At 39.5% G+C, this 144,179-nt stretch overlaps 2 protein-coding genes across 2 annotated transcripts in view; one reads left to right on the top strand and one right to left on the bottom strand.

Moving 5' to 3' along the window:
* The window catches only part of MTMR7 (myotubularin related protein 7), a 55,921-nt gene extending 53,641 nt beyond the window's left edge, over positions 1-2,280 (bottom strand). The window contains exon 1 of the mRNA XM_069484923.1: positions 2,209-2,280. The gene's annotated coding sequence lies outside the window, so the exon portion shown is untranslated. The remainder of the gene's footprint in view (positions 1-2,208) is intronic.
* Positions 2,281-75,634: 73,354 nt separating this feature from the next.
* On the top strand, positions 75,635-133,646 carry SLC7A2 (solute carrier family 7 member 2). Its single transcript, XM_069484914.1, has 12 exons — positions 75,635-75,764; positions 115,039-115,429; positions 116,106-116,261; positions 119,467-119,632; positions 120,081-120,214; positions 121,248-121,470; positions 124,155-124,291; positions 126,917-127,019; positions 128,389-128,594; positions 129,647-129,813; positions 130,600-130,708; positions 131,590-133,646. Exons 2-12 carry the CDS (start codon positions 115,054-115,056, stop codon positions 131,784-131,786), a joined length of 1,974 nt encoding a protein of 657 aa, XP_069341015.1. The 5' UTR covers positions 75,635-75,764; positions 115,039-115,053; the 3' UTR covers positions 131,787-133,646.
* Positions 133,647-144,179: the final 10,533 nt, after the last annotated feature.

Raw genomic sequence — 144,179 nt, 5'->3', positions numbered from 1 at the left:
TATCCAAGAAATCCTAAAGAGAGACAATAGTAAAGAAAGAATCTTGACAGCTTTGAAAACATCTCTTTCATAGGCCTTGACTTAAATGAGCTTCCAAACATTTCTTCTTTTGTAAAAAATAAAAAATTTTTTTTTAAATTGTCCTCTATAGAACCTTGCAGTTGGCTGTGTCCATAGGGGACTGAAAAATACATGATTTTGCTGGTGATGAACTAGAATAACCAGAGAGAGCTATATTGTACTACTGGAATTCAAAGTACAATTCCCTTACTGACTACACGCACGCACACACACACACACACACACACACACACATTTATTCTGATATACCTAGAGGAGGGTGAAGGTGCATTTTGTAAAATGTTCTCAGATAGTTCTAATAAACCAACCCTACCCCTGTTGAGGGCCACTGTTTCATGTCTGACACCCACCACCTTCCCCATCTCCACCAGGATTCAAAACCGGGCTTCCAAAGTGACAGCTTGTAATATGCGCTAATGTTAGCATTGCCTTTAACATTACACTGAGAAACTGCCTGGGTTCTATTTCATCCTCCCACACTTATTAAAGGTACTGTGTTCTATGTAAACTGGCATTTCTAATGCTGATGTTTCAAAATGCTGGTGATTCTTTTTAAATCCTCGCAGGTGATGGGTTTAATTCATTAATTACTATGATTTCCTTTTTTTTTTTTTTCTTTTTTAAAGAAAAGGTAGCCAGTCGGGTCTCTGGCTACATCTAATACCTAACTCCCCAAACTTCATCTTCTAAGAACAAGTATATATTTTTAAAAGTGGGGAACACAGCAATTTTCCTCCCTGAGGAGCCTCATGAGAGTCTAGCACTCGCTGTCTCAAGGCCACGGCCCTTCCCGCCACCGTGATCTGCTCTTCCAGCCGCTCAGCCCTTTCCCACTTCTCTGGGCTGTTCCTAAATCTCATTAATCCGGTCAGAGCACATTTATTGCCCAGTACACCCATTAATCAGTGACACAGAAATTGCTGGCACACAACTGTCCTCACATTCTCTGCTGCGTGCAACCTAATGTACATCTTCCCAGAACTTCTGTTCCAATTATAGTGCACCCTCCAAAAAGATCAACCGCTTTTCTGGCTTACTCTGCAGTTCTTTTAACACACTTAGATTAAAAGAAAAAAAAAAAAAGCCTCAACCAACTGCCTTTAAAGGAGAACAAAGTAAAGTAAAAATGATCAGATTTTGACAGTCCCGGCACCGTTTCCATTAAATAACTTTCAGTTCTTAGCTACCTACAAAGGACACGGTCCTATTATAAGAAACTTAGCACCCAAACAAATGCCTTGACAAGTTTATAATTGAACTACTTGTCCTGCATCAAAAAGCATTTGGCAAAGTACCTATAACCACATATCCCAGTTCCCTTATTAATGACTTCTGTGCAACACTTAACTTTTATATAAATGATCTCTTTTCCCTGCATTCTTCCAGGGAACTTAGAAGTATTTCTTTTAAGCAAAAGAACAACACAACTCACACAGGCCACACAGATAGATAAAAAACACTTCTGTAGACATGAATAGCAAGCTATTAATAGAAATCTGAGGACCCCGAGATGAGGGCTAGAGCAAGACAGCAGAGAACACAATTTTTCAAATCCAAACATTCTTCCCGCAACACTTAAGGAGGTTTTGTTTAGGAGAATCGATACATCCATACTCTGAGTATTCACTGATGCTAACGAAAGTCTAGTTGCCCCAACCCTGGAAAACACATATTACTGTCAGAAAGCAACAGAGACCAAACCCTGAAAGCCCCAAGAGGGGGAGAAGTGTACTAGAATTGCCTGATAACAATGTTCCCCCCAAAACAATTTGTCAGTTCTGTCTTTGGCCTTGCTCCAAGTAGCTCAATTACCACAGTATCAAAAAGGGCATAATTTTGAGGCAACTGCACCTGGAAAGGAAAACATACTCCAAGTGCCACTGAGAAAAAGTGAATACTAAAATTAATGAAAGAGGCCCACATGATAAATAACTCAGGGGAGACCCTATAAGACAAGGAACTATATATATTAGGTAATCATTCAGGTTTCTTGGCCTCACCTCAAGTTGACATATCATTCCTAAGCACTACACAAATTCTTGAACTGCATTTGCAAAGATTCTTGAACATGGTTTGCAAATGTCCTAAGAGTGGGCCCGTATCAAATGCTGAGTCCCTCTGCCCTACCTGGCCTCGCGAGACGTATCAGAGAGATGTACACATCGTGGCAATCTCTTTCCTGCGGTATGATGAGTTGTATGATCTGAAAGTTCTTGCAGCGAATGAGCAGAGGGCATCCGGTCGCAGTCGTTGCCTGTTTTTCGATGGTGGAAATCTGACTGTGAAGAATCTGGAACCAGAAGTTAATCTCGATAAGCACAAATAACTAACAAATATAACAAGGACTAACACAAGCCTCTGAGCCACAAAGAAAATATTCCCCAATCTTCAGCTAGCTCAATACCTGCTAGTTAGATGATAAGAACTGAGACGTTCCGAATAAGAAACAACTGTCTAAATTTATAATTTTACTTTCCAACATCAAGCTTTCTGATATCCAAGATAATTATTGTGAAGCAAACAATTTAGCATGCACATTTGCACAAGTCCAGGTAAGGTAACGTTTTGGTAGTCAAATGTTGAAGGCATTTAATAGCTAAAATTAAATAAGGTCATGAGAATTTAGTAAAATAAACTTTTGCAATCAACAAAAGTTAGAGATGGCTCCGCTGGGAGGTACCACCAAGCTCCTCAATTCCACATGGGATGTTCAAGTTCAGTATCAACATGGGATTGTTGTTTTCTAAGCTGTTGGTGGTCAGGCAGCTGCGGAAGAAGAGATTTATTTTATTTTTTAATTAATATTTTTATTGACAGATCATAGTTGTATGTATTTGTAGGGTACAATGTGATGTTTTGATGTACGTATACAACAAAGAATGATTAAGGTCAAGCTAACATATCCATCACTTTGCTTTCTTACCATTTTTTATGGCGAGACATTAGAAATTTACTCTTGCAATTATTTTGAAGTATACATTGAGTATAGTCACCACGTTGTACAACAGATCTCAAAACTTATTCCTCCTGTCTATCTGAAATTCTGTACCCTTTGATCAACAGCTCCTCATTCCCTCCCTCCCTACCCCACCGCCAGCCTCCAGTAAAAACCATCCTTCTACTCTCCAAGGAAGAGGTTCATGTTGAGGGAGACCATGCTAAAAGCACATCTCCCTGGCCTTTGGGGAGGATCTCTGCTGGGTCTTCCAGGGACAGCAATGCATTCTTTAGATTTCCCCTCCACTACGTAGTGCCTGTCCCCTTCTGCCAAACACGCAACACTGTCCATGGAACATGGAAAGGGGAAATCTACAGCACAGGCATTCTGGTTCCAGTCATGTCATGGGTTGGGTTGCTGTAGAAAATAAGAACTGTCTAATGGTTTCATTATTGAGCAACAGGAATACCCAGTGGTGGAACTCTGCTAGCTTTTCTTTCTTTTTTAAATTATCAGAAAAGTGAAGACGACATAATGAAGTGACTGAGTGGCTGCACTACAGGATGCTACAAATAAAGCGTATTGCAAATAAAGTCCCACAGCATGAAAATGCGGTGTCTGGCCTAGGGACGTTATTGAATCTCTATTTGACAGCGGTGACAGGAAGCACCTGTATCTTCTGGCTGTCTCTAGGCCCGTCTTTGAGGATGTCCACATAATTCGTGTTTCAAGTGAATAAGTAGATCAAGGGGATATGTAGAAAAAGGCAGGCACACATTCCAGAAACCGTCTCCTAAACACCCGACCACCAAAAGCCCACCCTCCTCACCCTGAGAAATGAAAGAACAGAAGGTCAGAACTTTTTACTTCAAATAATAGAAAACATGGAAAGCCAAAAATAAGGAACTCATACATACCCACGTCTCTTTTCTCGTATCAGGTGTATTTTCCACGAATATGACGTGAGTGGCCGTCAAATACAAAGTACCCAGGGCTGCTTTCTTAGGAGATACTCGATCTACCAAGCGGACATTTTCAACCTGGAAAGATCAGTTTGATGGAAAGAGTCACAGGAAAGCAGAAGAGCCACTCACCAAACAAATAATAAGTCAGGAATCTCATACTTACTCTAAAACGCAATTTTGAGAATTCTCCCAATAATAAAAACCAAAACATCCCCCCGTAAGTTAATTAGATCTCAGAATACGATTGTGTGTATCAAAAGATAAAAATTTTCATCAATGACTAAAATACGACTTTAAATGTACCACAAGATTTATAGACCCTATTCTTTAAGAATACCCTCTCTGAGTTTTAAATAGGTGAGCACTTTTATTTCATTATAATTATATAAAATTTCTAATTTAAGGCAGGAAGCATATGCATTAAAGTCCTGAGTTTACACAATGACTATGTATGAATTACATTCTATGAAAAAGAAAACAATATGATTTCCTATGTGTTTCTAAGTGGTTCCATATACACTATTAATAGTAGGAAATGCACATATACGTATGGAGAAAAAAGTATCAGAAAAAATGCATGTCAGGAAAACCTACTGATTTAAGACCCTCACATTCATTTATGATAAAACCTTTCTAATGAATGGAATTCTCACCACTCAGCTAAAATTCGAACTGTTAGAAGAGATTTCTGGAAACAATTTTTATCAAGCATGCATCTCTTAAGTGCAGAGCAATTTCGAGGATATGTGCACTGGGATCATCCCAACATGAAATGTTACGGAAATGACAAGACAAGCTCTACAGGGCAAGTGAAAAGTCAAACAATGATGATGACTCTGCTAAGACAGAGACTCCACATCCTCCAGAAGAACATGCCTGTAATGACCACAGGGCAAAGCAATCCTACTATGGCTGAGGATCAACCACCTGCAGAGAAGCACTGACGCATCGACAACGGTATCTGCTTCCACAAGGCAACGTGGGGACTAATGCATTGTACTCACTCCATTCTTCAGTCTAATAAGGAAGCTGAGGTCCTGAATGAGCTTGGGAGTCCCAGACTCTTGTCCACCCCAGGGCAGGGGCTGACTTAATGAACATTCCTCAGGACACCAGGAGCAGACAGCGCTCGAGACATTCCACTGCCTGAGTCTCCTCCAAGCCCTTACAACCCAAACCAGCCTTCCAGGAATAGCGCCCCATCTCACTTCCTCCCAATTTCCAGAGATGCATGGAGATCAATAAAGAATTAGGTATTATAAATATTTTTTCAGTCGTGCAATTTACTCTACGGTGTTACAAAATTCCTGAGGCTGTGTGAATCTCTACGTTTATTAAAGATATTCATTCTAAAACAGGGCCCCTCACCTACCAGGTCATGGTTTTTAAAAGCAGTTCTTTTGTTACTGATGGGCTACACATTCTCTCATATGGTTATCCACATGGTGTGTCTTTCGTAAACGGTCTTCATACCACTGGTTTACTCTTCCACAGGGTGATGACCATTTCCTACATACTCATAAGAACTGTTCATATAGTAAGGCTAGTAGCCCATGGCCCAATGTTTGTTGTGTGTTTTATAACTGCCTCTTTACCAAACTTTTTATTGGTTCTAATAATTTTCCAGTAAGGTCTCTTGAATGTTCTCAGTAGGCAGGAATATTTTCTGTAATAATTTGCTGCTTCCTTCTGCCATTTATCTCTTTTTCCCCCATGTTTAATGGCATTAACTGGAAACTTCTGCGTAACAGTAAATAGCATGGTAACAGCAGTCACTCTTGCATTGTTTTTTGTTTTTTCAATAGTGTTATTGAGTCAAAAGCAATTTTGAAGGTATAAGGGGAAAAAAAAGAAATGAAAAACACAGTGAGGAAAACACTTACAGCATGATTTCTCAGTGATACATAACAACAAAAGAAATGAGTAATAAAAATTAAAATCCAGTTTACTGAGAAATGCCGTGAAGACAAAGAGCTCTGTCCAAAAGGCTGCCTCCTGGTTTACACTAAGATAGTCAGAACAACCAACAATGAAGTAAGTTTCAAAGTTTTGGCACCATCTTGAAGCTGCACTGATTCAAAACCTCTGCCTCACTGTTTGGCGAACTTAATTCTATCTCTTCTATGCATACAATAAGCCATATATAGTACGTAGAAAAGAGGCCTCTTTTATGCTTGGAGAAATAAGACTCAGGAAAATACCAACTTCCGGAAACAAAGTTATTGCAACTCATTTGCATGTGTCTAGGAAACTTCAATTAAGACACAGCAAGGTATTCATGTTCTGAAAATGGCATTTAATCTATGCAAAAGATATTACTGTGCATTATTAATTCTATGCAAAAGATATCACTATATATTATTAATTCTCGGGTGTACATTTTTCACATTCTGATATTTCTGAAAGTGGGATACATCTTACGATTAATGTATAAGAAGCCACTGTGTCATTCAATCGGCAGTGCTTTTTCTTTCTTTGTGGTACATAAAATCTTCGTGTCTCTTACCATGGCTGATATCTTAGATTTGCTGAAATGTGGTCAATTTATAGTCTTTGGCATATAAGTGATCACAGAAGCCATGGGAGGGAAAAAAAAGTCTCACCCAGGGAGAACAGGTAGAGTGAGACGAGATCTGAGAAAAATCCAAAGCATAAAGGTCTGATGGAAAAGGGGGAATCCAAAAGGCACACCAGAGAAGAATGGCCAGGAAGAAGGAAAATGGAGAGACTTTGCTCTCAAGGGCACAGCAGAGGGACTGTTTTAAGAGAGAGGGGGTGTTTATGTCCAATAGACAAGAGCTGTAAATTGCAGCTGGACTCAGGTACGTGGAAGGCAACAGTGCTCTTAGCAGGAGTGGTCCTGGCAGCCCTGAGATCAGAGACACAACAGAGACCCTTGAGACACGAACTCACAGGCACTGAAAACGTGAATGTCTCTTTGCTGGACATTTTGGGTTCCAGAACCATCTCAGACTATCTGGGTAAGTAAAGCTACTGAACAAGGAATCCAAAGTTCAGCGTAGGGTTCCATTCACTGAAAAGGACAGAAGACAAAGCAATGGCACTGGCCGCAGGCTTTTCTTGGGCCCAAGACCAAGTCCTCAATACCATATAAATTAGGCTGAAGGTCACTGTCAATCATTTGGGGGAAGAGATCCAGAGACTGCTTAACGTGGAGAAATCAGAATGTCTGCAGCTGCCAAAACCTATGACAAGTTTATGTTCTAATCTAAGAAAAGCAGCTAGATAAATAGTTTGTGGTGCTAAATTTGGTATCATGACATTTTCTAACTCTACCAACACGAAAAGGAAAGTATTTGCCCGTCCAGAGGCCTGAGCTCTGGTTCCGGTGCTGGTTCTGAAACTGAACTGTAGGGTGCAGGCAGTTTAGGCACTTGCTCTGGGTCTTGACTTCTATAAAGGATCTAAAGGGTCTTTAACGTCTCCCTTCATTCTACAGGCTGCAGTTCTGACTCAGTGGTACTTTATAGACTACCTAGAAAAACATCAAAGAGCAACTGTGAAAATCCACACAATAATGATTCAAAATTAAATTTCCCAGGAATTAAGCCACTCGGTAACGTGCTTGGCCAACAAAACTCCTGTGATTTACTAAGGAAAGGAAGGACCAGCTTCAGCAACGACAATGCTGCAACAGTCTCTGCAGCTGGTCCAGAGGCTGCACTAATACCCAGTGTTCTAGCCCCAAAGGAAAGCCCAGACCATCCTAAGCCCCAGCACCCCAGCCCACCAGCCTGTCCAGCCACATGGGCTCTTTTTCCTTCTCCGGTCTCCCTTCCCCATCTTGAGCTCTTCTTCTTCTTCTTGTGTCTTTTGGAGAGTTAGCAAATGACTAGCTGGGAATTCTGGAGCACTTGGTAAGACTTCCTGAGTTACTTCTACCTCTCATAATTAAGTACCATTTAGTTTTCAGTCCAAATTAACAAAGTGTCTTACTGTAGTATTAAAGATAAAAACTTTTGTTTGACTCTTTAAAATAAATGACATCAGACGGAATCTCTTTTTAGGTATTATATTTTATCTTAATGCCATAAAATTTTAAAAGAAAACATTACTTAAAATGTATGTTTGTATCAGAATGCCAACCTGATTTCCAAGAACATGATATTTTTAAACCTATTTATCCATCCATCCATTCATCTTGGGTTTTGGTGTTGTGTTTTGTTCTTTTTTTTTTTTTTTTCCTTCAGTCTTTAGTGCAGGTATTGAGGCCACATGGCACACAGACCGATCTGGCTTCTTTGTGCCTCCCCATCAAATGCCCACCCCACTGGTCAGAAAGTGGCTGAGTGGTAAGGACAACCTGTGCAGAAACAAAACCTGAGACCATTACAATAATGAGAAGCTAAAGGTGTAGGTACGGTCCATTTTTCCTAAATGTCCTTCAGCTGTGGGCAGAACACGTGATACATGAGCCACGTGCAGGTGTAAAACACAAAAATGTGCATTAGTACCGCCCTTTACAATACACAGGGGTTAATGCGGTTCTATTACCCTGTGCGGTAATCAGCACAGGGATTGGGAAAGAGTGGTGAGGGCCCAGGTCAGGGCTGTAAGGGACACCCACGGTGCCAATGGGTCAGCTGCAAGGACGGAATACAGGAGAGCAGCTGCTGTGGCTCTGAGACCTGGGACCAGGTCCCTGGGCCTGGCAGCTGATGGGGTGAGGGGCACCCCACTGGGTGCTGTGGAAGCCCCCAGGGAGGGGAGCCGCAGTTGGATTCAGAGTCTGACTGGGTGGATGGTCCCGGGTGTGGGGGCTGTTTCGCCTGCAAGCAGTGGCCATGTCCTCAGTCCCCACCTTACCAACTGCTGGTTTCAAACCGGGGCAATCCAGGACTAATTTTCCAGAAAAGTTGATAGCAAAGAAGGCCAGAGAATTGTGGCAGATTCCTTTTAAGTTTTCCCTCGAGCAGAGGGGGCAAGAGGAAGAAAGGTGATAATATTATAATAACAGCAGCAGTAATACTTTTACCCTTTACCAAGCAACTACTGAGCGTCAGATACCGTCCTTGGTGTTGTCTGTATGCTATTCTAACCTCAGCTGAGGGACACAGATACTCCCTCCTACAGACACTAAAAGAGAAGCACATAAAGAGTCAATCAATCGAGTCAATGTAGGTCTCACAGCTAGAAAGCGGCAGAGCCAGATTTCAAACCAGAAGTGTCCACTTCCCTGGACCTCGCCCATACTTTACCTCTTCAGTGTAGGCCTAATTTTGCAAATTAAGGAAAAGCATCATTGCTCAAAAGTCTATCCTCCTCTTCTCTGAAATTTCAATTACAGAGTGATACATTCAACAAATTGAAAGCTTTGGCCAATGCCAAAGGATTGGAATTTGGTGCAAAGCAGCTTCGTTGGCCATTTTAACCCCCTGCCAGCTTGCTTCGTCCTATCTGGAGGGGCAAACTCCCAGGGTTGACCTGAAGAACCTGGTTCCCCTGTGGTCCCAGGATTTTCTGGGCAGAGCCTTGAGATGCTCAAGGGCACGTTTCATATCACGGGGAGCGATGGCCTCCTGCCATTTGAGGAGACCCATTTCGGGAAGCAAGTCTCATTTCCAACCAGCCACACATTAATTAAAGAAACGTCTACCTGATTAGAATTCTGAAGTGTTTTTATTTATGGCAGGTGTCCCTGTTTGTATAACAGTTGCTAAGCAAGATGTCTCACTCCTGGGCAATGAATAATTTCCCCATGAGCAATTGCATGTGTAAGGAGGGGAAAAAAGCATCTATCTCAGTAGTTATTAACAAACAGTAATCATTAATATACAAATCAATAACAGAGACTGCAGAGTTTTATTGCTGGCTCCCACCTGATGTCTGTGACTTCACTTCCCCTGTGTCAAAGGAGGAGTGACAATAGAGTGCGCAAGAAAGACAGACTCCCTGATTATAGCTGGCAAAGTACTCTAACATACAAGAAAATCTAAAGTAATAACAAATTGTTCAGACCATTTAGAATTGCTAGTGTCTCTTATAATCACAGAAAAAGCATTTAATTTTTTCAATTTAAAAACAAAGCACTTTTCCCCCCTACTTGCTTAAAGTTACTTAAATAAAAAGAAGTAGCTATGGGGTTTCAGAAGTTGTTTTACAGAGTCTTTTGGTAGAGAAATCAAGAACATCAATCCTTTTCCCAAAAGGAGGATTTAATCTGTCTAAAACTATAAAACCAATGAAAGTCTTTTCCCAGGACCATTTTATGCAGAGGTCAGAGATTGGAGAAGAAGTGAGGGAAAGGCAAAAATCACAGAGCATAATCCAGGGAAATACATGACACGAAACCAGAGGAAAGAGAGATTCTGCCTTCGTGAAATCCTTTAGTACAACACAGAAACACGCTCGTGGGATACACACCCTGGGATGGATCTGGGATACATGAAAAGAATCCTATTTTCAAGCTGCCTGAAAAAGTTAACTCTTTTAAAAATGCATGCTGCTATGTAGCTAAGTTATTTCAAAGACAGAGTTCATATAGTCAGATATAACACAAAGCGAGTTACCTGTGAAAGAGCCCTATGAAAACGAGACAGCTGCTCTGTGTCAATTTAGTCCCTTTTAAGTGAAATGATTTATTAGTTAATTCTGTTAATTCGATGAGCTGGCCTACTCCATGCCAGACACCCGGACCACCCATCACAAGGTTTCTAATTAGCAACACTGCCCGCAGATTATCCGACTCCACCTCTAGCTGATAGGACTCTTCTAGGAGCAAGAGACAGAAATCTCAACCTCACACAGCTTAAAGAGATTTTACTGGATTATATGTCTACAAAGGGCAGCAAGTAGGGCTGGCTGCAGACTGGCCAGGGGTTCAAAACACCCAGGTCCTCACCCTCCAACTCCAGAGCAGGCCCTCTCAGCTGGCCCCTGCTCACGATGGCCCCGCCTCCTACCACATCCATGGCCAGTGGAGAAGAGTCTCAGCTGCTCTCCCGGCAACCCAAGCCAAGTCTCACTACATCCCACTGGGTCACCTGCTTATCCTTAAACCACTCAGTGTGGTCACGAAATGGCATGATTCAGTGGCCGGATTGACAGTACGTGACATACCGAGAACACACAGACTGAGCACACAGCAGGCATGGCCGAGTAGAGTGACCATGGGCAGCCAAAGCCCAGCACACATCTGCCACACAGTCTGTTCCCTCAGATGCCACCCACATAGCCATCCCACACACACCTTGATGACACCACTCTCTATTCAGAGCCACAGTGGCTCTGCACCGCTGTTGACGGGGCCTTCCACAAGCTCGCCCCACTTTACCTGCTGGACATATTCCTCTTTTCATTCCCAAAACAATCACCTGTCTCATATGCTAGATCATTCTTCAAAGGTATATTGATAGACCAGAGTCTATGCTGTGAAGATCATCCCCTTCTGTTTCTTCCTCTGTCAGCACCTATTTAGCCTGGAGAGCCCACATCTTCAACCTCACCTCCTCAAGCACCAACTTTTCTCTGGACAGAGCCAGTTTCAGCCAGGTTAGCTAATGTAAGATGGTTCAGATTTGGAAAGATTAAGACCTAGTATGAAACAGATTCATAATCCAAGGGGTTTAGACAGACCCAGAGGTAGATATTGGTAGAAAAGTTCATCCTAGTTATCTTTTTTTTTTTTTTTTTCAGAGATGGGGTTTCTCTCTGTCACCAGGCTGGAGTGCAGTGGTGGCATGATCATAGCTCACTACATCCTCAAACTCCTGGGCTCAAGCAATATTCCTGCCTCAGCCTCCCAAGTAGCTGGGACAACAGGTGTGCGCCACCACACCTGGCTAATTATTTTAGTTTTGTGTAGAGACAGGGTCTCACTATGTTGCCCAGGTTGGTCTTGAACTCCTAGCCTCAAGCTATCCTCTCACCTTGGCCTCCCCAAAGTGCTGGGATTATAGGCACGAGCCACTATGCCCAGCTCATCCTAGTAATCTTGATGCAGCTTTTAAAAGTAAGGAGGAAAAGGTCAGATGGCATACCCAGACTATTTTGTTATGCTGGTTGCACAAAAAGATATTAAAAATAAATAAAGATCTTCAAATTACATGCATGTTAGAAGGCTTTTTAGTGTATCAGTTTCCCAAGTGAAGAATCTATATATTTCCCAAGTTGCTGGAAAATTTAGTCCTTCCTCCAGTGAGAAATAGGGTACTTGGTACACATTTTCTATAGATTTTTGAGCCACCTACAAATCTCCAAATAATTCCTACATATAAGGTTATATGCTATCTGTACAAAATACAGGCTTAGAGAAATTTGCATTTAAAAGAAGAAAAATAAATCAGCCAAACTTCCTATATAGATAAGGATTCTTTTATCTAGCTTAGGTCAGGGTAAAGAAAATATCTTGGTGATTTGGGATAGCCTTGAGTGCCTATGTTTATGCAGGTTGCTGAGTTCCATTTGCCTACATGATTGTTAAAACAGTAGGTTTGACTGACATTTAACTAAATTTTTAAAATTATCTTGGGAGGGATAATAAAGCTAAAATAGTTAGCAACACAGACCCATAGCTACTTAAGCAATAAGAGGGCTGGAAATTCTTGGAAAAGGCAGAGACAAGAAAAGGGAGCCCATTTTTTGCTCAGAAGAAACTACAAATGTTATGCCAGCAGCCAACTCTCATAAATAAAATGTCAAGCACTTGAGAGTTTTGCACGGGGCCCATATGATTTATTTTGGTAGGATGACCCTGGATGTGTAGGCTTAAAAGAACATGCGCTGTGGAACAAGAGGACAGACTCAGGATTTATTTCAACACCACCTCAAAATAACCTCGACCGAAAATACCATTTTCAACAAGTGCAAGTAAGAGAAAAAGAGGGAATAAGATATTAAAAGGAAAATAAATTAAAAACAGATCCTGGGCCCATTGCAACTCAAAGAATACATGTCGACCTATTAAAGACAGTTGGATTAAAAACAAAGTCATTTAAACAAATAAAATAGTATTAGGAGAGTAAGACCTTGCTTTGAAGCAATACAGAAAGTCCAAGGCTTATTTGATGATGATGGTGATTTTCCTCCAAAAATATTTCTGAAAGGATTCTGAATTGGACATATTTTTGACAAAGGCACTAACAGCAAAGGACGAAACCATCTACTCATATAGCTCTTTGGGAACTATGGGAAAACATTTTTCCAAGAGCAAGTTGTGCCAAATGGAACTGACTGCCTGTCCAAAGAGAGGAGACAGCCCGGGCAGAGACAGGACCAAGTTTCCTGCTCCCTGCCTTCCCACCAGCCACCCCTGGCAAGCATCCGTGCCAGGGGCCGGAGGGCTGCAGGCCGTCCACCCAGGGCAAGGCCAGCTTCCAGCTCATTTACACATTCCCATGCCCCACTCCTGGGCTCCGAAGCCTCCAAGGACAGACTGCATCTTCGCCAACACATTTTTCTCTTTCTCCTCTTACAGTACAGCCCTCAAGAGTCCTCCGTTACCATTCTGGGAAATGAGGATAAAACAGAATAGAACGCCGTGCAGATGCAATGATGTGGGGGTCTCTTTTGTGGCCCAATAGGCAAAGCTACACTACTGCCTGCCACAGTGCACTCTGAGGGTACCAAAAACAGACAGGATGCCCCTCACCCAGCATCGCATGTTCCCCTCGGGCCTGACACCCAAGATCCGCCTCCTCAAGACCATCTTTCCTCAACTAGCCCAGTCCACTGTGATCATTTGCTATCCTTTGAATTGCTGTGACACCTCTGGGCATTGCTACTTGTTTTCCACTTATCCTATACTGCCTTACCACATGCTACTGATATTTGTATTGTGCCACTCTGAGTGTTACCAAGAACATATGTTCTCCAGGAAAGCACTAGTTATTTTATGTCCAATATTCTCTGCAGCACAGTGAATAATACTAGACACAGTTACACTAGAACTGTGGAAAGAAAGAAAAAGGACACACAGTCCTTGGCTTATTGCCTTCCAGAAACCACAGACCATCACAATGATTTTAGAGCATCAGAGCAAGATCCTTAAGGACAGGCACCATGTTTTTCATCTTTGTATCTTAATTCATCTTTGCATCCTAATACCTAGCACATGTGCTAAATCTTTGTCCAGTGAATGAAAATTAACAATACTATGTCAAAATCAAAGTATGTGAGGGCTTGTACATAGAATTAGGTATGATTAACCAGGAATGCTTTATTACTGAATTTGAATTTTCAGAAAAGAAGGTAAGGAATAGTCAACTGTGGAAGATGTTGCAATTACAGAAAACAAAGAACAGAGACCAAAAGAGTAAAGCAGAACTTCATCTGCAAACGTGAAAACTAGTGCCTTGTAAGTAAAACGGAGAGAATACTGCAGGATAAGAAGAAACAAGGCTGTTGAAAGATATCAAAGCTTGGACACAAAGTCACATCGAACCATTTCATTTATTCATTCATTCAACAAATATTCACTGTGCACCTCTACACTGTACTGGATAGCATTCTGGGTGCTGGGGACCCACGAGAAGGCAAGATAATGTCACTGCTCACACAGAGCTTGCATTCTGTTTGGGGGTAGGTGGGCGGGGAAATAGGCAATAAACAAAGAAGTGAACACACACACACACACACACACACACACACACACAAATGCCAGAAGATTCCCATGGAGGACATTAAAGCAGGATAAGAAGTTGAGTAAGAGGGGCAGCAGGGTGTCCAGGAAAGTCTTCTCCAATAAATGATTAGATATTTCAGTAGAAAACCAAGTCAGAGAGCCAGCCATGGGGGTCTCTGGGGAAAGAGCATTCTAGGCAGAAAGAACCACAGATGAAAAGCCCCTGAGCAGGAACAGGTTGGATGTGCTCAGGGGTCTACCAGGAGGTGAGGATGTCTTGGACCAGAGCCTGCAAGGGGAGAAGAATAGGCAATGAGGTGCCCCAGGAAGCCAGGCTAACCTTGTAGGGGCTTCCAGGACAAAGCTACTAAGACCTTAACTTTCACCCTGCATAGGATGGGAAGCAACTGGGAAGGTTTACAGGGGAAGGACAGCAGGATCTAGGAAATAAATCTTCAAAACATGGAAGATTTTCTAAGGTCTTGGCTTACAGTGATTACACATACACTGTAATCTTACTTTTGTTTAATTCTTTACTACAATGTGGGTTCCATGAAACTAGGGCCCCTGTCTATCTTGTTCATCATTGGCTCTCCAGGCCCTAAAACAGAGAGGAAGCACTCAGAGGATATTTGCTGAATGTACAAGTGAATGAATAAATGCATGAATAGTGTCTTTGAATCCATTCCCTTAGCTCAAAAGGCAGAATCCCTTTCTTAAGCCACCGCTACTCAAACTGGCTGAACGGTTCACTGCAACTTGCATAGTTCAACTGCACCTTGAATGTTCTAAATAACTTGCGCTTTGCTACACGCCCCAAGGAATAAAACTTCTTTCATAGCTTGGCAACAAATTTATTTCTCCGGGAATCTGTGATAAGCAGTGTTTTAATAAACGAAAAAGAGGAGAAAAGTAAACATATGATTTTTATAAAGTTGCCATAGCCTGTCACAAAACTTTAAGTGGAGGTTATTTTTAAACTATTTTAAATGGCTGTGGGAGGAAGGGTTGCGTTTATGTCCTGGGAAGGACGTTAGTACTTTTACTCCCAAAGGCTTCAACTAGCTGTCCACCAGGGGAAAGGGCACCAGAAAAAATAGTTTAGACTGTTCCTGGCCTAAGAAATACGGTACAAAATGAGCTGCTTGGACTCCCTCTGAGTGCAATATAAGAATACACAAATGAACCATCGCACGGACAAAGTCACGGAATCTTGGGTGTCTGGTCAAGAGGTTTAATTTCATGCATATTTTACAGCTTGTCCTGTTCAGAATGGAAAAACCAATAAAAATAAGCCTTAAATAAAAGGATGAGAAAATATATGTACATCTGTTCTATGAAAATAAGCCTTCCAGATACTGTTTTGCCTGCAGGGATATAACAGAAGCAATAACCAAACCTGAACAGTTACTAACTAACTGAGTTCAACAAATTTACTAATAACTAATGCCTACAGTGGAAGTACACAGGAGGTTAGTTTCAGGTCTTTAACACTCCTTACAAGCATGCAAATGTTTCCAGGTGTATAATGCCTTAATTGCATCCTTTAAAAAGCTTTCAGGGTGATACAAATGTTACCACCTTACTTTCCTCCACTAAAAATTCAAAGTGTCTCCTAGTTTCTTCTCCATACATCCAACTTCCAAAAAGACCCTCCTTCAGGAATCGGGGGCAATGTCACCGAGGCTTCGCCTCATAGGCCATTGCAGAGCAGTTTTCCCTGAGCAAAACCTGATACTTTTCCTAAAATCCATGTGTTTGATGAGAAGAATGTTTTTATTAAAGAAAAATATGCTCCCAAGTATGGGTGTGAACGGGAGTTGGATTACAAAAAACACTCTTTGTAGAATTCCTCCAGAGGAAAAAATATTTAAACCCATTGCACAGTGGGGAGGTGAATAAGTAGGTCAAATGAAACGTCTGGATAAAGAAAATTCTTTTTATCCTCAAATTTCATGGAAGTTCTTTCAGAATACAAACCTGTGGCCACCTCCATTTGCAATGATGATGACAAAAATAATACCAGCTAAAACTTACTATATGCTACATTATTAAGGGCTTGAAATATATTCTTTATTCAGTCTCTAACAAGCTACACATGAGGGAACCAAGGCTTTGGGAGACCTCAAGTAACTCACGCATGATCTTACACCTGGCTATAGCAAGCAAGACTGTGAATGGGGTGGGTGTGGCACTGGCCAAGGATAGGTAGAAATCAAAGGAGCAGAACTGAGAGTCCAGAAAGTAATCCATGAATCTATGCCAAAATGATTTTTAACAAGGGTGCTAAGGAAATTAAATGGAGTAAGAAAAGTCTTTTCAGTAAATGATGCTGGGACAACTGGAATTTCATGTGCATTTGGGCCTCTACCTCACATCATATACAAAAATTAACTTAAAATGGATCAAAGAACTAAATAGTGTAAATCTTTGTGAAACTGGATTAAGCAATGGTTTCTTAGACATGGCATTCAAAGTGCAAGCAACCAAAGAAAAATATATAAATTGGACTTCATCAAAATTAATTTTTTTTTTTTTTGAGACAGTCTCACTCTGTTGCCCTGGCCTGAGGGCCGTGGCATCAGCCTAGCTCACAGCAACCTCAAACTCCTGAGCTCAAGTGATCCTCCTGCCTAAGTCTCCCTAGTAGCAGGGACTACAGGCGCATGCCACCACACTAATTTTTTCTATTTTTAGTTGCCTGGCTAATTTGCTTTCTATTTTTCGTAGAGATGGGGTGTTGCTCTTGCCCAGGCTGGTCTCGAACTCCTGACCTCAAGCGATCCTCCTGCCTCGGCCTCCCAGAGTGCTAGGATTACAGGCATGAGCTACCATGCCCAGCCCAAAATTAAAACTTCTGCTCCAAAGGCAGTAAGAAGTGAAAAGATACCCCACGGATTGGAAGAGAATATTTGCAAGTTATGTATCTGATATCTGACAAGGATCCAGTATCCAGAATCTATAAAGAACACTTACAACTCAACAATAAAAAGACAGATGACCCAATTAAAAAATTAACAAAGGATTTGAATATTTCTCCAAAGAAGATATATTTACAAATGTCTAATAAGCACATAAAATGATGCTCCGCATAATTAGCCATCAAGGAAACGCAAATCAAACCACAGCGAGATACCACTTCACATCCAATAGGACAGCTGTAATGAAAAAGACAGATAATAACCAATGTTGGTGAGGATACGGGGGTATTTGAACCCTCTAACGTCACTGTTGGGAACATAACATGGTGCCTCTTTAGCAAACTGTTAGTTTCTCAAAAGGTTAAGCATACAGTTACCATACGACCCAACAATTCCATTCCTGAGTATATACCCAAGAGAAGTGAAACACATGTTCACACACAAAAAAACTTGCACATAAATGTTCATAGCAGCACTATTCATAATAAACTAAAAATGGAAACAACCCAACTATCCATCAACTGATGACTGCATAAACAAATGTGGCTATATCCATACAGTGGAATACTAGTAATAAAAAGGAATGAAACACCAATATATAGTACAATATATTGTACTGAACCTTGAAAATGTTATTCTAACTAAAAGAAGTCAGTCGCAAGGGACCACATGTTGAATGATTCCATTTATATAAAGTGTCCAGAAGAGGCAAATCTGTAGAGACAGAAAGTAGATTAGTGGTTGTCTGGGGTGGGAAAGAGAAAAAGAGGGAATGTCTGCTAATAAATACAAGGTTTCTTTTTGGAGTGGGGAAATGTACTAGATAAGATAGTAGTGATAGTTACACAATGCTGTGAATACACCAAAAACCACTGAATTGTACATTTTAAAAGGGTGAATTTTATGGTATGTGAATTATATATCATTTTTTAAAATTATGTCAGAGTGAAAAAAACCCCATGAGTAAATGGCAAAGTAAGAATTTAATCTGAGAATTTGACTTCGGAGCCACACTGTCTCTCATGCTAATAGCTGATGTATATTTGCCAAAATAAGTACAGCTGGAATTCATTCATTCATTCAACAAACTCATTTAGTCAGCAAAATTTACTGAGCACTGGTTTGTGCCAGGCAATGTATTTGTTTGCTTTTTTTATTGTAGTAGAATATACAAAATATGCTATTTTAAGTGTATAATTCAGTGGCATTAAGTTCATTTGGTGTTGTGTAATCATCACCACTATCTATTTCTAAAACTTTTTAATCGCCTAAAATAGAAACTCTATAACTATTAAGCAATAATTCTTATTTTCCCTCACCCCCAGACCCTGGTAACCTTTGTTCTACTTTCTAAGTATTTGCCCATTCTAGATGCCCCTTATAAGTGGAACCATACATTATCCTTTTTTGTCTGGCTTATTTCACGTAGCATAAGGTCTTCAAGGTTCATCCACATTGTAACTATACCAGAACTTCATTCCTTTTTTGTGGCTGAATAATATTCTATTGTAGGTACAGACCACATTTTGTGCATCCATTCACCTGCTGATAGACACCTGGGTTGTTTCCACCATTTGACTATTGTGAATAATGCAGCTATGAACACAGGTGTACAAGTGTTTGTGTCTCTGTTTTTATTGATAATTCTTTTGGGTATATAACCAGGAGTGGGATTGTTGGCTCAAATGTCATTTTATCCAGAAAGCCATATTATCATCACATATTTAAAAAAAAAAAAAAACCCTCACTCACCCCAACCTCCATCCCTCTGCCCTTTATATTTCTCTATTTTTCTCCATAGCGTTTTCTCCTTAACACATACACATGCACCTACACACACACACACACACACACACACACGTGCCATACACATGCATATAATCGTATTCCCCAAATTAGAAAGGTACTTGGCAGCCAGCTGCATTTATACATAAACACTGAATGAATGAATAAGGATTCTTAAGTCCTGCAACACACCATGTGTTCTGTACACTCAAGCCTCACTCAAGACAACCAGACTTCGACTTTTACTAGACCTATTAGAATTGAGGATTTCAGAAAGCATGGGTGATTTCTAAGGAACGTTTAACCACAACTTCTGTGATTATTTGGCTCAGACAATCCATTCTTACTTGGAAAACTAAAAAGAAAAAAAAAGACAGCCAATTATACTTTTAAGTGGATCGTTTCACTCCAACAAACTTATCAGCCTTGTCGTTGAAGTGAGAGAGCGTATTTGATTACATAGACAACCTCAACAGTTGTTAAATATTGGGCAATAAAAGAGTCTAACAATTGGACAATAATCCATCTTTAGACAGATCTAAATCAAAACACAGTACCGACGTGGGTACTTTTGATAACATCAAATTGCAATTAGAAGAAAAAGGGGAACGTTTGAAATACAGAAGCAACCCATTCACCAAGAGGCAAGGATGCCAGCAGGACTGCAGAAGGCCTGGAACTAGGACTGTACGGCCACTGAGAACCCAGACTGCTTTCTCTCACCCATTCTCAACATCAACACACAACACAGTGTAGATGTTAGGAACACAGATTTGGGGGGCACATGGCCTGGTTTTGAATCCTCACTCTGTCTCTTCCAACTGACTAACTTATTTAACTTCAGTTTCCTCATCTGTGAAGTGTGGATAATGGTACTCACCTCCTAGGGTTGTTGTGAAGACTCAGGGTATTAGCACACGTAAACCTATAGAATGGTGCCTGCCATAATACCTATAGCTATGTAAGGATTTTCTTTCATCAGTACTATTGTATTGCTCTTGTTATAAATAATCACACAAAAGTAAGTTCAATCTCACTAGTAAAAAGATAAACCATACTTCACATATCACTCTTAAAATTTTTTTTAAGAAGTTCCTTTGCTACAGTAGTTGCAGACATGACACTGGAAGAAAATGTAGCAAAAGGCATTTAAAAATGTTTTAAATATATATAGAAATTGAACCAAATATATGCCTTAGAATTTTGATCTGAGGCAATAGAGAGATCTATACAATAATTTAAATGCACTGATGTTTATTATGTTACAGTAATTATGGTGACAAAATGGAGACAAATTAAATATAAAATACTAGGAGATAAAATGCCAAGAACTAGGAAGTGTGTGAGATTTTAACCAGCTCACAAACTAACAGGTAGCCTCCCACAGTTTCATAGATGCTGACAGAAGACATAAGACCTCTGGGTCAGAAACAAAGAGTGTTATTCACTGCACATCAGGAAGTATGAGCGTCATGTTCACATAGCCCTCCCTGCTCCCACCTGCCAAGTCTAAGGGGTAGTATGAAGTAGCCCATGTGGATGCTGCACACAGAGTGAAACTATGTCATAGATGAGGAATCTTAGAGCTCATAGTTTCAGAAACACTCATCATAAAAGTAGGCAGATAACAAACCTGATCAACCTTGCCCCCGAGGAAAACATTATCTTTATTATCCTGAACAGCAAACAGATCTGCCCTTTGCTCCTAACAAAGAAACTAAGTATTTCTCCCTTCCAAGGTTGTTCACTATAAAATCATCCTTGAAAAGGTAGTTCAAAACAGAAGTGCAAAAACACAAAAGACTCATTGAGAATTGCCTCCGGACACTAAATAACTTACGGTACATCCATACAGTGTGAGACTGTTTGGTTATGAAAAATCACTTTTCAGAAGAATGTTTAATAAAATGAGAAAAATATTTATGGTATGACATATAAAAATGGGCTCTCACTCACCAATATTACACACACACAGAAAAAGAGAGAAGAAATGGACCCAACTGTATTTTAAATTGCATCTCTATTTATATGTAAAGGGTTGACAAATATATACACAGCAGTTTTTTCTGGGTGTTGAGATTATGCATAATTTTTCTTTCTGCTCTTTGGAACTAAATTTTTTGTAATGTATTACTTTTATAATCAGAAAAAGGCTTTTTAGAAAATATACATAGATGTGTCACCAAAAGCACAAGTGACAAAAGAAAAAATGAGTTTGACTTCATCAAAATTAGAAATTTTTGTGCTTCAAAGGACACCATCAAAACAATGAAAAGAAAAACTCCACACGAATGGGGGAAAAAAAAATCATATCTCCTTAGGGACTTGTATCCAGAATCCATAAAGCACTTTTGCAACTCAGTAATTAAAAAGACATACAACTCGATCAAAGAACGAACAAAGGATTTGAATAAGCATTTTTCCAAAGAAGATATGCAAATGGTCAATAAGCACATGAAAAGATGCTCAACATCATTAGTCATCAGGGAAATGCAAATCAAAACCAGCATATTACTTGACACCTACTTGCATGGTTAAAATAAAAAAGACAAGCGTTGGTGAGGATATGGAAAAATTGGAACGGATATATGCTATCACTTGGACAAACCTTGAAAACACTGTGTTGAGTGAAAAAAGAAGGCCACAAACAGCCACATATTGTATGATTCAGTTTACATGAAATGTCCAGAAAAACAAATACATAGACACGTAGTGGTTACCATAGGTGGGGAGAGGGAGAAATATAGAAAGAGTGCCAATGATTATGGGGTTTCTTTTGGGGGTGATAAAAAATGTTCTAGAAGTAGATAATTCTAGAGTTGTACAACTCTCTGAATATACAAAAAAACCCCACAGAAATGTATACTTTAAAAGGGTGAATTTTATGGTATGTGAATTATATCTCAATGAAGTTATTAAAATATATATGCTGTATACACACACTAAAATCATCAACTATTAAAATGTAAACATAAATACATAATTCAAAAAGTAACAAAATGGTCAGTAAACACTTTTGAAAAAGCTTCAACCTCACGAGTAATAAAAAATACAATGAAAAAATGAAGTGCTATTCTCCCCTTTAAATTAGCAAATTTTGTTAAAATAATAAAGCAATGGTACAGTAAGAAAGATACTCTATGCCCTGGAACTGAAAGTTTTAAATGATATAACATTTTTGAAAAGTTACTGACAGCATATCTCAACCATAAAACTGTTCGTCTTCTTTGACACAGTAATTCTATCCAGGGCTCTAACCTAAGGGAATAATCACATTTGCAGATAATAATTAATAAACGAGTCCATCCCAACATTATTAAATAGCCTTAAAATGGGGAAATGGTTAATATGATAATGACATTTCCATAGGATTTAAAAAAAAAAAAAACACATGGTCTTCTAAAAGTATGTTTTTGAAGACCACAATACGGTAAGTTAATTATTTTAACTACAAAACTACAGAATTGAACTGGCGATCCCAAATTTCTAAGCAAATAAACAAAAGTTTGGCATACGCAAAGAAAAAATGCCACAAGAAAATGTACTCAAATATTAACAATGGTTACTTTCTACAAGCACTCTATATTACTTTTATAACCGGAAAATTATTATCTGCTAAACAGATAAAAGAAGAGACAAACAACCCTTAGTGCTGATGAGAATGTAAATCTTCTCATGAATCTACTGACGTGTCCATCAGAGAGCACTTGCAAATGAGATTGCTATTTTCAAATGGTGAATATAGAATTTATAATGATAAATTGGTGACTTTGACATTAATTCTAGGCAAGAACCTGATAAAATGGGTTCTTTATGTAATTTTGTATGAACTTAAAAAAGGAAACCATCAATCAGCAGAGACATCGTGGATTTACTCAGTCAACATTTCAGACAACCTCCTTCCATTCTTTGATGAGCACTTTGGAGGGGCAAAAGAGGATGAGTTTTTCAACTGATAGATGTCACCACACTGAGAGAAACCAGTCAATCTGCTATCAAGACCAAGACCCTGAGAGATGGGGGCAAGGTGCTTAAGCCACTAAGAAATCACAACTGCCTAATTTCTTGGATAAGATAATGCATGAGGTAACAGAAGGTAAGCTCATTAAATAGTGCATGGTACCAAACTTAGAGGAATAGCAGATGTGCATCAGGATCCAAATCTAAAGCCAATGAGATAATATTCAACACAGCTAAGTGTAAAACAGTATCATTCAAGGCTAACTACTAATGGGTACTGGGTATCTTTTGGGGGTGGTAAAAGTGTTCTGGAACTGGATAGTGGTGACGGTTGCAAAACATTATGAATATACTACAACCACTGGATTGTATACTTTAAAATGATAAAATGGTGAATTCTATGTCATTTGAATTTTATCTCATTGAAAACAAATATAATAGCAAAATCTATACTGTAATATACAAGATACCATCGACATCCACAGATACTTAATACTCACACTAAAAGAAGAGTCATAACACTGTCAAGTAGTGGATACAATGCACAGGAGGCCTGGATTACTAAAGCAAATTCTTAAAAATGAAATACTGAAATAAACAAGTATTCATCCCTTCAATTATTCAATTATTAATTTATTTACTGCATGCTTACTTGGTATGAAGCACTGTTATTAGTTACTATAGATACAGGGTGAACAAGATAAAATCTCTGTCTTCATAGGACTTCCAGTCCAGCAGGGGAGCTTGACATTAAACAGATATCACTGAAATAAACATAATAATTGTAATGAGGAGCCTAAGGGGAAAAACACAAGGTTCTCTGGTAAAATACAATAGGCGGATCTCACAAAATGAGGCTGGAGAAGTAGGAAAGGCTCAGTCCACACACGGACTTATAGGCCACTCTGGAGATTCCCTCTTTATGTGCTGGGTACCAAGGGGAGACACCCAAGAATTTTAGCTGGAAAATAACATGATCAATTTGTGGCATAAGAGCATCACCCAGGCCCCTCTGTGGAAAAGAGATTAGAGAAGAGCAAAAGAGTAAATTAGGAGACCTGTTAGGAGGCTACTAGAGTAATAGCTCAGACTTGGGGGGGTAGAGATGGAAAGGAAGAGAAGTCTTTTTCAAAGTCTCTTTTGGAGGTTTTCACATATTCTATTTTATAACTCAAATTTACACAGGTGGGAAAAATGCCTTCTGGAAAGACCAAAGCATAAAAAGTAGAGATTACTTAGCCAGGATCCTGGACACATTAGCATCAATCCAGTACCAAACCAAACCCTGCAAACACTTCAAGCTACTTCTAGGTGCCCTGAAGAGTCTTTCCATATAATTAAGTAGTACTTGAACCCAAATTATTCCTAAGCTTCCAGCAAGTTTTCAGAGTCATAAACAAAGCCAGACAGTGAAGTAGAAATACAAAAGTTCACTGTGATGAGTACAGGTACTGCTTGATGTCCTCACTTCATCCCAACTGCAAACTAGCTTGTTCTTGGAATGGTATTATTTTTTCCTATAGAGCAACGATTCTGAGAGCAAAGCACTCTGCTTAGCATATGCTCTGTTAAAGGCTTCAGTTAAACACACACACACCCAGAAAGAAAAATGTGCAAAGCATTCCAGATTATTCATGTGCATCTGTCTCCCTAAACTGCACCCCAGAGACAGAAGCAGAACACAAAGGCTGTGATGGATATTACGTAGTTTACAAAGAGTAAATGAATGACTTCCATTGTAATAGGGAAGCAACTGTACATTATACATGCAGACATTTCTTTCCCTCTTAAAACAAAACCCTGCTACCCACATGGTAAATATTGCTTCAAACCCACAGTGGGTCAGAGAAACAAATTTTGCGTATACTCCTTGCAAATCTAAGATATGAAACCAAGAAATCAAAGGAAATTTACCCATTCAATTCCCCCATAGTATAATGCAAGCAAATAATAAAGACGAATACGACCATTAACAACTATATATTTTACAACACATGCTGTGAGTAATCTTGTTCCCCTTTTCATTTAGACTGTAAAAATTATTAATAACTTTGCACTTAAAAATGTAAAACAAAAGGATGATGTTATTTAGCTTCAAGGAAGCATTCATCTTTATCACTGTCATCATCTTCAGCTGCTTTGAGGTTGTAATTATTTATTACAATATATATTTACACAACTACCTGAGAGCTACTGCAAATGCTGCTGGTCTTTCTCGACTCCTTCCATGGCAAGGTGGCCCTTCTAAGAAAGCTTCCCTTGCCCTTTATGGCACAGATGATGATCCATTCTCCCCTCTCTATCCATGGTACCTTGTACATATCTCTATCATACAATGGCATATTTACAACTGCCTCCCTTCAGACTGTGAGTTCCTGGATGCTCCCAGCACTTAACCCAGAGCCTGATACAGGAGAGGTTCTCAAAGACTTGTGGAATGAAATGCATGAATGAATGAATCTGATCCACCCAACCTCTGTAATTTCAGATTTTTTCCACCTGCATCATCCTAAAGGTTAACGACCCCCTCCAATTCAATGACACTTCCAACAATTCTCACCCCCCCCCCATTTCTGTCCATTTCCAGATATAAGGGGATTTCTAACCTGAAGTACTACACTGCTTAGAGGAGTAGCTATAAAAACCAATTTTAAGAATAAGTGAGAACATTATTTGCTGTACAGGTTTACACACATGACTTTGTACTAGGTGAGTATGAAGAGAGACATGGCCTTTACTCCCCAAAATTCATATTCTCTGAGAAAATGACATCTAGTGCCATGTAACCCTATACTGATATTCACATGGAATACCTTTTATAAAGTGTCCCTTTCATCACAAAAAAAAGAAAGGACACCTTCGGCAAGGGCAGAGGGAGTCCATGAGTTAAATCCATCATTCTGAAATAAATTATTTAGTACCACTTAAACTCTGAAAGCTTCCAGCCACCTATCTTGTGGTTTATGACACTGTCTTCTAAGTTTACAATTTCCCGATTGTGAAGTAACAATTTAATTCCATAGTGCAAAATCAATACAATTTAAATTTACTGTTGGAACTGACGTTCTCCAGTAAACTAAAAGATTTCTTCTTCCACTGACATGAAGTAATCTTAAAGCTGCTTTTACAAAGAGGAACTCAGGAACCCTTCCAAAATTTAGGAATGAATTTGCTTGCCGGACATAATGGCTCTCCTGCCCCTGACCTCTTGAAATGAGCGGGCTCCCTGAAGCCACTCAGCTCTGGCCCCTCTGACCTAGCTTTGACCTGATCCTCTAAGGGGCCTGGATTTCGAATAAGGGATCATCTTGGCAACGCAAGGAACGGTGCTGGTAGTAACAAGAGACAGCCAATAGGATTTTAAAATATATTCTTCCACTAGTTTTTAGGGATCTTCTCAGGGAGGAACATCAATCATCGTTTTCATTCTCAATTATATTATCAGTACAACTATGAGTAACAAGGTTTGGTACAGCGGGCAACGGTACCAAAACAGCTGTTTCCAATGTTATTTCATTGGAATGATCAGGGACCAGTCGTTTTTGTTGAGTGGGAAAAGCTGGTGTCGTTTAAAGCACACGCGTGCATGACGAATCTATAAGCAGCATCCTCCTCCCCAAAGAACGAAACAGACTAGAAAAGGCAGGAACACACCATCACGCAACCTCCAGTGAATATCCACCGTCAGCTCTGGGCAAGGCCCCCCGCGGCTGCTAGCGTGAGGATGGGGAAGGGGAAGGCCCAGTCGGGTGCACCCGACCCCCCCCAGCTTTAACGAGCTTCCAAGCGCATTCAGCGCCTCTGCACAGGGCTCATGTTCCTTGCACCTGTCACTGAAATGGCCTGTTGCCCTTTGAACCGCTCCGAGCAGCCAGGGACTAAAAGAAAAGCCCAGTGCCAGGCCAGAAAGCAGCGCCTACCGGCAGCCAGTGACTAGCAGCCTGCTGGGGTTCCCTCCCGTGCACCCCACGACCACTGCGCACCCCCCAAGGACAAGAGGTTAGATCCAGCGGCAGCGCAGGCAAGGCCTGTGAGAAGCAGCAAGAAAAGGCCACCTCCCAGGGACCCCGAGATGCTCGGGCGCTGCGTGCGCCTCCCTCGCTCGCGGTCCAGGCTCTGCCAGCGACCGCTGGGAGTCCGACCTCCCGGGCGCTCAGCATCCCTCCTCTTCCTCCTCCTCCTCCTCCTCTCCCTCCTCCGCCCGCGCGCGAGGCACCTACCTTCGGCGTGCGGATGTGCTCCATGGCGGGCCCGCGTCTGCAGGGTCCAGGGCGGGCGCGGCCTCACGCACCTGCGCGCGTCTGCGGCGCGGCGGGCGGGGGCGGGGAGGGGGCTTCGCGCCCGGGAGGGGGCGGGGCGGCCGCGAGGTTTGGCTCCGCCCCCAGGTGCGGTCGCGCCCGGCGTGCGGGGCCCGGGGCTCCCGCGCGGCCCTAGAGCGCGCGGCTCTGCGCAGCCTCACACCTGGACCGCCCGCAACCGCCCCGCCTCGTCTCCCGCTGGGGTCGCCGGAGCCAGAGCTGCTCCGGTAATGCGCAGGGCCACTGTTCCCCAAGACACAATGCAGGCCTTGAGCTGGGTGTGGCCTCTTGGAGGACAGATGGGGAATACTCGGGGCTCCATCGGCTTCCTTCCAGGACAGGCCAGGATAGGTGGCATTTCAGGGCGGGGCGGGAAACAAAGCTGCCAAGTACACTGTAGACCCAGCGTGGTCTAGCGGGCTCTGTCTGCATATTTCAGCACCGGCGCCGCCGGCATAGCATTTAGCATAAGGGTGGAAATAACACGAACAGTGTGAGCGCCCTGGTAAGTCTCACATCAACCTGCGACTTCACTGTTGGAAGCGACCGATTTTCCCTTGGCAGGGTTTTGGGAGCTCGTTTGCCACCTTCATTTAGCTTTAACTGAACTAGGAGACAGAGATACAAAGCATCCAATATGAGGGATCTTGTTTCCATTTATGATAGTAAGAGTAGTTGTGGCCATTTTTAATATTAAGCCATTGGGAAAAGCCAAAGACTTGAGTTGCAGACGTTAAGTGTATAACACCCCACCATAGCTAAGATTTTTATAGAACTGTGCATCGTTCTTCGAATAATATCTGTTGAATTTTTTCCTAGCTCTTACTCACCTTTCCCACTGGATTGTGAATTCTTTCACTGTAGAGACTGTTTTTTGTCTCCTTTTATCCAATGCCTAGTAGGCACATTGCGTCCTTCCAAAAAAAAGTTTATTTAACCAATACGGTGTTGAAATTATCTTAAAATTCCAGATCGCCTTCACATATCTTCTACCATTTCATCCCCCTACCACTCTAGGAGGCAATTAGAACAAGTACTGTCAACTTCCATTTGCATATATCAAGACTGACCCAGGGTATAATTTCTTCCTTATTAAAGAATGCCAGGAATAGAGTTGGGCACTCTGGTGCCAGTTCACACATTGGCCTCACTCTGCTCATTTATAAAATGAGAAAGTCGCCTGCCTACATGATCTGAAAGGTAGCTTCCCTCTCCAAATTCCATCAGTACCAAGAATCTTTTATCCATTTGGGGGGGAAACATTCTAAATGGGCAAATGATCTTATGCCTGGTGAGTCATTTTTGCATGCAGGTACTTCTGACCTGTTGCCTATTATAATAGGATTAAAAAAAAAAAGCCACTAATTGGTAGATGAAGAGAAGTAAGTCTGAACAATTTAAATAGCCTAATACTAAGAAAAAAAATCCCAGATTAATTTAAAAATACATGTTACATTAATGATAATTATAAAATCAGCCTTAGGTTAAAATGAATCAAGAATTATACTCAGATTATTAGGATACACTACATAAAACATAGAAATAAAATGGTAAGGAAAGAAATTTCTATGAACAAACATTTGGGTTTGATCTAACAATTGTTTGAGGACTCCTTCTCAACTTGTCCTCCAGCCCCCGTCACTACTGAGGTTATTAGATCACAAATTGTGTTGATTCCTAACAGTCACATTGAGCTTTCTGGTACTTACACCAATGCATCTTCCCAGCCTCCAAGCTTCACTGCTGCCCCCAATACTACCCAACAGGGCAGGAGAGATTGAAAAAAGCAACAAGAATTGGAGACAGTAAAGTGAGGGACTCAAGAGTACGTGGTGGCCTATATTCATCCTAAGTACAAAAAGCAAAACCAGCCATTTATTTACTCAATAAATATTGCTGTTATTTAACTATTGGTCATACTCAAGGTATCATGAGATATCATGCTGGGAGACTGAAAGGAAACTCAGATGAGAAGGATATGAAATGCTATAATTGCGACATGGCTGACACTGAGGAAATGAAAGGCAGAGCAACCAAGGTGTTGACAGAGCACGTGGAAATGCCAAAGGAAGCCTCACGAAGTGCAGTCTATTTCCTACATTTTTCCTATTACTTCGAGAAAAATCAACGGATAGATTCAGGATCATATACTCAGTTCTTGAAGTTTGATACCTGGTGTGTCTGGAATGAACCACCATTTGGATGAATGTTGTATTTTGGAGTCTTCACAGAGCAGAAATCTCTCCATCTGGTCCCAGGCCAAGAAGTGAGGAGGGGAGGGAAAAAAGCTTATTTCTCCAACTCTACATAATTTGCAGATGGATCCACACCCAGATTTACACTAAATCAGCCTATGTCCAAGGGGTTGGAAAATGGCTATTTCTCTCCAGTTTTTATGACTCGTAGATGGAAAATAAGTGTATTTCAACAAAACTATTTTCACCATCAAGCAAATGTCAGACAATAGAGTTAAGACCTAGTTACCTGTGTATTCACCAAACTACTCTTTCCCTTGACACATTGTGGTTGTCCTCATTTTAACACCAGCGTCTCATGTTTCAGTGATTTGTAACATTGTGAAATGGTAGCTATTACTGCGCACATCAATATTCAAATCTCCTGTCCTTCCTGGGCACACAGAAGACTATACTTCTCAACCTTCCTGTTGCTGAATGCGACCATGTGACTAGTTCTGGCCAATGGATAGTGCAAGTGGCTTATGTCACTTCTGGGCCAAGCCTTGCAAATCTCCTGTGTGGCCCGACCCTTCAGCTCTCTTTTCCCCTGTCTTGATGATCTAGAAGTCACATGTTGAGAATAAAGAGAAAATAGTAATAATGAATTTGCTCTCAGTATATGAAAATAATAATAATGAATTTGCTCTGAGGCCATGGCCCAAAACTATTCAGTATTAGACGGAAATGAGACAAGAGAGAAACAAACTGTATCCCTGAATCATTATTAAAAGAACCACTCTGAAGAGACACATCAGTTTCTTTTTTGAGTGAAAAAATACACAATTGTTGTTGCATGAAGCCATTAAGCTTTCAAGGTTAATTCATTATTCTAGCCTTGTCTAGCTTCAATTGTACTGACTTTATAGAGAAGGGGAATTTGAGAGAGAGTCAAAATAATGTAGTCTCTGCCTTTGGTGTTTCTGATTTTTTTTTTGAAAAGGGATTTGATAATGTCTTTAAAGAGCTCTAAGGACTCTGACCATAGGTGAGACCTAAATTACTTGATTATGCATTACCAAATGTCTTCTAGAGAACCTCTTTTTAAGAAATTTTTTAGTGCATAGATATTCCGGTTGCCAGTAATATTGCTAAAGTAATATTGCCAGTAATATTGCTTTTTTTTATTTAAATAAAAACTTGATATTAACTGGGAAATTTCCCAAAATCCTGTGATCTTTAGTGGCCTGAGATTTGGATATTTACCAAAAACACTTGCAAGACTTTTTCCGGAATACTTACATTTCTCCTGAGGCAACTCAAACTTCTGATTTTGCAGTGAAGCCAAGAAGTGTTTCCTTGGGGCTGGTATTGCTAATGATTACAAACTCAGTAAAATCCTATTCAGCACTATTAAATCCAAGTGGTCCATGTTATGTGTGGAGGACGGCACATGTCGCTGAACAAGCCCAGCCTCAGCCAGAAATGTATTTGTTACCCAGTATGATAGGGTCAGAACTGCATTTGGGGTTCTGCCTGGTAAAAAAAAAAATATATATATATATATACATATATATGTATGTATGTATGTATGTATATACACACAAATAGCATCTTCTCCTTCAGGATTTTTATGAACTCGATGATGCAAAGTATCAATGTCTTCTGTGGCCTTGCCCTAAGCCAAAGATGTAGAGAAAAAACATTCAGTGGATTGCAAACAGCTCTGCCCTTTTTTGTAGGAACCAAAAAGGAAACTCGAAGGGCAGCATGAAAAAGAGCACTCAACTCCAAACAGGCAAGGTTTTAAAATAGTCTCCCCCAAAACTATGAAGCTACTAGAATAAAACTAGAATGGGGGAAACTTGTCATGACATTGGCCTGGGCCAGGATTTTTTGAATAAGAACTCAAAAACACAGGCAACATAAGCAAAAATAGACAAATGGAATTACATCAAACTAAAAAGTTTCTGCACAGCAAAGGAAACAATCAACTGTGTGAAGAGACAACCTGTAGAATAGGAGAAAATATTTGCAAACTACGCATCTGATAAGAGGTTAATATTCAGCATATACAAGGTACCCAAACAACTCAATAGCAAAAACACGAATAATTTGATTTAAAAATGGCCAAAAGACCTGAGTAGAGATTTCTCAAAAGAAGACATACAAATTGCCAAAAGGTATATCAAAAGGTGCTCAATATCACTAATCATCAGGGAAATGAGAAACAAAACCACAAGGAGCTATCACCTCACCTCAGTTGTAATGGCTATTATTAAAAAGACAAAAAATAACAAATACTGGCAAAGATGTGGAGAAATGGGAATCTTATACACTGTTGATGAGAATGTAAATTACTACAGCCTTATAGAAAACAGTATAGAGGTTCCTAAAATATTTAAAGATAGAACTACCATACGATCCCACAATTCCATGACTGGGTATTTTTCCAAAGGAAATGAAATCAGTATGTTAAATAGATACCTGCACTCTCGTGTTTATTGCCACACTATTCACAACAGCCAAGCTATGGAATCAACTTAAATGTCCATCAGTGGATGAATAAACAAAATGTGATGTGTGTATATACACAAAGGGAACACCATTCAGCCATAAAAAAGAATGAAATCCTGTCATTTGCAGCAACATGGATGGACCTGGAGGACATTATGTTAAGTCAAATAAACCAGGCACAGAACAACACATACTACATGATCTCACTCATTTGTTGAATCTTAAGAAGCATATCTCATAGAAGTGATTACCAGAGGATGGGGAGGGGAGGGGAGTGGGGGTTAGGAGGAGAGATTGATCAACAGGTACAAAATTATAGTTATGTAGGATGAATAAGTTCTGGTGTTCTATTCCACAGTAGGGTAACTATAGTTAACGATATCATACTGTCTATTTCAAAATAACTGGAAGAGAGAATTTTGAATATTCTCACCACAAAGAAATGATATACTAAATACCCTGATTTGATCATTACACAATGTATACATATATTGAAACATCATAATTATTATGTGTCAATGAAAAATCGAATAAAACTTTTAAAAATAAAATATATATATATTTTTTTAATTTTTTGCAGAGACAGGGTCTTGCTACATTGCTCAGGCTGGTCTTGAACTCCAAAATAAATTTTTAAAGGTTCAAAAGGTAAGAAAATAAAATAGTCTCCTATACTTTGTTCTCCCTCCAGGAAGGCACACTGCTGAAGCCCAAGTCTGGGTTCTTAGGCCACTACTGTTGCTTATTCTTTTTCCACTTCCTTCCCTACAACCATCACTTTGATGCAGATAATTCCCATATCAGTATTTCTAGTCCTGAATTCTCCCCCTACATCATGTATTATATTTCCATCTACCTGCTGAGTCCCCCTCCACTTGGACATGCCATCAATAACCTGCATGTCACAAACCAGGTGTAGTTAAGAACATGGGCTTGGGAGGCAGGCAGACCTATGTTCAAATCACAACTCTGGATCAAATGGTAGTTCTACTTTTAGTTCTTTGAGGTATCTCCATATTACTTTCCATAGAGATTGTATTAATTTGCAGTCCCACCAGGAGTGTATGAGTGTTCCTATCTCTCTGCACCCATGCCAACATTTCTTGTTGTGGGACTTTTTGATAAAAGCCAATCTCACTGGAATTAAGTGATATCTTATTGTGGTTTTGATTTGCATTTCCAAGATGTTGAGCAATTTTTCACATTTGTTGGCCATTAGTCTGTCTTCTTTTGAAAAGTTTCTGTTCATGTCTTTTGCCCACTTTTTAATGGAGTTGTTTGATTTTTTTCTTGTTGTTTTTCCTGAGTTCTATGTAGATTCTAGTTGTCAGCCCTTTATTGAATATGTAGCATGCAAGTATTTTCTCCCATTCTGAAGTTGTCTGTTGGCTCTAGTGATAGTTTCTTTGGCTGTGCAGAAGCTTTTTAATTCAATCAGGTCCCATTTGTTTATTTTTGTTGTTGCTGTGATTGCTTTTACCCAAAGGAAAAAAAGACATTCTATAATAAAGACATCTGCACTCGAATGTTTATAGCAGCACAATTCACAATTGCAAAGATGTGGCAACGACCCAAGTGCCCACCAACACATGAGTGGATTAATAAAATGTGGTATATGTATACCATGGAGTACTACTCAGCTATAAAAAATGGTGAAATACCTCTTGTATTATCCTGGATGGAGCTGGAGCCCATTCTTCTCAGTGAAGTATCTCAAGAATGGAAAAACAAGCACCACATGTACTCACCATTAAATTGGTGCTAATTGATCAACACTACGTGCACATATGGAAGTAACATTCATCTGGTATTGCACAGGTGGGAAGGGGAGGCAGGAATGGGTAAATTCACACATAATCAGTGCAGTGTGCACTGTCTGGGGGATGGGCACACTTGTAGCTCTGACTTGGGTGGTGCAAAGGCAATATATATATAACCAAAGTGTTTGTGTCCCCGTAATATTCTGAAATAAAAAAAAAAAAATCACAACTCTGGCAACTATTAGCTGTGTGACCTGGATCAAGATATTCAACCACTCTCAGTTTTAGACTTCTAACCTATAAAATGGAGATAAATGATATTGCTGTGGTGTGAATGCTTGTGTCTCTTCAAAATGCATATGTTGAAACCCAACCCCCCAAGGTAAGGGGATCTCTAGGAGGTGGAACCCTCCAGTGTCACTAATCTGCCCCCATGAATGGAATTAGTGCCCTCATGAAACAGGCCTGAGAAAGATCCCTTAGCTCTTAGGCCATGCGAGGTTACAGTGAAAAGACAGGCACCTAGGAATCAAGAAGCAGGCCCTCACCAGACACTGAATTGGCTGGTGCCTTGATCTTGGACTTTCCAGCCTCCAGAACTATGAGAAATAAATTTCCATTCTTTCTAAGCCACTCAGTTTGTGGTATTTTGTTACAGTAGCCTTAATAGAGTAAGACACATAATCTTTGTAATGCTTTGTTTCTCAAGTTGAGCAGTAGATATATACATGAGTGTTCATTATGTTATTCCTATATTCTTATATATGCCTGAGATAGTTCAAAATAAAAAACAGAGTTAATAGCAAAAATGGCAGATATACCACCTTCTTAGGGAGGATGTGACAATTTAGAGATCGAACATATAACATATTTTGTGACAAATATTTGTTGAGCACTCACCTTGTCCCAAGCATTGGGGATAAAAGTGTGAACAAAAGCAACCACAGTCCCTGCCCTAAGCTGCTTCAGTCTAATAACATCAGCTCCTATTATTAATATCTTCCACCTAATACCAACTCTTCCTCTTGACTTCATGATTTCCTTTGTTGATTTCAATCACTCAAGACCAAAGCCTTGGAGTTGTTTTTGCTCTTCTCTCTTAGTGGCCCCCATATCAGGACAGATGTAGTTTCCTCCTCTACAACATTTTTTCAACCCATCTTTCCCTTGCTTTTTCACTGTCATTACTGTAGCTCAGATCCTCCTTGCTTCCTCCTGGCTGGACTATTAGCCTCTCCTGCCAGATTAATCTTCATAAAAAGCAACTCTAATCATATTACTCTGCAGCTTAAAAACCTTCAAGTGTTTTACAATTGCCTTCTGAATTATTTCCTTATTCTGTCATTTAAGACCCAGCCACATCCTACCATTGTGTTTAATAAACACATCCAAGTAAGTCGCTGGCATTTAAAAGGTTCTCAGTGAGTATTTTTTGCATGTATGAATTAGTGAACCAATCATTTTCTATGTCCTGCATTTGCTTATCTCTCTGTCCTTGTTCATACTGTCCTCCTCTGTCAAATCCTTTGAGGTTCATCTCAAAATTCATTTCAACATTCCCACCAGTTGCAATTCTTCCAAAATCACTCTTGTCTGTGCATTCCAATAAGCAGAGATGATGATAAGCAGTTTATTTTCATCTGTCAGGAGGGATTCACAGGAGCTTTGATCAGTATACCATGCCAAGGATGCCACGCTGATTCACTGTGTTGATCACAACATGATGATATCTAGTCCACAGAAAGTAGCAGATGCCCAAGTAAGGCACACATGTATCCAAGGGTCGAAGATACATTCTGGGAAGATTCAGGGTCCTGCCTTCTCAGCTCCAGGCCATTCAGGACTTCATGTCACATTTTGAATAATGAAATATCAGAAAAAAGAAATAACAAAAATAAATAAAATGATTAAAGTGTGGTGTGGCCATATATAAAATACCCTATGACCTTTAAAGTTTTTTTTCAAGGAATACGTAAGGACTTAGAAAAATGCTCACAACAAAATTTAAGCCAAAAACTGGATATAAAACTGTATGTACAGTACGATCTGAGTTGTGTTTCAAAATGTATGTGTGTGTGTGTGTGTGTGTGTGTGTGTATAAAGAGAGAAAATAGAAGAAAGACATATATAGATATAACAATTATATCTGGGTGGTAGATTTGTGGGTGATTTTAAGTTTTTAAAAATATTTTACAAATATTCACATTGCATATTTTAAACATGCATTTTTTAAAAGTCACTTCAAATAAAGACAAGTCCTAATCAATAATCATGTCAGAGCATGCTGAGTCAAAGTAAAAGGTTTTTGTGGAAGAATAAATTTTTTTAAGCAAATCAGAAGTTGGATACTGAAGAGTTGAAAGACCTTCTAAGTGTATGCTTCCTAAAATTTCAGTTCAAAAATAATCTTTCCAAGGGTTATTATTTTTCAAGAACAAAATCAGGCATATTTTACATGAGGAAACAATAAAAATCAAACCTCCCAAATGTATAACAATAGCTGGAAAAAGAAAAGAGGAGGGCGTTCCCTCTTGAATTGTCAAGGATTTTGGCAATGCTGCTTTTACAACCAAAGCAAAGATTTTTTTCTATGAAGTCTAATCAGGTTTGGAAGAATGTTATACGATGCCTTAAAGACAATATTTTATAAAAATTACTTAATTTAACTTTTAGTGACAAATCCAAAATGCCTCTTTGGTATTTGGCCAACATAATGAGAAAATAGAATTTACATAATTAATAAAGCCTTTCCTTAACCCCACTGTTCTTCTTTATTTAGATACAGATGCTAAATATTACCAAAATGTACATGAATACGGATCTTGTCGCCAGGACAATTTGAGATTTTTTTTTTGTAATAAACAGATGGAAGAGTTGTTCTTGGGTGACATGACGGTTTCTTGTGGAGATAATGAGTAATTTCAAATGCTGGCTCTGCAGGAAGATTCTTCCTTCTCTTGTTTGGCAGAGAGAATATTTTTATAAACAAAAGCAGTGAACAAGATTAGTTCAAAATGGTGAAATAACATAAGGATTTGATCTAGATCTAACTTGCTGAGAACAACCTATGTTTGCGTTTGGATTTGGCAGTCACTGTCATCTGCCTTGCCACTGCAAAGACATCCTTAAAGGGCTTGAACATGACACAAATGCTATTATTTCAGGTAGAACAGATTAAGTTTATTTTCAGTGTTTTGTTCCTGATCAGTCAGCCATTTTTCAGAGATAATCAATGCTGTGCTACGAATGTGTCCCCCAAATTTCATGTGTTGGAAGAGAGATGGGGCCTAACAGATGGTGTTTAGGGCAAGAGGATTAATAGATGGATTAATGCCACTGAACAAAGGGCTTGTGGGAGTGAGTTTTCCCTCCTCTCCTGATCTTCTACCACATGAGGGCAGAACATTCCTTCCTTGAGGAGGACACAGCATTCAAGACACCATCTTAGAAGCAGAGAGACCAGGCCCTAATGGCACCGTGATCTTGGACTTCCCAGCCTTCAGAACTGTGAGAGAACAAATTTCTGCTCTTTGTCCAAGTACATAGGGACTCACTTGACCTTGCATTTTAGGAACAGACCTCTTCCCTCCGCCTTGGAAGCACTCAGGAGAGGGCACTTCTACAAATTCTAGAGCAGTGATGGCCTGGGTAACTCTCAAGTGGTAGGGGTGCCAACAAAGGTGGCTTTTTTGTTGTTGTTGTTTTGTTTTTGGTGAGACAGGTTCTCACTCTGTTGCCTGGGCTAGAGTGCAATGGTGTTATCACAGCTCACTGCAACCTCAAACTCCTGGGCTCAAGTTATCCTCCTGCCTCAGCCCTCCCAAAGTGTTAGCACTACAGGTGTGAGCCACTGCACCCAGCCAGATGGCTTCTTTTGAAGAGCAATAACAATTCTTTTTGTCTTTAGATTGTTAAGTTAAAGAGCACCTAAAAGTCATAAAGCTCTTTAGAGCCCATGCAGACTATGAAACAATACACTACTAGGATATAAGATTACATGTATATAACTATATATGCAATTATGTTTATAATGTTTATAGTCATATATAGAAGATAATAATCTCAACACAATAATGTGTCAGTGACACTTCCACTTCATTAGCTAAGTACTCCTGAATTTATGGTCCTATTTCTTAGCATTTGTTCATTCATGTTGTTCTTGGAAGCAGCAAACGCAAAAAATTTTACGAAAATTTACAGGAGGAAAAAAACTAAATAGAGATAATTCTATTAACTTTTTTGGAAAATTCAGAACAACTTCTCTTATTCTATTAATAGTTTGACAGTATTCTGGTCCAACTTTTGAAAGCATTGTTTTAAACTCTAAAAGTTTTGAATTAAAGAACAAAGGAGAGTAGAAATGGGAAAGGACTGACTCAACAATGACTCTCCATGACCTTATATTTAATGACTCACTTTTTTATGTCTGAGATAAAATCAGCTTGAATCCATAGTCCCTGCCATGTGATAGTCCAAATTTCTGCAGATTTTTAGATGGGGATAGGGGAGCTTATATTCTAAAGGTCAATGTAGGCTCCAGGTTTCTGTTGCTGTTCTTCTATGCTATGTCGTCTCAGACTTACAACTAAGCTTTTTTGTCTATTTCCACATAAAACAACTCGAACCAAATATTTGTGAATGTCCAGACTACACTGAGGATGTTTAGGTTCCACAGAAGAGTCACTTCACCCAACACAGTGCTACCAATGTGTGGAAAACACATATTAGTGGAGTGATAATATTTTAAATGTTAACTGAAGTTTCCTCTCCTCACATTTCCTTTTCCCATTCTCTTCCCTCCCACTATTCCAGCAGCTGTAACATCCTTCATCTACACTGCAGAGGAAGTCAGACAGGAGTTAGAGCCAAAACGCCTCCGAGGAGCGGAGCACTGAGCTGAGATCCACAGCACTTGAAAAGGAAAATGTTTTCTGAATTCCAAAAACATGGCTCTTATTATCAAGAGCCAAAGACTGAAGGAAGAAGACAAAGTTTATCCATAAACAGTATATGAGGAGAACAACATGGAGCCCATTTCCAGCCACACAAGAGGATGAAAGACTTTCTTGACTAGGGGAAAGAACTTCAAAGGGGAGGGGAGAGCAGACAAGTGAGTTTTGTGTGTGTCTCCGGATCCTGGCTCCCCTTCTCCCCTTTGTGGTGTCCAAGTGGGAAGGAACTGGAAATCCAAGATGGAGGACCCACTGCCTTCCTTCTCAGGGCGTAGGCAGAGGAAGACTGTGAGTCTCTGTGAGGAACTCAGCCTCCATCGTGGGCAGCAGATTCTGAGAGACGTCCCCAGACAGCTGGCCCAAGGGCAGCCTTTCAGCCCCCCAGGGTGATACAGGCACAGTGGCAGAGAGTTACAGTGGCCCCTGAGAGGGGCGTGGGTGTGGCACTCAGGCTAGTGGACATGATGGCATTTTACATCTATGCCCCAGTGAGGAGGACCCAGAGTGGCCTGCACAGAACAGATAATCAGCCAGGAGCAGTGGCTCACACCTGTAATCCTAGCACTTTGGAAGGCCGAGGCAGGAGGGTTGCTTGAGGTCAGGAGTTCAAGACCAGCCTGAGCAAGAGCGAGACCCCGTCTCTACACAAAATAGAAAAATTAGCCAAGTGCAGTGATACATACCTGTAGTCCCAGCTACTCAGGAGGCTGAGACAGGAGGATGGCTTGAGCCCAGGAGTTTGAGGTTGCTGTGAGATATGATGATGCCACTGCACTCTAGCCCAGGTGACAGAGCAAGACCCTGTCTCAAAAAAAAAAAAAAAAAAAAGAACAGATAATCAGAGTCCCTGGGAGGACAGCCGTCATTTCAGCATAAGCCGCGGGCCATGCACCTGGAGCCCGGGGGAATATGTTGCAGCTCAGTAGCTGCCAGAGATGGCCAAGGATGATCAGGGACTAAGCACCCTCTTCCCCTGACCTTGATGGTAGTTAAACTCCCTGCATTCTAGAACTTATTATTATATCACTTCCTGGGCAGAAAGAAGAATGAGTTGGAGAACATGGAATTGATTGAGAGGATGGCCATTATGACCAAGCTTTAAACCCTAAGTATCTGAGCTAATCTTGAATGAGGTTACTCTTGTCACTACCAACTGAAAAGGGAGACCGAAAATCTAGTTCAGTTTTAGAGAAATGAAGAGGGTTTTGATTTGTCATACCTGTGCACTATACGGGGAAGGTCTGTAACATTTTCACTCACCTCCGCCATCGGGCTGTTCGAAGCGCTCCTGCGCCCGCCGTGCGGGGCTGCTCGCTGACCCTCACTCAGCCTTCCTTCTGTTAACTGCTTTTCTCTGCTCCTTTTCCACCAAGGTTGTCCTGGGAACTCCAAATTCTGCTTGTGTAAGGTGCAGAGCAGGTCGGCACCCCCCAGCTGCTCCTCGGCTCATACCCAACCCGCTGTCCTCAGCAGCACAAAGCGCCCCTCCCCTGAGCATAACCCTTTCTAGGAGCCAGCTGGGGTGAGGAATGGCAGTTATGTAGCCCTAATGTGCTAGTTGCTTTACGTACTTCGCCTTACAATAGCATGAATAAAACCGATAAAGGCTCAGAGAAGAAAATTGCAGGAGACCTAGGTAAGAAATTGCACAGCCAGCACTCAACTCTGGTCTCCCCGTCCCCAAATCCTGCACTCTGAACCACTGTATTGTGAAAATTTCTAGGCTTTGCTTCTGTACTTGCTTAACAACCTTGAGGACCATCTCGATCATTTCACTTCTTCCCAAGGCTTGACTTCGTTCCAATCTGCTTCACCTGACTGACTGGTTAATGAAACAGCTGATGGTTGCTTGGCGCTGTCCCTCCAGCTGGAGAGCTCATTATCTGCCTGCTGGCTTTTGGCAACTTTCTCAGTAGTACAAACAGCCTCAGCGCCTTCTGAGGCCTGAGAGAATCTTCTAAGTCCCCTGTGATGAGGATAGTCATTTCCTGCCCTGAGTTGAAAGTGAAATTTGATCATGAATATTTCCCGTACATCTCCCTGGGAGCAGTGGCTAATGGGTGGTATTGTTGTTTAAGCGTTTTATGTCTCACCCCCGCCCCCGTGGACTACCAGGGTCCCCCAAAGTAGTGATCCTGCAACCTCCTTAGAGGAAATGCTTCAACAAGGGAGTTGATTCAAAATGGTTCCCAAACAATGTTCTCACAAAATAGAGAGAAGAAGAGAGAGTTGTGTATACAGGTAGAACCACATAAAATACTTTGCCCTAGCCTAAAAAAAGATATATTTGGAAATACCTAACAGCTCATGAAAAGCAGACACTTACCAGATACCTTCTTATTTCTAAGAAGACTGAAGAAGAGAACACAATGCATTTAATGTTGGCAAACTCATTATTACAAATTATTACAAGTCAAGGATGTTCAGTGTTACCCCTGCTATTCAACATTGCACTGGAGTATCTCAAAAGTGCAATAGAACAAGCATAAGAATTTTAAAATGTCTGGACTGAAAAGGAAGAAGTAAACCTATCTTTATTTGCAACAGACATAATTCCATACACAGAAAGTCCTATGGAATCTACAAAAAGTTATTAGAACTAACAAGTAAGCTTAGGAAGAATGTATGATACAAGTTCAATACAAAAAAACAATTATATCTCTATATGCTAGAAACTTACAACTGGAAATTAAATTTTTTTTAAATACCACTTATGATAACATCAAAAATATGAAGTAGGGATAAATCTAACAAATTAAAATGCACAACCCCTGTACACTGCAAATAATAAACATTTATGATAGAAATTAAAGAAGACCAAAGTAATTGGAGGGTTATATTGTCTTCATGGATTGACGAATTCAATATTATTATGATGTCATTCCCCATATTGATTTATAGATTCACTGCAATTCTAGTCAACATTGTACTAGGCTGTTTTTTTTTTTTTCTTGCTCAACAACACTTTTTTTTAACTTTTTATGATGCAAATCTTTGAACACATACAAAAAGAGAAAAGAGAACATAATGAACCCAGGTTCAACAATTATCAACCCACGGCCAGTCTTGTTTTGTCTATACCCCAACACTTTATTATTTTGAAGCAAACACTAGATATTGTATCATTTCATCCCTGAATGTTTCAATATGTATCGTAAAAAATGAGATCTCTTTTTTATTTTAGTGTTTAGATTAACATACAGTAAAACTGTATGTTTTTTTTGCAGTATGTAGAGTTCCATGAATTTTAACACATGTATAGATTCGTGTACTATCATTACGATAGGATACAGGACAGTTACCACGCAGTTTTTGTAGCACTGACAAACTGATTTTACAATTCATATGGAAATGAAAAGGACCTAGAATAGCCAAAACAATCTTTAAAAATAACAACAAGTTTGCACTACCTAAATGCAAGACTTATTATAAAGTTTCAGTAATCAAGACAATGTAGACTGACTTAAGAATAGACAAATAGAGTAACTAAACAAACTAGAGCCCAGAAACAGACCCACACATATATGGCCAACTGGTTTTCAACAAAGGTACAAAAGCAATTCAGTGGAGAAAGGATAGTTTTTTTGACATATGGTGCTAGAAAAACTCGATATCCATAATCAAAAAAATAAACTGGGATCCATACTTTGCACCATTCAAAAGTGAACTCAAAATGGTTCATAGACCTAAATGTAAAACCTAAAACTAAAAAGCTTCTAAAAGTAAACACAGGAGAAAATCTTTATGACCTTGGGGTAAGCAAAATTTTCTTACATATACTACCAAAAACGTAATCTATTAAAACATAATAAATAAAACTTCATCAAAATTAAGAACTTTGGCTTTTTCAAAAACATCTAAAGAGAATAAAAAGGCAAACCACTGACTAGAAGAAAATATTTTCAAATGACATATCTGATAAAAAGATTCGTATCGATAACTCATATGTAAAGTACACTCAAAACTCAATAGCATGAAAACAAACACCCAATATAAAAAATGGGCAAAAAATTTGAATAGACATTTCAAAGAAGATATATGAATGGCAAATAAGCATATGAAAATATGTTCAACATGATTAGTCAATAGTGAAATGCAAATTAAAGCCATGATGAGACCATGTCGCACCTTTAAGAATAGCTAAAATTAGAAAGATTAACCATACCACATGTTGGCAAAGATGCTGAGCAACTGGAATTCTCATACACTGTTGGTGGGAATGTAAAATGGTCCAAGCACTTTGGAAGACTGTTGGAAATTTCTTAAATTGTTAAACATACATCCACCATTTGACTCACCCTCCTCAGTATTTAGCCAAGAGAAATAAAAGCATATGCCCACACAAAGACTTGTACATGATTGCTCATAGCACATTTATTTGTAATAGCCAAAAACTGGAAACAACCCAACTGTCCATCAACAGGCAAATATACAAGTTGTGGTATATCATGCAATTGGCTACTACTCAGCAATAGAAAGAAATGAGATATAGTATTTATTTATAGGGGCAGCATGGATGAATGTCAAAATACTTATGCTGAATGAAAAATGTCAAACTCCTCTCCCTTCAAAAAGGAGTACATACTGTATAATGCTATTTGGAAAATATTAATACAAATTAATTTATAATAACATAAAGCAGATCAGTGGTTGCCTGGGGATTGGGGGTGGGGCGGATTTGGTCGGGGTGGAGAGGAAGAGAAGGAGAACTTACAAAGGGGCAGAAGGAAACTTTTAGGGGTGATTCATCATCTTGACTGTGGTGAAGGTTTCATACGTGTTAAAACCTATCAAATTGTATACGTTAATGGCAATATTGTACGTCAATTACACTTCCGTAAAGCTGTTATCCAAAAACCTTTTAATGATTCTAATTTATTCAATTGAGTAAAATCTGAATTATTTCACAACCTATACTTTAAAAAATGTAGTCTTTTTTTGGAAGTGCTTTAAGCGGTCGTTTGATAAGAACATGTATCCATTTTACTGAAATGACTGACAAAGTCAAACTATACAGTAAGATCTTGAAAAGGCACATCTGTGTCAACAAAGATCTGATATGATGCAGTGTCACGTGGTGCTAATAGAGTTCTGTAGGTGAAGTGGGCAAAGGCCTTGTAACTAGGGATTTAAGAGATTGAAACATTCCAGATAGGTTGGAATCTTAAGAAAAGGCCCAGATAGGAGAACATGGCACTGGTAGCTTGGATTATTGGGATGGGAAAAAAGTGTAGGCATGAGGCTGACATTAAAATGTGCCTCGGCAGAATTTGCTCCAATTCTTCTTGGGGTTAACTGAACGCTTCATCCCAACCCTCTACACAGAGCCAGGGGGACTGTCCTACCAAGGGTGTGTTCGCTTGTCTCTTCTTTCTAACTTGTGGGAAGGTGACCATAAGGCCTGGACTGGGGAATGAAAGGGCCATAACACAGAAATCCCTGGTGTTCTCCATCCCCGGACATCTAAGGACAAAGGGGACCAAAGTGACCCAAGTGTACATTCGGGGACTTATTTCTGTGTTTTTGCCAATTTCAATAAAAGATTCAATGGGACCATTATATTGGCAATAGTGGCAGGGAAAGGGCACTGCCTACCTGTGGTACCAGCACAGCGGTGACAAAGAGCAAATGACTTTGGCTCCAGCCAGGCATACACAATAGGGCTCTCCCTGCAGGAGAAATGCCAGGCCAGTGATCAAGATGAAGTGGCCAGGGAGCTTGCCACTGGCAGGGAGATGGAACCAACTGAATATTGACTGCCTGCTAGAGAGAGATACTCTGGGGTCCAGCCATGAAGGACTCAAATGTCACACCGGGATGGGACAGTTAACAATAGCCACTGAAGAGCATCCAGCTAACATCATAAAAGTGGGAGTCATGTAGTTTTTCAGGAGAGAAAGTTAAGGAAGTGTGAGTCTTTCTTTGTAATCCACTCAGGATTTTCTTATCTGTCTAATTGAGTTGTCTTATGGGAGATATTTTCAAGAATCCGATGTGTGATAAAATTCTAGAAGTAAATAGTTTCACCTGCTGCTGTACAGTAGAATGTCCTGCCATGATGGAAATATTCTAACAAATTAGGGCACTAGTCACATGTGACCACTGGACACTTAAAATGTGGCTAATGCAACTAAGTTACTAAATTTTAGTTAATTTTGACTAATTTTAATTTGTATTTGAATACTGATGGGTGGCCAATGGCTATGGTAGTGAACAGTTTTAAGCTGTCCTTAACAGTCTGCATTTTAGTTGGTAGTATATTAATTATAATGTTGCCCTGTCTGAGTGAAAATTAAGGAATTAAGTTGCTACAAGAAAGCACCAATACTTTTGTATTTTGTTTTTGGCACAATTTTTTCTTATTCTTGAATATATATATTTTTGGGGGGTGAATACGAAAAGAAGAATTTCAAAAATACAGCATAGGTATTTCTTTTCTTTTTAAAAGGAAAACTCATGCATTTGATTAAATTAAAGATTTCTTTCTATCAGGAGGTTTCTTTGGCGCACGGTTCTGCAGGCTGTACAAGAAGCCTGGTGCCAGGCTCTGCTTCCGGTGATGGCCTCATAGCAGCTACCCAGTCTCAGGTGTTCTGTGACAGCAACACTAAACAGACTAAGAGAGTCATCATGTTACTCAGGATGCTGACGCATTGACATCCCATAGTTCATTGGACTTTTTTGGACAGAGGCTTACATCTGTTTCAGGAATCCCTGAGTTCTGCGTTCAGAGCGATAGCATATATTCCTTCTGCCATCACACCATTAGCCAGAAACCTATGACATAAATAGTAACGCTGTTAAAGAAAAACAAAAACCATAAGCATTTAGATTTTTGAAAGTCCTATAAACCTTTCCATTTCTCCTCCTCCTCTTCCTTCTTCTCTTCCTCCTTCTTCTTCTCCATCTTCTTTTTGCCAAATAAAAAGTCTCAAATCATTAACTTCAACAAATATGCAACTCATCTATGAGGGCTCAAGATTTTCAAATTAAAATTACTTTGAGTTTGCTGGCAGCCTTTATGACAAACCTGGAAAAAGATACAGGACCTGTGTTAGTTCATTTCACGTGGTCGCTGCCTGGTAAATGTTTGTTGAATTAACCAATTATTCAGATCAACAAATATTTACTGAGCTAAACTCTGTGGAGGGGCCAAGAAGAAAAGGTCTCTGTCCTCAAGGAGCAATGACCTTGTTGAAGAGGCACCAACACCTGAACATACTTAGAGTCAACAATGCAAGAGTTCAGGATGATAAGAAAAGAGCTAACAGGGGTTAATCGCCAGTTAGGTGGTGGAGAACAGGTAATGAAGAATTTCTGAGCAAAAAGCAGTTATTCAAGCAGAGATGATCCAGTAGATGTTTTATAGGGGGATGATTTGAATCTGATCTTAAAGGGTGGCTAAGCTTTGGGCAGGTGAAGAAGGTACGGGGGCAGGTTGCTATGAAGGCTTAAGAACAGGGAAACACAGGTTTCCTATCTAAGACACTGGTTTTCCATTACAAATAGTGGGAAAGTTGTTTAGGGTGAAGTTGCTTATGTCAGAGCAATCAGTGGTCTTTTATCACAGATCTCACAGAAGCAAAATGTCTCAAGTACTCTTTAGGACTTTGGAGACTGAAATAAAAGAAATTAGCTAAAAGTAAAGTTTAAAAAAAAATCAGATAATTGCTTTTTAAATTTTTCTTTGACTACTTAGAAAAACTAAGTTCTTAAGAAATATTACTTGGAAAAGTAATTATCTTCTCCTGGAGTTTTGTCTATGAGTTCAAATTTAAAATTTAGCCACAGTTTAAAATTTAAACACAGTCTCTGTGTTTATGAATTAAAGTGCAATTATTTAAATCATTAACAAGTTAATCTATTCCTCATGAATATGAGTGCTCATAGTAATTTTCAATATGTGTTGGGGGAAAAAAAAATCCCAGGAATGTCTTCCTGGCTTTTATAAGCCCACTTTATTTTTTTTTTCAACTTTCATGTTTTTAATTGAGATTCAGAATAGTTGCTTTCTCTTCATTTCTCTTTCATTCATTATGAGCATATCAATTTTACAGGTCATTCCTCTCATCCCAATAACTTGAGGTCCAGTTTGGTTTCTGAAGTCTGCAAAGAATCTTGTTATCAGACAGCTCCACCCCAGAACTTGGACCCTAAGTTTCCTGCATTGCTGCGTGCATACCTGTGGTCAAACAACAAAAAATAGCTATTCTCCTTGTTCTTAAAATAGATTGCCTGGTTTTATTTTTTATTTTTATTTTTGATGTTTATTTCAAAATGTATTAAGGGGGTACAAGTGTTTCTGTTACGTGGATAACTTGTATAATGCTTAAGTCAGGGCTTTTGGTGTGCCCATTACCAGAATAGTGTTCATTGTACCCAACACACAAGTTTTTATCCCACTCCCATCCCCCCACCCTCCACTCTTCCTGGTTTCTCATGTCTTTTATGTCACTATGCACCTGTGCATACCCATCATTTAGCTCCCACTTAGTGGTGAGAACATATGGTGTTTGGTTTGCCATTCTTGAGACACTTCGCTTGGGATAATGGTCTCCAGTTCCATCCAATTTGCTGCCAATGACATTATTTAATTCCTTTTTATGGCTGAGTTGTACTCCATGGTGTATATACATATACCACATTTTCTTTATCCACTCATTAATTAATAGGTGCTTAGGTTGATTTTGCATCTTTGCAATTGTGAACCATGCTACAATAAACATCCAAGTGCAGGTGTCTTTTTATAGAATGACTTCATTTCTTTTGGGTAGATACCCAGCAGTGGGATTGCTGGATCCCATGGTAGATCTATATTTATTTCCTTGAGGAATTTTCATACTGTTTTCCATAGAGTTTGTACTAATTTGTAGTCCCACCAACAGTGTATAAGTGTTTCTTTCTCTCTCCATCCATGCTAGCATCTATTGTTTTTTGACTTTTTAATAATGGCCATTCTGATAGGGGTAAGATGGTATCTCTTTGTACTTTTAATTTGCATTTCCCTGATGATGAGTAGTGTTGGACAATTTTTCATGTGTTTTTTGGCCATTTGTCTATCCTCTTTCAAAAATCTTCTGTCTTTTGCCCACTTTTTGATGGGTTGTTTGTTTTTTTCTTGCTGATTTGTTTGAGCTCTTTGTAGATTCTGGATGTGCATCTTGTGGATATTTTCTCCCATTCTGTAGGTTGTCTATTTGCTCCGTTGATTATTTCCTTTGCTGTGAAGAAGCTTTTTCATTTAATTAAGTCCTATTTATTTATTTTTGTTGTTGCTATATTTGCCTTTAGGGTCTGAATCATAAATGCTTTGCCTAGGACGATGTCTAAAAGAGTTTTTCCTACATTTTCTTCTTGAATTTGTATGGTTTCATGTCTTACACTTAAGTCTTTAATCCATCCTGAATTATTTTTTGTATGTGATGAAAAATAGGGGTCTTGTTTCATTCTTCTGCATGTGGCTATCCAATTTTCCCAGCACCATTTATTGAATATGGCTTCCTTTTCCCCAGTGTATGTTGTTGTCTGCTTTGTTGAAGATCAGTTGGTGATTGCCTGGTTTACACAACTTTCTTTCTAACAATGAGACCAGGACAAAATCTTTCCATTTGCCAAGGGAGCCTAATAAAAGAAAAGGAAGAGAAACTTATCTATTATTGGAGGAAAAATTGTTATCTTCTTTCCAAGTAGTGCCAGAGGCACATGTCATAGAGACATACTAAGAATAAAAAGTCTTTTTTTTTTCCTTTGCTGTTTAATGTAACTGTGTGAGGCAGCTGCAAATCTTCATTTTCATGGAAACAATCCCATACCCTTGTTCACCCCAAAGAGTTCTTTTCTTCCAACTAATAACAAACTTTTTTTCTGAATTTCATAGGATCACAGAATTTTGAAACTTGGAGATCATTTAGTCTAACTTTGTAAACTAAATAAGTAGACAAGTATAATGCCAGAGAGCAATGGGTAAAAAAATCTACCCAAATATCTCTTGTTCTGTACTCACCTACAAGTATAGCAACACTAAGCTTGGATTGTCTGGACCACATAGTATTTACATTTTTAGTTCCTTGAGAAATCTCCATACTGTTTTCCTTAGAGGTTTTACTACTTCACTTTCCCACCAACAGTGTATAAACGTTCCCTTTTGTCTGCATCCTCACCAACATCTGTTTTTTTTTTTTGTTTTTTGGGGTTTTTTTTTTTTTTTTGTCTTTTTATTAATAGCCTTTCTGACTGGTGCAAGATGATATCTCACTGTGGTTTTAATTTGCATTTCTCTGATGATTAGTGATGTTGACCATTTTTTCATATGCCTGTTAGCCATTTGTATGTCTTCTTTTGAAAACTATTCATTTTTTTGCCCAATTTTTAATGGGATTATTTGGGGGGGGGGTGTTGTTGTTGTTGAGTTGTTTCAGTTGCTTGTAAATTCTGAATATTAGTCCCCTGTCGGATGCATAGTTTGCAAATATATTCTCCCATTCTGCCGGTTGTCTGTTCACTCTGTTGATTGTTTCTTTTGCTGTGCAGAAGCTTTTTAGTTTAAGTCCCATTTGTCTGTAGTTTAAGTCCCATTTTGTTTTTGTTGCCTGTGCCTTTGAGGTTTCTTTGTCTAGACTAATGTCCAGAAGAGTTTTCCCTAGGTTTTCTTCTAGTATTTTTATAGTTTCAGGTCTTACATTTAAGTCTTTCATTCATCTTGCATTGATTTTTGTATATGGTGAGTGTTAGAGGTCCAGTTTCATTCTTCTGCATATGGCAATGGAATTAGTATTTTTAACAAGTGCCTTGGTCATTCTGACCCTCATAGAAGTTTGGGAAGTACTCATTTAAGAGATGATAAAACACTGGTGCAATCTTTCTACTTGGTGTTGCTCTCTCTGCCTAGGGAAATCAGAGATATCTTTCTACTCCAGATCTTATTGCTTCTCAGAATGGAATAGAAAGGCATAATAAAATGGACAGAAAGAGCAGACTTGAAAAATATTCATGAAGCTCAAAATGCAGGGGAGAAAGATAACCTAAAGCAAGCTGTATGTTTTCATGGAAGAAGAAATGGGGAATATTTTCTTGTAGTTTTAGGCTTAAGCAGCTGTAATTTGGGAGGTTGTACCTACAGTGCCTCTTTCCACTTGCTGTACTCTGCAAGATGATAGAAGAAGTGTATTCAACTTTTTCATGTCCCCATCCCTACGTAAGTTGAACACAATTTGCTGTAAGCTTATCTGATAATGAACTTATTCATCAACTTAAAGAACATATGTCTCATTGTTTTCCCTTTCATTTTATAAAACAATACCAAAACCATCCGTCGGCGAAAGAACAAAAGTTAGTCTGAATAAAAATGTTAGCTGTGGGTCCACTACTTAAATATTCTTATTTTGTAAATATCTCAAACACAGCAGCAGAAATGGTAAATAAAATACATGCTTTAGAATCCGCTAATTATCAAATCCCTATAATGTGCAACATTATAGGATCAAAATCCTACAATGTGTGATGCTTGGAATTATAGTAGTCATAATGTCTTATTCTTCTAAAACTTTAAAAATAAAATCCCCATTATAGTGATCTATAAAAGTTACATTCTATTCTTAAAGGTATTCTGATCAAGAACTGGATTAGTAATGGGTAAATGGATGTAATATGAGTCAAAACAACTTCTGGATGTTTCTGGCTGGTAGTTGTGACCAGCTAGGGTTCATAATTATGTGATGGTCTAATGACCACTCATAACCAGGCCTGAGGATTTGGTTGACATCCTCAGGTCTTGGATTGTTCCAGCAGGCTTAACAAAATTGATTCCTCATGAATGGAGATGACCAGCTCTACTTCTAAAGGGTGGGCCCCGTGCTGTGAATGTCTGCTAAAAAGTGTTAAGCACGAAAACCCAATGTGAAAAGAAGACCACTCTAAAGCCACAGGTGTGCTTTTCACAAAGAAGTATTTGTGAGCTGCAAATTTCAACCTTGCCAACTATCTTATTAAAAAGCCAAAGTTTTGAGTGACTAAACTCTGTTAATGGCATACGGGTGCCACAGAGGCTGGAGACATTGGAAAAGCCTCTGACCATGGTTCCAAGGGTGTGGTGCTAAGAAACTTTTGGCCACATGCTCTGACACTACTGAGAGCAGGAAATGGGACGGGGACATATCCCTCCTAGTAATCAACAACACTTTTGTTAACATTTAGATCAGTTTCTCTCAGAAATAAATTTTAGCTCTTTTTTTTTTCCTTTTTCTAATCAATATTCTCAAATTAAAATGAAAAGCAAATTTCCTAGAGTTGGCTTTTATTTTATTTATTTATTTATTTATTTAAGACAGGGTCTTGCTGTGTTGCCCAGGCTGGAGTGCAGTGACGTCATCATAGCTCACTGCAACCTCGAACTCCTGGGCTGAATAGATACTCCTGCCTCAGCCCCCCAAGTAGCTGGGACTACAGGCATGCACCACCACACCCAGCTAATTTTTCTTTCTTTCTTTTTTTTTTTTTTTTTTTGTAGAGATAGGATCTCACTCTTGCCCAGAAGTTTCAAACTCCTGACCTCAAGAGAACATCCTGCCTCAGTCTCCCAAAGCGCCAGGATTACAGGCCTCGGCCACCACACCCGGCCCCAAACTGGAAATTAACCAAGTGTCCTTTACTGGGAGAATGACTAAACAAACTATGGTACATGCATACCATGAAATACTACTCAGCAATAAAAGTTTCAAACTATTGATACAGGCAACAACTTGGATGAACTTCAAGGAAATTATACAGAGTTAAAAAAAAAGCCAGGCTCAAAGGATACATATTGCAATATTTTATTTATGTAACATTTATGAAATAACATAATTGTAGAGATGGAAACAAGATTAATAGTTGTGGGGGGAGGGAACGGGGGAGGAGGTGTTGGTGTGGCTGTCAAGGGATAATAGGAGGGAGTCTCCTGTGACAGAAAAGTGTCTTGATTGTGGTGGTGGCTACATGAAGCTACACATGTCATAAAATTGCCTAGAGCTACACACACACACAGACACACACGCACACACAATTACATGTTTGGCAAAATCTGAATAAGCTCCGTAGATTGTACCGATGTCAATTTTCTGGTTTTACTATATAGTTATATAAAAACTGGCTATGGCACACAAGTTATTCTTCATTAATATTGGGGGAGGCTGGGTGAAGGTTGAATTAGATTTCCCTGTATATTTCTTGGCAACATCCTATGACTCTATAAATATTTGTGTATAAATATTTCAAAATGGAAAGTTCATTTTTTAAAAAGAGCAAAGTTAATAAGGAAGATGAGAAAGAAAGCAGTGTAGCTGGTGCTCTCGAATCTTCCTGAGGACAGTTTAAAGAGACACAATCTTTTTGGAAAACAACATGGCGTAAATTTTACTTTCAAATTTTTTGGTGGGAAGATAGTTTGGAGCCCAGGAGTTGGAGGCTGCAGTGAGCTATGATTGTGCCACTGCCCTTCAGCCTGGGCAACAGAGTGAGACTGTCTCTAAAAACCAAAACAAGCAAACCAAACCCTGTCAAATTATTAATACTAATAGATTCACATCTAGAAGGCTATATGATACATCTGCTTACACTAGAGATATCCTAACACAAAGTGCTAGGATTACAGGTGTCAGCCACCATGCCCAGCCTTTTAATTGTTTTTGAAATAACAAAATTAAAGTTCAGAGAGGTTGAGCTATTTATCCAAGGTTGCACAGCTTGTTTTGGAATCCAGGTCTATCTAACCTTAAATACTTGTTTTTTTTCTTCTATATCTTGTTGCTACTTTAAGCCCCACTGGGAGAAGATTAATGCAAAATCTCCTATAGAAGGGACTGGAAAATAATCGTGGGGTCATCTGTGGAACAAGTGTAATGAAGAAAAAAGATTGAACTGGTACATATATATTTTATGAAGTCCTTGTTTAAAAGTTCCACAGACTAGGGGACCGCTAACTGTGTCTTGGGGCTGAATACAACCAAGTAGTTGAAGAAGTGACAGAGAAAACCCTAGTCCTAGAAACACTAGGACAGCTCTATTTATTGTTTCCATGAAGAATTAGAGAGAAAAGTAATCACATGCATTATACTGCTTGAGGGGAGAACAGATTTCTCCTCGCAAGCCTAATTCCTTCTGTTTCTCTTGAAAAACCAATGGAAACAAAAGGCAAAGGCCAGAAAGAACAATGAGAATTTATTTGGCTAGACATTTTGTATCACTTGCCTATTCTCAAAGAGTGGCATAATAATACGTGTTAAGACTTATGAGTTCAGTGAAATTCCTCTGATAGCTTAAAAATCATTATATAGTTAAACATAATCCAATTCTGTCTTTGCGTTCTATCAAATAAAGACAAAATATGATTTAGAAGCTACTCATACTTCGTGTAGCTCCCTATAGCACTACATTTTGATGAGTTCAGTGTAAGCGATTGGGAAACATATGGATTTCATTTTCTTTGTATTACATACGAGCTTAAAAATCAAGTGGAACAGTGATTGTCAAAACATATTCCGGGAAAAGCGTGGTACAGTGTTTCTCTCAACCAAACCCACTGAAATTATTTTCATTTGTATCCTAATGAATTCTGGTAAAAACTTGGCATACTGTTTTTCCTATTTTAAAGTTTCATTTGAGGATGCCCCTGATTTTAAAATTCAGGCTTTTAAGATGACCATTGCATTGCTTATGATTTTCTATTGAATACATGAAACTAAAAAAAATCATATATTCTGATTTGCTGATTTAAATGGAAGTGAAATTGACTATTCCTGCTTTCTTAAGAGTAAGCAGGAGGGTGGGAGAAAAAAATTTTATATAAAATCAACTATTGCATTTGAAAGGAGATTCAGGAATGTGGAGATGGCCGTGTTTTTCCGAAGAGTTGCTGTAGAGTTTCTTTTTTTTTTTTTTTTTTTGAGACAGAGTCTCACTCTGTTGCCCAGGCTAGAGTGAGTGCCGTGGCGTCAGCCTAGCTCACAGCAACCTCCAACTCCTGGGCTCAAGCGATCCTCCTGCCTCAGCCTCCCGAGTAGCTGGGACTACAGGCATGCGCCACTATGCCCGGCTAATTTTTTCTATATATATATTTTTAGTTGTCCATATAATTTTTTTTCTATTTTTAGTAGAGACGGGGTCTCGCTCTTGCTCAGGCTGGTCTCGAACTCCTGACCTTGAGCGATCCACCCGCCTCGGCCTCCCAGCGTGCTAGGATTACAGGCGTGAGCCACCGCGCCCGGCCTGTAGAGTTTCATATCTGAATTTTTTCCTACACTTCAACTTGATTGATTACCATTTTCCATTGAAAGCTCTTGGAGAACAGAGACTGTGTAAGTTTTGTCTGTTTGTATGATATTTAGAAAGCCCATACATGAAGTACTACTCAGCCATTTAAAAAAAAATGAATCAGTACCTTTAACAACAATCTGGATGGAACTGGAGATCATCCTCCTAAGTGAAGTATCACAAAAATGGAACAAAACAAGCACCACATGTACTCACTATTAACTTGGGACTAACTGATCAGCACTCATGTGCACAGATGGAAGTAAAACTCAATGGAAATCATGCAGGTGGTGGGGGGGAGGAGGGGATGGGTGAAATCATACCTAATGGATACCATGTATACTATCTGGGTGATGGGCACACTTATAACTTTGACTCAAGCAGTACAAAAGCAATCCATGTAACCAAAACATTTGTACCCCCATAATATTCTGAAATTTGAAAATAAAAGAAAGCCCACAGTTCTCTGTGAATTGAATGATGATCAATGCAAATACATTAAGAGAATTTTCAAAGCATTTTAAGACTCACACTTATTTTTTAAAAACCTCAAAGCCCCAATAATTCATTCAGAGAGATTATGTAGTTATTTAAATCTTATTAATTAAATCTTAATGCTGGTAACCTGATTTTGTGAGAGGAAAGGGAATTCTATAGAATTCTGAAAGAAGCTGACATATGGCTGACACTTACAAATTAAATCTTAATGGTGGTCGCCTGATTTTGTGACAGCAAAAAAAAAAAATTGTATTCCTTTATTACAAAGTTTAATTCTTAAGTGTCAGCCATATGTTAGCTTCTTTCATAATTCCATAGAATTCTCTTTGCTCTCGCAAAATCAGGTTACCACCATTAAGATTTAATTTCAGGAACGTTGTTTATCTTTTATATTGTTCCTTAAAGACATAATTTATTATTAGCCTAACATTTATTTTCAGGATTGCATCAAATCACTGTTAACTGTTTAAAGGAGAGAATTTGTCACTGGTGAGTCTCTGAGTAAGAAAATATATACCACCCTGCACCACCTCATCCTGTCTGCCGGGATGCAGTGTCTATAGTACATGAGGCAAACTCTGATTAGTCTGTGGGTGTTCCAGGTGTTTCCCTAAGAGCGGAAGCTTGAACTAAGTTATCACAAGAATTGCCCAACACATCAGACTTGTCAACTGGTTTTTGACACCTGCGTCAATACCAGATGGAAAGCAACGATTGCAGCTCACCCGTCACACCCCTCCACACACCCCTCCACACACCCCTCCACACACCCCCTGATATCACTAATCACAGGGCTGCCAGGTGGGACAGATAATCAAACAATTCAATCTGACTTTATTTTCCCCTAAGTTTTGTTTCAATCTTTGCTCCCTTTGTATAATATTGTCTTTTAACCTCAAACCATAGAGACTTCTTTTTAATCCCTTAGGAGAAAAATGAAGTAGCATATCTGAGATAGATAAAGCAATGTTAAAAAATTTGTCTTTTAAAATAGGTGCTTTATTTTACAAATCAAAAGAAAATGTGTCCTTTAAAATAAGTGCCCTGTATACTTTACTTTTTGTACTTTTACAGGCTTATGCCACAGTTTGTCTCATTGACAAATGGTTTTGACAAATGCTTAATCATGGTTTTGCTGTCTTTCCACCTACATTTCCACTAACATCTCTGAAACCACAAGGTCAAGGACAAGTGGTCCTAAGCATTGAAATCCTATATTTATCCAGAAGCATATTTGAGGCAGGTACTACACTCCTGCCAACTGCTTCAACCTTGACCTTCATTATGAGAGTAGTGGTATGTGGTCAAGGGACTCCCTTGAATGTGATGTGTTTATCTCTTGCTACTTTTAGTATACTTCCTCTGTCCTTGATTTTTGATAATGTGATCATGATGTGTTTTGGTGAATTCCTCTTTGGGTTGAATTTGAATGGAGACTTCTGAGCTTCCTGTACCTGGATGCTGTCATCTTTCCTCAGATTTGGGAACATTTCAGCCATTATTAACTTAAATATGTTTTGTAGTCCTTTTTCTCTCTCTTCTTCAAGAATTCCTATTTTGCATAGATTAGTTCTCTTGATGGTGGCCATAATTCCCATGGGTCTGTCTTCATTCTTTTTTCTTTTAGCTCCTCTGACTAGGAAATTTCAAATGTCCTGTCTTCAAGTTCACTGACTTTCTTTTGCTTGATCGAGTCTGCTATTGAAGCTTTTTATTTAATTTTTTAGTTCAGTTACTATATTCTTTATCTCTAGGATTTCTACTTTTTTAATTGTTCATATTTCTTTGTCAAATTTCTCATATTTTCCATAAATTATTTTCCAAATTTTATTTAATTTTCTGTCCATAGTCTCTCAGAGTTCTCTGAACCTCCTTAACAGGATGACTCCAAATGCTTTGTCAGTTATTTCATAGATCTCCACTTTTTTAGAGTCCATTATTTGAGCTTTATTAGTTTCTTCTGGTGGTATCTTTTCCCATAATTTTTCATAATCTGTATGACTTGCATTGGTGCCTGCACATTTGAGGAACAAACTATTAGTAAATTTTTGTATATTATTCCCTTTGACTCAACTAAGGGATGTATCCATCATTGAGCAAGTGAAGAAGGCTGATATGTACCTAGGAAAAATTTATCTTCATTGACTTGAGATCATCAGCTAATATGTGTTTTGCAAATCAGCTAAGAGGAAAATATGCTTTCATGTGTTGCAGAGTCCAAAAAGAACTCAGACTTTGAAACCAGGGAAAACAGCAGAAGAGTTTTAATTAGTGCTTTAGAGAAAACCTGCCTTTTCATATTAATCTGTAATTGAGGTCACAGGATCACCAGAGCACTGGTTGGGAAAAAGGGGAAAAATGATATTTTCCAACTAACTGTGTACGATCTCATTTTGGAATCGTACTTTTCCTGTAAAACTTTTCAAATATTAGTCATCTACCCTATAAAAGGAATCTGAGAAAGATGGGATGTAAAGGTGTCCAGAAATTCAATGAGAGCTACACATTACATGACTTTGATAGGCTACTAAAAAGCAGAGCACAGCTGGGCTATCTCTTCCACTCTCTCTTTGGTTTTTGAGTTGTCACCTAAAATGTCAATATCTTACACTCACACTTACTCTGTACAATGAAATCAGAATATATACTTTTTCTTTTAATATTCCCAGTTTTTTAAAGGAACTGGGAAATTTAACTATCATAATTAGTCTGTTAAAAAAATAGTGCACAAACCACCAATGTTTTGCACAGAGAAGTTTTGGAAGCATTCATAGCTAAAATACAACATTTAGGAAAAAAGATTAAGTGAAAGTTAAATTTAGGCTTCAAAAAATAGGGGTTACAGTTCATGAGTACATTGTGTTGCTACAAAATGAAAGCAGCATCACAAACATCAATATATTTTTGTTTATTGCATGGTTGTTCTGTATTCTAAATATTCCTTGCGGAACATTTTTCCCCACAGATAATGTCTCTGGAAAGTAATTCTATATTGACTTGCTGCTTGGTTCATTGCAATCCACAACCAAACACGAGAAAAAGCCTATTATTAAGCAGTAGACAAGATTTCTAGACTGAGACAGCTGGTTTTAGGTAGTCTTGGTTTATGGTGATGGAACTATTTAACCTTTAAACTATTATAAAAGAGTGATGCATAGTTCTTGACATAGGTATTTGAGAAAAGGACTTGGCAACATTGTTGCAGAGAAGATATATTTCAATTATTTAAAGATTATTTTGTGAACTAGATATCAAATGAACGAACTATACTGAGATTAATGTTGATATCAAAAATGTGTATAGAAAAAAAAAATAATTTGCACCTGATTGCTAATCCACTGGTTTATTAAGAGAGGACAGGTGGTGATGCAAATACGCACCTTCTAATCTTGATTTGCTATTGAAGGAAACAATGAAAAATGGAAATTCTCTTAAATGGTGGTCATTCAGTGTGTGGCTGTTCAGACTGTGTGAAGAAAAATCAATCAATATAAAACTCTTTTCACTAGAGTGTGCTCCCTATAGAGGTGATTTCTCAATCTTTATAGGTCTTTATCAGCTTGACGCCTATAATGACAATAAACTCCTCCTATAAATTCCAAACATTTTCTTAAGTAGTTCATGTCAGTAACGTTTTGGGTATTTGATAAGTTTAGATCATAAAGGAAGTTGTAAGACTTTAAGTCCAAGCAGTATTCACCAATCAGTTACAATAAATCAAAGCTAGTATTCAGCCCAACTTTTGTGTCTATTTCTCCATTGGCTCAGAACTCTGAAGGAAAAGAAATGAGATTAATTCTCAAGCCCCAGCACATGATGCATTGACCAAGAGACCTTGAAAATGCACTAGCAGAACTCACGCTTGGTGATCAAATTAGTATATGAGGATAATGAGGCTCTTGGGTTGGTTGCAGCGTTTGGTGACTGCACGTGGGTAGCTAGTTTTGTAATGGATACATTGTGAAGTCTCAGCTCTATACAGTGTAAAAAATAACACTTTCCCCAACTATGTTTGTTAATTTACCCCATTTCTGCCTGAGGACTGACTTTTTTAATTCCTTCTTAATTCAATTCCATAACTTTTCAATAACTATCATTATTAGATCACTCTCATTTTAAGTTCTTGTAGCTTCACACCAAGTCTTTACTTCATTGAGGTGTTAATTGGCATATAATGAACTAACTGCACATGTTCAAAGGGTACAGTCTGATAAGTTTTGACACTTACAAACATCCATGAATTTATGACCACATTCAAGATAATGGTGTTTATTCCTTGACTGTGGTGACAGTTGCATACATCTATCACCCTCAAAAGTTTCCTCTTGCCCTTGTGGTTCCTCACTCCTACCGCTGTCTATACCCTCCTTCCCATATACAGAGTGCAGTCATTTTTTTGTCTGGCTTCTTTCACTAAGCATAAATATTTTGAGATTCACCCATATTGTTGCATGGATCAATACAGGCAGATCTCCTTTTATTACACCTCACTTTATTACATGTCACAGATATTGCATTTTTGTTTTTTGAGACAGAGTCTTGCTCTGTCACCCTGGGCAGAATGCAGTGGTGTCATCGTAGCTCATTGTACCCTCAAACTCCTGGGCTCAAGTGATCCTCTTGCCTCACCCTCCCTGGTAGCTGGGACTACAGGTGAGCACCACCATGCTCAGGTAATTTTTCTATTTTTGGTAGAGACGGGGTCTCACTCTTGCTCGGGCTAGTCTCAGACTCCCAAACTCAAGCCATCCTCCCTCCTTGGCCTCCCAGAGTGCTAGGATTACAGGTGTGAGCCACCACGCCCGGCCCAGATATTGCATTCTTTACAAACTTAAGGTTTGTGGCATCCTTGAATCCAGCAAGTCTATCCGCTCCAGTTTTCCAACAGCATGTGCTCACTTTGCGTCTCTGTGTCACATTTTGGTAATTCTCACAATATTTAAAAGTTTTTCATTGTTGTTATATCTGTTATGGTGATCTGTGCCCAGAGATCTTTGAAATTGCTATTGTAATTGTTTAAATGGGGTAACCATGCCCATCTAAGACAGCAAACTTAATCAATCAATGTTGTATGTGTTCTGACTGCCCTACCGACCAGCTGTTCCCCATCTATCTCCCTTTCTCCATGCCTCCCTATTCTCTGAGACACAACAATATTGAAATTAGGCCAATTAATAACCTTACAATGGCCTCTAAGTGTTCAAGTGAAAGGAAGAGTTGCATGTCTATCACTTTAAATTGAAAGGTAGAAATGATTAAGCTTAGTGAGTGTCGAAGACATGTGGAAAGCTAAGACAGGCCAAAAGCTAAGCCTCTTGTGCCAAACAGCCAAGTTGTGAATGCAAAGGAAAAGTTCTTGAAAAAAATTTAGGCTCTGTCATACAATGGATAGCACATTGGACTTCCCAAAGGAAATTAAAAGTGCTATTCCATGAACACATGAATGATAAGGATGTGAAATAGACTTATTGCTGAGATGGAGAAAGATTTAATGGTCTGGATAGAAGAACAAACCAGCCACAATGTTTCCTTGAGCCAAAGCCTAATTTAGAACAGGGTCCCAACACTCTTCAATCCTATGAAGGCTGCGGGAAGTGAGGAAGCTGCAGGAGAAGAGTTGGAAGCTATCAGAGGTTGATTCATGAGGTTCAAGGAAGAAGTCATCTGCATAACATAAAAGTGCCAGGTGAAGCAGCAAGTGCTGATGGAGAAGCTACAGCAAATTATCCAGAAGATCTAGCTAAGATGAGAAGTCAATGCCTGGCTTCAAAGCTTGAAAGGACAGGCTGACTCTCTTGTTAGGGGCCAATGCAGCTGGTGACTTTAAGTTGAAGCCAGTGCTCATTTACCATTTAAAAAAACCCTAGGCTCCTTAAAAATTATGCTAAATCATCTCTCCCTGTGCTCTAGAAATGGGACAACAAAGCCCAGATGACAGGCTGTTTATTTACAGCATGATTTACTAAATATTTTAAGCCTACTGTTGAGACCTACCACTCAGGAAAAAAAAAAAAAAGATTCCTTTAAAAATATTACTGTTCATTGAAAATGCACCTAGTTACCCAAGAGCTCTGGTGGAGATGTACAAGGAGATGAATGTTGTTTTTATGCCTGCTAGCACAACATCCATTCTGCAGCCCATGGATCAAGGACTAATCTCAACTTTCAAGTCTTATTATTTAAGAAATATATTTCATAAGATGATAGTTACCATGGATAGTGATTCCTCTGATGGATCTGGGAAAAGTCAACCGAAAATCTTCTGGAAAGGATTCACCATTCCAGATGCCATTAAGAACATTCATGATGTATGGGAGGAGGTCAAAATAGCAACATTAACAGGAGTATGAAAGGAGTTGATTCCAATTCTCATAAATGACTTTGAGGAGTTCAAGTTTTCAGTGGAGGAACTAACAGCAGATATGGTAGAAATAGCAAAAGAACTAGTAGAAGTGGAACCTGAAGATGTGACCTCTCTGTCCCCAACACTACCATGGTTCTGGCCACACCTCCGATCTACCCTACAGGGCCAGTTCTCTAGTCAGTGGGCACAGGTTAGGACCAAGTACTGTACCTCTCTCAAACCAAGAACTTAGTAAGGATTGGGGTGGAATTTTAGCCTCCACAGAGCATGGCAGCCCCCACCCTGATATCCCTTCTTTATTCTCTTTTGCCAGCAACCAGTTGGGGCTCCAAATCTGTTGGCCAGATTGATGTCAAACAATAAAATGAAAGCTAATCTCTCCTTCTTCCAATCCATAGAAGAAACTTTCTTGGAGGCAGTTCTATCCTTGGCTTTAGAGAAAGATGGGAATAACTTCTTTCCATGAATATCACATTCTCCCAAAGCCCACATTTCTTAGTCAGACTTTGAATCACTGGTGGAGCGGTATTAGCCCCAGTTGCTGGTGTCTCTGAACTTAGAATGTGGGATACTCAGCCCTTTTTTCCCTCAGACGGGGACTTCAGTCACTATTCTGAGACAATCAGGAAAATCCTACTTACTATCTGTTACCCTGGGACAGCTGCATCACCTGGAAATTCCAGGCATATGGCTGTTTTTAATAGGCATGAATCTTAGTAAGCTCTGACACGTGAACTTCTGTGGATAAATTCAACTTAAACATAATCGGTTGAACCAAGGGCTGGACTTGCAGTTGTAGCCCGAGGTAGGCATTAGATTTTGAGTAAACTCATATTTCAGTTATATGGACTTTTTAGGTATTGGTGAGTTGAAAGATTCTTGCTCCTGGTTGCCTATTTATTAGCAAAGAATGAGTCAGGACATTGAACTTCAAAGGCTATTAATTTTCCACAGGCTAGAGAACATTAGTATCTGAGGTTTTAGGTCATATTTTCTCCAAAAGTTTCTTTTTTCTTTCTATGGTTTTGATTTTCAGCCAGTTTCATTTCAAGAAGTATATGGGGGATTAACTTCTTAGGTTCCTTTGCCTTCTAATATAATCACCCTGTCACATGGACTCATTGGCTCTTGCTTCTTAATTCCAAGAGTACTAATCATAACCTTAAATTTCAAGGACCTAATCCATGGGTTTAACCACAGAGGAGTGATAGATTTTAACCATAAATAGGTACAGAATTATAAGGAAACTTATTCCTCCCTTTGGGTTGAAAAGAGAAACATTTCAATTAATTAAATACACCTACCCCCACACACGATATATATTTTATACACACACACACACACACACACACACAGTGCCTGGAACAGCTGACCTCTAGAATTCAGATTGGTTTATAATGTGGATTGGTTTAAGAACATCTCTAGATTTTTAGATCAATATAGATTAATATTTATTTATTGTGAAATATGTTTCTTTAAAAAATCTCTCCAAAATTAAGAAAAAAATAAAATCTCTAAGAGATTTGAGTAATATTCAACTTTATATTATTACTATGATATTCTTGGAACCCTTAGATATCTTATTTTTTACTATTCTTATTTATTAACATTTATATAACCTTCAGATACCTAAAGATAACTTTAAAACTTATAATGAAAGATGGTGAAATCAGCACTTAAACTTAGACTTCTGCATTTCCACAGCCCCACTTTCTGGTTTTGATATTTTATATTTATATGTTTTAAAATAAACTTTTATGTATATTATATTTTTATATTGTCAAGATTTATATCATTCATACTCTATTCTGTAAACATAATTTCCATATTGACCAACATTAGTATTATATTCTTAGAATAAATACAGTACTAATTACCAGCTAAACACAGCACTGTTTCTCAAATTGGAGTCTGCAAGTTTTCTAGAAAAATGCTAAACTTGTATGCCTTTATTAAATTTCCTTCCAGTGTTTGCATTTACATTTATTTTATAATAATATCTAAACTGTTAGAGCTCAAGAAGAAAAGAACAGAGAAGGGCTTAATATATAAATATAATGCTTTAAACCAAGTGAAGGTAAATGAGTTTATGGTTCACTATACAAATGAAAGTTCTTTAGTTGTTAAAAAAAAAAAAAAGAAAAGAAAAGAAAAACAGTGGGAAAATTTGAGTCTTCATATATAATAAAGACACACTAAAAAAAGTTTTAGCAGCCAATATCATATCCATTATTTTATGTGGCATTTTAGTTTTAGCAAACTGTCATCTCATATTGAATTAATGTTAATTTGATTTTATTGGTTTGTAATTTTGTTTGCTTTTAAGTTATGGGCAGGTTTTATAGTTTTCTAAGAGATATAAACACAAGAGTTTGGCTGGGCGTGGTGTTTCACACCTGTAATCCTAGCACACTGGGAGGCTGAGGTGGGAGGATCACTCAAGGTCAGGAATTCAAGACCAGCCTGAGCAAGAGTGAGACCCCCGTCTCTACTAAAAATAGAAAGAAATTAGCTGGACAACTAAAAATATATATAAAAAATTAGCCAGGCATGGTGGCGCATGCCTGTAGTCCCAGCTACTTATAAGGCTGAGGCAGGAAGATGTCTTGAGCCCAGGAGTTTGAGGTTGCTGTGAGCTAGGCTGATGCCACGGCACTCTAGCCCCGGCTACAGAGCAAGACTCTGTCTCAAAAAAAAAAAAAAAAAAGTTAATAATTAATTTTCTATTTATAAGGTATTTAAAAAATACAATAAAATAAAGACAAATAAATTTTTTTAATTGATTAAAGTAGCAGGTGGCGATAGTGTCTCATGAGTCTCCCCTTGACTCTTGCTGTTTCAGCAGTGCACATGGTACTGGCTTCCAACTGCCAATGCCTGCAACTGAAGGCTTTTTCTTGCCACCAAATCCCGGTGTGCCTGGCATATGGCAGGTCAGATGTGCTGGAGAATTAACCCTCCTGGGAGCAGCTCTCAACCTATGACTGAAGGGAATTGGAGTGTAACTACCTCAGCTCTTTGTCCCTGTGGGTGAAATAATTCTGAGACACATATGTACTCTGTTTCTTGCGTTTCCTGAGCAGAATTAAGCTCCAGTTGTTGGATGCAGGACACGTAAGCAGTGGACCTAGAGCAACATCATGGCCCCTTTTTAGAGGGGGGTACACAGCAGCTAGGTGATAAATGAAGTCCTGACCCAAGTCCGTTTTACAGTAGATCCTGCAGCTGTATAGACCCATCAAGTAGAAATTTCTCTGTTGCCCAAGTGCATAATCAAAATCGCTATATTTGCAGCTGGCAAAACCTCACTCTAGTCCCTGGCCACTATAGTAAGAAGTGGAAGCCCCCCTGGAAATTCTCTCACCAGCCATGATAACAAATGAAGAGCAATATTGCATCTTGGGCAGAATGGCAAGAAGCAGGAGCTGTGGTCCGCATCATGTCCCATTTCAATCTAATTAACAAGTTAGCCCACCACAGCATCCATATTTGAAATGCACAGAGCAGGGGACCACTTGGAGAACTTGTGCTTCCTACCCCTCCACCTTTGGCCATGTTGGGCAAGAGATTCTGGTTCCCAGGAGGGAGAGGAATCCTTCTAGAAGGGGATAGAACAAGGGTTCCACTAAATCTAAAGTTACATCTTCTCCCTTGGTATTTTCAGCTTCTTATTCTAGGTGACCAATAGCCTTAAAGTAGCCCTGAGTAAGGAGGACACAGGTTTCCTATTACATAATGAGGGTGGGGAAGATCATGTCCCGCAACCCCTTGCTAGGGGCTTTCTCTGGGCACTAAATTATGCTTGTCCATGTTCTGGAAGAGTTAACACCTCCCAGGAGAAGCTCTGACCCAAAGCTGATGGAATTTGTGTATAAATATCCCATTTTTCTCTCCCCTCGGTGAGACAATTGAGAAGCACATGCTCCGCACTGTTTCCCAAAGTTTTCAAGAAGGGCTAAGCTCCAGTTGTCCATGCAGTACTTTTCTTGATAACACACCTTTTATTTGCTTCCTTTCCTTCTGTGTCTCCATTCCCTGCTCTCTTATTCCTCCCAAATAAAGTTCTTGCACTTAAATCCTTGTTTCAGTGTCTTTGGGAGAACCCAGACTAAGGCAGCTTCCTTGAAAATTATTTTTCCTTTAAAGAGCGTGTCAATAACATTTTAAAAACACTTTGTAGTGGCCATTCGCCATGTACACTTCAATAACCACTGGGGTAACATGTTACAAAGCAGTGTTCTCATTATTTATGTGCTCATAGTCATAAACCAAAGATGCAAGAAAATTTTGTTCCACGAACTTGGAGAGGCCAGGAAATTGGACATTACTTTTAAAAGTCCATTTTAAATGCTTATTTACAAATACATACATACACACAGGCATTTTAAATTTGAGTGCTTAAAAGGACGGATTTCTGTTCTTGGAGAACCTTCTCTCTGTGAAACAGCTTATTTAACATTTGAATCCTCAATCAGGCTGCTCATAAGGCTGCATAAGTTGTACCCTGCATAACCCAAGGGGTGCACTTCAAACTGTAGCCCACATCTGTGGCATCTACTGGGGTTATTCAAAGCACAAGTGTCCAGACCTTATGGGTCTACAATATGCATTGGTAAAATGGTTGTCTACCTCCTTAGCTATTAGTGCCAAACTTTGTTTAATAATATAAAATTGTGTAAAACAGCCCATCAAACTGAAGTGCCACCCTGCCCCCAAACACAGAAAGGAAATGTTAGATGTGGACGTTGAAGCCACTTTTATTCAATGCAGTTCACTGCCCCGTGTGGCTTTATCTAATGTGGAATGTACTCATTGAATCATATTTTAAACCCGTATTCTCTGTGAATCTATATGCGCCTCAAAGTCTAAGCACGTTGGAACTAGATAAAGGGGCGCTGTCAAGTTCAATTTAGTCACGGTTACCTCCTGAATAATACTTCAAAGATTTTATTCACATATTTCATACAGGAGGATTAGAATATGCACTCAGTTAAAAAAGATTACTTTGCAATTCTGATGATCAGGCACAATCTTATTGCTAATAAACTCCTTTGTATAGTTTCCCACACAAACAAGTAGAGTTTCTCATGGGAAATACGCTTATGTAATTTTTTGAAAGAAATATATACTAAGCTTTGTATTTGTTTAAAAATCAACAAATAAAACAGTACCTTTAAAGGGAATACCCTACTAGAATATTACAGAAGATCAAACATCCACTAACGCTTGTAGTGAATGCATAAATCAGCTTTTAGGGTTTTAAAAATAATTCTAATAAGTTATTTCCATTGACCACACGAGTATGAGATCAACTTTAGAGCAGGTGTTGAAAATTTATAGCTCCAGGGGCTAATTTAGCCTGCATTGTGGGTTGCCTGTCTAGCTCAGTTTTTTAAACATTTTGTATTTCAAATGCTTTCTCCGTTCTATAACCTCTCTCCCAAATACCCCCTATTGTCTGGTCCCCAAGTAGATCCATATTTTGGTGTTACATGCCTGGCCTTCTGGGGGAGGCTGGGATGGGAACTTTTGTATTAGAATAGGGGGCCCAGTAAATTTTCCAGAGACCCCTACATAAATGCATTTAATAATGAATTTGAACATATTTTTGTATATTTTTATAACGATTACATACCTACATAGGCTGCGACATGATTGAGCACTTAAAATTAAAACGTGGTAATTTCAAGGTTTTTCTCTCCTCTCCTATTTTTCTTCTGCTAGTTATTTTTTGCACCAAGATTCCCTGAACTGCAGGTCTGCTGGGACAAAGGTAAACAGAGGGCCAGCAGAAGAGGTGGCAGCATGAACAGCATAGTAAATAAATAAATCCTTTTGGCCTTCCGAAGGCCATGGGTCACTCTAGGGCAATCACTGCTGTGACGCATGGAGGTGGCCCCATGGATGAAACTGCTGTTGAGGGACTGTCTGGACAGAGCAATCTGGTTTAAAAGGGTCAGTTTTTTTTTTTTTTTAAGCTTTAGTTTATCTGTTTCAATGGAATGTCAAAGATAATGGTGCTAACCTGAAATTTAAGAGTTAGACTTTTAACTTTAAATTGTGCTTGGAACTGAATTTTAGACGGATGGAGGTAGGAACTGATGAAAGAGTCACATCTTAGTGACTTAACTTGTTCACAGTGTTTTCACTCACTTGTGTATTTCCTCCCAATCTTTTGGAGAAGTTAATATTACTATTCCCATTTCACAGGAAAAAGAAACCTTCAAAAAAATAGAACTGGGGAACTTTTTGCTCAAAATCATATGTTTAGTTAAATTAGCAGCCAGTAGCATTAATTTGTGCTTTTCGCTGCACAACCATATGCAAGTTCATCTTTTTTCCCCTCAATACAAGCATTTATTTATTTATTTTTATTTCCAAATATTAAGGGGGTACAAATTCTGTTGACACATGGCTTGAGTCAGGGCTGTAAATGTGCCCATCGCCCAAATAGTGTTCATTGTACCTGTTAGGTGGGTTTTTGCTCTTCCCCTCCACCCACCTCCACCTGCTGGATTTCTTACGGCTTTTACTTCCCTCTGTGCACTTGTGTTCCCATCAGATAGTTCCAATTTATTAAAGAGTACATGTGGTGTTTGTTTTTCCATTCTTTAGATACTTCGCTTAGAATAGTGGTCTCCAGTTCCTCCCAAATTGGCGCTAAAGCCATTAATTCATCCTTTTTTGTGGCTGAGTAGTACTCCATGTATACATATACCACATTTTGTTAATCCACCCATGAATTGATGGGCACTTGGGTTGATTCCACATCTTTGCAATTGTGAATTGTGCGGCAATAAACATTTGAATACAGGTTTGATAAAAAGACTTCTTTTCCTTTGGGTAGATACCTAGTAATGAGATTGCTGGATCAAATAGTAGGTCTACTTTAAGTTCTTTGAGGAATCTCCATACTGTTTTCCCCACCAGCAGTGTATAAGCGTTCCTTTCTCTCTGTATCCACACCAGCACCTATTGTTTTTGGCCTTTTTAATAAAAGCCATTCTAATAGGAGAAAGGTGATTTCTCATTGTGGCTTTAATTTGCATTTCCCTGATAATGAGAGATGTTGAGCCTTTTTTCCTATGCTTGCTGGCCATTTTTCTATCTTCTTTTGAAAAACTTCTGTTTATGTCTTTTGCCCACTTTTTATAGGAGTGGGCTTCATACCAGGGATGCAAGTTTGGTTCAACATATGTAAATTAATAAATGTGATTCACCACATAAACAGAAGCAAAAACAAAGACCATATGATCATCTCAATAGATGCACAAAAAGCATTTGACAGAATCCAACACCCTTTCATGATAAAAACCCTCAACAAACTAGGCACAGAAGGATCATGTTTCAAAATTATAGAAGCCATACATGACAAACCCACAGCCAATATCATACTGAATGGGGAAAAGTTGAAAGCATTCCCCCTAAGAACTGGAACAAGACAAGGGTGCCCACTGTCACCACTTCTACTCAACATAGTACTGGAAGTCCTAGCCAGGGCAATCAAGCACGAGTAAAAAAAAAAAAATAAAGAGCATCCAAATTGGGAAAGAGGAGGTCAAACTATTTCTTTTCACTGATGACATGCTCTTGTATCTAGAAAACCCCATAGACTCCACCATAAGACTCCTGGAAGTGATAAATAAGTTCAGCAAAGTCTCAGGACATAAAATCAATGTACACAAATCAGTATCAAGTGTATCTTTTTACTTCATGATCTCTTCCCCACAATTGAATTTTAGGAAAGATAAAAATGAAACCTAAGCAGAATTGGAGTGCCTTCCAGATTAGGTCAGGATCCTACTCAGGTTTAACCTGGCTATAAGAGCTCTCTCTCTCTCTCCATTTCCAGGTGTCTTAGACCATTTAGTGTTACTATAACAGAATACCTAAGACCGGGTAATTTAGAAAAGAGGTTTATTTGGCTCACGACTCTGGTGTCTGGGAAGTTCGATATTGGGCAGCTGCACCTGGTGAGGGCCTCACCCTGCTTCCACTCATGGTAGAAAGCAGAAGGGGAGAGCCATGTGCAAACAGATCACATGGTGAGAGGGGAAGGAAAAGAGAGAAACTGGAAGCCAGACATTTGTTAACAACCCACGCTTGCTCTCAGGAACTAGTCCATTTCAAGGGTGAGAACTCACTCACCCTGTGCAAGGGCTAATCTATTCATGAAGGATCCGCCCCCATGACCCAAACACCTCCCACTGGGTGCCACCTCCCAACACTACCACACAGGGGATCAAATTTCAATGAGTTTTGGCTGGAGGAAACCACATCCAAACCACAGCCCCAGGTAAAAGCATAAAAGGGCAAGTTTCTGCTAAAGCTTCTGGAGGAAACGCACAGTTGCTCTGCACAATGTGGTTAATTTGATAGTTGAGACTAGAGGACGAGCCACATCAGAGCCAGCAGTTTCAATGCTTCTATATAATTGAGGAAGAATCCCAGACGTCCTCCTGACTAAGCTAGCATTGACTTGTTACAAAGAAGCTGGTGGACCAGACTACTCATCATTAAAATAGACTTTGCCTTTTTGTCTGGGTCTCAAAAGGAAAAAAAGACTTCTTAATTTGCTAAAGGGCATCGATTTGTGCCAATCCAAATACGAAACAGGTAGGAACTTTACAAACATACTCTCTGAAGCACTCAGCACCTGCCCGAGTCCATTAGGATAAATTATCAACTCTTAGAGCATTTTCGAAGAATGGACTCCGAGAGCCTATGCCAGACAAGTAAAGACATCAAAGCCGTGCTGAGCAAGAGAAAACATCCCTCTACCTTTCTTCCGCCACCAGAGGATAATTTTACTTTTCATTTGTTTGATCTCAAAGAATTAAATTTTCTGATGTGGCTGCAGAGAAGCTCGGAGGGTGATAGACAGTAACACCTCATTTTCCACCAGAGTTCTGTAGTCTGCACTTATCCACAATTTCACCTTCTGAGATTTCAGTTCCCCATCATTGGTTATTTTTATTAATATAAGATATTGACAGAGTCATCATATTCACATAACTTTTATTATAACATATGATTATGATCATTCTATTTTATTATTGCTGTTAATCTCTTGCTGTATCTAATTTATAAATTAAAATTTATGATAGATATATAGGTATAGGAAAAAACATAGTATATATAGGATTTGGTACTACCCACATTTTAGGCATCCACTGAGGGTCTTGGAATGTATCCCCTGCAGATAAGAGGGGATTACTACTATATTTTGAGACCAAAGTTTTGCAACTTGGAATTTACAGCATTATGTAAGTAGTTGTTGCTACATGGAAATTGGAATTTAGTTATTTTTCAGACTTGAACTAGAATTTTGGGTGAGTGATTCTACTATAGCTAGCTTTGCTCATACATGGTATAGATGGCAGGATCTGAAAAGGTTGTAGTTCAATATCTTCGAAGTAGTTCAAACCCACTACTGCCTATCATTTCATCGTTGGGACTTTGTTTCTTTGGAACTTAGAGGCTTCTTAACCGTGTAACTTTACTGCCAGAACTTGGAATTGAACTTGTTTTTTGAATTTCCCATCTATGGGATTTCACTTCATTTTGATGCTGCCCCTTAGCCAATATCCTTAAGAATAGGACTCACAGGAGAAGCATGGCTTCAAAGGCACCAGGAGGAGGTCTCAGGAGTTAGTGACAAGGAACTAACAGGGAATTGAGTAGGTTCTAATGAAAAGACAAGTCTGCTTGGAGGTAGGACTTCTTCTATCTCCATGTTTTGGAACTGAAGTATCCTTTTTCTAAATTATTTGATTGAGTGTATGACACCCTCCTTTCTGAAGGTACTCAGTGATATATTTTTACAATGGAAGATGAATGACTTTAACATGAAGTGTTGTGACCCCTTAGGACATCATGAAATTAATGCTAAGAAAAAATGTTGTCAAGCCAGTGCTGAGGTGGCCAGAGAAAGCAACCACATTCCTTTTTAACATAATTACACTGTCTCTGTCATTTTGTCATAGATATCAAATTAGCCAGAGGCTGGTGTCTGGAAATGAAAAAACAAAATCAGAGTTTGAAACATGACAGTAAGTAAGGTAGACCAGCCATCCCAGTTTCCTGAAGACTGAGGTGTTTCCTGGAATATGCCCTAAAAATAGGACAGTCCTGGGCAAATCAGAATGGTTGGTCAACCAGGTGCATGGTAATTTAAATAAACACTGAGTTCTGTTCTTTGCATGGGTTGGTCTCTCAGTTGAAAAGGTTTATCCAGTTAGGGAGAATGTTTCCTCCGAGCAAACACCATGCAGTGCCATTGTCCAGGAAGATACATTTGGAGCACGCTCTTGGAGACTTGGGCAGAGCAGGGCAAAGATCTGGCTGGCAACATAAATGTACCTTTATATTTTAGCTTCAGGTCTTGAGTGTGGTTAAGCCTGGAAGAAAGCAACGGGGCAAAGAAGCCATTCTAGAGGTGATTGCATGTGTAGAGGTACAGGAAATGTGCAGACCCAATCCATATCAGGGCATGACAGTCACCCCTGACAAATTTGGTCTACACCTCTTATCTCACACCTACACAATGCATTCTCACTTCTTCTCTCCCAGAATGCCTTTCTCCTTCTTCCACAACTGTGGGGGAAAATGCTATTAATTTTAATGTCTATTCTTCTAGGTTCTTTTTTTTTTTTTTTTTAAGTTAGGGTTTCACTCTGTGGCCCAGGCTGGAGTGCAGTGGTGTGATTATAGCTTACTGCAGTCTCGAACTCTTGGGCTCAAGTGATCCTCCCACCTCAGCCTCCCTGGTAGCTGGGACTACAGGCATGTGTCACTGTACCCAGCTAATTTTTTTAATTTTTGGTAGAGACAAGGTCTCACTGTGTTGGCCAGCCTGGTCTTGAACTCCTGGGCTCAAAGGATCCTCTATCTCAGCCTTTTGAATTGCACATCTCAATTTGGACTAGCCACATCTCAAGTCCTCAAGAACCACATGCTGCTAGTGGCTACCATATTGGACAGCACAGGTCTAAATGATAAGTCAAAAAAATGTACTAATGCAGATGATGGAGACTTTATATGATGGAAGGACTTTAGTTTGATTCTATAATCAATGAGAAGATACCATGAGTTTTTGAGAAGACTGCAATAACTTGTCTTAACATAATGAGAGTAGAGATTATGGAGGTGAATTCACAGAAATCAAGAGATAGGGTTATTTCTGTGACAATGAATAAATGGAAGAACAGCAGCAGAACTCTGTGATTGATGGAACACAAAAAAGTAAAGGAGAGAAAGGAGCAAACGATAACTTTTAAACCTGAAATACCAGGACAGTGGTAGGGAGGAAGTAGGAGAGAAATACCAGTCTAAGAAAGAGAGAAATTGGTTTTCAACACTATAGTTTCAGGTTGTAAGATAATCTCACCAGAGACACAATTTGGAGCAAGGATGAAAGATGAGACCTGGAAAGTAGCTTTTGGGATTGATGTCATTAAGTTGGTTGAACCTTAAAAATGGATAATAATTAAGATTGCGAAGGTTGATGGAGAGAAGAATGAATCTAGAATTTAATCCTAACAGTGCTTAGTTAGCAAACAGGACAAAGAGGATGATAGGAGGAAAACTAAGAGATCATGGAAGCCAAGGGATAGACAATTTCAAGAAAGAAAGGAACAGAAAGCAGGAGAGAATTTGAGGCACATGAGAACTAATAAAGGTCCATTGGACATGGTTAGAAAGAGATCTCTGGAACAGTTAGGACCTTTGTCAAGATTGAAGGAAAAAAGAGTATTTACATTAGCTGAGCTCTCTTCTAAACTCCTGGTTTTCGGTCCTTAGAGCAGCAGGCTAACTGAAGATGTTTGGATTGAGAAAGCTGACTTTTTCCAGCAGATACATTCCCAGCAAGAATCCTGGCAGAAGGAAACAGAGGCCAGCACAGGGCGGGTGGAGCTCTGGGCAATTCTTGATTAATGGCCAATGTAAAGAAAGCCCAGAAAGAAGCCAAGTGACAGGATGCAGGGAAATTTGCAGGAAGAGCAGTGTGGGACTGAAAACCATTGCGAAACCATTATTTGGTCTTAGTCAAAAAGCCAAGCAGAAAAAATATAAATTTAAAAGATAACTTGTTGTTATAAGGACTTATTGGATTTTTTCCAATCATTTTTTTTTCGATATTTTGCTGCTTACCTTAAGGGATGGGCAAATATGGAATGTGTCCAATGGAAAGTTGCCTTTATTTATTTATTTATTTTTTACACATTTTTGAAAGGGGAGTGGAGAACAGCAGTGGCCTGAAGGTCCTTTGTACTGTAGGGGCCTAAACTCTGGTCCAATACTTTCTCTGTTTCAAGCCTATTCAATTATAGTAGAAGTATCCAGTATCTAACCGTTCGGGGAAAAAAATGGATTTTAGCTTGTCTTTGCTGAAATAGCTTGGGGATAATAGAGTCACAAATTAGAAGTAATAAGAATCAATTCATTCAGTTTGAATAAAGTAAATCCCTTTTTCGTGGACATGAGATTTACTTTGGGTTTTATTTGGCAAGTGTGGGAGGACAGGGTGTGGAATATATTCAACTACAAAAGTCCCTTGAAATTCCCTGCAATTTCACGAAAACTTAGGAGTTCAAGACACACACACCAACGTTTGTGAAATCTTTGGAAGATGACCACCTAAGACGCCGGTTATTCCACCTGCTGAAAATGACTAAGTTGGATTTTCTGTTAAGTTCCTAAAGAGGAAACTGGACAGATGACAGTGAAAAGTGATTGCAAAATACCAGACAGGGTGAGGTAGAAGAAGATGGGTAGAAACTTTACCTAACTAGGAAGAAGATGCTAATTCCATCCCGGGCAGCAAAAGGAAATGCAAACTAAGATGAAGTCAAAATAGCTTACCCTGTTTCAAACTTTTTATTTCTAAAAATTCTATTATGTTTTCTCTTCTCCTAGTCCATCTTAGAGATTCATACTAAATCTGTGGGCATCCTATTCTTTCTACATCTAAATACATTTTAAAAGTTGAGAAATAACCAAAAATGTGATACAAGATTCTGGGTTAACCAATAATTTTGAACAGAAAATGGAATATATTAAGTCAAAGAGTAGTGTGTCAAGATACTCAGCAATCTCGTTAGAAAGTTGTTAAAAAGGACTTGCTCATTTTTGCTCAGAAATGAAATAGCAACTGTCAATTGAGTCAGAATGCGATCTTTGATTTATCTAATCTGCCCGTCTGAGCACCACTTCCTGAGATAAGAACACACTTTCTAAACGTCAGATTGATCTGTGTATCCCAAATCATTGTGTTCCAACCTAATCACAGATTCAACACAGATTTAAACACAGGATGTTTAAATAAAAATATGTGGGGAAATAATTGCTGAAGTTTTAAATTAGGAATCTCCATTTTTTTAAACCAGGTGAAAATTTTTATATCGGATTCCTCGCCCTTAGAAATTAGATGCAGCATCTTGAGTATCAAGTCTTCACCCAGTTGTGCAATGCCTCAGAGCTGTGGGATTGAGTGGGAGTTTAGATTGAGCACACATTCTTCATTTCCCTCGATACCCTTGTAATCGGATGTTACTTAAACCTTGAAGTTCTTTCATGGGATCTACGGATGGCTTCATGACGTATATGAACTCTGGAAACCGTAATAGATTTTTGTCCTTGTATCATTTTCTGGAGTGAAGCCCATACCATTAGATTCTCTTGGGAAAACATGTCTTGAAGTTAAGAATGATTCAGACCATCACATTCTCTATATATACTGTGCTGAATCAATACAAATCTGGCACTTTGCCAAACTTATTAGTCATAAGTCGATAGCACGATATTAAGCAAAATAGGGTAGAGCTTTCTGGAAAACAAAAATAATACAATACACTTACTTTTCAATTCAGTGCCGGTGTTTTGCTTCATTTTGGATTAAAATTAACAGAATTTCACATTGTGACTTTAATCTTATCAGCGACTCCTAAAGTCAACAATAGCACAGTATGAGAAACCTTGATTGTGTAACTTGTGCTCTCACTCCCCTGGAAATAGCAAATGTCATCTTCTCATAAAGTCACCCCTAAATAATCATGAGTACTTGTTCACGTTCACTGGCGTTTTCAAAATAGCAACGGCACAGTATTTATGAAGTTTTATATTTTATTTGACAAAGCACACCGATCTGGGCTTCTACTTATGATTATCATTATATTTTGTTATTATTTTATTTCCGAATTCTTCCCAGCGTGAAAAGGAAACGCGGGATCAAAACCCACTTAGATGAAGTCTGCTTTGGGTCCTCCAGGGAAGGCAAGAACTCTTGCTCGCGGGCAGCTCCGCGGCTTCCCGAGCCGGAGCCCACCCGCCAGCGCAGGCGAGCGCACGCCCAAGTGTGCCGGCGCTGGGGGCCGGCGACAGACCCCGGGCGCAGCGCCGGACGCCGCCCACCGCGAGGATTGGCCAGCGCGGCCCGGGGAGCGCGGGGGAGGGGAGGAGGCCCCGCCCCGCGCCCCACGCCCCGCCCCCCGCCCCCGGCGGCTACTCAGAGGGGCGCCCACGTGCCCAGCCCGCTTTCTGCAGCGCGGCGGCCGGGCGCTCCTGTTCGCGCGGACCCGACAGGCGGCGGCCGCTCCTCCAGCCTCCCCGAGCCGGGGCGCCCCACACGGTCCAGCCGCTCGCACCCCCCGCCGCCCCCTCGGCGCGGCCCCAGCGCAGCCCCCGTAAGTTGCCAAGTCTCCTGCCCCGCTGAGGGGCCGCCGCGAGGGGCGGCCCGGGCGCTGGGGCCAGCGGGGACGGAGTGGGACGGGGGCTCCGAGCGCCGCGTCCAGCTGCGTGCAGCTGCCTGGAGGCCGCGATCCCGCCGCTCGGAGGCGGAGAGTCCGGGGGCCGCGGGCAGGGGCTGCAGCCGCGCACCCTCGTCCTCGGGGCTGCGCTCCGGGGTGCGCCTCGCCTCGTGCGGCCCCAGTCCGGGGTGCGGACGGCGCTGCCCCGGGACATCGGGGGCCGCGGGAGCTGGGAGAGCGCCTGGCAGGGCGACTCCGCGGGGTATCCTGTAGTCACTCTTGTTCTGGGGGCCCTGGGCACCCCTCTCTGGGAGGGTAGGCCGAGCCTCTCCTCCAAGCACGCCGAGGGGTCCCCGAAGTCGCCTTCCACTCCTTTGGGGTTCTTGTAATACCGAACTAGGCTTGGAGCGCTGGAAGCCTTCTCACATCCTGCAGGTCCGGGACCTTGGCAGGACAGGTAAAATGGCCTGTCGTGGCGTCTGTAGCAGAGGTGGGGAACCTGCGGCCTTAAGGCCACGTTGTGGCCTTCTAGATCCTCAAGTGCGGCTTTTTGGAAGAAGAAGGTGTTTTAAAGTGAGTGGGTGCCGTGCTAACCCGTTTGACATGGGCTATATCTTTAAGCCCATTTCATTAAGTCTTCAGCCTTGAACTCGAAATGCCCTTCTTGAGGCTTAGGGAATCACCCTACCCATCACCCCCGAGTACTTGTCAGTCCGGAAAACTTTCCACCTTCTGTTTACGTGTACAGCCTGTGGGGTAAGGTATTCAAAGATTGTGTCTTAAAGCTATTTAAAAGAAACATGCTCAACAAAATCAGTCCTATATGGCTGTAGAAGTGGAAATAGTACCTAGATTTCAGCAGAGAAAGTATTCAGCCTGTTCAAACTTTCAAATATGTATACAAAACTGTCTACAAAAGCCTTTAGGGGACTAATTTCAGACCGGTAATAAAATTTATCTAGACGTTTGTGCAGTAACACGAATCCTTTTAATGGGGCGATATCGCCAGATCTTATTCAAATAGAGCTCTGTGAATCCTGTCCTGCAACCTGGGACTTGAAGTTAAAGGGTTTGTGGCCTCTGGCTTGATACTTTTTCTTTCATACCTGAGCCAGTCTTTAGAACTTCTGTCTCCTCTTTTTCCCTCAACATCAGTAATCATTATCTTCTCGGGGAAAGTGAACCATTTTTTGTTTGTAGTCTTTCTCAGGGGGAGGTACAGGATAAGAATATTCTATATTAACTATACATTTTCTTAGGGTTGCTTTGTAATAGCAAGTCCCTTTTTCTTTTAATTGCCCTGAAGCTTAACGTGAAATGCTCTCTCAGTGCAGAAGAGCATGACTTTTTTTTCTCCCTGTTCTAAAAAGTTGCTAGTTGGCTGCTGTGGATTGAATCTGGGAGGCTACGTTATGATGATTTTTTTTTTTCTTTTCCTCCCTTGCCCTCTCACTTTGTTTCCACACTGTACCTTGATTCGGGAATGTCATTTACCTTAAGGCATTTTAATCTTTTAGGGTGTGCCATGGCCTTGGAGACCAGAGTGAAGCCCTGTGATATCTGCAAGGATTCTGTTTGCAGAATCCTTGGCCTCTTTTGCAGGTCGGCGTAGCCCTTTTGATTCCAGACTCTCTGATCATTGTCACTGGACTTAGGAGCTTGCGACAAACAGAGGCTACGAGGGGAAACATGATAGCTTGGTGGTCTGCAGAATTTTAAAGTTCGTGTTTCTTGCTTTCCTCTGCAAACATGCCCATCTTTGCAGAGTGGAAGTGCCTTGTCTCCATTCTAGGTGGCCCACCTTCTGTTCTCTTCTTGTACTTCTTAGCTTAAGTCATTGCTTCTGCCTGCTCACGCCAGGCATATATGGCCTGCATCTGTGACCATTTCTTCTTTTGGCCCTACTTTTTCAGATGGTTTTTCCCTCATAGTTTTCCTCCAGTAACTTCTCTATTTAGCTTAGTTTCTGTCTTCCCTTCTGTTTTATTTGTATGCATCTCTCTCTTCTCTCTCTCTCTCTCTCTCTATCTGTGTGTGTGTGTGTTCAGAGCCATCTGCTGGTTTTATTTTGGTGCCCTTCAGTGACCAACTTTCAGAACAGAGTCTTGAAAACACCTTCTTGTTGCTATGTGCCCTATTATTTTCCCAAACTTGTAGATACGAACACACTGATTTTAAAGACTGGCTTCTTATGAACAACTTCCTGGATGCCACACATTTAGAACAAAAGCAAAATTTTCAGTTGAATGTATTTCTAATTATTCACGTGTTTAACATTGTGTCCAGTATTTGAATACTTTTGTCATCCAACTGAATCCTGAAAAACTCAAGTTTTCTGTAAGATTTCACTTACGAGATACTGCTTGTCTAAATAGTTTTGAAAATCTAAAGTGGTTAACTCCTCTATAAATCTTTAATCTGGATATTCAAAACCATATAGATAAAGCCTTAAAATAACAGAAAACTAATGGAATTATTCTATTTAAAAACTTTTCATTCTGGTGCTTAACACAGTGTGTATCACATAACACACACTCTATCTATTGTTGAGCAAATGCTGCTGATTTCAACAATTTGAGAAAAGGTGTTTTATCTGTCTTCAAATGTATTTATTCCTTCATTGAAAACTTACTGAGTTATTCTTTACCAGGCACTGGACAACCAAAAAAGTAAGTATAGCTCCAATTTGGGTAGGATTCTATAATTATTTTTACATTTGGGAAACTCTCTATTGATGGATTTTAAGAATAGTTTTATGTTTTGCTGTAACTGTATAAAAAAATAACACCACCTCTAGGCAGGTGACTTCAATAGTGTCTGCATCAGAAGGCAAGTAATGAACTTTAAAATATGAAGACAGTGCTACTGTTTCATCATCAAAAGCCCATGTGCTTGGCATTTTTGTTTCACCAGTAGTAACAAACTTGTCCCAACTCCTCTTAGGTTTCCTTTGACTTGCCTTTCTGGCTATTGTTTTAAAGTGGTGTCTGGCTGAGGAAATGTTGTGAATGCCATTGACAAAACCAACTAGAAATTCGTTTCCATCATCTTCCAGCTAGTTAAGATAATCACAGGATGATTGATCTATTAATTTTTGTTGTTTAATATAATAAACATAACTATTATATATTAATCTATGCAAGCAAGCAGTATACCATCGCTTTTCACATGCTTATGGGTTCTTTTAAAATATTTCTGAGAAGGGCCTCTGCCGCCATTTTGTTCGCCTTGTCGCTGATAAGTTTAATTAGTATTGACTTAAAAGATTCGAATTGATGTGGCTTTTGTTTAAAAGGCTGAATTTGAATATGTGGGTCATGTCTCTTCTGTTCTTATTTAAACTTTTAGTTTGGATCTCTCTCCTCAGAGAGCTCTATGGCTCCCTATTTTTCTGGGTGTGTATGGATATGATACATTGTGGAAAATCTTGGGGTTTCTTGACACGAGACTTTATACATCCAAGACTGACTGAATCATCAAGCTGGAGTGTTCTAGTGCTGCAAATGTCATGCATTTAATTTTATGCCTTATTCCTATCCCCTTGCAAAAAATAGAAGTGAAAAATAAACTGTATAAAATGAAATGAAAAATAAAGTATATAAAATGAAAACTACACCCACATACTCATTCTGGCCCTGCTGCATGCTGGCACCTCTTTTCACAACTGAGCCCAATCTGGGATTCAGTAATAAGGCAAATGATATGAGAACATTCCATGACCTTTCGTCCAGGAGTTTGAAAAAAAAAGAAAAGCCCTGACTATGTTGTATTCATTTTTGGAATATTTGGTGAACAATACACAACGAAGAATTTTTATGTCCCCTGTTGATTCGTACTAGTTTTTCCCACAGTTGTGGGGAAAATTCTCTTCTTTCCTTAACCCATTCTGGTTTCAAGAAGGCTCCTTAAGTCTTCATTCAGTTATATCTAAAGCAATGCTAGCTTCACCATCAAAACCTACTTCCTTCCCGTGGAGACCTAGTGATCACAGTGTATAGACTCTGATGTCACCAGGGATCTGAATGACGCTGTAATTAAGATGCTCTTATTTTATACTTTTACTTTGCCCAGGTTTGTTTGTTTTTGTTTTGTTTTGTTAACAAATTGTTTTGATCAGATTTTGAGGTAAGTGGATCTATGCCACTTAAAAACAGATGTCTCTTCCAAACATCAAGTAGTAAAGTAAACCTTCATGCTCACTTTTTATTCATTTTTACTTCTGTGTGGGCAGAAAGATGTTATGTGGGTTGGTAACTTGATCATATTTGGAAGATAAAACTTGTTTGGTTAGGGCCTTTTCTTGCCTTGGCTGTGGGGTATCTATCTGTTATCTTGGTAAATGATGATGATGATGGTGCTAGTCACTAGTGGAATTAACAGTTATTTTGTATTGAACCATAAAGGAAAAAATGGAATCTCTTTGCAGGTTCAGTGTTATTTGTTTACTCCTTTAATATGACCTTGGGGCAGATTTTCTGAATGCAGTGCAATTTCTACTTTGAAAAAAATCACACTAAACTGTCTAGAACTTGAAATATATTTGACTGGCAGGAGTGGGGAATCTGTGTATGGCATGCAGTGTCTGTTTTCCCAAATCATGTGGACCTTTTGGGTTATATTCCTCCTCCACCATTCATGCTATCTGGCTTCTAAAAGAAGGTATGCATTTGGTGGAAACAACTGAATTTGATTTTTGTGAAACTAATTGCAAAATTTCTCACCAGTAATATGCAAAATTTGTAGAATTTAGTAATTGTATGTGTAACCCAATTACAGAGTGCTGTTTTGATACACTGGGATTCCCTTGGAATAGGAAATATGACTTCATAACTTTGATTCTAAGAATATCCTATGAGACATTCTGTTAGGAGTTTTCCATGATCAGAGGTTAATCCATTTTGGATGACTACGTGTTGTATATAACTATGACCCAGATCTAGAATCTGTAGAGAAGCAAAGAATAAATTGCTATCCTCTGGGTGTTGACCACCTAGTAAAGGAGATAATAAACATAGTATACATATAATTCAAAAAGTATGATAAAATGCCATTTGAGTGATAGAAGGAGCTGAAGCGTCATGAGGAGAGATAATCTAAACATTTTTTTGAATATACATTGTGTTCCTGAGCAAGACTAAGTAATCAATCAATTTTAGGCAATATTATCATTACTGTTACTACTTTTAAAACTACTGGCCGGGCGCGGTGGCTCACCTGTAATCTTAGCACTGTTATCTTAGCACCGTGGGAGGCCGAGGCAGGTGGATCATTTGAGCTCAGGAGTTCGAGACCAGCCTGAGCAAAAGCGAGACCCCGTCTCTACTAAAAAAATAGAAAGAAATTATCTGGCCAGCTAAAAATATATATAGAAAAAATTAGCCAGGCATGGTGGCACATGCCTATAGTCCCAGCTATTCGGGAGGCTGAGGCAGGAGGATTGCTTGAGCCCAGGAGTTTGAGGTTGCTGTGAGCTAGGCTGACACCACGGCACTCTAGCCCGGGCAACAGAGTGAGACTCTGTCTCACAAAAAAAAAAAAAAAAACTAATGGCCAGGCACAGTGGCTCACACCTGTAATCCTAGCACACTGGGAGGCCGAGGTGGGAAGATGTCTTGAGCTCAGGAGTTCGAAACCACCCTGAGCAAGAATGAGACCCTGTCTCTACCAAAAATAGAAAACATTAGCCAGGTGTGGTGGCGCGTGCTTGTAGTCCCAGCTACTCAGGAGGCTGAGGCAGGAGTATCACTTGAGCCCAGGAGTTTGAGGTTGCAGTGAGCTATGATGACACCACTGCACTCTACCTGGGGTGACAGAACGAGACTCTCTCAAACAAAACAAAACAAAACAAAACCACTACCATTCCTCCTCCTCCTTGATGAGACTTGGGTCCCTAGAAATTGAGTTTGGGCTGAGCTAGTTATTCACCAACATTTGTGTTTGGGAGGGCAATAATACTTATTAATGATTTGGCAAAATTTCATGTAATTTATTACCCTAGGTCTCTAAAAAGTTATATAAAAATTCAAACTAGTCTGAAATGTCTTAAGAGGAAAGTAAAAACACATTAGGTTATATTTTAGCTGGAAATTCCAAAATTGTGGTCAAATTAAGAACATGAAATTATCTTAATTTCTTACTCTAAAAGTTGAGTTGTTGCATTAGGCAAACTTGGTACTTTCATACAAACTTAATGAGTTTAAAATCCATAAAGGGACTTTTCAAGAATAGAAAGATCACAAGAGGCCTTAGGCATCTTGCCCATTATTTCTTTTCCGTGGAGGAGATTCTCTGAGGACCACCAGAAAAGCAGCCAGCACCTACAGCTTAGTGTTGGCTCCAGTCTCGACTTGCAGCATGGAATGGAGAAAGGACTGATAAAAAGTGTTAATAGTGGTTCTTTTTGCTTAAGAATGTTTTGGCTATTCAGGCTCCTTTTGGTTCCAAATGAAGCATAGAATTTTTTTTAGATCTGTGAAATATTAATATGACCTTGGTATTTTGATGTAGATTGCATTGAATCTGTAAATCACTTGTAGTATGGGCATTTTAACAATGTTGATTCTACCCATCCATGAAAATGAGATGTTTTTCCATTTGTTTGTGTCATCTACAATTCCTTTCATCTGTGTTTTGTAGTTCTCCTGTAGAGATCTTTCGCCTCCTTGGTTAAGTATATTCTTAGGTATTTTATTTTCTTTGTAGCTATTGTGAGTGGTATTGAGTCTTTGATTTGACTCTCAGCTCGACTGTTATTAGTAAATAGAAATGCTACTGATTTGTGGACATTGATTTTGTAACCTGAGACTTTGCTGAATTTATTTATCAATTCTAGGAGTTTTTTGGTGGAGCCTTTATGATTTTCTAGATACAAGATCATATCGTCAGCAAAAAGGGATAGCTTGATCTTCTCTTTCCGGATTTAGATACCCTTTATTTCTTCAATACCTGTTATACATGGCTCTTCTGTTGTACGGGGAAGGTTTCCATGGAGATACGGAGCTTGGTGTCGTTGCCTCACCTTCCAGATTTCTGGTTCTCGTGAATGTACCTTTTTTTAAAAAAAATTTAATAATCATTTCTAAGAGGTAGGGGGAAGGAATGGACAAGAAATTGATTCACAATTTTAGCCTGCTAGACAAATTCTTTATTTAAAGGAATGATGGGGTGAGTCCATTTCTACTGAGTAAATCACTTCACTTTTTTTTTTTTTTTTTGATAGACCTCAGGTGCTCTGGATTCCATTAACCATAATTCTTCACAGCACACGTGCTGTCGTGCCATTATTGGTTCGTATATGGCGAATAGGGATTATTCATTTTAGGTTCTTGGGTTGGGTGGTAGGTGAGTAGTCATTATATTATCACTTTAAAATAATATATAAGTAAATACAATTTTAAATGAATTTCCCTTAAATAATTAGTGGATAAAATTTTCACAAATTTCTTCTTTGTTTTTTCTACAAATAGAAAACATCTTTATTAAAGAAAATTTTCCCCTTTCCTTTAGAAGGATGGCTTTCTTTAGACAGTGATTGTATTTATTTCTGAAATTTACTTTATACACATTTCTGTAATGTTCCTGATGTCTTCTAGCAAAGAGTACTTATTATTTGTACAGGGGGCTCATGGTTCACAGGACGTTTGTGACTTGCGTAGGTACTTGTCCTGATAAAAATTTAAATGGAAACTCTTCCTGATAATTTGTATCAACGTGGGAATGAATTCCCCTGGGAAAAGCCTGTCCCAAACTGTAGGCTACTCTGTGTAGGCTTTTTATCTGCTTTAAAGACCATACTAAACAACACAATTTTATATTTATGTTTGAATTCAACAGTAAGTTTGAAGTGGTTTCTTTAGTTCTGTTGTAACTTGAGCAATCATTTGGGAGGTGTCTTTGCTCTTGAGTTTTGGGGAGACTTAGGAGGAGCCTGGAGTGAGCTTTGTAACTCCCTCCTTAGAGCTCAGAGACCCTCTGATGTGTTTTAGCCACGTGAGGAATTTACCTTTGATCCAGGGCAGCCTATTCAAGAAAATGAAGTCGAATTGGCTATGATGAGCGAAACAAAGTGAGATTGCTCTTTCAATTCTTGGGCTAGGCATTCTACACTGATCTGGACTTTTATGAAGGAGGTGGTAGAAGAATAACGAACTGCTGGGAGTTCCGTTTATTGATAGCCTTGAAACAGAATGGCGCTGCTGAGTGATTCAGTGAATCTCAGCCTGGAGTAAGTGTGGAGCACCAGCTGTGTGCCCTGCGAGGCTGTGCCAGGCGGTAAATGAGATCTTGTGGCTCTTACAGATCACAGGTCAGACTTGGTTCATACATAAATGTCATAGGGGATTGAAAACCTTTTCTTTGACTTTGTTGCTCTTTAAATCATTTCACTATTTAAAATCTTGAATTACAGTGGTATTTAAAAATGTTTACATCATTATAATTGGCAAAGCCCACACTGGACAGAATTGCCGGTGGTCCCGTTATGGGATAGAATCGGGGTCATTTTGGATGACCAAAGTAACTCTGATAATCGCCAGGCTTACCTGTTATATTTCTGTGTTCATTCCTTAGAGAACCCAGGTATGTTCAGAGTTACTTTCCTGCCAGCTCCCCTTCTCACTGGCCTTCATCTGAATTATGAACTTAACACTAACAAATTTGGAGAAGTTAAAGGTTGTATTGTTTTTAGGTAGAGTTATATTGATATTTACAACTTGAGGTCCATCCTGTTTGAGCAGCTTCTGAAATTTAACTGTGCAGCTCTTAAAAGATTGAACAACTGAAATCAAGGGGGAGACCTAAAGAGATTCAGGTTGAAAAAGAAAAGATTACGATGACTTTTGTAGTCTTTTCTAGTGAAAGGCAACTGCAGTTGAACAAATGGTACTTACAGTTCTGTGATACACAGGGAAGGAGCTCCTCCTGCTTTGTTCAGATATGCCCTCTGTTCTGTTTACATTTATACCTCAGTGGAAGAAGGAAGAACCCTAAGAACATAGCAGCTGTTCTGTGCAGCAGTGGCTCTCTTGATGTTTTGGGGGAGTTATGGATATTATGTGATGAAAGCATGCATGCTCCTGTCTTACCCAGTTCACTTCCCTGTTAAAAAAAATGCACATCTACATGTAAACTGCCTTCCCCCCCATAATTTTATGTAAGATTTTTGGACATTCAAGGCTCCCTGAATTCTAACCAGTAGACAGCTAAGGTTTCTGGAACCCACGATAAGAACCCTGCGATACATAAGCCATTTCAACTTCTCAGAGAATTACATTAGGGAGAGAATCCTTGGGGGCAAGATGGGGCCTTCCTGGTCACGCATCCTTTCCTCTTGCTGATATAAAACTACTATGGCCTCTGAGGAGCGGCTGAGAACTGGCTCAGAGGTGAGTGTGGCAGTGAGGGTGCTCTGTGAGTCAGAGAACAATGACAGAAGCGTAACGATGACCATGCTCTTCTGTGCCACAGTGGAAGCAGTTCCCGGGCCTCAAAGGAACATTTGGACTTTAGTTATCTTCAGCATCACCGTCTTTTCCTTTCTTTCCTCCAAATTCTCAGATTCACAGATTTCAGTGTCTGCCTACGGATCAAAAGATAAATTCGATTCTGAGTTTTAGCTGAGATTATTTTAACGGAGTATTTGTAAATGTATTCCATAAACAGGAAGAGAGGCCGGGTGCAGTGGCTCACGCCTGTAATCCTAGCACTCTGGGAGGCCAAGGCGGGAGGATCGGTTGAGCTCAGGAGTTCAAGACCAGCCTGAGCAAGAGTGAGACCCCGTCTCTACTAAAAATAGAAAAAAATAGCTGGGCGTGGTGGTGTGCACCTGTAGTCCCAGCTACTTGAGAGGCTGAGGCAGGTGGATTGCTTGAGCCCAGGAGTTTGAGGTTGCTGTGAGCTAAGCTGATGCCACAGTACTCACCCGGGGAACACAGTGAGACTCTGTCTGTAAAAAAAAAAAAAAAAAAAAAAAAACGGGAACAAAAAAAGGAATGGATAAAGAACAGCCAGTACCCTCTTCTTACCTAAAGTTGGAGCATCTTTAGAGTGACATTTGCAGTCTAATCTTGCTCAGTGTCAGTCTGATAGTGGATCTTCTTGTAGAAATCTCTATAATAAACTTAGAGTTGAATAGAACCAAAGGATTGTATGATGGGAGCATCTCTGCAGGGCCTTGTCAGTTTTTCAAATGTAAAATAACTGCTCTATATATTTGCCTTTTACTTGTCATGTCGGCTTAATAATGTGCTTAACGAATAATAAACAAAGTGAGGGATTTTAAAGTTGATTACTGAAATTCTTCATCTCTTGCAACACTTGTCTTTAAGAGTAGTGATGATTTGTAATATTTTGTTGCAAAGAAAAGCCCTCTTTTAAGTGCACTGCTTTTGTGGCATAGTGGTTGTGTAGGTGGAGCAGGCCTTGTGTGTGCACTGTTCACCAAGAAAGTAGTACAATGCGCATTTACATGCCACTGAGAAACAATTGTGGGTGTTGATAAAATTTGTAGTACTAGAGCTGTGAAAACATCCTGGACTGGTGCCTGTTTTAAACTTGAACTGACACTTAGAATTTCACTTTGAAAATAAAATCATTTTTTTTTCATTAGATGATTGATAAATGAGTAAGGCTTGGTATCCCAGAAATTCATTTGGTTATATCACTATAAAAATGGTAAGACACGGTTGTGGTAGTGATTTTGTATTTCAAGCTCTAAACTTAACAGCACATCTAAAACGGTCCTGTTGGAAATTAATAACCCTCTCTGGTCATGGACACTTACTGAGTTCCTGGCACTACGTATATGCCAAGCACAGTGCTAGACAAATTTGGAAGGGAAGTAAGCTCCTGAGATGGACATTTTAGAGCTCCCTTTTTATAGGTTAAGAGACTGAGGCCTGGAGAGGTGTAACTAAATCTTGAGATTAGACAGCAAAGGGTAGAGTGAGGACTAGAATCCACTCATTTTGACTTGGAAAAAGTACTAATTTATATCAGGCCGTTCTGTTTTTGTGAAAGCAAATCATAATCACCGCAATACACTACCTACTTATATGGCATTTTATATTTGGGGATCAGAGTACATTTTAACTTAAAAGTTTTTAGATTTTAATGGTTAACTATAATTTATGGCATATTTTCCAAAAGTCAGAAGAGAGGATTTTGAATGTTTACAACACAAAGAAATGATAACTGTTTGAGGCGATGGATGTGCTAATTACCCTGATCTGATCATTACACATTGTATACACGTAATGAAGTGTCACTCTGTATCCCATAAATATGTACAGTTATTACATGTCAACTAAAAAAGGGGAAAAAAGAAATATGCAAATGAATAAATTAAAAAAATAAAATCTGTTAATTCAAGAATACCACATGATAGGAATATGCCCTAAATATTTTATGATAGGCTATTAAATTATTTCTCAAAGAGATATTTGAAGCTATAGAAGTGCATTTAGAAAATTATAAGTGTTATAGGAAGAGGGGAAAAAGGTTTTTGGATTTTTAAAATTTCTTAGAAATTAACATGTTTGGATAAGACATTTTAGCAGAGTGACATCGTTATGATGTGAACAATTTCATTAAATGGCATAATTTTACCAAAACAATGGGAAAATATAGTCTTACTCTAAAAACAAAAAGTCTTCAAATATGGGTTCCAAGCCATTTAAAGTCATTAGGATTTAAACCTTGTAAATAGTGCTTTTAAACAAGTAAGTTCTGTTTGGAGTGCTATTGTGTTATCTTTAAAGAAAAAACTGTTTGAATTTTTACTTTTTCAATTATCATAGGTACCAGATGGTTTGCACTTAGTTCAGTGAACCAAACAAAAAAAGAGCAGACTTTGCATAAAATTTCTGTTGATAGTGCATTTTATCTGCCCTGAAATGGATCACATGAACTTTTTGAATAATGAATAGCATATTTACAATATTCTGATTTTTTTTTTTTTTGCTACAGAGTACAAGAGAAATGTGAAGAAAAAAACAACCTAGCATTGTCACTTGAGTTATTCTTATAAATTATTTATAGTATTTTTCTATTCTTCCTGCATTACTAACTCTAGGTATTTTGCATGCCCTGTCTACCTTTAAAAGTAAGTTGTTCCAAACATTTGTACCCCCAAAATATGCTGAAATAAAAAAAAAATAAGTTGTTCCAGTGATTGAAGGTGCTGTTTAATTTATTGAACTATTGGTAATTGTGGTAAATCAATTTTTATAAGGATTTTAAGCCTTAAGCAAAGCCTTGAGGACCCACATCATGTCTATAAACCCAGTTTTGAAAGTATTTAGTGCAGTTGAATGTATTTGATAGTGTTTGACTTTCTATGGATTGGGCCTTGCCAACCTTTAAGCATTTTCGGTTAACTCTCGTGGTGTATGGAGGTGAAAGGTGAAGATGATGGAGGCTTAAGGCAGGCAGAATGTTATTACTCAGTGGAGGTAGCTCTGCTAGTGGTGACTGCAGACACCAGCTGCAGTTGTTGGTGCTAATATTATGGTAATTGAAAGTTCAAGCATATGTTTTAAGAATGGACCTTGACTTTATCACGTCTTTTTTTTTGAGACAGGGTCTTGCTCTGTTGCCTGGGCTAGGGTGCAGTGGCACTGTCATTGTCCCCTGCAACCTCAAACTCCTGGATTCAAGTGATCCTCCTGCCTCAGCCTCCTGAGTAGCTGGGACTACAGGTGCACGCCGCCATGCCTGGCTCATTTTTCGGAGAGACAGGGTCTTGCTCTTCCTCAGGCTCACGTGTCATTTTAATGCATTACATATTAGACCAGGGGAATCAGTAAACTTGAACCATATAATTTCACTTCTAACTTTGTATGCATGAATCAGAATTTAGGCTACTTTCAAGAAGTGAAAGAAAAGTATTCATGTTATTGAACTAAGTGTAATTTCTGTTGAGTAAAAATTAAAAAAAAAAAAAAAAGAAGAAGAAAGAATGCAGGAACTTTTCATTATATATAGTTTTTGCCCCGAACTAAATGATGTGTGCAGAGCAATGTTTTATGGTAGGGAAAAGTAATTTTTTTCCAGTCTTCATTTCGACAAAATGTCTACTGAAATTGCTCCCCAGGTTGAATTTTCCATGTCTTTAAAGGCATGACTTTAGGTATGACTAGCTTTATTGAATCATGAGATTCCAGGCTCAGAAGAAGCCTATATGTTTCACTTCAAGCAGAAAGAACCATGTCTGCCCATTCCTAGTGTGTGTATTATGTTAAGAATAAACTGGCCATCGTATGTGTGCAGACATATCAGCAGAAAAATAAAAATTTCTTGTAACATAAGTGACAACATTTTCATATTTAAAAACAAAATGTTGAGAATATTTATAACTGTAGAAAAAAATTAGCATTTTTTCTTTCACTTCTTAATCCCCAATCCTACAATGTTGATGTTTCTAACTTTTTATTTCAGTGCCTAGGACGAGAGGGACAGTTAGAGCTTCAGAAGAGCCCCTAGGTTCCTTTCCTGCTCTGAAGAAGAAAAATAGCAAGTAGCCCATTCTCATTTATTATCCTTAGGTTTTCCCATCAAGAGCTTCTTGACGTCTCTTCTGACCACACTAGGTATGATGCTACGCATAGGTGTTAGAGACCCTGTCATGTAGCTGGGATATTCCCAGGGTGGTGGCTGTTTGGGATCAGGCAGGCTATAATCTGGGCAGTACTTACAGCAGGCTCCAGGCCTTTTTCTCCTCCTCTCTCCTCTTTCCTTGTCCCTCTTCTTTCTCCTTCCGTCTCTTCTTCTAATTGGCAGTGTAAATGGGCAAACTAGTTAAACCTGAACCTAATGCTCACCGGAGGCTGAACTATCAAGGCTGAGCTCTTTTGTAGACCAGGCTCTGGATGTTCTCCCGTAACTATGAGCTGTCCTTGGCATATAGGTTGCACTTTCTCCTTTGGATAAGATCAGCCTTGAAGAACATTGTTACGAGCCTTTGGCAAAGGCTTTGGGGAGCATCCAGTACATGGGGAAGCTACACTCAGCATCTGTGTGTGGCACAAGAGGGACATCCTTGCTGCCCTCCTCTCCCTCATTCTCCTACTACGCGCCTTTTCCCTCAATCCTGCCTCTGAATGCCAACTCCAGGGTAACTGACAACCTTTCCAGAGTATAAAAACAAACCACACAGTGAATGTGGGGATTACACTTCTGAAACTTTTTAGAAAATCTGCATTCTCATCCATTTACACCATCACGTTCACTTTGTGAGGAAGGTCTCTTTGTAGTGACTCTGAAAGGGGCCAGTGTTGTGTTTTCTTGCCCCTTTCTTGGGCATCTGCTGTAGTCATTGCTTTTGTGAGTAACTTAAAGTGGAGCTAGAGGATGGATACGCTTGAAGCTCTGATTTGGGGGGGCAATGGCAATATACTTAACCTAAACTTTTGTACCCCCATAATATGCTGAAATAAAGAAAAGATTACTTTTAAATAAATATTCTATTAATAAAGGTTCCACATTCAAAAAAAAAAGTGGAGTTAGAAAGAGCTCAGTACATGACTTGAATGAGACTAATATGGTTTCTGCTTTTTGAAAGCCTGATATTACCTGTTATTACATTTGTCGTGCAAATGATTCACAGAATAGAGTTCAATGAATTAGGTTTGTAGTCAAGTAGTATAGTCCATCCCTAAAGCATTATGCATATATTAAAATATTTATTATACTTTAAAAAAATCTGCTGGCAGAACATACTGTAGATTTGTTTTTTCAAGGATAATAACCATTTCATGATGACTTACTGTTACAAGGTACTAAGCTGGGGGCTTTGCAAAGCCTAAACAACTTTACCGGTTGAAAAAATTTCCCATTTACCACTAAGACTCTGAAAGAACCCACACTGGGGCCAGCCACCAACGTTTATGTTCTTTCCACAAGCTGACTCCTGACCAGCTGGTGTATAGAACCAGTGATTTCACTGCACAAGCTGTCATGCTGTAAGCAAATGATCTTTTTAGGAATCTTTGGCTTACTGACCCAAAGGTAAATTCTAAACTTTATAATTTTACTTTTATTTTCTTTGTTTTAAAACATAGCCATTCATTAGCTATGGAATGCTTACCAAGTACTTTTCTGTGTGTTTAGATATAGACACACACCAAAAGGACATGTTCTTCAAACTCTTGAAACATATATTCTAAGTATGACTTACTAATGTCTCTGTACCTGGAGCAGAATGACAAAAGACATGGCTTTTTTCCCTAAGGCACTAGAGACGTGATTCAGTATCTATCATTACAACATCACATAGAGGATGAGGGGGGGAAATAATCTATCTTAAAACAAAGCCCCAAGTGGGCTGGAGTAAAAAATATATAACCTTTCTTGACCCTCATAAGGTATTTTTCCCCTCTATTTTTTAAAATTTTTAATTGTGGTAAATGAACTTAACATTTACAATCTTAACCATTTTTAAGTGTACAGTTCAGTAGTGTTAACCACATTCACATTGTTGTGCAACATCTCTAGAACTTTACAATCTCGCAAAACTGAAACTCTGTACCCTTTAAACAACAACTCCCTGTTTCCGCCTCTCCCCAGCCCCTGGCAACCACCATTCTACTATCTTTGGCTATCAATTTGACTACTGTAGGAACCTCCTCTAAGTGGAATCACACAGTATTTGCCCTTTTGTAGCTTACTTATTTCACTTAGCTTCATGTCCTCAAAGTTCATCCAAGTTATAGCATGTATCAGAATTTCTTTCCATCTTAAGATAGAGTAATATTCCATTGTATATATATCCCATATTTTATCAGTCCATTTATCCATAGATGGATGTTTGGGTTGCCTCCACCTTTTGGCTGTTGTGAATAATGCTGCTATGAACATGGGTGTGCAAATATCTATTAAAGACCCTGCTTCTTAATTTGGGCAGTGGAATATATCCAGTAGTAGAATTGCTGGATTCTATGGTAATTCTATTTTTAAATTTTTAAGAAACGACCATACTGTTTTCCGCAGCAGTGACACTATTTTCCATTCCCACCAACAGTGCACAAGCATTCCAATTTCTCCATATCCTCAGCAATACATGTGATTTTCTGATTTTTTGATAGTAGCCATCCTGTTGGGTGCTAAGGCATTTTGTGGTCATAAATTTGCTCTAAAACACAACACAAAACAAAGTCAGGCACTTCACTTTCATTCACACAGAAAGAAGTTTAAAACCTTGCCTGGCTATGTTTCTAAGATTTTAAAAGTTCCATTTATTCTTAGGATAAGTTGTCTTCTGTATACAGGTGTATAATAGCATGGGTTAAAAAAAAATTCCTGGGCATATCTCAACCTGCAAATGGCATATAAATATCAAAGATGCATAATAGCCTTGGTTCTTCCCTACAAGGGTATGTGCTCAGCCCTTGCACAATTGCTTGGAAGTAAAAACACTTCTGCACATTTGTGAGGCTTCCTTGACCTCACAGAGTCTTTCACTGGTTTGATCTCAATTCTCTGGGTCCAGGTAAATACCATAAATGAATGAACCAGGTTAGTGCATAATAGTAAGGAATAGAGGGGAACTGTGGGGAATCGAAGAGCATTCAATTTTTAAAATACTGTCTCTAAACATGCATTGGGAGTTGGGAGCAGTGACCAATACAATAAAGACCCTAACAGAGTCCCTGACATTGTGGAAAGAATAGATGTGGAATGAGACTGCAGCTCAGAAAACCCATTATTCTTATTCTAGATCTCTTTAAATAGATCAGAACACACTGGCATATAAAGCAATATTTTCCCTTCTTAAAAACACACATAGAAAGGAAGAGATTGAGGAATATACAGCAGCTGTTAGTGGGAGTTGACTCCTTGAGGCTGCCTAATTCTAGGATAACGTTAAATTTTTAAGTTTTCTAGATTTACCTCTTCCAGTTGCTCTGAGTGGGAAGAAAACTGAGATTTCTTGGTAGACTGTTCTTCCCTTGCTGCTTAGATTCCCTAGTCATTTCTTAGGCTGGCTACTCTGTCATTTTATTCAGCCAAAAGTTAGTCTTATAAAAATGAATCAATTAAAGCCTCATCTCCAACTAGATCCTACTTGTTCAAATTTATGAATCACAAGTACCTTTAAGTCTTGGAAGCATAACAGTAATGAAGATAAAGGCAGTAGAGGCCCTGTGATAAATTTTACTAAAATGAGAAAGATCAAATCTGTTAGTGCAGGGTCTGAATATTCCCAGTGTTTGGTGTAGTCATTGTCTGGGCTAAGTGGGTAAATGCCAGAGCATTTCTTTTCTGGTCTTGTAGGAAATTGTTTTGTGTACGATGGGTTTGTACATTGGAAGAGCTGTTATTAAAGACAGGACCTGCTATTCTAAATTAAACATCCCATACAGGGGTACAGGGAAGAGGGAAGGGAAAGGGAAATAAAATTGCTAATGCTAAGAAAGATTTGGTGCCTCAGGTGACCCTTTAAATTTAGGAAGGGTTTACCAAATCAATATTTATTTCACCTGAATAGTGAGTGTGTAATATTGTAATGCCCTTTGATGCTTTTCCAAAGTCATCAATAAAGAGGACATAATTTGTGGTTTGTAATTTTCTTGTCCCTGTGAATTTACATGACTGCCACTTTTTTGGAGGATGAGGATGTTAGCAGGGTGGCAGGTTTTTGGTAATGTGTATTATGGTGTAAATTACCTACCTATAATCTGACTGTTGTTTATACATATGCAGAGGACCATGAGCTAATAAGCCTTAGTTTTTCAGCTACAAAATAGAAGTCGTATCATTGAATCTTAGAATTGGAATTTGCAGATACTTTAGCTAATACCCTTTTCACTAAAGCTGGTTCCACACAATTTCTGAATCAACTTCCCTTTTTTTGAATTAATGACAGAAATCTGACATCTTTACTGTGGCAACTTCTTATGGGTAGGAACACTCCTTATTAGGGAGGTCTGCAGTTTATTGGGTCAATATCTTATTCTTTTTATATCACATCATTTATTGGTAGTTTTGTTTTCTAGGGTAAATAGATAGGGTCATTGTCTTCTTATGCCTTACCATTCACATATATAAGGAAAGTTATCACTTCTAAGTCTTTTTTTCCCAAGAGTGAAAAGAAGCTAAATATAAAAATAATAGCAATTTATGTTTCTAAAACTCCTTGCTATTCGCCACTTTTCTTGTTCATTTCTTCCTTGTGAGTGTTCTGTGATGTCTGATTCAAAGATGGGAACACTGAGACTCCAGTGACCTGCCCAGAGACACGTGGCTGGTAACTGTCAGAGCTCAGGGCCAGCTCAGAACTTACCCCCTCTCTGGACCACAGCTACCCCTGCTCATCATACCTGAACACCTGCAGTTTCTCTAATTGCTCTTCAAGTGATGGCATGCTCTGCAGCCCCTCACTCCATCCTGGTCACTCTTTACTGGACATACTTGGTCAGCATTTAAGAAAATGATGGTGGCTGTAGCCAAGCATCCATTCGTTCAGGAAGTATGTAAGTGCCTGCTGTGTGCCAGGCACTCTCTGGGTATTTGGTCCACCAGCGAACAAAATGGTCAAACAAATCCCTGCTCTTGTGAGCTTTACGTTCTGAGGGTTTCTTTGTGGCTCAGACCCCTATCCCCTCAACCAACACTGAAGAGGAGTTTGAAACGGGATGGAAGAGTTGGAGTAACAGGCGTCTTGCTGTTAAGGACTTAAGGTAGGAATTCTGTATGAAAACTTCAAATGATGTATCCACTATGTATCTCGTATCTCTGCTGCCTTCTCCCTTCACATCACTTCAAACACACATTCCTTCTGTGGATTAAGAAAATAATGTTAACTTTAACTGAATTATACTCCTTTATTTTGAGGCACAAAATGAGGCCACAGAAAAACTTGGCAATAAAAGGGAAAGGTTCCGGATATTATCGGAGGTCATTTGGAATAAAATCTAAGCAAAATGAAAACATAAAAGATGTGAGTTGGAGAGCCAAAAAACTTTATTTGTTCTGAAATAAGTTTTGAATTCAGAAATATAGAGAGAATTGAGAATATCAGATGTTTGAGAAGCCAAGAGATGGATTAGGCATGAACTGGATAAATTGTAAAATGCATGCGGTGTTTTAGGAAATGTTACATGTTTCAGTGAAAGCAGTAAAAGTCTTCAGCTTTTTCTTGCAAGTCGCCTTCTTATATCAAATCATTGGAGGCTTTTGTAGCTAGAAATAATGAGTTTTAATATATATTAGAATTCTTAATACAGATCTAAGTCATGATGCTTATCTAATTATCTTTCTTTGTCATTAAACATTGCTTTTCTCTACCACTTACATTCTAATAACTATTAACTTTTCAGTTTGAAGGTATCAGTGGTTCATGAATTTGAAAGGTTAAAATCTATCAGAGACGAAGTTTTAAAATTCCAAAGTCTTTCGAATATATTTTTGGCAACATTTTGATGATGACCTTCACATTTTCTTTCATCAGCTGAGTGTTCAGGGGCTGCCAAGAGCCTGGGAACAGCTAGAGTTCTGCATCTCTCGTTGCTTCTGGCTTATGTGGCGGAAAGACCAGGGCACGGACTTTGGAGCGGCGAAGACCTTAGGTTCAGATCTAGCTCTGTGACTTCGAGAAGTTACTTAACATCTTTGAGCCTGAGCCTCATCCTCTGAAGATGAGCTGTTTCTCCTGAGATGATTATGAGGATTAAATGAGAGTAACCAGTCATCTCAATTATTTTATTTTCATTTCCCAAAGTCTTGGGTAGAATGGCCTTGCTTAAAAACGAAATCCCCTTTGAATTGCTTTTCTCTTCATGTGATAGTCTTAAATATTTATTCCTTTTTCTTTTCTTTTTTTTTTTTTGCACGACATCTAAAGCTAAAGAAACAGTATCCTGCAACTCCATGGGTTCTATATTCCTCTTTGGTGTGCTATATTGAGCTAGATGATGTCATCATTAGCTAACATTGGCTTTTAACCAAAGTGTGGTGACAAGTTTCTTTCCTTAAGGCACGCTTGGGATAGTATTTCATCTCAGTTTAGAATGTGTCCTTCATAACCGGACTATTCATTGGTAGAGAACTGCCTGTGCTTTACTCTCTGGGATGTGGTAATTAACACTTTGCTCATCAGAGCACCCGGTTTTCTCAACCTCTCGTGTTCATTGTGTGAAACTTTGAACTCTGAAATGTAAACTTCATGCTTGTCTCTTTAGATGGTGCAAACCAATCAGAAACTTCAGTGGTTACATCAAAATAGAACCATTAGCAAAAAAAAAATTTTTTTATTGTAAGACTTCATTGCTTCTGAAGTGTTAATGCATATCATATCCTATTATGGAGAGTCAGACAGACTTGATTTTGTGTCCTGACATTGATATGTAGTAGTGTCTCATTCTGCTGGGGCTGTTGTAACAAAATACCATAGACTGGGGGCTTAAAGAGAAGACATTTATTTTTCCCAGTTCTGGAGGCTGGAAGTCTGAGATTAGGGTTCCAGCATGGTTGGGCGCTGGTGAGGACTCTCTTCCTGGCTTGCAGATGGTAGCCTTCTTGATATGTCCTCACATGGTGGAGAGAGAGTGCCAGCTCCAGGATCTTCCTCTTCTTCTTTTTTTTTTTTAATAGAGGTGGGGTCTTGCTATGTTGCCCGGGCTGCAGCAAGGAGTAACCAGAGCTCCTGTTGAGTGAGGACTGTGGGACAAACTGAGATGACATCGAGGGGAATGGTGTTCACTGAAACTTGAGATCGAGGGAATCTGGAATGTTTGACGTCCCCGTGAGCAGCAGTGTTAGTATTTCCCTATTTGCAAATGTCCAAGTCTTTAAGAAAGAGAGGATATATTTTTCAATAAATTTGAAATGAACTTTTCCTCCATGTTAGTTTATTTTATACTCCGGTATTGATGTGTGACCAGAGAACTGCTGTATAAAAACTCACCTTAAGAGCAAATCAGTTCTGTTAACTACTTTTAAGTCATTTAGATTTTTAAACTAGAGCTAAGATATGCCTTACTGAAATGACGTTTTATAAATGTATTTCAGGCTACTGTTTTTTTAGATGTGATTTGAATTTGAAAGAAAATAGTACCATAATGATAGTTGCTGATTTGTTGATATTATTGATTAGGCTAATAAATGCGAGGTAACTACATTTTTTTCTATTAGGTTGCTTTTTGGTTTTGGGGGAGTTTTTGGTAGTTCTTGAGCCTCTTTAGGATTCTTACCTTCTAGGAAAAATGTATTTAAAATATGAAATTGTATATTTTAATAGAGGGAGGTTGAAGAAATGTTTATATTTCAGGAAAATGGAGGGAAATACTTGTAGAGCTTAGGCAGCGTTTGGTATACTTTTGTGTTTTTCCCACATACATACTAAAACACCATGGCCCCAGAGGGAAAAATTTTTTTTTTCTATCGTGGCAGTCAGTGTGTTAATTTGGCAGGATTCTGACAGTTCCTTCATATTTAGTTCTAGGTGCCCTGTTTCTGTCCTGTTAGTTTGTATACACTTATTGGTTAAGGAGTTACTCTGAAAGAGTTCTGCTGTTTCAGCCACACTGATCTCTACCTGGCGTCTACCAAATACCCCTGGAATCCTCTTGCTGGAGCAGACCACACTGTGAGGACAGCATGGCAGGACCCAGCCCAGAGGGGAGCCAGCAACCCCAGAAAGGGGTTCTTCACAGACACGGCACTGGGCTATGGCCTGTCTGCAGCCTTCTGGCGGCAAGTGCGTCATCAGCAAGGGTGCTGGCGTGTGCTTGGCTAAGGAGGAAGTCCCAAGGGGAGACTCCTTGAAGGAAACCCAGCCCCTGTGTCCATGCCCAGAAGGATGCATTGCCAGCATACGGCCAGTTGTAAAAGGAAGAAATCAAACCCAAATGTGGAAGCAAGTTTCTTAATGCTTTCATTTCCCTGTTTAAAGTTTTCTGTCAAGCAGCTTCAGGGAGCTACTACCTAGTGGCCACGCTTAAAGATACTGTGTTTGGAAAGTTCTTTTAACTGAGGCTGCAGAGTATTACTGAGACCGTGCCCTTAATGACTGTAGTGGCTGCGGCAACACAACCTCTTAGGCAAAATGAGGAAAGTATTCCAGGCCATACTTTGGTTCACACCACTGTTGTCTGGGGTTTTCTGTCACTGACACTTGAACCTAATCCTAGTGCATGCAGGGGACTTCGTAGTAGTAAAAGTAGAAATGAAGATAGATAAAAAGAGATTTATGTTTTCAATATAGACCCCCTTTTTTTTTTTTTTAATTGTGAACAGTGTAAAAAAAAAAAGACTAGAGTGGACTGACAAGTTCTGGGATGAAGGTATTAAAATTTGCAGGGTATATGTGCTAGGGTAGCTTCTATTAATATAACATGTAGTTCTTTTTGCGTAAAAGTGGAACATTTAAAAGCCTGGGAGATTTTTGAAAACCTGTAATTCTGTGAAAGCTAGAAAAGTTACTCTGAACTTCTTAAGTATATTCATAAGCTTCCAAATGTTTGGGTTTTAACATGGAGTCATGATTGATCTAACTGACCAATTTGCATTGTGGTTAGATTTGTGTAAAACGTACTGCCCTTTGAAATTTGCTTTGTGGCCTAAAATTATATCAATTTTTGTGTGTTTCTCATGGGCTTGAAGAACTGTAATTGCTGGACGCAGGGTTCTGTGTATGTTAGTACCATACATTTATTTATCTGTTTATTGTGTATTTGTTTGTCTACACATCTGGGATGTAATTTCCATGAGGGAAAGAACTTGGTTTTGTTCCGTGCTCCCAGAACAGTGATTAATATACATGGTAGATTCTAATTATGTGTGTAAGTGAGTTAAGTTTTAATTGTGCTGTTCAAATCATCTATAGCATTGATGATTTTTTTGTATTTTTAACATCAATAATTGAGGGAGATGAGTTGAAGTCTGTCACAATGGGCAGGCATTTGTCAGTTTGTCTCTGCAGTTCTCTCAGTTTTTGCTTCATGTATTTTGAAGATATTTTATTAGCACATAAAATTTAGAATAATTCCTCCCTAATAAGTTGAATCTATTCTTATTGTGTAATGGCCCTAATTATTAGGCATTTAGCTTTAAAGTCTATTGTATCATATTATCATAACTATCTCTGCCTCCTTTTTTATGCATTCGCCTGGCTTTTCTTTCTCTGTTTATTTATTGTTAGTATTTGCCTGGTTGTTTTTTCTTTATTTGTTATTATTTGCCTGGTTATTCTTTATCTACTTGCAACATTTCCAGATTTTATATATATATATATATATATATTTTTTTTTTTTTTTTTTTGAGACAGAGTCTTACCCTATTGCCCCAGCTAGAGCACAGTGGCATGACCATGGCTTACTCCATCCTCAAACTCCTGGACTCAGGCTATCCTCCTGCCTCAGCCTCCTGAGTAGCTGGGACTACAGGTGCATGCCACCATGCCTGGCTAATTTTTCTATTTTTTGTAGAGATGGGGTCTTGGTATGTTGCCCAGGCTAGTCTCAAACTCCTGACCTTAAGCAATCCTCCTACCTCAGCCTCCCAAAGTGCTGGTATTACAGACGTGAGCCATTGTGCCTGGCCCATTTCCAGGTTCTTTTGATTTGCTGTATCTCAGTAATAATATATGTAACTGGACTTTTAAAAAGTCCAATCTGATCCTCTCTGATTTTAACTGAAAAGTAGGTCAATCGTATTTTATTGTGATTCAGTTTTCTCCTTCATCAGTTACTGGCAATCTGTTTCATTCTAAATTTTAATTTCCATGTATCTGTAATCTTTTTAAATAGAAGTAAGTGGCTTTTATACATAGATTATTTTTCAAGCACATGTCTTTGGTTTATATATATTATAATAATTAACAACAACCACTACTGTCCACTGGGTACCTGCTCTGCAGTACAGGTATATCTCATTTGACTCTCACCACATTCCTCTGCGCCTACTTGCTGTTTATAATGATGGCACTTTAACTTTTGGAAGTGGAAAAATTACTGAAAATTATTGATTAGGGCAAGAGTCAGGGGTGATTCAGAGCTCAGCGCTATCTCTGCATCTAAAGAAAGTTGTGATCTAACACGGAACCATTTTCCCACATACTTTTCTCATGTTCTCTCCATCTCCCCCCATTCTCTACACTTGCTTTGTTAAAATTATCCTTTCAGCCCCCCAGAGAAGTTTGCCTTGGCTTTTTAAGTTGAATAATGCCCTTCGCTCGGCATCTTAGATGTGCTAGGCTCTTGACCCCCCTCATTAAAAGAGATTTTTCATTATGAGTATTTCTCTACTTGAAAAAAAATAAAGTGTTTAGCAGTCTTTTTACAAAGGGAAGGTAACTGGGATCTGATGGATATGCTAATATTCTTGACTGTAGTAACCTTTTCAGTATGTGTAAGTTTATTGAAACACCATGTTGTGTACCTTAACTATATATAATAAAAAACGAGCTCTAGAATATAAAACAAGAAAGTGGCCAGAATTCATAGTTGTAATTATTTGTATTTGTTGCACTTCCTTTTCACTTCTTAACACAGTATCTTTGCGTGCAAAGAAAGATGTCCTGGAAAAGGACACTCTACAGATAGGTGTTTAGACGTGTGAACTGTAGGAGTAGCAGGTCCCAAGGGAGGTACGTGCAGGTGATAAGTAGCAAGGATTTGTTTGCTGGGGTTTTAATTTGACAGGAGCTGTTTGCCTTTACATTATCGTGGTAGCTTTCTGCGTGCCTCATTAGTGATTGGCTGTGTATGAGTTTGCACTCCGGATATATTAAGCAACTTGGTGGTGTTGGTGCCCTAGATGATGAAACGTTGTTTTGCTGCTTACGAATAAGGACATTCCTGCAAGCAGGATTGTTTGAAACCTTCCTGTGAAAGATTCTTAAACAAACTTGGTCTTTGTTGACATGAGATAAATGAAATAGGGAGGCTGAGTTGTGAGAGTTCGGGAGGTTCAAAAAATTTGCACGAGCTATACTTTTTGGTAATAGTCATGAAATGTTTGCCTTTTGATGACAGGGGCATGAATAATTTGCTTATACCTTAGGACATTCCCTAAGGACTAGCTAGTGGACTCGATCTGTGTACCCTAGATTGTTAAAAAGCAGATTTCTAAACACTCAGAAAATGTGAATGTAGCTCCATTGACTATAACCCAAGGAGGTAATACTGTTTGGACAGAAGAAAAGACAAATTCAGTCCAAATCCTCATCTGAAAATGAATGCTCAGCGTGAGGAACAAGAGAAGCAGATGCCAGAAGGATTCGTGGTGGCTGACACAGGAATCCCATTTTAGCGGTTCAGATTTAAAAGATGGAAGAATAAAGCAACTCATATGAATGTGTGAAAAATAGCAAAGAAATGTTTGATCTGAAGCTCCATGAAAGATCGAATCAAGAAGGTGAAAGAGGAGTGGGGAACCTGGAACGGTAGCAACAGGGGACCGAGAGAAGGCAGAGCTGCTGAATCTCTATTTTGCTCTTATCTTTACGAGAAGAATGGCCACCTGACTAGAAGGACAGACAAATGGCTGGAAGGGAACCTGAAGCCCATGTTGGTGAGAGAGAACCTAGATGTTTTAAACCATTTTACAGTTTCAGGCCTGGATAAATTACATCTCGTGGTATTAAAAGAATTCGTAGATATGTGCGTGGAGTGACCATCTGTAATCTTGGAGGTGCCGTGACGTACAAAGGGCAGCAGAAGAAAGGAGAGAGACGGTTACCCTTATTCTCGAACTAGTGATCAATGTAGATTCTGGAAACCACAGGTCAGGGAAGTGGACACTATGCACTAGGAACATTCCAGCAATGTGTGGTATGTAGTTGGAAAAGAAGTAACTGACCTCCAAAAGGCATCTTGAGTTCACCAAGAACAAGTTATGCTTGACAAACTGCCTGCTCTCTTTCTACATGGTTATTAGACTGGAGAATTTGGGAAGTTTAAATATAACATATTCAGATTTCAGCAAAGCACTTAACACAGTATATGTTAACCATGGGGTAAGCTGGAGAGACGTGGATTTCTAGCTGGCAGTTGCACGATGTGTACCCAGAGTGTTGATTAATGAATGGGTCGATACCAACTTGAAGGGACATCCTTGGTGCCATGCCATGGTACTCTGCCCTTGGCTCTGTCAGGTTTAACATTTTTTATCATTTATTTGGATTAAGATAGAAGACCTGTTTATCAAATCAGCAGTGACACACAGATAAGTAGGGCACCTAACACTTTGATTCATGGACTTGGATTACAACACGATCCCAAATAATATAAAACTTAAAATGCTGGATTTAGGTTTTACAATTATCAGTGAAACAAAATGAAATCAAGGAGATCACTGTATATGGATATCTTTGAGAAAAAAAGACATGAGGGTTTTAGTTGACTACAAACCGAGTATGAATCATTCATTCACTCACTCATTCATTGAGCGAATGTTTCTTGTACTCCTCTCTATAAATCACTGGGAAGACAGATGCAACAAATGAATAAAATATAGACCTTGATTTTAAGAAACTTATAGTCTAAAGCAGTATATTAATTTCCTAGGGTTGTCATTTAAAAGTACGACAAACTGGGTAGCTTTTAACAGAAATATATTGTTTCACAGTTCTGGAAACTTCAAGTCTAAAATCAAGAAGGTGGAGCTGGGCTATGCTCTGCTGAAACCTGTAGGGGAGAGCCAGCCCTGTCTTGCTCCTGCTAGCTTCTGGTGGTGGCAGTCAGTTTTTGGTTTTCCTTGGCTTGCAGCTGCGTCACTCTAATTTCTGCCTCTGTCATCACGTGGCATTCTTCCTGTGTGTCACATGGCATTTTCCTCTCCGTATAAGGACACCCATCATATTGGATTAGGGCCCCCTCAAATGACCTCATCTTAACTTGATAACACCTGCATACACTCTGATTTCCAAATAAGGTAGCAGATGTTAGGACTTCAACATATCTTTTGGGGGAGACACAATTCAGCCCATAACATGGAGTAACATATACGTTCATCCAACTAGTTGACTATAATATGGTAAAGGAACGTGACATAAAAGTACAGAGTGCTGTGAGAGCAAGTAATAGGTTGACCTAATTTAGCTTGGGGGAGAGTGTCGCGGGTGATTGGCAAACTGTCCGGCAAAGAGGAGGAGTAACTTTCCAGGAAGAAGAAACAACTGCAGAAAGCCCTGAGGCAGTAAGTTAAAAGGGAGCCCAGCATAGCTCTAAAGGGCAGGAGGAGGAAACAGAAGAAGGGCTGAGGAGGTATCCAAGAGCAGATCAGCAGAGCTTTGTACGCCATGTTCAGGCAATTTAAGGTGGTTTTTAAAAACAAAGCAAAAAGAATGGAAGTCTGTAGACTGGAGGTATTAATATATCATAAGCAAATTAGACCCTGTGTGTGCTGACCACATCTGGAACCTCTCATCTTCTTGGGAGTGTTATGTTTTAAGTTAATGTTTTTCAAAGTGTGGTCATTATGCTTTCAACCAGTGTATTTAAATGAGGGCAGAGAAGTCTTGGGATGGTGGCCACCTGGAATTATTTGAATGAGGACATTTTTCTTTCTTTGTTCTTAGGGCAGAGTTAGACTGAGTTAGACTAATGTGTAGATTAGTTATAGGAGAGCTTTATGAAGTAAAAGGGCTTCTAGCAGTGAGAGCTGCACAAGGAGAGAACAGGATGCCTTGAAACTTAGGACTGTCCTTGCCCCTACAGCGACCTGTTAGGGACAAAGGGATTCTGCAGGGAAAATGAGATGGGGACTGATTTTTTCTAGGGTCCCTTAGAGAAGCATCCACTCAAATGTGATGTGAAGATTTATAAAATATATTTGCATGTACTTTATACTGAAAAATAAAGAGCATTAAAAAGACCTTAAAATTAAATGTCACTGGGGGATTGTTAAACAACTGAATATATTTAAAAATCTTTGCGGAACTATTTAGACAATCTGTTGCACTCTGCTCGGTGGCATTTGTCTTCACACTTTGCTGCAGTTGCAATAATTGTCCTTGACTTCACATCTTTGGTGCAACTTTCTCTTCCTTGTCCTGATGTCCTCCCAGCTGTCCCTAGCTGATGCGTTCTATCAAGCTTGGTTTTAGGGATTAACTGCCAGTCGTTTAGGTTAAGCTGAATAAATCCTGTTTAGAAGTGATGGTGTGTGCACATGTGTACATTCCGTTTTGCACCAGACAAGCAGTTTCACCTTCACTGGTGTAAGACGGAGCCAGAGGGTATATGGAAAGTGTTCGTCCTACCCAAGTACCCTGTAGTTGGTCTCTTCAGGGGGCACATTCAAAGAAGCATGGAGCAGCTGCCAAAAGTACATTTAAAAGGAATTTCAACCTTCTCTTATGTCTCTTGAAGGAGATCCGATTAGCATTCCCCACTAGCACGTCCCGAAATCACCTTTCCCATCCTCCCTCTTCTCGTCCCAGGTGGATCTTCTGAAGATGCTACTTCATCAGGCTGCCTCCTGGCCCTGATTATATAAATCAGCCTGGCTTCTTGGCTTTGATTTTTCTAAGTGTTTTCCCCTCCTTTTTCTTCTTTGGGTCAGAAGGAAAGCTCAGAAGCTGACAGCGAAGGCCAGAAAGAACCTTCTTGCTATCTCTGTGCAGTGGCCCGGAAGGCCAGGGTGCCAGAATGGAGGCAGAGGGCAAGGGGCAGAGGGCAAGGGGACAGCCGGAAACACACAGGTCAGCACATCTTTTCCCCTTTGTGTGGGCAGGAAGGCAAATGTTCTAAGGGCAATAGGTGGACAGATGGGACTGCAGTCTTCGTGTGGAGCATAGCAAAATGGAGAGCTAGGACGGTACACTGAGGCAAGATCACAGAAGGATGGTTTTGAAACCCAGGCAAAGTGTTGGAGTTGTTGGAAGCCTGGGCAGGACGCAGATTAGATACAAGCATGAGTAAATAGGGTCAAAGCATTAACAGTGAAACCCCCTTCTTTATATTTCATAATTCTGTTACTTTAAAGTATGCTGATATTTATAACTATTTTCTAATCATATTTAAAATTATGGAAATTAAACTGTTTGACCAAAATAATTCATTTGCAAATCTCTACACAGCATGGTTTCATATAGTTGCTTCCCCTCCCAAACATGATGGACAGTCAGGGATGGGAAATAACAGTGCTGGTTTCCTGGACATAGCTGGAACTCAGAGCCTAAGACGGGACATTTCCCTGTCTGCATCTTAGTGCTGAATATCCCGAAGGTCAGATTAAAGAAGCAGCTAGATGGGGACGAAGGGAGCTAGATATCTTTCTTCTTACACTCTGCTTATTTGAAAACTACAAGTGTACCATTGCCATATGGTAATGCAGGGCCATTATAAAGGTTTTAGAGGAGAGAACTCTAAGTTATAGTTTATGTTTTATTTTTGGCTAACAAAAGATTGAAAATGGATGTTTTTAAAAAGAAGTTTGAGAAACTCCATGAGTAGTAGATGTGTTTGTGTGTGTGTGTGTGTGTTTCTTAAAATTTCTGTTGAAATTGCAGGGCTTCCAATGCTTTTTGTTACTATAAATTGTATTCTTTGTAGAAGCTACTCTTCACGTGTTATTTAAATACTTTAAAGTTCTGATTGATGTAGTTTTTATAGTATGAGTTATTTTGAATTTTAAATTTTATAGTAACTTAAGCTATTGCTATTCAAAATTAAAAATCAAAATAAATGTTTCTAGGAGCTTCTGATTAGGATTTTACAGGTTAATATGATTATTTTAAGGACTTTTTTGTTACTATTTATTAGGAAAATAACTATAGTTGCTATTAAATATTTATATAAAAATTCAGGATCTTTTTCCAAGAAAGAGATTGTTTCAAATAAAGTACCAAAGAGGAAAATTTGAACTTTTAATTGATTTTAAGAAGTGGCTTATATAAGTTGTCAAAATTTTGAAATGAATGTTAAGGATTATGGATATTGTTTAGTTACTAGAAAAATGCTAAGTTGGTTTTATTATTTATATTCTTTGCTCTAATGACTAGCTACACAGTACTGAGCCTTTTTTAAAAAATGAATTCTGGGCCGGGCGCGGTGGCTCACGCCTGTAATCCTAGCACTCTGGGAGGCCGAGGTGGGCGGATCGTTTGAGCTCAGGAGTTCGAGACCAGCCTGAGCAAGAGCGAGACCCCATCTCTACCAAAAACAGAAAGAAATTATATAGACAGCTAAATATATGTAGAAAAAACTAGCCGGGCATGGTGGCGCATGCCTGTAGTCCCAGCTACTCGGGAGGCTGAGACAGGAGGATCGCTTGAGCTCAGGAGTTTGAGGTTGCTGTGAGCTAGGCTGACGCCACGGCACTCACTCTAGCCTGGGCAACAGAGTGAGACTCTGTCTCAAAAAAAAAAAAAAAATGAATTCTGGAGTGGAAAAGTGGATGAAGAATCAGATTAGCCGTGGCTTCCCCAACTTCCCTCCTGACTCCAACCCAGTCCCAGCCTGAGCAGGGCGCCCCTCCTGGGTGTCCCAGTGTGCCCTGGCCTCTTCCTACCCAAACTGTGTGGCAATGGTCAGTTTACTTGTCTCCCTCTACCTGTATTCTCTTGCTCGCTGGAATTTGGTTTAGAAATTGTATTTAGGCTGATTTCTCTTTCTTTTTCTTTTTTGAAGTTTCTAAGGTTTGATCTTTTAGTGACCCTGAAAGTTTGAGGAGCAGCTGATAGGTTGAATTCAGTCAATGCAATAATATTATAAAAATTAAGACAGAGTCTGATGAAAAATTAACTGGAGAAATTGTTTATGGTTATGGCATATTAATAAGCAGAATAGAAATGTGACAAGAATGTCAGACTTCAGTTTCAAGGACCTCATCGTTTCAAGTTGTTTTAATTTTGAAAATTGTTCTTGTTTGCAAATTCTAGATATAAATTTTAGAGGCTTTGAATCGTAGTGATGGAACACTGGCACCCTTTTAATGGCTTTCTCTAAGCACACAATAGCAATGTTCTATTCAGATTTCTTTGAAGCCAATATGAACTTGCAAACATCTCTCAGCCAATGGCAGTGTTTCAACAATATGCCAAAAAACTAATGATAAAATCTCTGGTTGTTACACTGTTTCTGTATTTTAAGAAGAACCAAATCAGAACATGCTTTTCAAAACTGAAAATATAGTTTCAAAAGTGACCGTTTTTCAAGAAGTGCAGCTAAACCATAACTCAGTATCCCTCTAAATTTCTTGAACTAAAAACGAATGTGAATTCTTGTTAAATTCCTTTTCTGCTGCGGTTTGACGGAAGGAATTTTGCCTAGCATTGAAACAAAAGTGGCTGAATTCTAACAATTAATTAAATTAGGTAGTTTTTGGGGGGTGGTGGGTGCAGGGTGGTGGATTGAAAGGAGTACTTCAGCTCCGTTTGGAAGGAAAATGATTAAAGGAAACCAGAGTGTTCTAAAGTATTCCTCAGTTCTTTGCCTTCAGACAAAAAGTGCTTTCTTCTACTCTCCTCCTCCTCCTAGTCCATGCACATACTTCTAGCATCTTTAATCTGAAATTCAGCTACTAACCCAGAAACAAGTAAAGCTTGTTTCCCGAGCACAGCCTATTTAAAAAGGCAACAGGAACATGGTTTCATCCAGGTCTTCTGGATTTCCTTGGCATCCTGGAGTTGGCTCTAATTTGTGTGGACAGTGGATTAGAAGTGGAAGTAAGGTAATATTGAGTGGTTTGTTTTTTCAAACGGTTGTGTTCATCTTTTTAAACAGCTACTTTGAAAAGTAATATTGAATGAGTCACCCTCTTGTAAAGATGAGCAGTGTGGACACCTATTGCCCAAGCAAACAGTCACCATAAAACTCAGCAGCATTTACAGGAAGACCATTGAGTTGTGGCAAGATTTGATCGACAGTGTCAAAGACTTAGAGGTTTAAACATCAGTAATCTAGAAAACCCGCTCATTTATTATAAAATACCTAGTTCCATGAAAACGTCATGCCAAATATTACGGTTTAGTTTTCTGATGGCTCAAAGAATTAGACGTGGAAATTTCTACTATATTCTAGAGGCATATATTTAAAGTTACTGTGTGTTTGTTTTTTTTATTTTTAGAATGGGAGTATAAGTTTTAAATGATAAAATGAAAGACAAAACAGAATCCTCCTTGCACAAAGTTATACTGAAGTCAGTCTGACATAACTTGTTCATTCCCTTGTATTGTTTTCTGTAAACTATACGCCATGTAAAGTTAGAATTGGAGCTTTCAATAGAATAAGAGCTCAACAGTCTACCAGCCAGCGCATAACCCCTTCTGCCCCGTCCCACCCCGGCCTCCTTCTTGACCAAGAGAAGCTCAGCTCTGCAGTCCCTCTGTTTCTCCTTACCCAGAGCAGGTCACAGTCCCTCGTGCCTCGATTATTCCAGTAGCCTGTGTACCTTTCGCCTTAACTCCAGTCTTGATCTTCCTTATCCCTCCCCTACAATACGATCATAATGATATTTCTCAAATTCCGTATCTGGCTTGAAGTCCTCTGTGATTCCCCACTGCCCTCAGGGTAAAGTTCAAGCTCTTTGCACTGCCTGGGGACCCCCCTGCTTACTCCGAATTTTCCCCCATCCCTAAACCCTACGTGTGTCGAACTACTTTCTGTTCTTTTCACTTGCTGTTTGCTGTGCTCGGAACACAGAATTCCCACCACCCCTCTCCCACCCTCCTTCCCATTGCACAGATGGCTAAATCCAACTCATCCTTTATTTCTCAGATTAAATATAGCTTTCTCTAATGACCTGAACCCCAGTCGAAGTCTGTTAGGACCCCCTGTTGTGCCCCCCCCCACTTTCCTTATGCACAAGCATTTGCTCTCTGATATTACAATGGTTGTCACCCAAACAACTGCAAATGCCATGAGAGGAGGAATTATTTATGGTCTTAGTGCCTAGTAGAGTGCCCTGAAGTATTTGTTGAACTAATAAAATAGTGGAAGTACTTATAAGAATTTTACATTTTTTTAACAAAAAATATCCCATTAACATTAAAGTCTTAAGGCACAGGTATTGAGAGACTTCTCTTCTCTGATTCCAGAAACTTAAAAACCTTCTCTAGTGGAGAAAATATTCCCAGTGCTTCCTTCTGTATCTTTCCCGCCTTTAGGTGAATAATTGCTCTACTCCTAGTTTACTGCTGCAGTTCATTGGTGAAAGACAATGTTCTAACATCTTTAGGAAGTACTATATAGAACCCTTGTTTATTATCCCTGGGACCTTGACTCGGTGTAGGATGTTCCTCATTGCAATAGTGGGCGTTTGGAGAAATGGTGTTGCCAAGCATCTAGATTGGTTGTATGGACGTCTAAGAAGAAAAGATTTTTCTCTGCCTTCGATCAAGTAGAGGGTATATATGTCTGTGGGTAAAGGGCAGGCCTGATGTATGTTAAACTCTTTAAGTACCCTATTGGAAAAATGAATTCAAGTCATTCCACCAGGACACCTGCTTTTAGAAAGAAGAGGAATTACCAGGAAATGTGGCAGAAATAGCAGAAGGTGCATTTGGAAGAGTTGAAAGTGAGAGCAGAGCCAAGAGGAGCAGGCCCTCCCGGTACGTCTTGACCTTTATCAGGAGCTCTGGTTTCAGGAAACAGAAACAAGTGCAGGTCGCTGAAGCCACAGCAGGTGTGTGGAAATAGTGCAGGGGGATCGCACACACTGCACGTGGGGAGTGGGCAGGGCCTGGGGGAAGGGGAAAGGTGGCCCGTGCCCCCTTTCCCCACCACGTCTCCTTGCTGGGGCAGCAGTATCTTTCACCTCTGCCCTCTGCTGAATGGCTGTGGTCTGGTTACCGCCACCAGCCTCTTGGTCTCTGCACCGTGTCAAACGGGCCCCCAGTCTGTGTGACTTCAGCCTGAGCACCGGATGTTGTGAGTGATTCAGCCATTGTGTTATTTGGAGTTTCAGGAATCTCTAACTGAGTGTACCCAGCCTTTGAATATTTAACCCTGAGTCGGGCGTCTGTCTCTGGTCCAGTTACCTGTGGCTTGGGGGTGGGAAGACAGTGCTGTTGGGGAGGGCAGGTGGCAGTGGCAGGGATCCCCAGCAAGGCGAAGTAGCTTTGGAAAGGGTGTCTCCTGGTGTTTTGCAATGGCATCTAGAAGTCACTGGCCCTAGGAGCTCGGGGAGAGGGAACGGGCTGTGCCCGCTGGCATCCGGAGTGCTGTAGTAGCCAGAGTTTGCTGAAGACCTTACGGGCATGGGCGCCTGCCTGGTGCCCAAGCCTGCCACTGAGCTCTGGCCGGGCAAGCAGGGTGTTGACTGCGCAGAGACTCTGGTTACCAAGGCACCGTGGGCTTTGCTTTTTTTCATTTTCAATTTTTTCTTCTTCCCCAAGTCTAAAAACAGAAGTTGGCCACTTAATTTTGTTTCTATTGTTCTGTGTCTATTTGAACGAGACAACTCTAGATGTGCCTTCCTGCTGCTGTATTCTTGCTTTTACTCAGGTCAAATGGATTCACATGTTTTGAAGTACCAGTTGCCTTTACAAACTTTCCAGAATACTCTATCGGCTGTTTATTTATTGAGAAAAAACAAATAGGAAAAATGTTTGCCTATGTCTGGATTCTATATCAGAAATTTTGAAATAATATGTTTTTAGTCTAACTTCATGGCAATAGTGATTTGGTATAGAAAGGGAGAAAATATAAATGTTATTACTCCAATGGTTTTAACTTCGTAATGGGCTCAATTATGTGTTTAATTTTTATTTATATCTACATTTGCATTTGCCAACCTGGACAAAACTTTGAAGGAAGGACAAGTTTGATTTGGAGAAAAGATAAGTTTTGGATCAAATATAAGTGAAATGTATATGAAAAAGTGTTCTTATTTTCCAGAACAGTTAAGGTTTTAGATTTGGATGCAAATGTTTGCTGTTATTTGTTTCTGGTTTTTTGTTTTTTTTTTTTTTTTTGAAAATCAAGCCTGAACTATTGCCATTTCTGACTGTCTTTTATCCTTTCGTTATACTTTTGATGAATTTTTTTGAGAAATTAATCTCTTTGAGTAAAAGGAAGAATGAGAGAAACGTCAACAATTCCGTGCTATTATGTCTATGTCTTTTTTTTCCCATTTACTAAATTATTTAACCTACAATATAATTTGAAAATTTGTATTGGAACTTTAAAGTTGTAGAAATATAATTCGGTTCAGGGATTGCAAAATCAAAGTCTAGAAAAAAATCCAGTGGAGCAAAGATCTTTGTTCTATATGGTTTAATTATTTCTTTTCCCATCAGTCCAAACACAGAAAGTACAGACGTCTCATCATGAAACTAGCAACTGCAATGAGAAAGGAAAAAATTGATTATAATTTGGACAAGCTAATTTGTTGAGGGTTTGCCGGAATGCCCGTCCCGCTGGCCTGCCGCAGCTAGTTTCTCCCGTAAGATTTACTGTCAAGGCCTGTGACACTGATACAGGGGATTAAGTTTGAAATTTCAGCCTTTCCTTAGGGGAGGAGGGAATTTATTTCTGTGTGACTAAATGCCACATCAAACTTTTGAACTACGGTGAAAATCTAGGGTCGACTTTTGACTGCGATTAGCAGATTTTGAAAGCTTGCTGTGGGTGGTTTGAAAGGAAGCCTGCTCTATGGTGTTGTCACAGCATCAGGGCTAGGAATTTACTAGACCTAAAAGTTCTCTGCTGGCACATTGATGATGGGATGGAAGAAGTTTTAGAAGGGAGGGCATTCCAAGTTGCCGAGGAAGGAATTCAGCTTTTTGGCAAGAATTAATTGGGCCCCATCAAAGAATCAGGTGCCTAGAAACTGTTACATTTAAGATTGAGGTTCCGGCAGGGTTTGGGGATGAAAAAGACCCACATGTATCATTCGGCTCATTAAAGTCATTCAGAGACTTTTCAGAGCATATTGTTAATCCCTTCCAGCTCTCCTTTGGCTCATTATATTTTCAGCTCTAAGCTAAGAGGTGCATATGTTTCTTCTTCTTCAAGAGAGGCCATTGTCTTAGCAATTAATAAAATAATTGTTGATTGAAGAAAGACACATACCTATTTCTGGTATCCTCAGATTCATCTGTGGCCTCATAGAGATGCTGATGAGACTGTTTATATTTTAAGGCCAAGGACGTGGGTCTGAGCTTTGCATGGGCCTCTTCTGCAAGTCTGGATCGTGGTCGTTGACTACGTGGATGTAGGTTTCAGATTAATTACGAATCCTCGGTCACAGTAGCAACACCCCACAGTGGTGTGATGGAGCAAATCCATGGTCTGCTCCTGGAAAAACAAAGTCTGTGCCCTGCAGATCAATAGGATCAATCGCCTTCAAAATCCCTGCGCATTATCTCTGTGTATGTATTTGTTGTGAATCCTGTGAGGGTTTCTTCCTTTTTAACAAAGTGCCCTGTAAAAATGACAGTAGGGTTGTCGTAACATTTCACATAAGGAACTTACCATTTTAAAAATTTTTAAGGAGAAAGTTATAAAACTTAAAAAATACAGAAATATCAAATTATGTCACTAACATAGGACCCAAATATTCTTTTCTCATGCCCTTGTGGCCACACTCTGGTCATCTATCAGTGTGTCTCCACAAAAACGTATTTTACAAAAGCACCAGATTATCTTTTTTCTTTATCTACTATGTGATACACCTGCTAGGACTCAATAAGTGTTTGTTTAATAATGACTCATTAAATTGGCCCGGTATGTTTTCACAATCTTTTCTCCCATCCCATTATATATTTCTACAAAAGTAGTTTTGTTGTGGCTTTTGCAATCAGTATTTTAACCAGGCTGTGCGTAGCTGAAATTGTTTGCAAAGGACATTGAGCAACCAGTCAGTTCTGAGAAGTTTCTGACGTATGCTTTTCTATTACTCAAAAGCAAATGAGTGCTTGACAAATGGCATCTTGGTCTTATTTCCCCAGAGCAACATAGAAAAACTAACTGCACATAAAATACTTTCCATCTCAATAGGAAAGAAGCAGTAGAAATCAGATTTTACCTGATTATTGCTATACATTTCTATTAGCAGTCCTGCTTCCTGTGTAATCTGGAGTGAATTCAACTCAATTTGATATTGAAGAGATGACCGTCACTAATTTATTCATTCTGAGTAACTTAATAATAAACAGTTTTTACTGTTAACGTTTTCAAAGAAGGTTTGTTTATGGTTGGCTTGCATTATTTTTTCTTTAGAAATTTCATAAACAACATTGTGACCATAACACCAGAAAAAAGGATTTAAAAAAAATAAAAGCTCACCCACAATCTTATCACTCCCATCTCTTCTTCGTTTTCCTTACTTCCTTCCAGATACTTTGTCTTTAAATATTCAATGGTTGCAGAATTTGTGTCTTTACTCATAAAAGCTGAGGTTAATCAAGTACTCCCATCATGTTTTATTTAGTTTTTTTATTTAGTGAAATGACAAACGGGTATGCCTCATTTTGTCCATCAGTTGTATTCCTAAAGCTGCATATATATGCTGCTAATAGGTATTAGCAGTATAATACATATCATATTCAGGGGATCTTAAATCATTAGTGACATTCAGTGGGTCTTCGTTTCTGAGCACTTGTCAGTTGGCAGTGGTCCCTCATTCTTGACCTTTGTGCATCTCTGTTTGCATAAAAACACTTAAATGTTCCAAAAGTTCAGCGTTTAGTAAATACTCTCCCCCACCGCACCCCCAAAAGGCCTTTATACGACTTCTACTTTTCACTTACTGATTCTTTTTAAGCAGAACACTTACTTGTCTTGTCTTCTAGGTATGTTATATGAAAAATAGCTATTTAAGGGTTAGCAATTTCAAATTCGATACACATTTGGTTTATAGAAGTATCTATTTGATAGGTTTGATTCTGGAAGCCTGAATATTGGCAAAATTGGAGATGCCATTTGTATTTGCAAATTTTTCAACAAACCACACTGTATCACTCCGTCAGGCGATGTGGAAAATATTGAAGATGTTTAAAACTTTATTGTTACCATCAGGGAACTTTTTACCCATTTTTATGTTTCTTCATGTTTTTCTTTATATTCTTTGACTAAGCTGCTTTCACTGTTGAGAACTTGTATTTATACTGATGTGTGAATAATGTTCCTCAGTTATTTCCTAGTCTGTTGAGTTATATGTTTCTGTAGACAAGGCCATGTAGACCTTTTTAATTTTTATGTTTTTTTGCATATAAGTTGTACGTATTCATTGGAGATAAATTAAAAATAGGTATTAGCAATATAATACATATTATATGATATACATAGAGATAAAAACCCACCACCCCAAATATAATTACTGTTAATATTTTGGTATATTTTGCTTTAAACTTTTTTTACTGTAATATGTGTATATATAATTTTTCTTACCAAAATCCATATCTTCTTTTATAACCTGATTTTCTCCTCAGTGTTAGATTGTTTGGGCCTCTGGGGTTGGGGGTGGGGAGTGAGACTTTTTGGCTACTTTATTCATTCCATTAAAAACAGAACATATAATAATACTTGGCATGGACTTTGGATTTATTTATCTATTGAGAAATCTCAGATAAATATAATAAGCATGTGTATTTTGGTACAAATTCATACGTAAAGCACGGTTGAATAGCAGTTTACGATCTAAGCATGTTTTGGGGGGTGATTGTTGAAAATTCTAAGATGTTCACATCTGCTTCACGGTAATTGTTTAAAATGAAAATAGAGAAGCTCCCACATACTTGATAAAGCTGTAGAAGACACAGTTATCTTGTTTTTACCAGTTTTTAGACAACAGCTAGACTGTAAGTTCCATAAAGCTAGAGACCACAGCTATGTAACCATTCTACACAAATTTCTGGCAGGACCCTGGCATTTAGTAAGGCCTAAGACATCTGAGTTGAATGAATAATTAAAGAAAAGAGAGAGTGAGAGAGAGAGAGAGAGAGGGAACCCAAAACAGGAGGCAATTCACTCTCTTCCTTGTAGCAAGGACTAAATTAGCCATCTCTCGGAATATATTTCTATCACCATATCTTTAAAAAATTGTAGTAAGTGAACAAAAATGGCAAATCTTTGTAATTAGCCTTTGCTTGCCACATAAGCCATTTGTTGTGGTCCCTTATAAAGGGGAGTATATGAGTGAACTACAGGAAATTTGCAGCTTTGGCTGATTAAACCCTCCTACTGATTGCTCTGGGTCACACCTCTATTAACCAGTGAAAAAATAAAATAAAATAACAGCTGCTATATTTTTGCCTGGAAGCTGGGTCCCTAAATGGAGGGGTGATGATTCCAGGTGAGCTTCTAACCTCCTCCCTTGTCGTGCCCAGGTTGCCCTCGGCAGAATGATTCCCTGCAGGGCAGCCGTGACTTTTGCCCGATGTCTGATCCGGAGAAAGATCGTCACTCTGGACAGTCTAGAAGATACTAAATTATGCCGCTGCTTGTCCACCATGGACCTCATCGCCCTCGGGGTCGGAAGCACTCTCGGCGCGGGGGTTTACGTCCTAGCTGGGGAGGTCGCCAAAGCAGATTCCGGCCCCAGCATCGTGGTCTCCTTCCTCATCGCCGCCCTGGCCTCGGTGATGGCCGGCCTGTGCTACGCCGAGTTCGGGGCCCGAGTTCCCAAGACTGGCTCTGCGTATTTGTACACTTACGTCACCGTTGGAGAGCTGTGGGCCTTCATCACCGGCTGGAATCTCATTTTATCTTACGTCATAGGTATGTTTGCAAAATACATCTAAATTGTGTGGAATGGTAGAAAGCACTGCAGGGCCAGGAGCCTTCGTGCTCAGCTGCAGGTCTGCATTCGTCAGCTACTGGACGATCCCGAGTGGAGCACCTGATCCCGTTGTGTCTCACCCCTGGTTTTAAAAAAAAAAATTATAATTCTTTATTGCAAATTAAGTTACCAATTCCACATAATTACCAGTATACTCCCATAAATTATCAAGATTATTTTATTTATTTATTTTTTGAGACAGAGTCTTGCTCTGTTGCACTAAGTAGTGTGCAGTGGCATCATCATAGCTCGCTGCAACCTCAAACTCCTGGTTTCAAGTGATCCTCCTGCCTCAACCTCCCCAGTAGCTGGGACTACAGGTGCTTGCCACAATGCCCAGCCAATTTTTCTAATTTTAGTAGAGATGGGGTCTCGCTCTTGCTCAGGCTGGTCTTGAACTTCTGAGCCCAGGTAATCCTCCCGTCTCAGCCTCCCAGAGTGCTAGGATTACAGGCGTGAGCCACTGCACCCGGCCTCGAGATAATTTTATATGTGATTAAAATAATCTGTGAGAACTATCTCATGCTTATCCTAGAATAGAGTAACAAATGGTGTTATGTTAATTTACTGCCAGTGACCTTGTGTTATTCTCTGCATGTGCTGTGTTTTGGGAAGGCACGTCAAGTGTTGCAAGAGCATGGAGTGGCACCTTCGATGAACTTCTTAGCAAACAGATTGGGCAGTTTTTGAAGACATACTTCAAAATGAATTACACCGGCCTTGCAGAATATCCAGACTTTTTTGCTATGTGCCTTATATTACTTCTAGCAGGTAAGAAAATTCAGTTGTGCTTCTGCTCATGATAAGCCAAACTATTTGTCGCAAGAAAATAGGATACTTCTGAATTCAGAACCTGAGTTCTGAAGACTAGGTCAGCATATTTATACACTTAGGTTACTATTGGACATCTGTGGGGTTTGTCACTGGCTGGGATCATATTTTATCTTGTGTGATAGTTGTGTTTCAAAAATAAGTCTAAATTATATAGAATGGTAGATATAGCACTTCTGAGTCTATGGCACCTGGCATGCTCTAAATGACATGAGGAGGACATTAATTTTATAATACTAATTGCAGGTTTGCAAGAATGACAGTGAAGTTTCAATAAGAAAGACTATAAGTTCTTGACATTGTTTCATCTTGTTAGATACAGCTAAGGTTATTTGCAGATGTAGTATTTCTAGAAAAAATTCTGTTTTTCTGTCATGCCTTCATCTATATAATGCAGGCTTCTGATTAAAAAGGAAGCATATTCAAATCTCCTGTCATTTTTTTTTTAGTGATGACATTATGTACACAAACATACTTGGCACTGGAATTTTTCAGTTTTCATCAGTATTGTAGCATTGTGGTTTAGAAAAGCACAGGAATTAGAGTCAGAGCAACCAGGCTTTCAATCCTGTTGTGCTACTTACTGCCTTTGGAACACTGAACAATTTACGTAATCTTTCCGTTACTCAGTTTGCTCATCCACAGGGTGAGGTTATCAGTGTGTGTGTACCTCGTACAGCCTTCTCGTTTAGTACATAGTAAGCACTCACAGAGCCAGTTTTATTTTATGAGCATAGCTAATCCCCTCTGTCTCTTTATATTTTTTTAAATTATTTGAAGATTTTCTATTTTGATTGTCATTCTTACCTGTAGTCCTGCTTAAACCCATCAAAGATTGCATCGAGAGTGAAATGCATGTCTGTTCCTACTTCCTACTTGCTTTACCCTGGGCAATCTGCCCCTTGCTTTTCTGGCCAAACTTATCTCTATTTTTCTCCCTGGATTAGAAAGCTGAGACAGAAAGATATGAAAATGAAATGTTTACTTGCAAAATTATATAATTTTAAAAATAGCTTTACCGTTTAAAAAGTTAGTTGTTCATTAAATGTCTTTATAGGGATAGTGATAAGAACACAAACAAAATTTTTAGCTCTAAAACTTTTTAAAATTTTACATTTTGCTTCTAACATCAAAAATTACACCCATTGTTTTTCAACAAATGAGAGACTTTTGTTTGTTTTGGTTTCTAAACAGCCTAGCTAATGTTAAATTAGTTACATCATATTTTGTTTAGGGATGGTTTCAATGAACTGAAAATATTCAGCTTTAATCTCTAAACGATGAAAAGCATGTAACTATGACGTGGTTAGAGCCATTATATTCCATGGCAAGACTTAGGCCAGGGCCTGTGTCATTTGTCCTGTGTTCATTCATCTTCATTTTTTTCATTTTAATATAAACTAAGCTTACAGTATAACTTTGTTCTGAGAATCTTCAAAGATCAAAACCCCCATTATAAATCACTATTTATATTGTAATACCAAATGTCTTGTCACCTGAAGCTGTCGTTTTCTTAAAGATACACAGAAAGTGTATGCAGTATTTAGATGAGATATTCTCTGGTGTGTCACTGTTGGTAGGAGATGAGACCTGCAAGTGTATGCATGTGACATGTTGGGAAACCTAAATAAAATATGACGGTGGCTTTGTTATTCCCCAAGGTGTGTAACAGTGGTTCCTAACCTAATGTACAATGACACAGTCAGGAATTGTGCTGGCCATACAACTTTCCTGTATGTCATTAATACAGTTATATTATTATATGATTCTGGGAAATTATACAGGTGGAAGAATGAAATTCAACTTCTTTCATCTCTGTTTGGAAATTTCTGCTTATTTGATGGTGGGTGGTATAGATGTAGGGAAAAAGCAAGTAAATCTTTGGCATAATCTTTTCATAACAATCATTTCCCCAGTGGTAAAAGATAAACTTTCTTAGGTCCATAATTCATGTCCTATACCACATGGATTAAAGACATAAATATGATTAATATAATCATAAAAATACTAGAAGAATACAAAGGTTAATGTTTAAGGGAAAATCATTTTAAAGGTAGAAACTATAGAAAAATGTATAGACGATTCTAATAACTTTCCTACATATATATAATCCACATTAAAAGCAAATGATAAACTGGGAAAAATACATGCTGTACATGACAGATAGAGAGCTCATAGCATTAATGTATAAATAAATCTTCTGAATATGAACAGAATACCCTAATAGAAAGAACTACAAGCAATTTAAATTAGAGCCAAACTTTCTGGAGAATATTTTGACAATCTGAACCAAATGCCCTGTACAAAAGTGCATACCCTCTCATACAATGTTACTGTGCAGAAAACTATTGTAAAGAAATAATTAGAAAGTATAGAAAGATATTTATAAAAGGGTGATTATGTCAGTGCTGTTTATAATTGTAAGAGACTAAGAGTGATGTAATTCTCTATAAATAAGGGATTAAAGTATGGTACCTCAATATAGTAGAAGATTATGCAGTTGTTAAAAATAAGGTTATATAATGGCTCCCATGAAAACGTGTGTATGTGTTTTTGTGTGCAGAATTCTGGAGGAGAGACTATAGATCTTTATCTTCTTTGTATTTTTTTGTATCTTCCAATTGCTTGAATAGGAAATTGACTAGTTTTATAATCAGAATGTGAAGAAAGCTATTAAAATGAGAATAGATTTAACAAAGTACTTTTTAGCACAATGGAAGAATTAGTTTTGTTTATGTATTCAGTAAATACACGGCAGACATATGTTTGAGCTTTTACTTAGTTCACAACCATAAAATTCGAAATGGCTTTTTAGAATAGCAATTCATTAAAATTGTTATTTTATATATACCTATCATTGGTAATAATGGCCAGAGTTACTAGATTTATGTGTTTCTTACAAAGTGGGGTATCTTCTATGAGCATGATCTGCCTTCTGAAATCAAATTGGTTGTGTTCCAGAAGAAATTTTTTCACAATTAGGTGACTCATGAGTAAAAACTAGCAACAGAAATGGATGGATGGGAGTTTAATAAATGAATGCTGGTGAAATAATATCCTACAGCCCTCTATTTGCCTCACAATGCCATTGCCTTTCCTAAAGCTTAGGTAAAAATTAAAATGGCTTTCCTTTCTTTTTCCATAGGTCTTTTATCTTTCGGAGTAAAAGAATCTGCTTGGGTGAATAAAATCTTCACAGCTATTAATATCCTGGTCCTCCTTTTTGTTATGGTTGCTGGGTTTGTGAAAGGCAATGTGGCAAACTGGAAAATCAGTGAAGAGTTTCTCAAAAATATATCAGCGAGTGCCAGGTAACCTATTTGGGTTTTTTCCCCTCCTATCTTTTTTTAATGTTTCATTTTAAAAGCACATAGGTGAAAGTTTTCCTCTAGAACATGGTTCTTAAACTTTCTACTTTTGAGACCTTTGTTTTAGGGGCTGTTGTATTCTAATACCCTTCTTCCTGGGCTCCTTCCAAACATAAAGGTTTGGAAGTCTGTGGGTTCCAGCCAGAGTGGGCCGTCTGCACATGCTATCGATCAAGCTCTAATTGGGTGTTCTTGACACAAGAGGGTCACTGTTAGGGGCACCACCACATTCTCCAGGACAGGGTGAAAGAATAAGGTTTTAGTTTTATATACATCAGCTTCAAAGGGCTGATGAATACAACAGCCTTCCAAGGACATAGTTCGTGATAAATCACCAGAAGGAACGGTTCTCTGTGAAAATGACTTTCCAATGTTTTGTTCTCTTCCTTAGAGAGCCGCCTTCTGAAAATGGGACAAGTATCTATGGGGCTGGTGGCTTTATGCCTTACGGGTTTGCAGGAACTCTGGCTGGTGCCGCAACTTGCTTTTATGCCTTTGTGGGATTTGACTGCATTGCAACAACTGGTAAGAGTGGTGTCTCGGCTCTGCATGGAAGGGAAAGGTGTTCCTTGTCCCACATGAGTACTGAGGTGTGGCAGCCAGAGGGTGCAGGAAAGGGAGAGGGATTTGGGGTTAAGAAGGGCACTAGTTTCAGACCCAGCTATAATACCTACTGCATATGCTAAAAAAGAAACTTAGCGAAACTCTCTGGGCCTTGGTTTCCACAGTGGTAGATTTGGGAGAGCAGTACCTGCTCCTCAGATTTGATGAAGAGTACCTAAGATAATACATATGAAAAATACTTTCCAAGCTACTGACTACTTTATAAATGTTAGTCATAATTATTATCCTTAGCCTTCTATCTGGAAGTGCTGGCACGATGAAAAATAAATGATGATCATGTTCTTAAATTGTCTCTTTTTCAGTTGGACAAAATAAATCATGCCAGTTCTTTCCTCTTTACCCTTTACAACAAATAATCATGCCAGAATCACTCTCTGGGTGCTTCTTGTGGGTTTATATCATTGTGTGGCCTTATAATTGACCACGTTTTGGGTCCTTCAAATGCTAAATCTTACTAGGAGGATACTGATTTTTTGAAAATTGAAACTAGAGTTTCATATAAATAGATGAAATAAGTTTATGTGAAGGCTTCATATTTAAGGGCCTAAAGAATGCCACGGCAGTCATTTAATCTCTCCGGATGAATCATTCTGCAAATGGATCAAGACTGCTATTCTATGCCTATACACTTAATATTGCTGGTATGTTACAGGTTTTTTGTTTTTTGTTTTTTTTTTTCCTGGAACCAGGAAACTGACTTGCGTGATTCTTCCTTCTCTTCTCCCTCTGGAAATTGGATTTTTATGTAATAGTTATGTACTTTCAAGAAGAAAGGAAATGTCATATAAAATAGATGGATCAAGCTAAGGAAACAAAAGGGACAAAGGCAGAGAAGAATTTATCATGGAGAAGAGGAAGAATTTCATACAAAATAAGTTCTTTACCCATGAATGTTTTATTAAACATGGCAAATCTTTTGTTCATTTTTCCTTAGGAGAGGAGGTCCGGAATCCCCAGAGAGCTATTCCCATTGGAATCGTGACTTCGTTGCTTGTTTGCTTTATGGCCTATTTTGGGGTCTCGGCAGCTTTGACACTTATGATGCCATATTACCTCCTGGACGAAAAAAGCCCCCTTCCTGTGGCATTTGAATATGTGGGCTGGGGTCCTGCCAAATACGTTGTTGCCGCAGGCTCACTCTGCGCTTTGTCAACAAGGTACGTTGCTTTGCCTTTGGGGCGGGGGCCGTTTGGGTTCCTACAAAACGTAGTCAATGCCTTAAAAATTGTCTTTGTATATTTTTAAAATATCCTACTATAAGGAGCATATTATGTAACTATGGTATTACTGAATTTGTTCAGTTTGCTCAAAATTGCCATATATCTTGGATCTGGTTTGGTAACAAAAAGAAAGAAAGGGCAGGTGTGGTGGCTCATGCCTGTAATCCTAGCATTCTGGGAGGCTGAGGTGGGAGGATCGCTCGAAGTCAGGAGTTTGAGACCAGCCTGAGCAAGAGTGAGACCCCCCCCGCCCTCCGGTCTCTACTAAAAATAGAAAGAAATGATCTGGACAGCTAAAAATATATATAGAAAAAAATTAGCCAGGCATGGTGGCACATGCCTGTAGTCCCAGCTACTCGAGAGGCTGAGGCAGAAAGTTGCTTGAACCCAGGAGTTTGAGGTTGCTGTGCGTTAGGCTGACGCCACAGCACTCTAGCCCGGGCAACAGAGTGAGACTCTGTCTCAAAAAAAAAAAGAAAAGAAAAGAAAGAAAGAAAGAAAATAGAATTGCCATGTAAAAATCTTAAGTGTTTGTAGAAACTACCTGCCCTCGCATCAGTTAAGAGTCAGTTTTTCAAGATAATGATGGTCCAAGCTTCAGTGGAAATATATACGGCATTGGTATGCACGCACGCACACACACACACACACACCCACTTGTCACACATATTCACATACGTATGTCTTATAAACCTTTAGGATGCTTATCCTAATATGCTGCTTCACTGGCTTTGGTGTTACTCACAGTGCTACAGACATCCTCAGACCATACGTGCAGACTTCATATTAGCTGCTGTCTGTTCAAGTAACACCGCATCTGTGTGAGTGGAAGCTGTGTGCTGTGTCAGTTTTACATATAAGGTGCTTTTTATTGTGAAATTCTGACAGTTTCTTCTCTCAACACCAATCAGAGTGAACTTGGTCTAGAACTAGAAATGATCAGCCTTAATGGTGGAAATTCATTTAAAATCTATGGGAAAAGAAAAAGGTAGTTGAATCTCAAACGTTCAGATTTTCGGTGGCTGCTTGTTTTAATACGTTAGAACTCATTTCTCAGGTTTCCCGAACTACTCATTTCAAATTAACGCAGGATCATAAGTAAGGTATTTCATTCTAGTGTTGTACTGTGCCACGTGGTAGAATATTCTTAGAAAGGGAAAATTAGTCTTTTTGCCTGATCACGTATTTGTTAAAGGGAAAATAATTTTCTGAAAGTCTGAAATTAAAAAAAGAAATCTTTTAATATGAATTCATCAACTTACTTTTTTCCCTCCAAGTCCCTTTTATTTTCTAGTCTAGATAATATTAAGTAGCAAGTAGACCCTGCTGGTTTCTCAGTCATCTTCTAGTGTTGAGGTTTATTGTGAATGGCTTCAAATAATGTCAAAAGTCTGAACTGTGACAATACTGTGCCACCATGGCTTTGGAAAGGATGGACAAAGATTCATCTGTAGCCAAGCTCAACCCAGCCTTATTAAAAAACAAAGAAAATGGATTTTTAAATAAAATATTTTACTTGTTTTCTCTTAAGTAATTCTTTTTCACGACTAAGTAATATATGGAATGGTGTAGCCAGTAAACACAAGTAATTTAAAACATCTTAAGCAAAAATTGTCGTACTAAATGTCACTGTTCCTTTCAATTGTGGCTGCTTCTGTGTACTATATTTACTGTGAGTTGATCTTTTTTACCTTTGTCTACCTTGATTATCATACCATGCTGGAAATTATTATCAATCTGATCAAAAATCAGGCTATATGAGAAAAAACATTGGTAAAATAAATACAAAAAGTATATAATTATAAATAATTGTTACTATGAAATAAAATTGCTTAATCTCTTCTTTAATTACATATCAATTAAGGAATTTTATTTTCTGAATTATTGCCATTAAAAATATCTTAATGAGATTGGGTTTTGGTTTTTTTTTTTGGTAAATTCTTAATTACTTAGTTTTAATTCGGTAATAATTGTGGGCACACACAAATTACTTGCAGTATTGTTTTTAGTCTGATAATTTTGCTGGGTATATATCTGCAACAGAATACTGAGTAGCACAATATTTGTTAAAATATTAGCAAATATTTTTAAATGCCCAATCGTAGTGCATTTAAAAAACAGTAAGACTTTATAATCACAACTGTTACGCTGAATTTTACATAATTACTTTATTTCAGTTCTGGAATGTAACCTTGCATGAATGTGTTTGCCATACTGCATGTGTTTGCTTTTTATTCAGTCTTCTTGGATCCATTTTCCCAATGCCTCGTGTAATCTATGCTATGGCGGAGGATGGGTTGCTTTTCAAATGTCTAGCTCAAATCAATTCCAAAACGAAGACACCAATAATTGCTACTCTATCATCAGGTGCCGTGGCAGGTGAGAGAGAGTTGACTTTTATTAAGAAAAGGGGGATCTTGGTCATCCAAGACTGGAAAAATTAGAAAGTTAGGCGGTTTTCTATTTTGATGTACCTGAAGTTCGGTCACTTTTTTGTGAATGTTTCCTGTTTTGAATTTTTTGGTTCTACACTTTAGTGTGTACCGTCTTTACCTGTGTATATCTTTCTAGCATAATATTTAAAATAACTTACATGTGGATTATGAATTTTTCTGTTCTAGTCTTATGGGCTCTATGTTTCCTTTACCCCGAATTATGTTTGCCATGGCCCGAGATGGTTTACTGTTTAGATTTCTTGCCAGAGTGAGTAAGAGGCAGTCACCAGTTGCTGCCACGTTGACTGCAGGGGTCATTTCTGGTAAGCTTCACAAACGTAGGCTTCTTCAGCATTGGACTGGAACATTCTATTCGCATGCGTGGACTGATAAAGAGGGTCTGCATGCTGTGCATGTAAGTTAAGAAAGAAATCATGATTAATTAGTATACGAGCGTTGGGATTAACATCTGAAAATCATGGTGGTGGTGGTATACTGAAGTTCATTCTTAATTGACCGTTTGGGGATTTTTTTTTTTTTTTTTTTTTCTGTTATTTGAAACTTTTGGGCTCCTAACAAATGTGCAAAGGGTTGTAATAGTTCTTCACTCAATACCATGCCTTGCTTTTCCAATGAACTAGCACATAAAATGCTATTATTGATGCATAAAATTGTAATTAAAGCATTTATTTAATTTTTGAAATATTAATTTTGAAATAATTATTTGATATTTTCTTTTTTTGCCCAGGGTATAAGTTTAATATTGCTAAAGGACCATAGGACTTTTGAAAAGCTAACTGTTACCCCTTCTTAATTATAAGAAATGTCAAACATAGTTCATACCTGGCCCTTGTAATCACTGCCCTCGGTATGGCAGGCGTCCCTCCTTCCTCAGTCATCACCGTCCTTGAAGAGTTACGGACACATATATCCTCTCAAACCCCATTGGGAATCTGTTTTTCACTTTAGCAGTTTCGGTATTTAAGTTATGTTCAGAAAGTCCAGATTGCCTAACTCTTGGCATGTCTTAATATCTGCCTAAAATGCCTTTGGCCACATTCTTACTCCCTGCAGAAATCTTCAGAGATTCTATAGACCAAGAGAATGTCGCCTTAAAGATACTATTATAGGAAGCCAAAGAAAGACTTCAGTAAGCTTTAGAGACAAAATGATAAACAGTCCTGGCAGTAGAAATTCCAGCCAAAATGATCATTTTGTTGAGGCTCTGAATTATTGGGAAATTAGGTTAGAGAAAGCTAATGCTTCATCATGTATAAAATGGAATGTTTTTAAGATCGGAAAGTATTTGTCCAAACAGTTTCACTTTGTAAACATTTTCTAATAAATTCAGCACTTTGTTAGATGTATACTGGGAGGTCAGATCACTTACTTTCTCACATTTACTTTCTGCCCCCATAAAATGAAGGTTTCATTAAATGATCTCAAGTCCATTTTATTATTAAATAATGTGTCATTGTATTAAAGATAGTCTTGCCAAAGGACCATGCATCTTATTTAATGTATAAAAACTTATATTTTTCCAGTAAAAAACTTGCCTAGTAATAGTCTACTTTATATTCAGAATTTTGGAAAATTTATCCTTCTCCTTTATTCAGGAAGAATTTCATTTGGGAGTATAATATATTAAAATTAATAATTAAAAGATGATCATTATAATGGACCACTTTTTAAAAATGCTCTAAAATATTTTTTGTAGTTTTGTACTCCCATACCTCACTTTCTTTGTTTTTAACTTAGATCAGAGAGCTTGTATGAATAATTCATTATTTTCTTCTCTCTTGACTGCCTTATTCGGCTCTCTGTGATGCTTATAAAAGTCACTGAAATTTTAATAATCTAATTCATAAGTCTATTAATGAAGCATTTTCAAAGTGAAGCATACAGTGTATTTAAAGAAACAATATGATACCGTAGAAGTTGTAGAAGGCCCCTCGGGATGTTGGTTGAAATAGAACTCTGCCTCTACCCTAGTAGTTGTAGCTTTGCTAAGTTAGCCTGTCTGTAAGATGGGGATAATCCTTTTATGTTAAACCAAGGGAAATTGCTGGGTTTTTGGTCAAAAATACCCAAGTACCAGCCATTTTATATGACTAAAACTAAATAGTAGCCCATCTCATAAGATCGTTGACTTGAAGATAAAATGAGATCAGAGTTTGTAGAAAGATCTGGAACACCATATAAATGGAACACGGTATCTGCTTACGATGATAGGGAAAACTATGCGGTAAATTCAAGTCAATATCATCACTACTTTGATGTTTCAATGGAGGAAACAATAGCTCAGTACAAGTTACACTATTCAACTATTTGAAGTATATTTTGCTTTTTAACATTATCTTGATTTGGTGTGCAGGACCATAAATTGATCTCTCAGTTATGGTCAGTCCAGCTGGAATGTGCGGCTTTAATCTTAGTAGAATATAGCCTACACCCAAAGTATAATTTAACTGAAAATTATTTTAGTTTTTCAAAATTAAGGTAATTTTGAGTTGTCTATGCTGTAACTCGTAATGCATATGGGAATTTAAATGATTATATAACATCCACTATGAAAGCTCTTTCTGTTCAAATGTTTTTAGATAGCCAGTGTTTCCTAGCAATGTTTTTCTTCTGAAACATCAAAGGACAGTATTTTGTCATATAATATTTTCACTCTGCCAGGCCAAATATTTTTTACGTAATCAAGTAGAATGTGCTTTGTACTTACTAGAGAGCTGAGGGGGTTTTTTTTAAGTCTGATTAGCAGTTTATATGACCTAAAGAACATCTTACTGTGAGAGAGATGTTTTTCTTCTATACTTTGCTTAACTTATCCCTCCCTGGTACTAAAACAAAATGTCTGTCAGTTGTCCCTGACTTGAAAGTTATTAACTGTACGCAGTTTCATCCTGGGCCGTTCACTTTACTTTCTTTTGTTTTCCCGATAGCTGTGATGGCGTTTCTGTTTGACCTGAAGGTGCTCGTGGACATGATGTCCATTGGCACGCTCATGGCCTACTCCCTGGTCGCAGCCTGTGTTCTCATCCTCAGGTGAGTTGCCAGGTGGTGCTGCAGGGTGTGCCTTGTGGGGCGGAGGGAGTGAACACAATGAGCACTCACTGTCCTTGCTTTCAAGGAGCTAATAGTCTCACCGAGGTGAGGCCAGTACATAGAAACATCCGTGGGGAATGTAAGAAGCATACTTGGTCCTTTGCAAAGAATCAAGTACAGTTGTTCATTAGTGACAGGTTGGCCCAATCTGTGATAGGCAATTTCTCATATTATGTAAAGACACTTAAAAATACTATACTGTTTGTCCCAATAATTGAACTGCTAAGATTTTATGCTAAAGGTTTAATCAGAGCCACACATAGATGTATGTAAGGGATGTTTATGGAAAAGGTAAATTACAATAGTGAAAACAATGGAACTAACCTGAATATCAACAGGAGGGTGGTTAAATAAATGAGGATACAGGTATTCCTGGACTCTTCTACAGTGAATAAAATGATATTTAATTATACAGAGACATATATCAGTTTCAGAATATAAAACTACAATATATACATAGCATGAAGTTATTTAAATAATTTATAAATTTGCTTAAGGAAATCATATGTGCATGTGTATATATATACACACATACACATACACATACATATGTCTGGATGAAACTGTACCAAAATGCTAACAGTAATTAACACCAGGTAGTGGTATGATGGACGGTTTTCATGTCCTTCTGTATACTTTTGAGTATTTTTCTTAGTGAGCGTATTTCTTTATGTGGAGGAAAAGTGTGACTTTGAAAAATAAGCAAAGGCTGCTCAGAGGGTGAAGAGGCCACGCTGGGGGCTCCTGGGGAGACACAAGGAGCCGAAGCAGGCTGGTGTCTCGACATAGGCTCTAGAGGAAGAAGATAAACTAACAGAGGACAGTGTCAGGCGTGGGGTGGGAAGGTGGGAGGATGGCCGGCTGAGCTTGTCTGGGTTAGACCAGAGGAGCCGAGAGGGAGAGTTGAGGCCTGCGAGACAGGTCGTGACGAGGCCTTTGAATGCTGAGCTGAAGACATTTCATTCTGTAGCTGAGATTTAACCCAGGTTTCTGTGCTGTTTTCATGAACTGCATTTCCTGTGGGCATAGATAACTTCAGAATCATCATCCTGTTGTCACAGTTGCCTCCATTTAAGATTTAACTTTCTTCTGCACCCATTATATAACTTCCTAATTAAGTGGCTGCAGATATTTTATTGAAAAGGTCGGTGGCCTGGCTCAGCACGCTCCGGGCTGGAGTCCTGAGAAGTGCTGATATACCACACACGCTGTGACTCTGTCAGGTGTCCTGCTTGGAGTCTTAGGTGCTTGTTTCATTTGGGCCAGTGTCTAGTTGAGATTAAAGACACAAATATTTATTTGGGGATAGGTACCAGCCCAGCTTGTCTTACGAGCAGCCCAAATACTCTCCGGAGAAGGAAGGTCTGGAAGCATGTCCCGGCGCCACCTCGAAAAGCGAGTCCCAGGTCACCATGCTGCAAGGACAGGGGTCCATCCTGCAGAGCCTCCTCAGCCCGTCTGTTCTGCCCACACGGCAGTCGTCTTCTCTCGTGAGCTTCCTGGTGGGATTCCTGGGTAAGTCTTTCTCCCCGCATCCGACGTAACGACCCAGAGGATGTGAGCAGGTGGAGCTGGTACGGTGTGAGAGAAGACACAGGGCCTCACGTTGCCCTGGAATGTGTTAGCAACCAACCCGAACCCTGAAATTTCCACCTAAACAGTCGCTAGTCGTGGAGATCGTCTTTATATCAGCAGGATAAGTTGATCATATCCCGACAATTGAAGAAGAGAGGAAAAAATTCCCCAAGGTGAGAGTAGCGGAAGAACAAGCTGGCACATGTCATTAGCTGTCACCTTGCTCTCTGGAAGCATCAGGCCAAGAACCCCTGCCAGTGACTGAAATGGAACCCGATGGGATCGAGGGGCAATGTAGAAACCCCTTGTTTGCTCACCCACAGTGACGTCATCAGTCGTATTTTCAGCAACATTGTTTGAGTGTCATCTATGTGCCAGGCACCCTGCTAGGCAGTCGGGATACCGAGAGAGCCGGTCCTTGCTCTCCCTGGGCTTTCAGGACAGGATCGTTGGTGACAAGCTAGGGAAGTGCGGGTTTCTCCCAGAGCACATACGAGTGGCCCCTGACACAGATGTGATGGTCAGAGGCAGGCTGAGTGGGTGGGGATGTCGTTACTCTGAGACAGGGAGAAAGGCGCAGAGCATGCGGTGTTATTAATATATGTTTACAGCGGCCTAAAATAGACAGACTTGCCATTTCCCATTTGAACAAAAGGGAGGTACCCACCCCGACAGCGTCCCATCAACCGTGTGATACAGTCTGAGGGTGACAGGTGAGGACACAGGTGGCGCACGGGCAGGTAGAACGAGATGGCAGCACCACGAGCGAGGCTGACTTCTAAGGAGGGGAGAGTGATGAGTAAACAGGAAGAGTCTCTTAAATCAATGAAATCCACCAATTCACTGTGGAATTTCTTTCTGCGACGAAAAAGAAGAAGAAAGGTCGTAGTGGAGAATCTTTGCATTTGGCAAAGTAGATACGTAAAGAACGTGATGTCTGAATGGAGCAATCTAAGTGCTGACCTTGCTTTATGTACTTGTCACCTTGGCAGCGTTTCTCATCCTGGGCCTGAGTGTTCTGACCACCTACGGGGTTCCGGCCATCATGAGGCTGGAAGCCTGGAGCCTGGCGCTTCTTGTGCTCGTCCTGCTGCTCTGTGTGACCATCGTCCTCACCATCTGGAGGCAGCCCCAGAACCAGCAGAAAGTAGCCTTTATGGTACGTGCGGTGAGGGGTAGCCATCTGCAATATTACGTACGCCTCCTCTGTAGGTTAGTTTTGGGAGTTGTTTCCAAAAAAAAAAAAAAAAATTTCTACTGAAGTTAACCAGTGAATGACAATGTCGAAATCCTTTGACATGACCCTTTTGGTCACCGTGTCCTCCCTACCTTGGGTGCCTTACCGCTTTTGTCAAAAACTTGAGGATGCTCCTAGCACAGGAGTATTATATATAATAGTAAACAAATTTCTTGTTAAATAATCTATTAATAACAGAAAAATAAGTAGAATATTTCCTTTTTAGAAATCCAGTGCTCTGTCGTAAGGATTTATTGCCACCAAGAGCCCTTCCTCTGCACGTTGAAGTTACCCTGTCCCATTTGAACTCAGAGCAGGTTTTGGCTTGAAGAGGGCTTCCTGGAAGTACCCCCAGGGATACCCGTGTGTCCAGAGTTCCGGAGGCATGCCATGTCGATGTCCAAACTAAGCCAGTAAACCCCGAACAAAACTGAACCCTAAAACCAGTATTATCTTGATGATGATGCAGGTGTTAGCAGCTTGAATAAATCTCCTATTGCCTTAAGCGTCAGTAAATAAAATGGGATTCTCCTTTCAGCAATCTCTAGAAGCACAGTTTTTATCCAGGTTGTCCTTTTTGCAGGCATATACAGTTACTGACATAGTGTGAAAGTATGTATGTCATATTAATTGCCATCATGTTGAAATAATTTGGGGAATGTGTTTTCAACACGTGAATACATGCTGAAGGATTGTTTTCTGCCTTAGGTGCCATTCTTACCATTTTTGCCAGCATTCAGCATCCTGGTGAACATATACCTGATGGTCCAGTTGAGTGCGGACACTTGGATCCGATTCAGCATCTGGATGGCACTTGGTAGGTCTTTTAACGTTTTAGCTTCCCGAACTCTGGCCCTGTCTCTCCTGTGCACATGCTGTGATAACAGAAATGCATCCTCTCCCCCATCCCGGAAATAAAGGGTTTTTTCAGTTTCTTCCTTTCCCAATTCTTAGGACATCTGAGTACCATCTTTCCAGATGTTTTCAGATAGCTTTTTTAATTCAGATCTCCCAATAGTCCTGTAGAACCATGTAGGTCCTATTTTTCTCCAACTTGCAAGTGAGAAAAATGAAGCCCAGAAAACTCTGAACCAATTTTCTAAAATAAAGCTAAAACACAGCAAAATGCATACCTATATTAAAAACTAATTATCTTAAGAGGATACCTAAAACATTGCCTCCTAATCCACACACAGCATGAGTGTTAATCAACAGTTGTTCTGTACACAGTTCTTTTGCCTCTCCTGGTGACAATGACATGTGATGCATGTCCATGTCCCCTCTGTCAATGCAGGGCATGCTTTCTAAAATATCTGGCCATGGCTCTGATACTCCATTACTTGTGTTCAGGATGTGATTTGAGACTTTGTCCCATTTGTCATTTTGTTTCCTAAAGTATAGTATGGAGTTTTGAGAACATAAATATAAATTTTTTTCTGTATAAACATTATCTAAAAAACTTACTAAGAGAAAACATATTCTATAAAGTTGGGATCTTAAAAATGAAGAGGCACATTCTACCATTTATCAAGGAGACCTTCTGTGGGGTATCTTGTGTTTGCATTTTAATCTTCTAAAATAGCACAGGCAGAGAAGACTAAAAACTCCATTAAATTCTGTATTAAAATTTCCACATTAAAATAGTCATGTCCTGACACACCTGGAACATTGATTTTTTTTTTCCCCCTTCCCCAAAAGGTTTCCTGATTTACTTTGCTTATGGCATTAGACACAGCCTGGAGGGTAATCTGAGAGATGAAGATGATGGTGAAGACGCTTACTCAGACAACATGAATGCAGCAACAGAAGAGAAATCTGCCATTCCAGCAAATGACCATCACCAAAGGAATCTCCATTTACCTTTCATATTCCACGAAAAGACGAGCGAATGCTAATGCAGGCAGGAGCAGAGCTGGTCACGGTCTTAACATGCATGTATACCCTACATTGAGTAAACCATGACAGGATGTCATCATCATGCTAGGTCGTCATGGGTGCTGCACACATAGTTCACCCTAAGTAGTACTTACTCATCTGGACAGCATCTCCCCAGGTGGTGAATTATGGGCCCGAGAAACCTGAGCTCTTTCTTCCGTGATGAATATCCCCCAGTAGTGGGAGTGTGGGAGTGTGTGTGTGTGTGTGTGTGTGTGTACACGTTTGGGAACATGAATGTCCAAAGTGAGTTGGTATTCTACTATTACTGTGTTACATTTTTTCAGTGTTGTCATTCGTTGGTGGCATATACTGCACATACTGAAAAAGAGGTGAATCATCGAATCGAAAAGTTTCATTGGTGCCCCCGGTAGTTGAGGAAATAATGGCCGCTCTTCCATATTAGGCTTCGTTAATGTCAACTTAAGAGCATGCTGAAAATGCAGCTACCTATCATGGTGTCATGGCGTCTGTCACTGGTCAGAGGTGAGAGGAGGGGATAAGGAAGGAGCTTTTCTGGAAGTCGTAAATGCCAACAGTGGGTGTGGTACAGGTTTCTTTTCTTGTGGGGTAGGATAGTTTGCTAAAACTTTAGCCAGTAGGAGTGTTAGCTTGTGTCATAGTACACGGGTAGGGGTAGAATTCCATGTCACCAGCTGGCATCCCTTTGAACTCTTGTCTTGGAGATCAGTGGTCCTTATACATGAGACCTTCACCCACTGTGAATGATATACCCCCTCGGCCCCCTCAGAGACTCGAGAGAGGTGATCTCCTTGGGACCCTTTAACCAGTAAAGGTGACCTCTGTGGCCAGAAAGCTCGTGTGAGTGGCCACGATGAGGATATGAGTGAAGATCTTAGAGTTGGACACATGCTTGCATAAGGACACCAAGAGGACACCAAGCATCCTCTTTTAAAAAGTCACTTAAAATAAGCCAACAGACTCTCCCAGATCACATGGTTGGTGGAATGACTGATACATATTCCATTCGTTAATAACTAAATCAAGGTTCAGGTTTTTTTAACCTCATCAGGGAGAGTTCACTCCTTTGTTGCTGTTTTTGTTTTATCTTGCCCTGGATATGAGCAGCTACTGCAGTAAATTCTATCTTTACTACACACAGAAGAGGAAAAGATAAAGGGAGATAAAGAAAATTCCCCTATTCTGATATATATCAAAGTGCCTATTCAGATATTACAGGACATTTGGCCCAATTTAAGGAGCTCAGATCTAATTTGCCTCTGACGTTTTCTTTGGGAAACATGTAGGGGTGATTTTTTCCTCCTCCCTGCCCCCCATAAATTGTTTAGCAGTTTTTATTCCTTTTACTTTTAAATGGCCACACTAAGCCTATTAATACAAGCTCCAATATTCTATAATAACCCAGAAATGGTTGGGGGAGCAAATATTTTGGTTAAAAACATTATTTAAAACTTCAAGCTAAAAAATTAACCAAATTGAATTAAAGCTATATAAACACAGTAACCTTTGTATATGAGTAAATAAATTTTTATATGTAAGATTTTCTAATTGCTCTATCTTTTTTGGGTTTTCTAACAGTGGACTGTTTATCTGCAGGGTGTTTTACTTCTCATGAATTATTTTTTGTACAAATAATTAAACAGTTCATTAGATGAGTCCAGAGGCTAGACATGGATATGTAGGTGACATTCCCAGGACACCATGGTGAACAGTACCAAGCATGCCAGTTGACCTGCATCATCCAAAGGCAAGGAGAGCATTTTTTTCCTCATAGTTCTTCCAAGAGGTCAGTTATTTTGTTGATGCCATTACAAAGCAAGCTGCGATTGTTGTGAATAGCCAAGAGTTTATTGTGACTAAATGTCACATAAGCAGGTACAAAGCCTGGGTTTCTGGCTGCTAGTGTTGTAGCATCCCTGACACAGAACTCATTACTGACATTCCACAGTTTCCAGGGTGCACGTGGTAAAATCTGAAGCCCAGGATTCTCTTTCAAGCTGCATGTTTTACTGGAGAAAAGGAGTTGGATAAGCAAGGGGTAAAATATTTTTGCAAGGACTATAGGCACAATCTTAAATCCGTGTTGTCACAGCAAGATACTGAGAACCGCTTTTATTCTATAATCCATCTAGAATAGGCCCTTTACATGGCGAACGTGAGCAATTTCATATATAAATATTTAAATCTTTAACAAAACCAAGAAATTTGTTTAGAATATGATAGGCAGCTAAATTAGCTATTACACCTACTGTGTTCAGTTAGAAGCAGAATTTAGTTAAAAATTATTTTTTCACATTGAAGTACTTTACAAACACAAACATCATGAAAAGATGCTTTGGCAGTGAAGATACACATGGATGTGTGTGTTTGTATGTAAACACAGTTACATATGTATGTGTGAGTATACATGCGTGGGTATGTATATGTGTGTGTGTGTGTTTCAAATGTCAGTGTGTAAGTAAGTTGCGTTTATGATGGGCTTTGGATATCATATCTTTATGTGGGTTAAAAAAACCCCAACTATTGTGGAGAAAAATTAATGTTTTATGTTGATAGGTATGCTTATATAAAATTTTTAGGTTTTAAACTATTTTAAAACATACAGCAATTTTATATGTATATTTTCCATAGATAGATTCCTTAAGAAATATTTATAATGTTTCTAATATGAAATCACTAAACCCTAGTGCATTATAACAGGTGCTTTATAATCTGAAATGGAGTCGGGGTAGCGGATGTTTGGATATTACTGTTTACTTGTTTCTGTGACACTTTTTCTGACATATCTGTCCTGCTCTGTGTTTCTTAGTCAAAGCCAGTACTACCAGTCTTTGGCGCGTCTCTGTTTCTACGTTTGAATTCATCACCTTTTGAGCAAAATGTTGTTTTTACTTTCTTAGAATTACCAAAATGTTCTATGTAGATCTGAGTAGTGATCCATCAAACTTATATAACGTCATCTTTGGAAATTAAAAAATACATCTGCACATTCTTTTATTATAATAATTGTGATTGAGTAAAAGCAGCTTAAATTGCTTTTCTTTTTTACCCTCAGAAATACGTTTTCAACCTTTTTAGTGAGAACTTCTCATACTAGCACCTTAATTTTATACTCTCACAAAAAGAGAATGATTTGTGAATTACCGCATAAAGGCAACGCCAACCCTACGTTTAAGAAGGTTACTGTGCAAACTCAAATTTAAAAACTATTTATGAGAAAAACTTGTTGGAACCTTTGAAATGTACTAAAATACAGATTATCTTAATCACATTTTCCCCAGAGATAAACATTAAGAAAACTAAGACTAAAACATCATTTGAGACATATGTAGCTAGATAGATAGAAAAGAAAAACTAACGCTGAAATACAGAACTGTACTATAACCAGCCATGGTAGATAGAAAATATCATTTTCAGGATTATCTTCTTTTCAAAGGTAACAGCCTATCTTCTTTTAATTTTTATGAATAAAAGATTTTTTTAATTTAAATATTAGCCAAAATATTTCCAAAGTCCTGGGTGTTTGCAGGTAGTTGTTAATTTTTTTTTCAATAAAACACTTTGAATATTTTGGATTAGAAGCTATTTTTATCACATTATTTTCTAAATTGATTTGAATGCTCAGCAAGGAGAATAAGGAGAAGTAATCGCCCTCCAGTGGCGATGACAGAAGGAACAGATGAGCCTTCTGCTGTCTGAAGTCAGAGCATATCCCAAGATTACAAACCCCAGGGTGAAACTGTGCCAAGATTCTCACTCTCCCTTCCCTGTGCTATTCATGATTTCTCCGGGTATGTTTCAAGTGATTGTCAGTTACTACCAAAAATGCAATTTCCGTGGGACTTTAAAGGATTGGGCTTAGCGTGTACATCATGGGTTATTAAAGTTTACATGGTTATTGTGATTTGGGGGGGTGAGGTGAGATTAACTGTCCTTTTTGCTAGTGCCAAAACAGTGCCTTCTTTGTACACTTTCTACTATTTAAAGTTCTCCAACATATCCTTAAATGTCAAGGGGAAATGTCCTGAAGTTCATGTAGTAAATAAATGCCAACAAAGGTCATTTTTTTTTTTAGTCGTGTAGATGTGAAAATAAGGTTGCTTTGACTTTGTTGTTTAGCTGAGATTTTTTTTTTCTTATATCATCATATTTAAACACTTTAAAATAGGTTTCTGGATTTTGAGAAGTCTGAGCTTTTATTGTTATTGGTTTGGTTGCTGGTTTTTGTAATATTCATTATTGTTTATATGTATACAGTTTAGTCTTACTGATTTCAAACGCATTTTGTTACGGCTTAATCCAATCGGTAACGCTGTTTGCTGGAGCGCTTTACTTAGCTTCTGTTCGCCATGGCTGAAGCCACTACCACAATCTCTGGGCCTCAGAGAGCCTTCCCTGACCACTGACAGCCCGTGGGGATCATAACCAGGACCCCAGGCTGGTTCCAGGGTCCGGCAACCTGCAAAGTGTGAGCATCCGAAGATACCCTTCCTGGGTGGGGTCTTAGAATGATGGGATAGAAGTGAAGGACTTCAAGTGAAAGCAAGATAGTTTGGGGTCTTTAATTTCATTTCTCCATATCCCATGAGTAGAGCAAGATGAATAAGGACCAAGGAACCTCTATGACGCATGGGAGGGGCAGCCGATTCCTGGAACTGACACAGTGGGGCCCGGCCTGTCACAGTCTCTGCACGTGCACTGATGGCCTCGCTGTGCAAAGTGCGTGGCCAAGACCCAGGCGGTTGAGAGTCTTGTATTGCCCACGGGGTGGGTTTCCTTGGCCCACACCTGACTGATGGGCTCTTTATCTTCGTTGTCCAGTAGGGGTGCCCAATTGTTTTATTGCTTTATTTTGTTACCGTTGTATTAACAGAAACTGTTGATAGGGCCCCACCCTACAGAAATTACATGTCTGTAAAAACCAACAAAGACATTGGATCTGTGTGAATGTATCGGTTGTTGTGTTTAGTACATAATTTTAAATTTAAATGTTTTAAATGATAATCGTTCCTTTTTACTGACAAAGTTGGGTTCTTTTTTAGCATTTGTAATAAAAACTGTTGCTGCTTTACCACTGTAAAATGTGCTTTCTGATGTGACCATGTATTTTTAAAATAAATTTTAATATGACTTATAATAATGTAGCATGCATATGTATAACACATACCAAACGCATACATTGCATACTTATTTAAACTCCTTTTTTATTTGGAAACTTTTAAAGCTCAGAGTATAGTACAATCTACATTGAAATGATTATATGGTTAAGAGTACTCACCCGGCAGCTGAGGGCCAACTGTATGACTAGCAAGTACCGTGAGATAAGAGATGTCTTCACATACCCTTGATCCTCATGGAACATTCCAGAAAATATCAGTTGCTCCTGAAGCATGACACCCCGGGATCAGGCATCTGAGATCCTACCACTTCAACTACCATTTAATGAACCAAGTCACTTTGACACTTCTGAGCTGCAAGAAGCTCCTCAAATATTCCTTCCATTGTATCATAGCCTTTAATAATTAGTGATCAGTTATGTGTAACTAAGACATTTTTCTCTATAGCAAATAAATATTTATCAAATTCAACTGTTTTTGCCCTCTGATAAGGAGGGAGAAGTCACAGCTTTTTAACATGATTCTAAGTTATTTAAAATTACAAATCTCTTGAATTAGCTTGTTTTTTGCTTTTGGTTTTTTGTTTGTTTGTTTGTTTGTTTGTTTGTTTTTCAGACAGGGTCTTGCTCTGTTGCCCAGCCTGGAGGGCAGTGGCACAATCTTAGTTCTCTATAACCTCAAACTCCTGCCTCAGCCTCCTGAATAGCTGGGACTGCAGGCACGAACCACCATGGCTGGCTAATTTTTTAATTTTTTGTAGAGACAGAGGTCTCACTATGTTGCACAGCCTGGCCTCAAACAGTCCTCCTGCCTCAGCCTCCCAAAGTGCTGGGATTACAGACATGAGCCACCGCACCTGGCCAAATTAGCTTGTTTAATTTTGAAATGTCTTTGTGTATATAGTTCGTTCCTATCGATTCTAGTAAATTAGATGGAACATACTTATTTTTTAAAACCTTAATATGATCAGTTTAGCCAGCACCAAAAACCAGGTTAAAATAGCTAAGTATTTGCCAAGTAGAAGCCTAAAACAATTTAATTGTTGGCTTGGTTAGGATCGCAGCCCTAGGTTTTGGTCCTCAGATCTGTTCTGGCACCATGGGATCACATGAAGGAATTAATCCCTGAGAAGCTCTGTCTGGGCTGTGGGTCCAACCAGGAGCCCCTAGAAGTAGGAACATGATCTCCTTAGTGTTTAAAGAAGGCCATAGAAAGGCTTCCTTTTGGGGCTAAGGGCTCAAAGCCCATGGATTACTAAGGGATTACGCTGAGAAGTTCCATCTGTCTGTGGAAAGAATGATTCATGTCATCTCATAAAATATCTCAAAAAACTCTCAAAGACATACAAAAATAACTCCCATTATCACATTATCTCAACTTGTCTTTTAAAGTAGGTCAAAGTATGGGTGGAACTATCTAGAAAGAAACTGAACTCAATACTGATTTACTTAAGTGAACCTTCCTTGTAATAGATTGGTAGCCACCTCTTACATACTTTTAGATACCAGAGATTTCAGACGTCATAAACCCTGGGTGAAGAGCCCTTGTTACTCTACTAAGAATGGAGCAGTCAACAGGGAGAGGAAAACAAGATAGAGACTGCACTACCCAGGGTGGCCGCAAATCTCCATGGTGGGAAGCAAGCCAATTTTGGAGCTCTGGGTCCCCTTAACCTACAAATACTACAGCATTGTCATGGTTCAGGATTCTGGGGTTCCCCAATGGGTGAGTCGCTAAGTCGCCAGAATCTTTTCCTGCCTGGTCATTGATACCTGATGATTCTTCACGCAAGGACCAAGGGTTTCACTGTCCTGGTAAAAATCAGGCTTAAAATGCTGATGTTTCTGGCAGAAGTATTGACTTAAACTGGCACGAAGGTATGAGGACTGACAGTGGATGCTTTTCAAAAAGAGCATTTACAGCAAGTAAACAGAGGAAAGCAAATTGGTGAGCGATAATTGGCAAGGGGGGGGGGTTGGCTTCAGTAAAGAGAAAGAACATAGGAAGGAGAGACTGCAAGTCTTAAGTCACATGTTTCCTATCTTACATTTCAGCTTAGAGTTGTGTCCTCCTTCCATTGCCACTTAGAGTTGCTCTTGCAACTAATGAATAGGTGATGCTTACTTACAACATGCTATATCCCGGAGCCAGGAAGGTAATTTCTTTTGCCTCATTGATTGTAAGTAGACCAAGTTTCCCGGATCCTTGCCTTACTCTATGGTGTCTCTTGATGAGTGGCTCTGGGAGCATCAAAAATGTCTGGCATTTCTATTAGAATGTAGTTTTCAGGGAGTGCCGTATTTAAAACTACTAAAGTTAGCTCCTGCTAAAACCTTGAAGCATTCTTTTTTGTAAAAAAAAAAAAAAAAAAAAAGTCATCTTGATTATATTTCTGTAGTTAATGGAGACAAGTTAGAGAAGTTAAATGTCCTTATCTTGAGGATGGGGAAAGGATGCCCAAAATATTGGCTATTTTTTTTTTATTACCTAATAAATTCCTGATAGTATTGCCTTATTTGAAGGGGTGAAAAAAGTAGTGAGGGCAAAGGAATATGGAGATTTTTCTAGGACTACTGAGTAATCATAGAAAACCACTATTCATTAAAGTTTACAATGAAAATTTTACAGGTAAAATAATTTACAAACAAGGAAATCATAATGGAAGCACTGAAATTTCACTGTGACTTTTCATCCATCAGGTACACATTGTATACAGCTTGTGCTTCTAAGGAAAACAGAAAGAAATACACTTTTGTAGACCTAGGTCTACAAATGCAGCCTTCCCCGCACCACACCTGGATCGCAGTCAGTTCTCTCTTCCATTCCTGATTTTTTACTTCTCCCTCTGCTCTTCTCCTCTTTTCTCTGCAACTCCCCATTTGTTAAGCCAATGCAAGGAACCGTAGCCATTGCTCTTCAGAGAAAGATAATAATGCATGGCCACTCTGTGCCCTCCCAAATGTGATAGTGCGTCCCTGGATACCACTTTTACAAGGTATTTCTGTGTTGTCATCTCCCTCTCTTCCCACATAAGGAAGTAGCTGATTCAGGAGAGGTGTGGATCCCCCGGTCTGTTCCATCCCTGAGCCACTGTATGTTTCCCGGAGTTAGGGGTCGGTGGATTGTAAACACTAAAGGCTAATGAAAGAGTGAGACAGAGGTAGCAGAAAGGCAACAGCTAATAAAGATAGAAAAAATGGGTGTTTCAGGTATCATGATCATTTACCTAGAAACCCAAGAGATCAACGGAAAACTATTTAGACTAGTAAGAGTGTTCGTTAAGGTGACCAGATACAAACTAAACATACAAAAGATTAATCAGGACTTAGAAAACCAGGCTTCAAGTTGTACTAGAGTTAGAGCTACAAGGCAGGGCTTATTTTAATTGGCCAACATTGCAGCAATTGTTGGAAGGAAAATGGAAAAAATAAACATAGAGATTCTAATAATAAAATTCTTTCTTACCCTGGAGACGAAGCACATGATTTTTATAGTGAAATCAAAGCCATTAAAAACACAGCTTTGAGAAAAGAAAAGAAAAAGGAAAAAAAAAAAAAACAAACCCACAGCTCTGGCAGTTTTATTTTTCAAACTCAAAGTCATCTTGAGATTGTCTCATTCAGGGATGATAAGCCTTGTGATTAAATAGCTACAAGTCTTGGAAAGCCCCTATACTTCTCATAACCCCTCCTCCTATCCTAATACAGACTCCTCTATTAGTTTGCTAGGGCTACTGTAACAAAGTGTCACAGACTGGGTGGCCTAAACAACAGAAATGTATTTTCTCTTGGTTCTGGAGGCTGGAAGTTTGAGATTAAGGTGTCAGCAGAATTGATTCCTTCTGAGGCCTCTCTCCTTGGCTCATAGATGGCCTTCTTTACCCTGTGTCTTCACGTGGTCTTCTCTCGCTGCTCGTGTCTGTGTCCACATTCCCTCTTCTTTTAAGGACACCAAACACACTGGATTATGGCCCACCCTCATGAGACCTTACTTTAATTTAATTACCTCTTTTAAGCCCCTACCTCCAAATACAGTCACATTCTGAGGCAGTGCAGGTTAGGACTTCAGCAAATGAATTTTTGGGGGGACACAGTTCAGCCCATAACACAAACCTAGGATAAGTGTTTTGTGTCTACATGTAGCTAAAGTGTATGTGATATAGAAAAGGCTTGGGAAATAGAATTCCAACACTGTTTTCTATATACCAACGTTAACCAGTTTGAAAATGCAATGGGGGAAATTTTAATTTGCAGTGGCAAAACAAATATGTAAATAAGCAAAAATGAGAAATAAGGCTAATAATTATTAAGCTTACGTGGAAAAAATAAGACTTACCTGGAAAAAATACAACTATGTAACTATATAGCTTTGTAAGTGTTTAACTATATGACCACACACACCAAATTTATGTATATGTACACACACACACACTCCAAATTTAGCTAACGTGTATTTGACAGAAAAGGGAGTTGGGAATGCAGAATTCCAAAATTGTTGTCTCAATATCAGCATTAGCCAATTAGAAAAATGACATGGGTGCATAAAATACCTGAATAAATGAAAAGATCCATAACATTATGACATTCCCGGACCAGAAGACTTGATAGTGTAAATATAGCCATTCTTCCCCAAAACATAAATCAAATGCAATCATAATCAAAATGCAATAAACTTTTTATGGAGATTGACAAGTGCTCAGCGGGAGGAGGTGAGGTCTGAGCTAACCCTTGTAAGATGAGTGAAGCTAGAGAGGGCAGGCAGGTGGCAGAATGCAAGAGGAGACTGTTGCAGGCAGAGGGAACAGCAGAGGCAGCGGACCCAGGTGGCAGGGTGTGCAGAAGGTGGGGGCGGGTGGCGTGGAGAGTGTGAGGTCAGGAGGGCAGGAATGAGCTCAGGGAAGAGGCAGAGAGGCAACCCACCCCAGCTCTCCAGAATTTGAGCCTTTGAAGGGTATGTGTAGGGTGAGGCTTTCCAGGGTTTCATTTGCAAATAGATCTAATTGCTAAAGACAGAGTGGATTGAGGTGCAAGAAGGAGGGGCGGGGGACCGATTAGGACCTGTGGCCACACTCCTGATGAGAGAGGAGCCGTGAGCCAGGGCAGTGAAGCTCGGTAGTGATGGCAAAAGAGCGGTGAGCTTGTTTGCACAGTCAGCAGGGAGGACAGAGAGGGAGGAAAAGGAGGAGTCTACACTGAACCCGGGTCTCCAACACTGGGTGAGAACGAAGCAGTCACTCATGGAGTCAGAATGGAAAGGGATCTCTTCCCAGGCAGATTTAGCCACTCCTGTGTGCGCTCTCAAAGTTCTCTGCTCAGAATTCTCCCTGGAAGGTGACACATCGCATTGCAGTAGTCTAAATGCTTGTCTGCAGGCTGGTGTCCACTCCTTAAAAGGAGCCATGCTGGATGGTGTCTTCACCTTCACCTCCATAATACCAAACACATAGTAAATGTCGGCTGAAATAATCATCAAGTCTAGTTCCCTCTTGAGAGACCCTAAAACCCAGATGGTTAAGTGAGAGGAGAGTTGAGAGTTTGAGCCAGTGTAAAGACTTGAACCTTGTTCGTCTTTATTCCCAGGCAACTGTTCTCTCCACTGCAACATAAGTGAGTGGCAAAGCTGAGTTTAGAGCTGGCAACAGGGAGTGTGGCATTCTTGGGTCCCCCTGCATGAAGTGGCTGAGAAGCACCAGTTTGTCACGCACTGCAGCACCTCTTCCCTCGGGTGTTGAGGGAGAAGTCCCCTCCTGTTATTTTGAATTGAGCTGTATTTAATAGTAATGCTTGTTGTTAAAGATCGCAATGAGACGGGACACTTCTTACCTGGGCGACCACACCCTGGCATCCCTGCACCTGCAAACTGCCTTGATCATGTGAGTCTGCAAGCTGAGGGACCCCTGATGGCTTTCTGCAGGGGGACACATAAATGACTAGATCCTCTGCCCCACCACAGCCCAGACTATGTGCAAGGTCTTATTTCCCACTTGACTCCCGTCGTGAATCTGTCTTTGCTACCTGGCCACCGGGTACAGGGCCCGGTGCAGAGCCCATCCTGGCCAGACACAGAGGAGCAGCAAGAACAACCAGGGGCAACGGTCCTGTCGCCGAGCGCAAGTGAGAGGGAGAACTGCGAGTGAATAGAAATTCAAGGAGTGACTGTTGCATTGTAAGTCACATTTTGCTCTCATCCCTTGGAAAAAGCGCTGCGCACCCGGCTCCGCCAGGGGGCAGGAGAGGTCATATCACAAAGGGAATTTAAAAAAAAAAAAAAAAAATTCCAACTTTTCCCCCCAAACTGTGTTCCTCCCCGGGAAACCGAATCCTCCAGCTGTGGCGTCCCAGGCGCCCGCCCCTCGCCCGCCGCCTGTCCCTGTGCCCCCGCCCGGCCCCGCGCAGCCCGCCGCGCCCGCGACCCGCGCTGCCCGGCTCCTCCGCCCCCGCCCGCGGCCCCGAAGATGAAGCTCTGGCTGCTGCTCGGTCTTCTGCTGCTGCACGAAGCGCTGGAGGATGGTGAGTGACTCTGGGCGACGGGGCCACCCGGCTTGCGCTCCGACGTTAGCCGGAACCCCCAGCCTCTGTCGCGCATCCGCCAGCTCCTCTAACTTTCGTCCTTCGGAGGCTCTGCCCCGCGGCGCCACTCCCTGCCCGGTGCACCTGCCCCCTCCTGGTAGGGTCTCCTTTCCTCCTGCCACCCACATCCCCAGAAAGCCGTCTGGGGAGGTGGCAGCTGCCCCGATCTTTGGGAGCCCCCCAGGACCTCTCCAGCGCTCCAGCAAAGCCCTCGCTCCGCGGGCGCACGGAGCTTCCCCAGCCGGCGCCTGGTCCGGCCCCCACTGTCAACGTGTCGGTCTGGGAGGTGGCCCGGGAGCGGCGGATCGCTTCCACCCCCGCGCCGCGTGGCCCGGGACCTCTGCTACTGAGGGCGGCTGCCACCTAAGCAAGGCAATTGCTGGTTCTTTGACCAAATTCCAAATCACTTCCACTTCCCCTTCGCAGTCCTGAGTCCTTTCGTATACCAACCTTGGGCTTGACTCCTGCAAGATCTTGCTGGGTCTTCGATGGAAAATTTCTATGTATTAAACTTTAAAACCAATCAAACCCCCACAGCTTGTTATATTTCTTATCTGATTGGTTGGGAAAAGGTGAAGAAAACTTTCCTGGCTTTGTTTGTTTGTTTGTTTGGGTTTTTTTTTTTTTTTTCAACATATGGGAATGTGCACCACTGCGCGGTTTTATTTTTTTTTTTTTTTATTTA

This window comes from Eulemur rufifrons, chromosome 12 (genome assembly GCF_041146395.1).
Source record: "Eulemur rufifrons isolate Redbay chromosome 12, OSU_ERuf_1, whole genome shotgun sequence".
Taxonomy (NCBI): domain Eukaryota; kingdom Metazoa; phylum Chordata; class Mammalia; order Primates; family Lemuridae; genus Eulemur; species Eulemur rufifrons.
Note: the sequence above shows the minus strand (reverse complement) of the source record. Positions and strands in the feature narration are given on the sequence as shown.

Excerpts from the sequence above, each read along its gene's own strand:
- SLC7A2 (XM_069484914.1), top strand. The coding sequence starts at position 115,054 with ATGATTCCCTGCAGGGCAGCCGTGACTTTTGCCCGATGTCTGATCCGG. Across the intron at positions 127,020-128,388 it reads GCCTGTGTTCTCATCCTCAG|GTACCAGCCCAGCTTGTCTT; the intron begins GTGAGTTGCCAG and ends ATTTGGGGATAG. Across the intron at positions 128,595-129,646 it reads CTTCCTGGTGGGATTCCTGG|CGTTTCTCATCCTGGGCCTG; the intron begins GTAAGTCTTTCT and ends TCACCTTGGCAG.